At 40.2% G+C, this 144,179-nt stretch overlaps 1 protein-coding gene and 1 pseudogene across 2 annotated transcripts; both read right to left on the bottom strand.

The window, feature by feature from the left end:
• Window positions 1-6,081: 6,081 nt before the first annotated feature.
• Window positions 6,082-72,833, bottom strand: ACMSD (aminocarboxymuconate semialdehyde decarboxylase). Of its 2 annotated transcripts, XM_035006652.1 has the most exons (10): window positions 72,651-72,833; window positions 64,912-64,956; window positions 54,779-54,875; window positions 42,528-42,577; window positions 40,430-40,666; window positions 35,880-35,973; window positions 32,838-32,933; window positions 31,485-31,657; window positions 10,406-10,504; window positions 6,082-6,339 (listed from the first exon to the last, which is right to left on the bottom strand). In XM_035006652.1, exons 1-10 carry the CDS (start codon window positions 72,705-72,707, stop codon window positions 6,277-6,279), a joined length of 1,011 nt encoding a protein of 336 aa, XP_034862543.1. In that variant the 5' UTR covers window positions 72,708-72,833; the 3' UTR covers window positions 6,082-6,276. The 2 variants fall into 2 exon arrangements, with proteins under 2 accessions (XP_034862543.1, XP_034862544.1); XM_035006653.1 differs by lacking the exons at window positions 42,528-42,577; window positions 64,912-64,956; window positions 72,651-72,833 and having other exon boundaries at window positions 54,779-54,853.
• LOC118012610 lies at window positions 51,707-52,673 on the bottom strand (annotated as a pseudogene).
• Window positions 72,834-144,179: the final 71,346 nt, after the last annotated feature.

Genomic DNA, 144,179 nt, shown 5'->3' on the forward strand with positions numbered 1-144,179 from the left:
GGGGGGTGTTAAAGTCCCCTACTATTATTGTATTGTTGTCGATGTGTTTCTTTGCTTTTGTTATTAATTGGCTTATATAATTGGCTGCTCCCATGTTAGGGGCATAGATATTACAATTGTTAGATCTTCTTGTTGGATAGACCCTTTAAGTAGGATATAATGTCCGTCCTCATCTCTTATTACAGTCTTTGGTTTAAAATCTAATTAGTCTTATATAAGGATTGCCGCCCCAGCTTTCTTTTGATGGTCATTAGCATGGTAAATGGTTTTTGACCCCTCAGTTTCAATCTGGAGGTGTCTTTGGGTCTAAAATGAGTCTCTTGCACACAGCATATCAGTGGGTCTTGTTTTTTTTATCCAGTCTGATAGCCTGTGTCTTTTGATTGGGGCATGTAGCCCATTTATATTCAGGGTAACTATTGAAAGATAGGAATTTAGTGCCATTGTATTGCCTGTAAGGTGAATGTTACTGTATATTGCCTGTGTTCCTTTCTGGTCTATGATACTTTTAGGGTATCTCTTTGCTTAGAGGACCAGGACCTCTTTCAATATTTCTTGTAGGGCTGTTTGCAAATTCTCTTAGTTTTTGTTTGTCCTGGAAGCTTTTTATCTCTCCTTCAATTTTCAATGACAGCCTAGCTGGATATAGTATTCTTGGCTGCATATTTTTCTCATTTAGTGCTCTGAATATATCCTGCCAGTCCTTTCTGGCCTGCCAGGTCTCTGTGGGTAGGTCTGTTGCCATTCTAATGTTTCTACCATTGTAGGTTACAGACCTCTTGTCCCAAGCCGCTTTCAGAATTTTCTCTTTGTATATGAGACTTGTGAGTTTTACTATTAGATGTCGGGGTGTTGACCTATTTTTATCGATTTTGAGGGGGGTTCTCTGTGCCTCCTGGATTTTGATACCTGTTTTCTTCCCCAGATTAGGGAAGTTCTCTGCTATAATTTGCTCCAATATACCTTCTGCCCCTCTCTCTTTCTTCTTCTGGGATCCCAATTATTCTAATGTTGTTTTGCTTTATGGTATCACTTATCCTTTGAAAATTCTCCCCTCGTGATCCAGTAGTTCTTTTTTTTTTTTTTTAAAGATTTTATTTATTTATTTGACAGAGAGAGACACAGTGAGAGAGGGAACACGAGCAGGGGGAGTGGGAGAGGGAGAAGCAGGCTTCCTGCGGAGCAGGGAGCCCGATGCGGGGCTCGATCCCAGGACCCTGGGATCATGACCTGAGCCAAAGGCAGACGCTTAAGCGGCTGAGCCACCCAGGCGCCCCCAGTAGTTCTTTATCTCTCTTTTTCTCAGCTTCTTTATTCTCCATTATTTGGTCTTGTCTATCACTAATTCTCTCTTCTGCCTCATTTATCCTAGCAGTTAGAGCCTCCATTTTTGATTGCACCTCATTAATAGACTTTTTTATTTCGACTTGGTTAGATTTTAGTTCTATGCTTTTTTCAAGCCCAGCTAGTATCTTCATAATTGTCATTCTGAACTCTAGTTCTGACATCTTACTAATGTCTGTATGATTAGGTCCCTGGCAGTCAGTACTGCCTCTTCTTCTTCTTCTTTTTTTTTTTTTTTTTTGAGGTTTTTCCATCTTGTCACTTTGTCCAGAGGAGAATAGATGAATGAGAGAACAAAATGCTAAGAGGGTAAAAACGACTGCAGAAATATATACACTAAACCAATGAGAAGAGGGGTGCCTGGGTGGCTCAGTCGTTAAGTGTCTGCCTTCGGTTCAGGTCATGATCCCAGGGTCCTGGGATCGAGCCCCACATCGGGCTCCCTGCTCCGTGGGAAGCCTGCTTTTCCCTCTCCCGCTCCCCTTGCTTGTGTTCCCTCTCTCGCTGTGTCTCTCTCTGTCAAATAAATAAATAAAATCTTAAAAAAAAAAAAAACCAAAAGATAAAACAAATGAGAAGAGAGCTAAAACCAGGGTGAAAAGAAAGGGAAAAAAAAAAAAAGAATATGATCAGGCTGTTAATAGAATAGATAGAGCCACACACTAGATTTTGGGTGTATTTTGATCTGTTAGAAGAAATTGCCTCCCAAAATTTTAAAGAAAGAAAAACTTATATATATACAAAAATAAGGGTAAGTACGATGAAGGGATGGAATATGAATGTAAAGATGAAAATTATAAAAGATTTTAAAAAAGGAATTGTTACGATAAGAATTGGTTGAAAAAAGAATAAAAAAAAATTTAAAAAAAGAATGTGGTCAGGCGGGAGACTAGGACAACGTCATACACTAGATTTAGGGTATATTTTGGTCTCTTAGAAGAAACTGTATCCCAAAATCTTAAAGAAAGAAAAAAATATATATATATACAAAAAATAAGGTTAAATACAATGAAGGGATGGAATATGACTGTAAAAATGAAAATTAAGAAAGATCCTAAAAAAGGAATTGATAAGTTGGTTGAAAAAGGAAATAAGAAAAATTTAACTAAAAAAATAGAAAAAAAATAAAGAAAATTTAAAAAGTTAACTTTGAAAGACTAAAGAATCATGGTAAAAAAGCCATGAATTCTTTGTGCCGTATTCCCCTAGCACTGGAGTTCTGCCGTTCTCATTGATGGGTAAACTTGGTCTTGGCTGGCTGTTCTCGCTGATCTTCTGGGGGAGGGGCCTGTTGCCGTGGTTCCCAAATGTCTTTGCCGGAGGCAGAATTGCCCCACCCTTGCCGGGTCAGGGCTAAGTAATCTGCTCGGGTTTGCTCTCGGGAGCTTTTATTCCCTGCAAGCTTTCCATACAGCTTTGGAGAACGAGAGTGAAAATGGCGGCCTCCCAATCTCCGACCCGGAGGAGCCGAGAACTCAGGGCCCCGCTCCTCAGTGTGCCCCCAGAGAAAAGGAGTCAGTCCCGTCTCCCTGGTCTCCGGCCGCACTCCGTGCTCACCCGGCCTGCGATGGAGCATCTCTATCTCTGGCACCTGACCCCGTGTGTAGTCTCCAAACCCAGCAGATCCCTGCGGTGAGCTCCCTGCCGCTCCTCCCGGGGGAGGAAATGGAGTCTCCCTTGATCTGCCGCTTGTTGGGTTCCTGCTGGAGGAGCAGTGGCCTGATTGTGCGGCGGATCATGATTTATGGCAGCCCCGAGCTGAGAGCCTACTCCTTGGCTCTGTCTTTGCAGCCGGCTTCCCCACTCTGATACCTGGGAGCTCTGCTGCACTCAGGCATCCCCGGTCTTTCTGTGACCCCGAGGGTCCTGAGACCACACTGTCCCACGAGGGTTCCACCCCCCGCTTAGCCACGGGAGTGACTTACCTCAGCGGAGCAGACTTCTAAAAGTTCCAATTTTGTGCTCTGTTGCTCTGTCACTTGCTGGTAGTGGCTGACGGAGGCCCCCTCCCCCACTGTCTATCCTCCCGAATATCGCCTTGGATTCACTTCTCTGCACGTCCTACCTTCCAGAAAGTGGTCGCTTTTCTGTTCAGAGAGTTGCTGCTATTCTTTTCTTCGATCTCCTGTTGAGTTTGTAGGTGTTCTGAATGGTTTGATAACTATCTAGCTGAATTCCTGGGACCAGACAAAATTTAGGTCTCCTACTCCTCCTCCATCTTGCTCCTCCCCCTTGTAGGATTATTTGTAATGGCAAATATTGGAAATTATATATAATGTCCAAATATAGGAGATTGATGGAACAAAGTATGGTACACACACACACATATAGATACCTGAGAATCAACCTTGATTTCTTTCCTTCCCTTCTTCCCTCTTCCTCACATTTATCAAGTGCTGTTAGTTCTATCTACAACCACATCTCACCATCCCCATTCTGTTACTCTTGCCCAAGTCACCATTTCTTGCCTTGGCTGCCTACTACCCTTCTTTACCCCCTTAAATAATTGTCTACAGCTCCTAATGTTTTTTGTTTTTTTTTTTTTAACACATAAGTCAGAGCATATCACAGACCTATTTCAAAAACTCCAATGGCATCCTGTGAAACTTAATATAAAATCTAAATTCTTGCCTATGGCCTAGTTATCTGGCTATCTTTTCAGCTTCACCTCCTACCTCTCTCCTCCTTGCTCACAAACTGCCATAAGCTCTTTCCTGCCTCAAAGGTTTTTCACTTTGCCTGGAAGGCTCTTCTCCATGGCTATTGCATTCTACCATTTAAGTCTAGTTTAAAGTCCTCTCTAAAGAGGCTTTATCTGGCTCCACAATTTAATGTTTTATCCCCCCTGCTTCCTCTAGTCACTCTATACATTTCCCTGTTTTAATTTCTGTATAGTGTTTGTCGGTGTAAGAAAAAAATTTCCCTCCCTCCCTCCTTCCTTCTTCCTTCCCTCCCTGTCTCCATTTCTCCTTTTTATGTTCTCTCTCCTTTGTTTACTTGTGTTCTTATTCTCCAGATTGTAAGTGTAATCAGAAAAGGAATTTTGTGCTTCTTGTTTACTTTCGTATCCCCACTCCTACAGCCCTTGGATCACACAAACACTCTGTGAGTATGAATATCCTTGTCTCTATCTAATCTGTCTTTATCTGTCTATGATATTGAATAAGGTGCTTAGGTTACTGTTCATAATGAAACAGTGATTTAACACTACATTAAAAGTGTTCAAATATAGAATATATGAAAAATAACAGATGTTTTCCCCAAAGAATGGGGAAGGAAAAAGTAATAACATATGCTTCATGTTGCCATTTTGCTCAACTTTGTTTTTCTTTTTAGGCAGATTTGGTGGGTGGGTAAAGTCCTAGAAAGCAACAGGAGGAGCAGGAAAAAGAGGGAGTACTGAACTAAATAAAGTGAAGATAATGGAATAGGTATAGTTTAGCAAAAGTTAGATCACCTCACATTACATGCCAGTACTCAACTCTTGGTTTTCTGGACTAATAGGATGGAAAAGAACTATGAATGAATCCAAAGCAAGAGAGTCATTTTTTTTTTGTTTTTGGAGGTTTTATTTATTTATTTGACAGAGGGAGACACAGCGAGAGAGGGAACATAAGCAGGGGGAGTGGGAGAGGGAGAAGCAGGCTTCCCGCTGAGCAAGGAGCCCAATGCGGGGCTCGATTCCAGGACCCTGGGACCATGACCTGAGCCGAAGGCAGATGCTTAATGACTGAGCCATCCAGGCGCCCCAAGAGGGTCATTTTGAAAAATTGTATTTGGTTTTAGAATTCAGCCAGAGGTACATGAACCACAGATGTTCATCACCCCTCCCAGGACCAAGTTCATTTTCAGCAGCCCAGATGGGACAACCATAAATGAAGTAAGTAGAACAAAGCTACCCTGGTATTTCCTTGCTCAATCTCCATAACTAGCTTTACACATTTTGCTCAGTATTTTAAATTAAAAGAGCTTCTGGTAAAAGTAAATTATAGACTGGAGCTTTTCTTCAGAATAGGTAAGTTCTCATTCTGTCTGAAATTCCTGTTCTTGTAGATTTGCCTCTTTGTCTATTTCCCATCTTCCAACTAGGCTTGTCCATCCTTAGAGACTCAGCCCGAGTTCTGTGAAGATCTGCCCAAGTTTGAATCCAGATGAGTTTTTCTTTTTTTTTTTTTTTTAAAGATTTTTTATTTATTTATCTGAGAGAGAGAATGGGAGACAGCATGAGAGGGGGAGGATCAGAGGGAGAAGCAGACTCCCCGCTGAGCAGGGAGTCTGATGCAGGACTCGATCCTGGGACTCCAGGATCATGACCTGAGCCGAAGGCAGTTGCTTAACCAACTGAGCCACCCAGGCACCCCCCAGATGAGTTTTTCTTACTGAAACTTCTGTGCTTCCGATTGTATTGCTTAGTAATTATTCCATGAACATGTGTCTTGCCTCTTTAATTGGGCTATAAGCCCTCTAGAGATGATGCAATATATGTATCACTTATTTTTTTGGATTGTAAAGCATTCCCGGCCCAGTTGTGGACTAATGGAGGGTGTTAAAAGTGGATAAAAATGGGTTATTTGGGCCCTCTTCACATATACTTGCTCAAAGTGGAGAACCTACCTCAGCCCTCCAGGATGAGTCTGGTGGTTGGTCTTTCTACATATAAATCATTAATGACATTTTGCTTTTTATTTCTGACATTAATTTAAAAAGTGTTGGGAAAATCATTTTTGATTTGTGCATAAAATAATGTGCTGTTTTTCAGAATGAAAACATATTCTGTGAGTCATTTTTGTTATGAATAATTTAGAACATTTGTGGATATTCTATTTCTGGGTAAAATAGTTCCAAATAAGATTTTAGTAATGCATGTGTGATACATATTTAAAAACAAAAATAAAATAACTTCTTGAATGTTTGCCTTTTTAGGAAATCCAGTCATTCAAATTGTTTTCTTTCGAGACCCAAAAATGCTAGGGCATTGCCAGCTTTGAGTTTATCCTGCAAAAGAAAAGAAAGGTTCTATTTAAAGTATTATTTAATGGTTATTTCAAAATACTTTACTGAGTGTCTTTATCAGGTTTGTTTGGTTTTTTTAAAAGATTTTATTTGTTTGACAGAGAGAGACACAGCGAGAGAGGGAACACAAGCAGGGGGAGTAGGAGAGGGAGAACAGACTTCCCACTGAGCAGGGAGCCCGATGCAGGGCCCGATCCCAGGACCCTGGGATCATGACCTGAGCCGAAGACAGACACTTAGCGACTGAGCCACCCAGGCGCCCCTTTATCAGATTTTTAAAAGATGAATTTCCCAATGTGAGAGAAAAAGTTTAGCAGGTTAAACAATGAATCTCTTGACCCCTGTCTGCCCCACTATTTAAAATCTAAGTTTGAAAGTTGGTCATGGGAAGAAAGGAGAATTATAAGGGGGAAAGCCCTCTTAGGAAAAAATGCCTTATTTCGAAACCTATATAGGACCCTCTAATGGGTTTCAAGGACTATTTAGAGACAAATACAGTTGACCCTTGAACAACATGAGTTTGAACTGTGGAAGTCCACATACGTGAGGATTTTTTTCAATAAATATATTGGAAAATTCTTTGGAGATTTGTGACAATTTGAAAAAACTCACAAACTGTGTAGCCTAGAAGTAAAAAATTGTAAAAAGAGATATTGTAAGAATACAGTATATAATACAAGTAAGATACAAAATATGTGTTAATCAACTATGTTATCGGTAAGGCTTTTGGTCAACAGCAGGCTATTAGTAGTTAAGTTTTTGGGGAGCCAAAGGTTATATGTGGATTTTGATGTAGGGGTCAACGCCCCTAACTCTTGTGTTGTTCAAAGGTCAACTTCATAGAGAAAAGGTACAGGTTAGGTCTGTGGGACAGGTGAGCTGGAAATAGTGCCCAGAAGTCATCTAGACATCCTCCAGTTTTTAGACATATGTGTTGTCCCTTCACATGGCCATGAATAAAAGGTAAGCTCTTTTGGCACAAGAGAAGTGATAGATGAAGCACCTCAGAATATGGTACAAATATGTAAATTTATAGATTTCAGATGAAAAAAAGGACTGCCAAATTTTTCCTCACTTTCTTCCCAGTTATAGACTAGGTCAACCCCACAGCAAGAACTCCTGTGAGCTGGGGCGCCTGGGTGGCTCAGTTGGTTAAGCATGTGCCTTCAGCTCAGGTCATGATCCTGGAGCCCTGCATCAGGCTCCCTGCGCAGTGGGGAGTCTGCAGCTCCCTCTGCCCCTCCCCTGCTCATGTGTGCACGCTCCCTTCCTCCCTTTCTCTCTCTCTCTCTCAAATAAATGAATAAAATCTTTAAAAAAATCCTGTGAGTTAAGGGGGTAACTTACTTGATATATGTCCAGCTTGCAAAGGGCACCATGTAGCTGAGAGTAGAAGGAAACATGTATGGGGTTGTGTAACGTCTCTGGATATTAATGTGTCTCTATATATTTTGATCACTTCAGTGTTCTTACACAGCCTTGGACAGTGGGGGATTTGAGGCAGGGACTTCTTACTCAGGGTTCTTCCCTGATACACACTTGGGCCATCCCCATCTTAAAGGAGGATTTAGAAGTGACTATTGTTGCTCTGAGAAAACTGTTTGCTTTACTTTTAAAAATATGTTGGTACCAACTATCGTTTGAAGAAGATACATTTTGGCATGTCAGATTTGGGGTTGGGTCCATGTGCTATAATCTAACAGTTAATATTGCCTTTGGCAAATCACCCAGCACCCAAATCTTGTTTTCCTCCTCTGCATCTACATGGTGGAATGCATCCGCCTGTCTACCTCCCAGTGTTGTTGTGGTCATCAAATGGGTTTATTGTGTCTAAAAATTTTTTAGTGAAATTTACCTTTATGTGGCTCAAAATTCAAAGGGTAGAAAATGGATGCTTCCTTTCACTACTGCCACCCAACCAGTACTTTTTCTTTCCAGAGTTATCAGTTTCTTGTCTGTTTTCCCAGAATATTTTATGCATATATAAGCAAATACTTATATTTAGGTATATGGACATTTTTTACAAATGGATAGTGTATTATACACAAATGGAAGTACAATGTATGCGTTGTTTTGTACCTTGCTTTTTAAACTTAAGATACTTTGGAAATTGATTTTTAATTTTTTTATGGCTACATACATTCCATTGTATGGATATATTATTTATTTAACTATTTCTCTCTGAAAACTAGATTGTTTTCGATCTTTTATTATAAACAATTTTACAGTAACCTTGTACAGAATGTCATGAATTTGTGAGTATAACATTTTCATGTAAGATTTTTTTTAAAACTTTGACCTTAAAAGTTATAAGCAGATACAATAAATAACTAGAGGCAAAAATAATAATAGTAATTATTATTATTATTCTGTCAAAGGTTTAATCAGGATACTTAGGGTAATTTGGTTTAAGTTTAATTTTGGCTAAGGGAACTTGGATTCTAGTTTAGAAGAAAGCCAGGAATTATGCAAAAGATTATGAATGAGACTTTTTTTTTAAAGGTTATTTATTTGAGAGAGAGAATCAGAAAGCACGAGTGGGAGGAGGAGCAGAGGGAGAGGGAGAAGCAGACTCCCTGATGAATAGGGAGCCCGATGACGGGAGCTCAATCTCAGGACCCCTGGATCATAACCTGAGCAGAAGGCAGACGCTTAACTGGCTGAGCCACCCAGGCACCCCATGACTGAGAATTTGTAAGATTTGTTAAGAGTTTATATGTTCCTATGTCTTCATTTTTGGCCAAGCTTGACTCCGGTTATGATTGGCAATGAATCCCTTAGGAAGAACTTGTTTTGTTGTGGGGTAGGAGTGGGATGGGAGGGGGATGACAAAGGAGAGGGGATCTGAGGACAGATTCTCATTTTAAACTCATCTTGGTTCATAAGCCGAAGGGGCAGAATAGGCAGTGGCAACATTATAGTACATTTTAGTATCATTTATCCACCCTAAAAATCAAATGCCAAAAGAAAAAAATCCAGTTACTTGAGAGTTCTGGTTCTTTGAGTCCTTGTTAATCAAGACTTTAGTCTCAATATCCGAATAACCAGGATCATTATAATTTTTGAGATTGGTAGATTTGTTACAGAAATGTTAAAAGGAAAAACAGACATTTTTCTTGTTCATCGAACATACAAGCATAAATATATGATTATGATATGCTTCTTTATGGTTTTTGTTCTTGGCTTTATGAATTTAGTTGTACTAGGTTGACTTTCAGCTTTTTAAAAAAAAAAATTAAAAAATTTAATTCCAGCGTAGTTAACATAAAGTTAGTTTCAGGTGTACAATGTAGTGATTCACTAGTTCCACTGAGTGCTCTCAAGGTAAATGTACTATTAATCCCCATCACCTGTTTCACCCCTCCCCCCACCTACCTCCCTTCTGGGAACCATCTGTTTCTTCTCTATAGTTAAGAGTCTGTTTTGTGGTTTGTCTCCTTTTTTCCCTTTTTTTTTTTTTAAAGATTTATTTATTTATTTGAGAGAGCGAGAATGAGAGAGAGTACATGAGAGGGGGTAGGGTCAGAAGGAGAAGCAGGCTCCTCGCTGAGCAGGGAGCCCTATGCGGGACTCGATCCGGGGACTCCAAGATCATGACCTGAGCGGAAGGCAGTTGCTTAACCAACTGAGCCACCCAGGCGCCCCTTCCCTTTGTTTTGTTTCTTAAATTTCACATGGTGAAATGGTATTTGTCTTTCTCTGACCGACTTATTTCACTTAGCATTATACGCTCTAGCTCCAACTGCATCGTTGCAAATGGCAAGATTTCATTCTTTTTTATGGCTGAGTAATATTGCAATGTATATATGTACCACATCTTCCTTTGCCCTTTAGTAGTTCCTGCCGCGGGGAGGGTGGCGCGCCGTGATCGTATAGCGGTTAGTACTCTGCGTTGTGCCCTTTAGTAGTTCCACTATTTCTAGTAACAATTCTAGGAATATTAAGCATAATGTTTCCCTTGTTCTTTGTTGTCGCGTATCAAAGTTCTCTGAAACCAAAGAATTAGAGCGGGAAAACTCAGGAAGACCATGAAGTAAACAGCATATACCTTTGTTTCTGCATCAAATTCTTCTATGGACTCTATCAGTTTCCCAGGTTCCAGCTCCCCTAGTGGAAAGGGGTAATCAGTTCCCAAAATGACTTTATCCTGAAAAAAATTTTTTTAACTGTAACTTTACAGAGCATCAAAGAATCTTCTGTAAATGTAATTATATTTACTTATTACAAACACTCCTATGATAAAATAACAAATTCCTTCCAGTTAATAGAAACAAACTGATGTAAAATGTTTAATGGATTCAAAACAGATTCTGACATTTTCTCCAGCAGGTGTCGCTATTGGGTTTCTTAAAGTTTAAATCAACCCCGCCATCCTCCCTTTTTTGAATAACTGAAATATATATATATAAGAAGCAAGAATTTATTTAATAAAACATGTTGATATCTTCAGGTGAAATTAAGGATTCTATATTTCTTAGAATGACACATTGCAATTCATCCCATAATTTTATATTATTTTATTTATTTATTTGAAAGAGAAAGAGAGAGAGAGAGAGAATGAGCAGTGGGGAGGGGCAGAGAGAGAGGGAGAGGCAGACTCCCTGCTGAGCGGGGAGCCCAATGCAGGGCTTGTTCCCAGGACCTGGGGATCATGATCTGGGCCGAAGGCAGACACTTAACTGACTGAGCCACCTAGGTGCCCCTCCCATAATTTTTTTTTTAAAAGATTTTATTTTTAAGTAATCTCTACACTCAATGTAGGGCTCAAACTAATGAATGTGAGATCAAGAGTTGCACACTCCACGGACTGAGCCAGCCAGGCGCTCCTGATCCCATAATTTTTGAAAACACACTGGAGTTGAAAAGGAAAAAAATAACAAACAACTGGATGAAAAGTAAGGACAAACAAACTAAAACCAATCTCCAAAAAATTCTTATCTCTATAAACTGAATAGTTCTTTTTTTTTTTTTTGAATGATGTTGCTTCGAATCTCCATTTGACACTTTGTACAACAAAGCACACAGGCTTGTCCATCTACAAATATATAAAGCAGTATGTCAAGCAATGTGTTAGAATCTAGATTACCCTGGCCAACCAAACAGAAATGGGCCCTGTCCTCAGAGAACTTATAATCTAGTAAGAAAGAGAGACATTAAATCAATAATGGCAGTCTATCAAAATAAAATAAGAAAAACCACATTTTCAACCAGAAATTTTACTTCTAGAAATGCGTTCCACTAATACACATGTAATGGAAATATATACAAGGAAATTAATTGCAACATTATTTGTAGTGGCAAAAGACTAGCAAACTAAATTATAGCATATCTAAAAAATAGAGAGGATTGAGGAATACTTAACACATGTTGAAATGGAATAATCACTAAGTTATATTGTAGAGAGGAATGATGTTGAAGTTATATTGTAAGGAGAAAAAGTCTAGGACAAAGTATCTGCTATGCTCATATTTCTGTTTTTAATAAAGGACCTATAGACACACAAATATACATTTGTATGTATACACTCTATTTCAGGAATGGTACTCAAGAAACAAATAACATTAGTTGCCTCTGGAAAAGAAGATTAGGATTTGGGGATGGAGGAGATCCCTGCCTCCCTTTTTGAAATGTAATTCACAGGGGCACCTGGGTGGCTCTGTTGGTCGGGCATCTATCTGCCTTCGGCTCAGGTTGTGATTCCAGGGTCCTGGGATCAAGTACCCAATCAGGCTCCCTGCTCAGCGGATGGAGTCAGCTTCTCCCTCTCTCTCTCTCTGCCCCTCCCCCTGCTCATGCTCTATCTCTCTCTCTCAAATAAATAAATAAAATCTTAAAAAAAAGAAATGTAATTCACATAACTTAAAATTTAGCCTTTAGAAGTGTATAATTTAGTGAGTTTTAGTGTATTTATGAATTTGTGTAATCATTCCCACCATTTTATTCCGGAACATTTTTATCACTCCAAAGTTAATCCCATACCCATTAGCAGTCACTCTCCATTCCCTCCTTCCTCCCTTCCTAATGTAAACTAATTTATCCTGTCTATGGAATTGCCTATTCTGGACATTTCTTGTAAATGGAATTGTCATATGTCGTATCTTTTGTTTAGTGTACTGTTTTCAAGGTTCATCCATGTTGTAGTCTAAACCAGTACTTCTTTCCTTTTTAGGTGGGATAATATTCCATTGTATAGATGTACCACATTTTGTTTATCCGCTTATCACATGATGGGCACTTGGGTTGTTTCTACTCTTTGGCTATTATGATAATGTTACTCAGAACATTTTTTTAAATTAACATATAGTGTATTATTAGTTTCAGAGGTAGAGTTCAGTGATTTATCAGTTGTATATAACATCCAGTGCTCATTACATCACGTGCCCTCCTTAATGTCCACCATCCAGTTACCCCATCCCCCCACCCACATCCCCTCCAGCAACCCTCAGTTTGTTTTCTATAGTTAAGAGGCTCTTATGGTTTGTCTCCCTCTCTGATTTTGGCTTATTTTATTTTTCCCTCCCTTCCCCTATGATCCTCTGTTTTGTTTCTTAAATTCTGCATATGAGTGAAATCATGATAATTGTTTTTCTTTGGTTGACTTATTTCACTTAGCATAATACCCTCTAGTGGTCTGAACATTTTTGTATAAGTTTTTACCTGAGCATGTTTTCACTTCTCTTGGATATACACTTAAGAGTGGAATTGCTGGGTCATATGGTAAGTCCACGTTTAACATTTTGAGGTGCTAGTTTTCACAGTGGTTGCATCATTCCCACCAGAAATGCATGAGGGTTCCAATTTCTCCAAATCCTCATCAATACTTGTTATTGTCCATCTTTTTGATTAAAGCCATCATAGTAGGAATAAAGTAGTATCTCTCTGTGGTTTTGATTTGCACTTCTCTAATGACTAATTATGCTGAACGTCTTTTCATGTGTTCGTTGCCATTTTTATGTCTTTGTAGAAATATCTATTCTGATCCTTTGTGTCGATTCAAGCCCCTATATTTTCTTTTTATAGCTGAGTTGTAAGAATTTTTCAATATTTCTGAATATTAGAGATTTATCAGATATATATTTATAAATATTTTCTTCATTCTGTGGGTTGTCTTTTCATTTTACTAGACATATTTGAAGTACAAAAGTTTTTAATTTTGATGAAGTATAATTTATCTAATTTTTCCCTTTGGTTGCTTATAGTTTTGGTGTCACATTTAAGAAATTATTGCCTAGAGGCACCTGGGTGGCTCAGCTGGTTGAGCATCTGTCTGCCTTTGGCTCAGGTCATGATCCCAGGGAGCCTGCTTCTCCCTCTCCTCCCCACTCATGCTCTCTCTCGCTATCTGTCTCTCTGTCTCTCTCTCAAATGAATAAATAAAATCTTAAAAAAAAAGAAATTATTGCCTAGTCCAAAGTCACAAAGATTTACAACTATATTTTCTTATAAGGTTTGTAGTTTTAGCTTTTCCATTTAGGTATTTGATCTGTTGGAGTTTATTTTTATGTAGGGTGTAAGGTGTAAGTAAGGGGTACAACTTAATTTTTTTGCATGTGGATATCCAGTTGTTTCAGTGTTATATGTTCAAAAGACTATTCTTTCCTCATTTAATTGTATTGGCACCTCTGTTCAAAATGTCTCTCCTTATGCTAGTACTACACAGTTTTGACTACTGTAGCTGTGTAGAGTGTTTTGGAAATTGGATATTGGAAGTGTGAGCCCTCCAACTTTGTCCCTCTTTTTCACATTGTTTTGGTTATTCTGGATCCATTGCTTTTATATATGAATTTTAGGATTGGCTTGTCAATTCCTGCAAAAAAAAAAAAAGGCCCCTGGATTTTTGGTAGGGATTGCATTGAATCTGTAGGTCAATGTGGGGGCTATTGCCATTTAACATTATTGAGTTTTCCAATCAATGAACATGGGATGTCTTTTTTTTTTTTTAAGTTTTTATTTAAATTCCAGTTAGTTATCTTATAGTATAATATTAGTTTCAGGTGTACAGTATAGTGATTCAGCACTTCTATGCATCACCTGATGCTCATCACAAGTGCACTCCTTAATGAACATGGGATGTCTTTTCATTTATTTAGGTCTCCTTTAGTTTTCTTCAGCAATGTTTTATAGTTTAGTGCCCAAGTCTGGCACTTCTTCAGTTGGATTTATTCCTAAGTATTTCATTCTTTTTGATACTATTGTAAATGGAATTGTTTCCTTAATTTCATTTATGAATTATTCATTACTAGTGTATTGAAATACAGTTTTTTTAAACATTTATTTATTTGAGAGAAAGCGGGGGAGGGGCAGAGGTAAAGGGAGAGAGAAACTCAAGTAGACTCTGCTGAGTGCAGAGCCCAATGCAGGGCTTGATCCCACGACTCCGAGATCAGACCTGAGCCAAAACCAAGAGTTGGAAGCTTTAACTGTGCCACTCACACGCCCCTGAAATACAGTTAATTTTTATATATTTATCTGTTACCTACAACCTTGCTGAATCTGTTTAATTATTAGTTTATTTGTGGGTTCTTTGGGACTTTCTATATATAAGTTTGTGTCATCTGAAATAATTTTGCTTCTTCCTTTCCAATCTGGATGGCTTTTATTTTTCTTCCCTAATTGCCCTAGCTAGAATCTCCAGTGCAATATTGAATAGAAGTGGTGAGAGCAAAACCTTACAGTTCACCATTAAGTGTGTTAAGGTTAGTCACCCCAGAAAGTTCTCGCATGGCCCTTCATTTAAGATTGTTTCTGATTTTTGGCTATTTTGAATAAAGCTGCAATGAGCGTTCTTATAAAGTCTTTTTGTGGATATATGTGTTCATTTCTCTTGGATCAATACCTAGGAGTAAAAGATCATAGGAGTATGTAGGAGTGTGTTCTGTTAGCAATATACTGAAGTTTTGTTGTGTCGTATCTTTTGCCAGGCAGTTTTCAGTCTTTTTCTTTTTAGCACTCTAGTGATGTGTGGTAGTTTCTCATACTGCATTTCCCCGGTGAACTAATGATGTAGAGTGTCTTTATTTATTTACTTATTTTAACCATTTTGAAGAGCATATTTCCTTTTAGTTTGTTCTTTTCTTTCAAGTCTTACTGAGATCAATTAACATGAAACATTGTATTAGTTTAAGGTGTACAACATAATAATTTGACATATGTATGTATTGCAAAATGATTACCACTGTAAGTTTACTTAACGTATATCACCTCACATAGTTACAAATATTTTTTCCTATGATGAGAACTTCTAAGATCTACTCTCTTAGCAGCTTTCTTTCTTTTTTTTTTTTAATTTTATTTATTCATTTGACAGAGCGAGAGAGCACAAGCAAGGGGAGCAGCAGAAAGAGGGAGAGGGAGAAGCAGGCTTCCCACTGAGCAGGGAGCCCGACCCGGGGCTCGATCCCAGAACCCTGGGATCATGACCTGAGCCGAAGGCAGACAGTTAACCAACTGAGCCACCCAGGTGCCCCACTCTCTTAGCAGCTTTTTAAATACACAGTACAGTATTGTTAGCTATAGTTATCATGCTGTACATTACATCCCCAGAACTTATCTTACAACTGGATGTTTGGATCTTTTGACCACTTTCACCCGTTTCCCTTGGTATCTTTAAACATGTTTATTGGCTAGTTGTACATCTTTTGCAGAATGGCTATTGAAGTCTTTTGTCCATTTTAAATTGGATCATTTGTTTTTTTATTATTGAGTTGTAGTAGTTCTTTATTTTGGATGTAAGTCCATTGTCATACATATATTTTATGAATATTTCCACCATTCCGTGGCTTGCCTTTTCACTTAATTTTTCTTATGATGAGATAAAGTATTTAATTTGATGAAGTTTAACTTGTCTTTTTAAAAAATGTTTACTGTTTTCTATGTCCTGCCCAACAAATTTTTGTTGGCTACCATGTTAAAGAGATATTCTTCTACATTTTTTTCTCGGAGCCTTATAGTTTCAGCTTTATGCTTAGGTGTATGATCCTTCTCAAATTAAGTTTTGTTTATGGTGTGAGGTAAAGTCAAATTTCATTCCCCCCCCCATATGAATATCTACTCGTGCCAGTCCCATTTGTGAGATAGCTTTCCTTTCCCCATTTAGTTGTTTTTGTACATTTGTCAGAAATGAATTGATCATATAAAAGTGAGACTATTTCTGCACTCTTATAGTCTATTACATCAATCTATTTGCCTGACCTTATGTCAACACCACATTGTGTTGACTGCTATAGCTTTATAGTAGCTCTTAAGTCAGTTAGTGCAAGTCTCCAATTTTACTTTTCTTTTTCTAAATTATTTTGGCTTTCTGGTCCTTTGTATATCCCTATATATATTGGACCCAGCTTGGATTACATTGAATGTATAGATTAATTTTGAGAGAATTGGCATCTTAATATTGAGTTCTTGGATTCTTAAACACTGTATATCTTTCCATTTATTTAGGTTTTATTTATTTATTTATTTATTTATTTATTTATTTATTTATTTATTTATAAGATTTTGTTTATTTGAGAGAGAGAGAATGAGAGAGAGAGAGCACATGAGAGGGGGGAGGGTCAGAGGGAGAAGCAGACTCCCTGCTGAGCAGGGATCCCAATGCGGGACTCAATCCAGGACTCCAGGATCATGACCTGAGCCGAAGGCAGTCGCTTAACCAACTGAGCCACCCAGGCGCCCTATTTAGGTTTTAAAAAATTGCTCTCAGTCATATTTTATAGCATTCAATGTAAAGGTCTAGCATATCATTTGTTAAGTTTATTTCTGTAGATTTTGTGATTTTTAACACTATTGCAAATTGAATTGTTTTGAAGTTTTATTTTGCAGTTGTTTGCTTTTAGTATACAGAAAAACAATTGATTTTTTAAAAATTGCCCTAATGGGGGTACCTGTGTGGTTCAGTCGGTGAAGCATCCAACTCTTGATCTCAGTTCAGGTCTTGATCTCAGGGTTGTGAGTTCAAACCCCACATTGGGCTTCACACTGGGCATGGAGCCTACTTAAAAAAAAAAATTGCCCACACGTCCTCAATCTTGCTAAATTCACTTATTAGTTCTAGTAGTTACTTTGTAGGGTCTTTAAAAATTTCCACATAGACAATCATGTCATTTGCTAACAAAGACAATTTACTTCTTTCACCAGTCTGTATGCCTTTTATTTCTTTTTTCATCTTCTTGTACTGACTAGGATCTCTAGTACAATGTTGATTAGAAGGGGTGAGTGTGGACATCTTTTCCTCTTTCCCTATCTTAGGGAGAAAGTGTTTATTTTACCATTATGTATGGTGATAGTTCTAAGTTTTTTGATGATGCTCTTTATCAAATTGAGGACATTCGTTCCTATTCCTAATGTTGTGAGTTTTTTTTTTAAATCAAGAATGGGTAATTAATTTGTCATATTTTTTCTTCATCTATGAAATAATCATACTGTTTATTCCATGAATATGGTGAATTACATCGATTTTACATATTTTAGAGAGGGGGAAGGGTGGAGGAAGAGGGGGAGCGAGAATCTTAAGTAGGCTCTGTGCCCAGTGCGGAGCATGAGGCACGGGGCTTGATCACATGACCCTGAGATCACGAACTGAGCTGAAATCAAGAGTTGGACACTTAACCAACTGAGCCAGTCAGGCCCCCCTGATTTACTAATAATTGTTAAGGATTATGCATCTTATTATGGAGGGATAGTGATCTGTAATTTTATTTTCTTATGTAGTCTTTTTAGGTTTTGGTATTAGGGTCATTCTGGCCCTATAAAATGAGTTGGAAATTGTTTCCTTCTCTATTTTTCTGGAAGTGTTTGTATAGGATTGGTACTATTTCTTCCTTAAATGTTTGATAGAATTTACAAGGAAAACTAATTGGGCCTATAGTTTCCTTAGTAGAAAGGTTTTTGAAAACAAAATTCAGTTTCCTTTAATACATATTACAATTTTGGTAAATTATATATTTCAAAAAAATTTGTCCATTTAATTTGTAAAATTCAGTGGCCTAAGATTGTTCATAATATTCTTTTAATATCCTTTTAATGTCTGTATGATCTGTGGTTTTATCCCACTTTTAGTCCTGATGTTAGTAATTTGTGCTCTCTCTCTCTCTCTTTTTTTTTTTTTCTTGATCGGTCTTTATAGGAGTTTATTTTACTAATCTCTTAAGAAAAAACCCAATTTTGGGGGTGACTGGCTGGCTCAGTCTGTTAAGCATCTGCCTTCAGCTCACATCATGATCTCAGGGTCATGTTGGGCTCCCTGCTCAGTGGGGAATCTGCTTCTCACTCTCCCTCTGTTCCTCCCTTTGCTTGTGCTTTCTCTCTCTCTCTCTCTCAAATAAATAAATAAAATCTTAAAAAAAAAAAAAAAAACCCAAACAAACACAATTTTTTTTAAAAGTAAGCTCTACATCCAATGTGGGGCTGAACTTATGACCCCAAGATCAAGAGTTGCATGCTTTATCAACAGAACCAGCCAGGCACCACCAAACACCCAAACTTTGATTTATCAATTTTCTTTATTGTTTATGTTGGTTCTGTTCTTTGATTTTGGCTCTTTGTCATTTCTATCTGCTTTTTTTTTTTTTTTTTTAGAGATTTTATTTATTTATTTGAGAAAGAGAGACACAGTGAGAGAGGGAACATAAGCGCAGGGGTGGGAGAGTTCGGAGAAGCAGGCTTCCCACCGAGCAGGAAGCCCAATGCGGGACTCAATCCCAGGACCCTGAGATCATGACCTGAGCCAAAGTCAGACGCTCAATGACTGAGCCACCCAGGCGCCCTCTGCTTTTTTTTTTTTTTTTTTTAAGATTTTATTTTTATTTCTTTGACAGAGAGAGTGCAAAATGAATTTCCTCCTATTTTCTTGTATATACACTTGTCATTTGTCTGTTTTCCACTCGAAAATATGAAGTGTTCCCATATATCAGCCCCAGTCATGTTGTTAGAGCTTAAAAATATTTCATGAATGAGAGAATGACTTTTTTTTTTTTTTTTTTTTAGTTGTCAGGATTTTTTAAACTATTATATGGAGAATTCTTGGGGACTGGAGGACGGGGAGCAGCATCAGTGAAGGTTATATAAGAGAGATGGGACAGGGGCGAGGCGGAGGCCTATCAGATAAAGCTTCCCTCCCAGCCTCTACTGCCTAATTAGAACAACTCTGCTTTTCTCTATTTTACTTGTTTACACAAGACTTTGTTGACCATAGTTTCCATGGATTAAAAGCAAAGTTCCAAAACTAGAGTATTTCTAAGGTTCCTTGTGACCATAAATTATAAATTCATACTGATGCTATCCCAGTTTTTCCACGCTACTTGTATATTAATATCACCTGGGGAGCTTTAAAAAACTACCCCAGAATCTACCCCAAATCAATTAAATCATCATATCTGGGTGTGGGGCCTAAAAATACTAGTAACATTAGCATTTCTTTAAAGCTCCCCAGATGCTGGGATGCCTGGGTGGCTCAGTCACTTAAGCATCTGCCTTCAGCTCAGGTCATGATCCCCGGGTCCTGGGATCGAGTCCTGCATCGGGCTCCTTGCTCAGCAGGGAGCCTGCTTTTCCCTCTGCCGGCTCTGCCTGCCACTTCCCCCCCATTTGTGCTGTCTCTCTCTGACAGATAAATAAAATCTTTAAAAAAAAATATATAAAGCTCCCAGATGATTCTAATGCACAAGCAAGGTTGAGAACCACTGAACTAACTCATATTCTTGGCCTCAATTAACCTACATTGTATTCATCTGAGTTAATAAGTCATAGATATTGGGCCAACAGTGTGGGGACATTTAGAAAATACTTAAACTTGAGCAATTAATTAGATTTATACTGTAACCGAGTTCAGGATTTTTTTTTTAAGATTTATTTATTTATTTAATTGACAGGGAGAGAGAGAGAGAGACAGCGTGAGAGGGAACACAAGCAGAGGGGGAGTGGAAGAGGAAGAAGCAGGCTTCCGGCTGAGCAGAGAGCCCGATGCAGGGCTCGATCCCAGAACCCTGGGATCATGACCTGAGCTGAAGGCAGTCACTTAACCAACTGAGCCACCCAGGTGCCCCCCGAGTTTAGGATTTTAATGTGCCTTCCATAATAATGACTGTGTCCAGTTGAGGATGTTAAGTAACAACTCTGATAAGATTTGTATGACCTTTTTGCCACTGTTAACTGGGAATTGTATCTTGGGTATTAATTAGGTAATTTCACAAATTCTAATGACTCGTGCATGATTACTTAATAGAGCATGAACCCAAACCTGTTTTTCCTTTAGGTTGATGGCATTACTTTTCACCCAATTGCCGAAGCTGGAAACCTGGGAATCACGTTGGACTTCTTCTGCTCTGTCACCCCAGCATTTCATGGGTCACTGAGCTCTTTGGATTCTGTCTCTGTATCATTTCTTGCACCCATCACTTCCTCTCTACTTCCTCAGTTCTTCCCTCAACTTAGGCTCTTACCATCCCTTCACTCAGCCAAGTGCGACCTCTGTATCCCTAAAGCACCCTATAGATACTTTTATTCACAGCACTTCTTACATTGCTGTTAGATAACCCCTTATAATAATAATAATATCTAACATTTATTGATTACTTACCATGTGTGAGATGCTGTTATAAGCCATTTGCATTCATTAACTCATTCTCACAGCCTTTCTATGAGATGGGTCCTATCATTATCCCCATTCAACAGACAAGGAAGCAAAGATGATAACTCACTTGCTTAGAGTTGTACAGCTAGTATGTGGTGGAGCCAGACTTGTGTCTCCATTTCCTCAACTCAGCTAAGAAGTGGGACAAAAACTGTCTCTAGCACTAAGCAAACGCTTGGTACAGAGTGGATGTTTATTGAATTAAATTGGACCGCTACTATAGTTTTCTAACTGATTTCAGTCTCATCCATTTTAATCAATATCTAACACTGGAGAGAATGCTGTTTTAAATAAAAATCTGATCATGCCACATCCCTTCTTAAAATCCTTTAATAATTTCCTTTTGTCCAGAAGGTGAAACCCAAATTTCTTAGCATGGAATAAAATGCCTCCAGTAAATGTGAAAAAAAAAGTTGTCCTAAAGCTGAACTAGGGCAGAACTTTGTGGTCTAATATGACTATCTGCTCTTCCTGGGGAATAATGAGCATTCTTTTTCTTTTTAAAGTGCGGTATAATTGATATATAGCATTATGTTAGTTTCAGGTATACGACATAAGGGTTTGATACTTGCATATATTACAAAATGATCACCACAATAAATTTAGTTAACATTTGTCACCAAACATAGTTTAGCATTCTTGATAAAATATTTGGCTAATTTTTTGGATAGACTTATTGAGCAAAGAGTTTCTAAGGCACCCCTTTCATTGACTATTAGTCTTCAAACTAGTCTAAGACTTTTAACCAAGAATCCTTAACTGGATAGTTGTCTTCTTTTTTAAATCCAGTCAACAATAACTGTCTAACCAACTTTTTCCCTATAAAATATCTCTGCCAAGATAGATTCTTTGAGTCGGACTTTTCAGAAGGCCTCTTTTTTTAAAACAAGTTTGAAATAAAACTCTGACATATGCTTATAATCAATCTGAGAGTGGCTTTATATTTTGAAGGAATGAATACTTGAATATATGAAAGAGGGAAGTCGTCTGATTGTTACTAGCCCTGAAATATTAAAATATTTTATTTTATTTTTATTTTTTGGCACAAAATGGTGGTTTATTAAAGCACAGGGACAGGACCCATGGGCAGAAAGAGCTCCTGTCTAAATATATTTTAAATATGCTAAATTTGAGCTCCTGTAAGAATAAATGACACTTTGAATTTCTACCAGGAAAAAAAAAAGAATTTTCCTAGGTTTTATGAATACATTCACATGAAATGATATGAGAGAATGTATAATAAAGTTAGAGGAAGGCCATGATGGACTAACAACTCTATTTCTAGAATCTTATATTCATTACTGTAAAAAACCAAGCAAATACACCTGCTTATAGAAGCCCTAAAGGCCCAAACTTATATCTACTCACATCTGTGCCAACAGCTGATCTTGTTCTGAATGCCTGCTTTGTATTCACTGGAGCTTCATTTGTTCTTATTTCTGCTCCTCTTGCTAAAGCTGTTTACAGTTCCAAAACACAACATAATTTTAAAAAAGTCCCATGCTATATTACATTTGTTAACTACATTAACATGAAATTGAGATTTAGAAATTTATTTTGCTTTCTAGTCAGGAATTCTTCCATTCTCAGTATTATGGCCTTCTTGGATATAAATACATTTTAAGGGGGGAATGTGTCTGTTCCATTTTAATATGAAGAGAGCAAAGGATTTTAAAACAGAAGTGAAAACCACTCCTCTGCATTTTATCTTTCCTGGTTAAGATACTTCCTTGTTCTCCTTGCTAACTTGATTGTGGATGCCTTTTGCCAAACTCCAAACTCATGGTTTGGCAATATTCAATTATTATTTAGTAGCTATTGTTCACAGTTCCTCTCTACAGGAGGTTAATTATCTGCTTGTGATAATCTCTGGTTTGTTAATTTTTCATACCCTATATATATCTGTATATCTTTTATTGATACTTTCTGATAAGTTTCTGACCATTTCTAACTTGTTAGGAATTTCATAAGGGAGAATGAAGTAGGCATAAAAGAACTGGGAGTGAAGTTCTTGTTAATGAGATTTCTTGTTCGGTGGGAGAAGAGATAGTAGTAGAGAAGAGGTGGGGAGATGAGATTCCTTAAAGTATGGTCCTGTATGATGAAGGTTGCATTCTCCATTGCTTAATAACAGTCTCCACTTGATAGAAGCTTAATAAATATTTCTTGAGTTAAAAATACTTTTTGTATTGCTATTTTTACCACCTTTTGTCTCATAACTGCAAATTGATTGTATTTTAAAGGGATTACATAGAGAATCCTGGTTAAGGAGGCATAGGATATGGACGTGGATGATTGCTGCCCTATTTTGAAGCTCTCAGGGAAACCTAAGCTCTTGTGATATCTCAGGTTCCCAAATAGCATACCTGATTCTGGCCTTCCAAAAGCTAGAACTTTCTTCCGTCTTCTTGTCTGTGATGTAGGATTTTATTCCCTTAGGAGCCACCATAATCATGAACCAATTTTTAAGGATATCTGTGCTAATGTAACATTTGACAACATCTACATTTTACTAGGGCTTTTCTAAAGACTCTGTAAACCCAAAGGAATAATTCTAATGGTGGGCCTTTTAGTTACCATGGCTGCTTCTTCTGGGATCCTGAAGTTATACTGTCTACCCAGACACTGGCTTTCTTTGTTAGACAGTGGATAAGCCTGATTGATTTCTCATCATCAGCACTCTCCCCCAACATATGTTTCCCTCCCCAAAGCTGGCAAAACACATTCCCTATGAGGTCAAAGACTTACTGAGATGATAATAATAGTGATTAATATTCCTGCCAGGGAAAAGAAATAAACTGCTCACCTGCTGGGATGTATTAACTTTTTCACATTTTCAGGAAATGCTGTGAACACTGAAAGATGTGGTTTACTAAATAAATTCAAATAGTAGAAAAGAGTTCATTTGTCTTCTAGAAAAGGAACAATTAGCTGTCTTCTCATTAGCCAATTTCATTAGTAGCATATGCAGTAAATACAACATAACTCTATTATAATGTAGCTTACTACAAAAATTGTAATTTACCAAGAATTCAGTTTGTTCCCTGAGACATAATTTCCTAGAGAAGGAGCCTGGTTTAATTAAATCAATGCACAGTAAGATTAGCCTTATACTCACAAAACCATTATACAAACTCAGTTAAACAAACATTAACTCAATACCTACTATTTGTAAAGCACTAGAATAGGTGATATAAATTGCTGACATTTGTATAGTACTTTGACATAGTATTATCCCAATTCCTCACATCAATTCTGCATGGTTGTCATTTCCATTTTACAGTTGAGGAACCTGAGGGTGAGAGGGATAAGTGACTTAATAATAATCTCTAAGGAGATTAGAAACATCCTAGATGCAATGAACAGGGGGCTGGAAGAAGCAGAGGAACAAATTAATGACCTAGAAGACAAGGTAATGGAAAGCAGTGAAGCTGAACAAAAGAGAGAAGGAAGAACTATGCAAAATGAGAATAGACTTAGGGAACTCAGTAAGTCATTCAAATGTAGTAACATTTATCTTATAGGAGTCCCAGAAGAAGAAGAAGAGAGAAAATGGGGCAGAAAATTTATTTGAAGAAATAATAGCTGAAAACTTCTGGGGAAGGAAACACACATCCAGATCCAGGAAGTACAGAGAACTCCCATCAAAATCAACAAAAGCAGGCCAATACCAAGACATATTGTAATTAAATTTGCAAAATATAGTGATAAAGAAAAAAGATCTTAAAAGCAGTGAGACAAAAGAAGTCATTAACTTACAAGGGAAAACCCATAAGGCTAGCTGGATATTTTTCAAAAGAAACTTTGGAAGCCAGAAGGGAGTGGCATGATATATTCAAAGTGCTAAATGGGAAAAATTTGCAGCTAAGGGTACTGTATCTAGCAAGGCTATCATTCAGAATAGAAGGAGAGATAAAGAATTTCCCAGAAAAACAAAAACTAAAGGATTTCATGACCACAAACCAGCCCTGAAAGAAATATTAAAGGGGACTCTGAGTGGAAAGGAGAGATCAAAAGTAGCAGTATAAAGGCAGGAAACACAAAAGCAGTAAAAATGAATATTTATATAAAAATCAGTCAAGGAATTCACACACACAAAAAATTTATAAAATATAATAACAAGAAGAGAATGGGTTCAAACTTAAGCAACTATCAACTTAATATAGACTGCTATTTGCAGAAGAGGTTATATACACACTAATGGTAACCATATATTAAAACCACTAATAAACATGGAAAGAATAAACAGAAATAAATCCAAATACATCACTAAAGAAAATCAGCAAACCATGAAAGAGAGAAAGACAACAAAAGATCAGAGAAAATATTTAGCAACAACCACAAAACAAGTAATAAAATGGCAATAAATATATGTCTATAAATAATTACATTGAATGTAAAAGGACTAAATGCTCCAATCAATACACATAGGGTGTCAGAATGAATAAAGAAGCCAGACCGATCTATAAACTGACTATGAGACTCATTTTGATCCTTAAGACACCTGCAGATTGAAAGTGAGGGGATGGAGAAACATTTATCATGCAAATGGATGTCAAAAGAAAGCCAGAGTAGTAATACTTGTATCAGAGAAACTAGACTACAAAATAAAGACTGTAACAGGAGACAAAGAAGGGCACTATAAAATAATAAAGGGGACAATCCAACAAGAAGATATAACTTCTTGTTGGATTGTCCAACAAGAATATTTATGCACCCAACATGGGACCACCCAAGTTATAAAACAATTAATAAGAAACATAAAGGAACAAACTGATAATAACACAATAATAGTAGGGGATTTTAACACTCCACTTATATCAAAGAACAGATTATCTAAACAGAAAATCAACAAACAATGGCTTTGACTGACACACTGGATCAGATGAACTTAACATATATTCAGAATATTCCATCCTAAAACAGTGGAACACACATTATTTTCAAGTACACATGGAACATTCTCCAGAATAGATCACATAGTAGGTCACAAATCAGACCTCAACAAATACAAAAAGATTGAAGTCATACCATGCACCTTTTCTGACTATAATGCCGTGAAATGAGAGGTCAACCACAAGAAGAAATCTGGAAAGACCACAGATATATGGAGGTTAAATAACATGCTACTAAACAATTAATGGGCCAAACAGGAAATCAAAGAAGAAATTAAAAAATACATGGAAACAAATGAAAATGAAAACACAACAGTCCAAAACCTTTGGGATACAGCAAAAGCTGTCCTAAGAGGGAAGTTTACAGCAATACAGGCCTACCTCAAGAAGCAAGAAAAATCTCAAACTACTTAACCTTACACCTAGAGGGGCTAGAAAAAGAACAACAAATGAAGCCTAAAGCCAGTAGAAGGAAGGAAATAATAAAGATTAGAGCAGAAATAAATGAAATAGAAACCTAAAAAAAAAAAAAAAAAAGCAGGTCAGTGAAACCAGGAGCTGGTTCTTTGAAAAAAATCAGTAAAATTAATAAACCCCTAACCAGACTTATCAAAAAGAACAGAGAAAGGACCCAAATAAATAAAATCACAAATGAGAGGAGAAATAACAACCAATATCACAGAAATACAAATAATTATAAGAGAATTTTATGAAAAACTATTTGCCAACAAATTGGACAACCTAGAAGAAATGGATAAATTCCTAGAAACATAATACCTACCAAAGCTGAAACAGAAAGAAATAGAAAACTCAAAAAAAAAGAAAAGAAAAGAAAAGAAAAGAAATAGAAAACTCGAACAGACTGATAACCAGCAAAGAAATGGAATCAATAATCAAAAAATTCCCAAAAAACAAAAGTCCAGGGCCAGATAGCTTTACAGGTGAATTCCACCAAACATTTAAAGAAGAGTTAATACCTATTCTTCTCAAATGATTCCAAAAAATAGAAAAGGAAGGAAAACTTCCAAATTCATTTTATGAAGCCAGCATTATCCTGATACCAAAACCAGATAAAGACTCCACTAGAAGAGAACTACAAGCCTATATTCCTGATGAACATGGGTGCAAAAATTCTCAATAAAATACTAGCAAACTGAATCCAAAAATACATTAAAAAATCATTCACCATGATCAAGTGGGATTTATTCCTGGCATGCAAGTGTTCAATATTCACAAATCAATCAATGTGATACATCATATCAGTTAGAGGAAGGATAAGAACTGTATGATCATTTCAATAGATGTAGAAAAAACATTTGATAAAGTACAACATTCATTCATGATAAAAACCCTCACTCAACAAAGTAGGTTTAGAGGAAACTTATCTCAACATAATAAAGGCCATATATGAAAAACCCACAGGTAACATCATCCTCATTGGGGAAAAACTTAGAGCTTTTCCTCTATGGTTAGAAAGAAGACGGGGGTGTCTAATCTCAACAGTTATTTAACATAGTACTGGAAGTTCTAGTCACAGCAATCAGACAACACAAAGAAATAAAAGGCATCCAAATCATCAAGGGAGAAGTAAGACTTTCACTTTTTGCAGATGACATGATACTCTATATAGAGAACCTGAGAGACTCCACCGAACTGATACACAAATTCAGTAAAGTCACAGGATACAAAATCAGTGTATAGAAATCTATTGCATTTCTATGATATCGGCTGTAGCAACTTTTAAATTAAATTAAATTACACTAATAATGAAGCAGCAGAAAGAGAAATTAAGGAATCAATCTCCTTTACAATTGTACCAAAAACAATAAGATACCTAGGAATAAACCTAACCAAAAAGGTGAAAGACCTGTACTCTGAAAATTATAGAACAATGATCAAAGAAACTGAAGATGACACAACAGTGTCTTTCCATGTTCATGGATTGGAAGAATAAATATTGTTAAAATGTCTCTACTGCCCAAAGCAATCTACACATTTAATGCAATCCCTATCAGACTACCAATAGCATTTTTCACAGAACTAGAATAAACAATCTTAAAATTTGTATGGAACCACAAAAGATCCTGAATAGCCAAAGCAACCTTGAAAAAGAAAAGCAAAGCTGGAGGCATCACAATTTCTGGACTTCAAGGTACATTACAAAGCTGCAGTGATCAGAACAGTACAGTAGTGGCACAAAAGTAGACACAGAGATCAACAGAACAGAATAGAAAACCCAGAAATGAACTCACAACTATATGGTCAATTAAAAAGCAGGAAAGAATATCCAGTGGGGAAAAGACAGTCTTCAACAAATGGTGTTGGGAAAACTGACAGCAAGATGCAAAAGAATGAAACTAGACCACTTTCTTACACCATACACAAAAATGAACTCAAAATGGATTAAAGACCTAAATGTGAGACTGAAACCATAGAAATCTTAGAGGAGAGCATAGGCAGTAACTTCTTTGACATTGGCTGTAGCAACTTTTAAATTAAATTAAATTAATTTTTTAAAGTAGGTTCCATGCCCAATGTGGGGTTGAGCTCATGACCCTGAGATCAAGACTCACATGCTTTATCACCTGAGCCAGCCAGGTGCCCTCACCCTCTGTCTTTTTTTCTAGATATGTCTTTTTTCTAGATATGTCTTTCTTTTAGATATGTACCCTGAGGCAAGGGAAACGAAAGTAAAAATAAACTACTGGGACTATATCAGAATAAAAGCTTCTTCTGCACAGCGAAAGAAACAATCAACAAAACTAAAAGGGCTGGGAGAAGGTATTTGCAAATGACATATCTGATAAAGATTATCCAAAATATATAAAGAACTTATAAAACTCAACACCCCAAAAATGAATAATCCACTTAAAAAAATGGGCAGAAGACATGAATAGACATTTTTCCAAAGAAGATATCCAGATGGCCAACAGACACATGAAAAGATGCTCAATATCACTGATCATCAGGGAAATTCAAATCAAAATTACAATGAGATATCAACTCATACCTGTCAGAGATTATGTAATTTAAGTCCTTCATTTAGCACAGTGTTTTCAAAATAGTAGGGGCTCAATAAATAGTTTTGGTATATATACTTTCTTCTCTAAATGTTTATTATTCTATTTATTTTTCTCTGTAAATTCTTTCTATATATTCATTTATTCCTAGGGTATTATGTAAATTTTTATTTATCAAAGTAATGCCTATACATAGTTAAATAATCAAATATCACTAAAATATCTTTCCTAACTCTTATCTTTCGAGGAAGCCACTTTCACTATTTTAACTTGCATCTTCTGATAATTACCTTCATTGTTCTATATAATTACCTTTTTCTGTTCTTGATTTATTAGCTTTAGAGAGTATTTACTGACTTCTCATTATGATCCTTGAGAATTTCTTTGTTACCCCAACTTCTCTCCTCCATTTTCCCAATAGAATTAGAATTTTCACTTAAACTAGTACTTAGTATTTACACTATTACGACTATAAATATTGTTCACTGCTGAGTCAAGTAATGTACAATGATTATCTGTCCTCATATGGGTGTTTGTTTTCTTGGAGTTAATGATTTCCTTTTCTTTCATTTGCTTAATTTTCTATGTACATACTGCTTAATTGTTCCTAATACATCAACAGATCTGTTGAATGCCTGGTAATCAACATTTCAAACTCACAGACCTGTGAAATAATCCATCAGTTCCATTTTTTCTCTCCTGGAGACCTCCCTTTACAGTTCTAATGATTCTCTCTTGTCTGGCTGTCATGCTAGGACTTTCCTCAGCCATTTTAGTTTGGGGGTTGTTTTTGAGAGGATTTGTTAATGTGAATATAACCAGAATGAAGAAGCATTAATATTTTAGAGAGAATCCAAATTATTAATATATATTGCTTCTGTGTCCTGGATTCACCAGACAGTGAGGTCACATAAAATGAGGTTGCATTTGCTTTTGATGCCCAAATTATAGTGGCTCAAGCCTTCATAGTTTGAATGCAAATTCTGAGCACCACTAACTTTGCAAAGTGCCCTCTCAGTTTTTCTGGGGGTTACTAAAAGGGGTGCTCACATGTGCTCACTAACTAGTCTGTCTGCTAGTACCACAAGCCATTTACCATGTTCTTCCTCTTTTGCTCTGACCCCCTGGCAATACATATTGCCCTGAGTGTTGTCTGATGCTGATAGAATCCCTCACTGCTAATGGTAGGTATCCCTCATAAGAGGTGTGTTGTATTTGCCAGGGACATTTTCTCCTGATTTTACCATTTCTAAGAATACCAGGGGTACTAGGTTTGATGGGAGGTCATCAGGATGACTCTTTCCCCAATTCCACACCACTTCCCCACACCGCCTCCTCCATTACTCAAAGTCGCAGTCACCCACAGTCTTTTCCAGTTTCTCCTTTTTGTAATTTCTTCCCCATCACCCCTGTGTCCAAACCAATAATCATCAACATTCACAACCCACTGCTAATCACCCATTCTGGCAGGAACAACATAAAAGCTAGAAGGCCCAGAAGCACAGCTCAACTATATAATTTATTACCAAACCAGAATGTTTAACATTTATATTCTAGTGAGTTTCTTAAGCCAGAGAAACAGCTTTAAAGTAAGATGAAGTCTCCATTCTGGAGATGGAGAACTTGCAGCTTTGAAATGATGGACCTCTTTTTCTTCTGGACAAGATTTTAAATACCTTAGAGTCTACTCTCAATCCAAGTACCACATTGCAAATCTTTAAATATGTCCACATTTTTAAAGAAATCCTCAAGGTTTTTTTTTTTTCCTTTGAAAGTTTGGAAACCTTCTATAGATATTTGTAAATAATATGAGGGAATTGAAATAGTACATATTTCAGACTTTTCACTGATTTAGACTGGATTTTGCCCTAAAAATGGTGTAACTTGCAGAGTTAGCATTTTCAAAAAGGACTTAAAAGTAGAAATGCCACCAACGAGGAGATTTGCAAGCAGATGACAACAAAGGAAAGACTCTCTCTTGTGAAGTTTAAAGTAATACTATGTTGGTCTTTTTGGACTAAATGAGAGAATTGTTTTCAAAATGAAGGCCATACCGTATTATTCCAGAAAAAAATTTCAGGTGGTATACAGACCCTTCATCATCTTCCCCTGCCTCCCTGTCAAGTGTCATTTCCTCCTTTAATGTTCCAGTTTTCATTTAATGGATGAGGACAGTTGGGTTTATAATTTACCCAATTAGTAAGAGGTAGAGCCAAGATTTTAACACAGGTCAATTTGACTTCAAAATGGTATCTCTTTTCGTGCTTACCATATTGCAAAGTGTCATTTTGGGTGGCTACAGAAATGACCCTAAGGAACAGAGCTGACCTAAGGGAATTACCCAGCCGTGTGGGTTATCTGGGATTTCCCTGGTGTATATAATGGTTGCCTGACAGTATACACTGTGTTGAGGGAGGCTCTGGAGAGGATCTCCTGTGCAAGCAAATCTAATCCTAAATCTCACTGTCCCTCTCCTTTCTTCTAATGCCTTTTCTTCCATCTCCTTTTTGGAGAGAGGCCATGTAACTGGTTGCTGATCCTATACTTTGCTCCCCATAAGCCATCCACATGGCAGACCCAATTTACCTTTCCTATGACATCTGTTAACAGCTTGAGTGCCAGAGGATCATGAACCAAGGAGTCTGTGTAAAAGGAACCAAGGTATTTCTTTGGGTTGGTTGGATTGTCCTGGGCACACAGATCTGGGCGCATGTTGAATCCATGGGAGATTCTTCCGACTGTAAAAGGGAAGGCACCACCTGCAAGTAAAACCTGTTAGTGAGGGCTAGTGTCAATTGAAAAGGATATTTTTCAATCCTCATGTTGTATGCAAAGAGGAGTTACTATAGTCCAGTATTTACAAAGGATTTATTGTGTCCCAAATGCTGGGAGATGACTCAGAACAAGTGATATGAACTCATCTATAAATTCATGTTTGAGGAATTTATCCTAAAGAAAGAATACAAGTGTGTAAAGATATGTGGTCAAGGTTTTCAAATGTAGTGTGCTTATAATAGCAAAATACAGAGGCAGCCTATCAACTGGGAAATATCTACATAATGATATCCATGGCATATCCATAAAATGTGTTGCCATGCATGCAACCATCAAAAGTGGTGGTCCTGGTGGTATGTGTGTGTGCCCAAGAGTCAGAAACTCAATTACTTGCAGGGACCAAGCAGGAAATGTAAATGAATGAAATAGACCTATTTGTAAATAATAGAGAATGGTAGGGATTTTTGCAAATTGGAGAGCTTGTAGTCTGACTAGAGGAATTTAAACAAAAACAAAACAAAATTAAACAAAAACTACGCCAAGCAAACTAGCCTTGTCCACAAAAATGGAATTTGGTCCCCCACCATCATATACTTTATGACTAGAATGATGGCTGTAGGCATGTTATGGACTGAATTATGAGGTGCCTCCAAAATTCTTATGTTGAAGCCCTAATCCCCAATCTAACTGTATTTGGAGACAGGGTAATTAAGGAGGTAATTTAAGGTTGAATGAGGTTATAAGATGGGACTTTAATTTGATAGGAAAAAGGAGAGGGACAGTGAGATTTAGGATTAGATTTGTTTGCACAGGAGGTCCTCCCCAGAGCCTCCTTCAACACAGAGTGTGTATTGCCAGAGAACCATTATATACACCAGGGAAATCCCAGATAATCCACATGGCTGGCTAATTCCCTTAGATCAGCTCCTGTTCCTTCAGGTCATTTCTGTACCCATCCAAAAGGGCACATCACATGCATAGTGAGAAAGTGGCCTTCTACAATCCAGGAAGACTGGTCTCACCAGAAACCAACCCTGCAGGCACTTTGATCTTGTACTTCTAGCCTCCAGAACTGTGTAAAAATTAAGTTCTGTTGTTTAAGCCACTGAGTCTATGGTATTTTGTTATGGTAGACTGAGCTGAGTAAGGCAGATAGGGCCTTACCTCCATGTGCAAAACACACTTTCAGTTTGGGAAATTTCTCAAACACTCCTCCCATGATCATGGAGCAGATGGCGGTGGTGGTCTCTGCTGGCATTCCTAAAAGAGGAAACAGTCACAGGGTGCAGGGCTTGTTATCTCAAGCAGGAAGAAGCTCAGTGATACTAGTGGTTGGGGGAATGGCAGCTTGCTGAGAAATGTGAGGTCCCTCTGTCCCAGCATGGCTTGGTTGTCTACAAGCCATTACTTTGGCAAACAGACCATCAGAAACATCCTATTTGCCACTTGCAGGTGGAGTCATCTAGTGGACAACAGAATCAAGGAACCAGAGGATCTACCTTTTGTCCCAATTCCTCACTTCAGTTTGGATGTGGTGGGGCAAACAGAGTACAGTGAGTCTGGGTTGAACCCTAACTCTTCTAATTTTCGGCTTCCTGGCCTTCGACAAATTATTTAACGTCCCTGAGCCTGTGCTTCTTCACCTGTAAAATGGGGATTCTGTTGCCCATCTTGCAAGACTATTGTGGAGCCTTGAAAATGATGATGTTGGGAAAGGTCCTGGCCAGAACCTCACATTGGAGGTGCTCAACAAATATTAGTTGCTTCCCTGTGCCTCAGCTTCCTCATCTATAGGATGCGTTTGTTCTTGCCACTTGGTACTCAGTAAATATTAACAAAAATTATAATTCCTGGGGTACCCGGGTTGCTCAGTTGTTAAGCGTCTGCCTTTGGCTCAGGTCATGATCCCAGGGTCCTGGGATCGAGCCCTGCATCGGGCTCCCTGCTCGGCGGGAAGCCTGCTTCTCCCTCTCCCACTCCCCCTGCTTGTGTTCCCTCTCTCACTGTCTCTCTCTGTCAAATAAATAAATAAAAATCTTTAAAAAAAATAATGATTCCTGCCAAATCTTTGTGCTTCTTAGAGATGAGGTAAAAAATAACTGGATTAAGATGAGTTGTTTCAAGTGCTTTGTGCCCCTAGAAGAAGCGGCTGTTTCATGCCTGATGCCTTCACCCCCACGGAGTTAGTCTGGGTTACATTTCCAGGCAACTGCTTTTCAGACTGTGATCAAGAAATCTTTGGGGGCTCCACAGGTAAGCCTGTACCTTCAGGGGAAGACTTACTCTCTGGCTGCCAAATGGGGCTTTACCAGATGCTCATCCTGCCCCAAGCCTGTCATTGCTCTATGGACAGAGATGCCTCTGGCTCCCCGGCCTTTTGGGAATTCTGGAAGCACGATAGATTCCTACCTATCTGGGAGTGGTTTGTGGGCAGAGCTTCCTGAAGGCAGGGGGATGGACAGCCTCCCTTCCTTTTGGTCCTGTGATTCTGCTCTCCATTAGTTACTTGGACCATAGTTACATAATCCATTTTCCACACAGGAGCCAAAGTAGGATATTTACAGTGTCCGTTGTATCATGTCCTTCCCTTGCTGGGAATCCTCCAATCTGCTAATGACCACTTTTGTGTCCAGAATAGAATTCTGAAATTAGCCTGTTTGTTTGTTTATGATCTGTTTGTCATCTCTTTCTTCTAACCAGAACATTGGCTTCAGGAGGGCAGAGGTTTTGTCCATGTCAATATCCTCAGTGCCTGGTACAGGGCCTGGCATGCTGGAGAGGACCAATATATGTGTGTTGCATAAATGAATAATGAAATGGCTCTTTATGCACGTTTTCTTCTCTGTTTTTCATGTGGGAAATTATAAATCAGTTTGTGGGACTAATCAAAGTGTTGTCTGAATTAAGATGAGATTTTCTTTGGAGCTGGACAGCATCGGTGCCTCTTAGATTGTCTCTTCCTGCTAATTGTTGCTCAAAATTTGGTGGAGGATGGGTAGGAAGCTGCCTTACTAAATACGTTGGTCTCCCAAAGCAATCAGAGAGCCACAAAATGTCAGAGCAGAAAGATAAGGCAGGACCAGCTCTCCCATTTTACACATGAGAAATGGGCCTGAGAAGGTGAAGTGATTTGCCACAGGTTATACAGAGAACTAGAGACTAGCTGCAACTCAAATTCAGTTTTCTCACTTCCAATATACTGCTCCATTTAATTCTTCATGTTGGTTACTTTATCATTACTTGTACTAATTGGGCTGAGGAGAGAATGGATAATGGCCTCTCTAAAGAAAATCCAAGGCTGTTCATCTGGGAAACCCACTATTAGCTGCACTTTTTACTTGTGGCCACAGAATTGCCGCCTGTCTCCATTTCTCGTTATCAGGGATAATAAGGAAATTGGATAGGCCAAGCAGAGGTCTCCTCTTCCCTTCTCCCTTACTTTCATGTGGAACCATGAATGAATGGTTGCAGGAACAAAGAGCAGCAGAAAGGAGCAGATAAGAGGAAAATTGAAAGCCTGGGTCATCTGCAATCTAGGGTGGTGGAAGTTGACCTTCTACTTGTAACTCCAGCGTTCTCATTGTAAGAGCTGATACTCCTTTTTTTTTTTTTTTTTAACGATTTTATTTATTTATTTGACTGAGAGAGAGCACAAGCAAGGGGAGTGGCAGGCAGAAAGGGAGAAGCAGTCTCCTCCTTGCTGAGCAAAGAGCCTGATGTGGGGCTCGATCCCAGGACCCTGGGATCATGACCTGAGCTGAAGGCAGACGCTTAACTGACTGAGCCACCCAGGCCCCGAAGAGCTGATACTCTTGCTGGTTCTTTAAAAAAATCTATTAGGCAGGCATGATTACTTATTTTTGGAGCCTTTTTGGGAGTCTGTATAGTGAGGTAGCTTTGGAGTCAGTCAGATTTGTGTAAATTCCATTTTCACTTATTAATTGTGTGACTTGGACAGCTTATCTAACCACTCAGAGACTCAGTTTCTTCCCTATAAAATGGTTATTATAATGCCAACCTCATAGAGTTTTGTGTGGATATGATTAAAATTAAGGTAATATATATAGCATTTATCCAAGAGCTCAGTAACTCACAATCCTGTTAATTATTCCTACTTTCTCTTTTTGACATAGTAGCGTTCCAGAAATAATTGGGAAAAAAACCAAAGGCTTGATCCTCTTTTCCAGATGCCAAGCTGACACAAACCTACAAGCCAGGGGAGCCAGTATTTGGCCATCCGTCCATCCATCTGCATGTCCCAGGGGTGCACAAATAGGGAACAGTTCAGCTTTTCAGCCACCTTTAAAGAAGCAATGAGAAAGAGAGTGTGTGTTATTTGGATGAGCCAGCAAATACAGGGTACTATTTTAGGGAAACTTTTTCGCTGGGTCTATATTGATCTGAATAAAGAAGCTAAAATATTTTTGAAGTTGTTTCTTAATCTTTATAAAAGAGGCATTGAGAAATTCTGCTCCTGCTTAGAAAATAAGAAGGCCATTTAGAATTAACAAGGGGGTTGGTGGATTCACCATGGAGGTCGATGAATTTAATACAAGTCGCAGGAAACATCCATCATTCACATGTTTTAGCTGACAGCAAAATGCTCAAGGACTGATCCCATACCTCAAATGCAAGGGAAGTTTCCCCTGCTGGTTGCTACTTGATTCATTCTTTCAGGAAGATTGTTAGAGTCAGGGCTAGAGTGTTCCCCCTTGCTTCCCCCACTTGGAAACCTGAGGATGTGAAAGTGAACAAGTGATGGTTGGGGCCAGGGGCTCGTGACTGGAATGGAGCAGGCTGGCCTGACCCAAGCCATCGGCCACACAGAGCCCAACACCAACTAGGAATTTCTGGGGGTCTACAGGTACTCACAAAGCCTCAGGAGCCCATCTGAGTCCCTGGACAGTCTGTTGTGAATGAGATGACTTCAGAAAGTCAAGAGCTCTCAGTGCCTCAGCCAGGCAGGTACTGAGACGAATGTCATGGGCAAACCTATTCAGGGCCTTCTGGGAAATGGAAATCCTATCTGGATGGAATGACTTTTATTCAACAAAATGTTTAATTTAAAAAAGTTCCCTCAACGGGCATTGAGTATGAGTGCTTAACAAGGTTCAAAACAGATTTCCTTAGCTCATTTCTTTTCCAAATATATTGAGGGGCTGGAATGATTCATCCTACCTTTACATATAAATATGTGGGCTAAATAGGCTGGTGCAATGTGAGTTCTGGACATAAGCATTTTAATTTTTTTTTAATTAATTTTTTTAAGAAGAGAGAAAGCTTGCACTAGCGGGGGATGGGGAGGGTAGGGGGAGGGGTAGAAGGAGAGAGAGAATCCTAAGCAGGCTCCATGCCCAGCACTGAGCCCGATGCAGGATATGATCTCACGACCCTGAGATCATGACCTGAGTTGAAATCAAGACCCTGACACTTAACTGACTGAGGCACCGAGGCGCCCCTGGACGTAAGCATTTTTAAAATGGAGATGCAATTCTTGGACAACAAGGGTTCTGGAAGTGGCAGACAAAGGGTAGATTGAAGAATGGACTTCTAATTTCCTCAGGTTCTGGGGGCAGAAGGGAGAGGAGCTAATTAGTTTCTGATAATGGATGCAGGCTGGGTCAACTTCTTGGGATGGGCTGAGCTTGACAAAAGCCCAAAATCATGGTATCTCAGTGGGATTTGACTCCTTATTAGGATAAAACTTTATTCTCTGCACCTCTGATGGTGCAGAGATCCTTTCTGTATGTGAGGCATTGTAGAGAACACAAAAAGAAGTCACTTAAACTCTCAAAATCACGATAACTCACATTAACTGAGAACTTACCATATGCCAAAGCTGTTACAAGAATTTTACAACTGCTAACTAGTTTAATCCTTTATAAGATGAGCACTTTTTAAAATTGAAGTATAGTTGACACACAATATTACATTACTTTCAGGTGTACAACATGGTGATTTAACAGCTCTGTACCTTACACTGTGCTCACACAAGGGTAACTATCATCCGTCACCATACAACACGATTATAATACTCATTTTATTCCCTATGCCGGACCTTTCATCCTCGTGCCTTATGTATTCCATAACCGGAAGCCAAGTATCTCCCACTCCGCTTTACCCATTTTGCCCATCCCCCACCCCCTTCCTCCTGGCAGCCACTGGTTTGTTCTCTGTGTTTATTGGGTCTATTACTGTTTTTGTCTGTTTATTTTTCTTTTAGATTCCACATATAAGTGAAATCATGTGGTATTTATTTGTCTATCTCTGACTTATTTCACTTAGCGTAATACCTTCTGAGATGAGCATTTTTATTACCCTTATTTTACAGAGAAAGAAACTAAGGCAGAGGCTAGGTAACTTACTCCGGTCTTGTGGCTGATACATGGTAGAGGCAGGCTGTCTGCCTCATACTTGTAATGAGGTCATTTTCGTGCCTGAAAACTGACCTGAGCATGTAGGGTTGGGTTCACTCACTAACGAGGGAGGTCTAGGAGGTAAGGAGATGGCTAGACACTTTGGAACTCCAGACTCCCCTTGAAATGACAAAGCCAACTTGGTTCATGGCAACTCCTGTCGTTTGTTTTAGCCATGTTACTGATGCAAGATAGAGACTAGTGAGGCTTCCAAGTCTTGCTAACCAAACGAATGTGCCGCCAGCCCCTGGATATTACAAATCGGCTGGGGCCAGGATGCCCTCCTGAATTCCCTGAGAGACTGGTGCCCCCAAGCAGCCTATTTAGAGTGAGTGGTGGGTTGAGCTCGTCACACAAACGAAAATACCCATTTGGACCGCAACTGACTGCTCTTACTTTTTGAGCTCCTTAGTAATTCATAAACCCAATCCTGGCAAAGAGTAAAATGACCTGCTGCTGAAGACTTGCTCACACTGCGCTGAAACAACTTGGACGCACAAATAAATAAATCCTCTTTCAAAGCCCATTAAAGTTTCTAGAAAACATTCACTGCATCAGCTCAGCTTATTGCAGCCAATAAGCTTCAGGGAATTCAGTATTTAGAGGAACATTAAGTCTTTCAGGTTATTGGGAGGCAGTTTAACAGGTAGCTCCCCAATTGGTGGGCAGTGTCCATAGATACAAACATGGAAACATTTGTGCATGTAGGCAGAGCTCAATAAACATGAAAGGAATAAATGATCAGTGGTTTTAGTGCTGGGGAGCACACCAACATCTATTTTTTTTTATTATTTTTAAAGATTTTATTTAATTATTTGTCAGAGAGAGAGAGCACACGAAGGGAGAGAGGCAGGCAGAGGGAGAAGCAGTCTCCCCACTGAGCAGGGAGCCAGATGCTGGACTCGATCCCGGGATCATGACCTGAAGGCAGACGCTTAACTGACTGAGCTGCCCAGGCGTCCCCACCAACATCTATTTAATCCACTATTGAAGATTTTGCACTTACAATGAAAATAATAGAAAACAATACTGTTATAACTCTAGGAGGAAAGTAAGAAATAAACAAATGCAATTGAGTATAGAATATGCATCTTGATTCCTGATATGAAGAAAAGCAGGCTTAGTTGCAGAAAGAACAGAAGGGCAGAGGAAGTCCCATGGAGAGGACCATGGGACTGTGGACATTTCAGTTGGATTCTTGAGAGATGAAAATAGCACTGAATCCCTGAAAATATACTTTATAATGCAATATTTCAAATGTAGAAAGTTGTAAACAATAGTACCATGAACTTCCATATACTCACCAGCTAGTTTCATCAAATGTTAGCATTTTGATGGCACTGTTTTTTGTTATGTGTTTTAATCATACATTTTCAAAATATATGGGGAAAGAGTATATTAATTGAGGACTGGTTAAATGAATCAAAACATATCCATATATTAGGATATATGCATTTATTTAAAAATCATGCATTAAGAGAATTTTCATTTAGATTGGAAAGTCTTCATTAGGATATAAAATCACATGTATAATAGAATTCAGATTTCATTAAAATATAGATATATGCAGAAATATGCAAACAAAAAAATCAAACAAAATATATAGTAACAGTGATTATTTATCTTTGGGTAGTGGGATTATGAGTTATTTTTGTTTTCCTCTTTATGCTTTTCTGTGTTTTCCAGAATTTCTTCAAAATGACTTGATAATTTTTTTTAAAAGATTTCATTTGTTCATTTGAGAGAGAGAGAGTGAGAGAGAGGATGAGAATGAGAGAGAGGGGAGAAGCAAATGGAGAGGGAGAGGCAGACTCCCTGCTGAGCAGGCAGACTCCCTGCCCAAACCTGATGGGGGACTCCATCCCAGGATCCTGGGATCATGACCTGAGCTGAAGGCAGGCACTTAATGGATTGAGCCACTCAGGCATCTGGAAACAAATTTCATAATTTTAAAAGATAAGTATTTTTTTCTAAAGCAAAATAAATACTTTTTTTTTTTTTTTTGCATGTCACTAACATGGCCTTTTGTACCAGGGCTGTAATGAGGGTACTATTTCAGCTTCCAAATGAAACAGTAGAAAGAGAGCATGGGGGATGGAAGGTAAGAGAGATTTCCCTGAGCTTACTCGGGGCTGACTTGTGAAGCATTTCCACCTGTCCCTCTTCTAGTGGAATGGCCCTCTTGGAGAACTCTTTACATATTTCCTGCTATATGCAGCATGTCATCAGGCATCTTTCTTTCCCCCTGCCAGGGAGGTGGTGCATTCATGTTCTGCCCTCCTGCATCCAGCGCAGTGCCTGGCCCACCGCATGCTGGCTGAGGGATCGCTGCGTACTCACTGCGTAGACAGGGAAGAGTTCCGACGCATTCAGATCCCACTCATTGATGTGGGAGCCAATCTGGACCCCGGGAAAGCCCAGCTCCTTCACGCAGCGCTCCATCTCCTTCATGGCAAGCTCGGGGGCCTGCATGGGCAACGTCCCCAGACCCACAAACCTCCTGGGGTGGTTTGCAACAGTGGCAGCCAAGTCATTGTTTAAAAGCTGGCACAGGTCTAAAGTGTCCTGAGGTTTGGCCTGGTGGAGACAGGTAAGGGAAGATCATATCATTCACAACCTACTTCTTTACATATTTACTCTGAACAACACCTTTCCTGAGCTGAATCATTTGTCACTGTCCATGGCTTTTACTCTTCAGCCAGCTGGGGCACAGACTGAAATAGGCACTGGCTGCAGGAGACCCAAAGCCAATCACTGCAGAAGTAAAGGAAACTGCTAGGATATTGCCGATTAATTAGAAAAATGGAAGTTATAATCAGAAGGGATGGACACAATTACTGGGCCGGTCATCCTATAGAAGAGATGGAACGAGAATGGGCCATGCCCTCCCGCCCACCCCAGGGCACACAGCGGGCGACAAGGCACTCCCCCACGCTGGAGCTGGGCCTGATGAGTGTCCCACATCACCGGCCACACTCCTCCTTGTCATGCCTCCTCATGGGATGGCAGGCTGCTCACGGACCCCGCCTGTCCCTGTCTGTGTTCCTCCCTGTCCTTCCTGTTGGCAGTGACACTCAAGAGTTACCTGAGCAAAATGCTGATGTGATGGTTTGCTTTCTGTTCCTTAACTCTCCCTTCTTTACTGTTTTCTTTCCTTCTAACTTTACCCCACCCCACTGGCAGGCGTTTGGTATTCTCCTGAAATTCCAGTTGTTCAGTCAAAATAGTAGATACTCTGATAAATCTGTGCATACTGAAATCTTAGAGCATTTTTATTTATTTATTTATTTATTTATTTATTTTTATTTTTTTTAAAGATTTTATTTATTTATTTGAGAGAGACGAGAGAGAGAGCACATGAGAGGGGGGAGGGTCAGAGGGAGAAGCAGACTCCCTGCCAAGCAGGGAGCCGGATGCGGGACTCGATCCCGGGACTCCAGGATCATGACCTGAGCCGAAGGCAGTCGCTCAACCAACTGAGCCACCCAGGCACCCGATTAGAGCATTTTTATTTTTAAAAAATGAGTCTAGAGGTGCCTGGGTGGCTCAGTTGGTTAAGTGCCCAACTCTTGATTTCAGCTCAGGTCATGATCTCAGGGTCGTGAGTTGGAGCCCCTCGTTGGCCTCTGAGCTCAGTGGGGAGTCTGCTTGGGATTCGTTCTCCCTCTCCCCCTGCCCCCCCTTGCACTCTCTCTCTCAAAAATAAAAAATAAAACAAAATAAAAAATGAGTCTAATCCCAGGAACAGATAAAGACTGAAACACTAATACTGGAATATGAGCATGGGTGGGGAAAGTCTGTGTGAGCAGGTGATATTTCCATTGCTCTTTAAATCACAACACAAATGAATATTCACTTGGTTGAGTAGATACTTAGTGCATCCCTAGCTATGTACAAAAATGACCTCCCACAGGCTGTGATCATGCCTGAAACTCAGCCCTTGAGACTTAATTTCTCAGGGAGAGTCATCCTACTGCAGGAATCCCATTTTGAATTGTGTATTTCTCCTAGAGAGGCAACATATTAGGCCTTTATTATTGTTCTCATTCTCCAGTCATTATCATCTCAGAATAAACTTGTCAGTGGCTTGTCAATGACTGAGCAAGGCACTGCAGGAATGAGGCATGAGACAGGTAAATTCTGATGGAATTCAGGTTGAGTCTAGAACTGCCCTGTTCAATGGAAATGTAATGTGAGACACAGGTTACATGTGGCTCCTGGCTACCGTTCTGGACCATGTGGGTCTAGAGCAAGAACATGACTAGAAGGAAGGCCTGGAAGGGGACATTGCAGTATGAGAAGCTGGGGGTCCCTGGTGATCCCTAAAGGGGAGGAGAGTTGGGGGGCAGTGTCAAGACTTGAGGCATCTGTCTACTCACTACTGAGCTAGACGTGAGCCTTCGCTCACCAAGGAGACGGTTTGAATTTTCACACTCACCCAGTAACTAAACATGACAGGAACTGTGGAAAGGGCTTGCATGGTCACTCCTAGACACAGACACAAAGAGAGGCAAAGGTGATGAGAATAGTCCAGGCACTCCTCTTGCATTTCCCAGAGCCCAGCACATCTCCATCCCACTCTCCCCTCCCCTGCTGCTCCTCCCTATCCCCTTCTCTCAGGCTGTCTGTCCCAGGCCCCCCTTATCCCTCAGGCCCAGGTCTAGGGCGAGGGGTGAAAGCTGGACAAAAATGAGCTCATTCAAGAAAAACTAAGTGGCCCCATTTGTAAAGAGGTATTTCTACTCTCCTTCCCGCGAAGTTTTATTTAAGCAAGGCCTTTTTCCATCTTCTTTCAGAGCTCTTCATCTTAGGTCATGTGTGACAGAGAGTGTTTCTCAGCCACCTTCCCTTTTAATTCATCTCCTAAGTGAGCCTGGGTGGAGTCCCACTGTCTAGAAAGCACAGAATGAGTCTCTGGGGTAGGCCCTAGAATCCAGCAACCAGGATGCCTAAAATCTCTTGTCTTCAAGCTCCGGGAGCTGGGGTATCAGGAGAGATGCTGCCAGACTGAGCCGACTCCTCTTTCTCTTGTAGTCACATCCAACCCACCGGCAAGTCCTGTTAGCTCTACTCTGATTCCTTTCATTGCCATCTCTCCCACCTCCTGCTACTACCTGGTTCAAGCCACCAGCATACATGGACCACTGCAGAAGCCTCGGAACTGGTCTCCTACTATCATTCTTGTCCTCTTAGAGTTTGTTCTGTCCTTGGAAGTCAGAGTAAGGCTTAAAACTCAGATCAAGTCACTTCCTTGCTTCAAACTTCCAAGGACTTTTCACCACACTTGGAGTAAAATCTAGACTTGAACGTGATCTATAAGGCCCCAAGCAGTCTCTCTCAGGGCTCACCTTGTGCTTTGTTGGCCTTCTGCCTGTTCTTTGGAGTGCTTCCCTACCCCAGGACTTTGCACTGCTGTTCCACCTGCCTGGAATATTCTTTTGGCTCACCACAGGATGGACTCCTTTTCACCCTTAGGTTTGGTTGAGATGTCATCTCCTCAGGGAGGCCTTCCCTAGCTCCAGCCACTCACTCGCTGTCCCATTGTTCTGTTCCTTCCCTTTTCTATTCAGTCTGTCATTACTGTGTTCAGTGGTTTACTCTGTGGCTTCCCCTATGAAGGTAAACACTGCCTGAGCCTGACCATCCATGCCATATCTCTAGTGTCCAGAACTGTGCCTGGCATGTTGAACAGACCCAATAAATGAAAGAATAAATCATTATATAGTGAGGACTAGAGACTGCAGTGTTTGATTAGAAAGCTTTGTTAAAACACTGTCACGATAATCTTTATGTTCCTTGAGTAGCGTAAAACAGATGAGCTCCTTTCAATTGTAAAGTCTTTACATTTTACCTAAATACTTTTGCTTACGTTATTCTATTTTGTTTCTGCATTTTGTAGATTAGATGTAAGGTCACATGGCTTGAAAGTGGTGGGATGAGGCTCCTGTCCAGCCTTGCTCCTTCCCTGTACCCCCAGGGGTCATTGCACGTCACATAGTTCAGATTAAAATTGCACTATTTGTGCGTCATTTGGTTTGGATACATATTCTTTGGTCTCTGAGAACTGAAAGGGAAAAAACAAGCCTAATCCATTTGGAGCTTATGTTTTTTAAAACAGGGTTTTGACCCTATAGCATAGCACAACATTCCCCAGACTTACCTGTTGATTAAAATGGTGAGGGGGGTTGTTATAGAAACAAATGCCTAGGCCCTCCTTTGGACATTCTGATTCAGTGGAGGGGGCCCAAAAAAGAATTTTAGCATGCATCCCAGGCAATCCTTATGCTGAGAGAGGTTTGGGGAGAGCTTTTGTGGTAGAATGAGAGAAATAGCCCTAGGAACAATCCTAGCTCTGCCATTTACTAGCTGTGTGATCCTGAGCAAATCACTTAACCTCCTTGCCTCCCTTAGGTGGCAATAGGTACAACAATACCTGCCTTCTAGAGATGTTGAGAAAGGATGAGATATGAGCAGGTATGTGCTCACATTCCTCAGACTCCGCTGGGGCCTTTTAGCCTCCTCCTTGCAGAGAAGACTGAGCTCCCACTCCAGCCCTTATCAGGCCTGGATCCCTCACCAATTCTGACCTTCCTGGGTTGACCCCAGAACCAGCTTCAAGAGGAACTCAACCTAGTTGAGGACTTGGGAGACACAGATACATCATCTCGTTGTTATCTTACTACTTCGGTCTTTCTCAGCTCTGTGTTGGATTTTGTGGTGAAATGACCCAGGGTCTGCTGGTTACATTTTCCTCCCCATGAAGATGGCATGGATTGCTGGAATCTTCTGTGCTGGGCATTTCATCATTTTATTTTCTTACCTCCACAGAGGTGGTAGGATATAGTTAGTTGTTAAGCCCCTGGGGGGTCAGACTGCCTGGATTGGAATCCTGTTTCTGCCCTCTGTAAGCTGTGTGATCTTGGGCAAATTGCTTAACCTCTGTACCTCACTTTCTTCATCTATAAAAAGGGCATAATAATAGATACTATCTCCTAGGGTTGTTATGGGGATTAAGTAAGTGAATACATGGTAGGTGCTGAGAACAGTGCCTGGCACAAAGTAAGTGCTCAGCCAGGGTTAGTCATGACAGTTCTCTCAAGCATAGCTGTGGAATGAAACACAAAACAAAATCCAAAGGAGACAACACACTTCATCTAAACTGCAGGCATAAGCAATGGTTCTGACAGCAGCCCTCTGAGTCTCATTTCTACTAGTTTTCTCCTTGAAACAATGGTCTTTGCTTGAGCTTCACATTTCTTTCTTTCTTTTTTTTAAATTTTAATTTTATTTCATTTAAATTCAATTAATTAACATATAGTGTATTATTAGTTTCAGAGGTAGTTTAGTGATTCATCAGTTGCATATAACACCCAGTGCTCATTATATCAAGTGCCCTCCTTAATGCCCATCACCCAGTTACCCCATCCCCCACCCACCTCTCCTCTAGCAACCCTCAGTTTGTTTCCTATAGATAAGAGTCTCTTAAATTTGTCTCCCTCTCTGATTTCATCTTATTTAATTTTTCCCTCCCTTCCCTGATCCTCTGTTTTGTTACTTAAATTCCACATATGAGTGAGATCATATGATCATTGTTTTTCTCTGATTGACTTATTTCAGTTAACATAATAGCCTCTAGTTCCATCCATGTTGCTGCAAATGGTAAGATTTCAATTTTTTGATGGCTGAGTAATATTCCATTGTATATATACACCATATCTTCTTTTATCAATTCATCAGTGGATGGACAGGTGGATTCTTTCCATATTTTGGCTGTTGTGGACATTGCTGCTATAAACATTGGGGTGCAGGTGCCCCTTAAAATCATTATGTTTATATCCTTTGGATAAATAGGGCAGCTCTATTTTCAACTTTTTGAGGAACCTCCATACTGTTTTCCAGAGTGGCTGCACCAGCTTGCATTCCCACCAGCAGTGTAGGAGGTCCCCTTTCTCCAGATCCTCACCAACATCTGTCATTTCCTGATTTGTTAACTTTAGCCATTCTGACTGGTGTGGGGTGATATCTCATTGTGGTTTTGATTTGTATTTCCCTGATGCTGAGTGATGTTGAGCACTTTTTCATGTGTCTGTTGGCCATTTATATGTCTTCTTTGGAGAAATGTCTGTTCATGTCTTCTGCCCATTTCTTTTTTTAAAGATTTTATTTATCTGTTCGAGAGAGAGTGAGAGAGAGCATGAGTGGGGGGAGGGGCAGAGAGAGAGGGAGAAGCAGACTCCGCTGAGCAGGGAGCCTGATGCAGGGCTCAATCCCAGGACCCTGGTGATAATGACCTGACCTGAAGGCAGACACTTAACGGACTGAGCCACCCAGGCACCCTGACTTCTGCCCATCTCTTGACTGATTTTTTTGTTTTTTTGGGTGTTGAGTTTGATAAGTTATTTATAGATCTTGGATACTAGCCCTTTATCTGATATGTCATTTACAAATATCTTCTCCCATTCTGTCGATTGTCTTTTGGTTTTGTTGTCTGTTTCCTTTGCTGTGCAAAAGCTTTTTATCTTGATGAAATCCCAATAGTTCATTTTTGCTTTTGTTTCCCTTGCCTTTGAAGACCTGTCTAGCAAGAAGTTGGTGCAGCCAAGGTCACAGAGGTTGCTGCCCGTGTTCTCCTCTAGGATTTTGATGGATTCCTATTTCACATTTAGGTCTTTCATCCATTTTGAGTTTATTTTTGTGTATGGTGTAAAAAAATGGTCCAGTTCCATTCTTCTGCATGAGGCTGTCCAATTTTCCCCACACCGTTTGTTGAAGAGACTATCTTTTTTCCATTGGATATTCTTTCTTGCTTTGTTGAAGATTAGTTAACCATAGAGTTGAGGGGCCATTTCTGGGTTCTCTATTCTGTTCTCTATTACATTGATCTGTGTCTGTTTTTGTGCCAGTACCATACTGTCTTGATGATGACAGCTTTGTAATAGAGCTTGAAGTCTGGAATTGTTATGCCACCAGCTTTGCTTTTCTCTTTCAACATTCCTCTGGCTATTTGGGGTCTTTTCTGGTTCCTTACAAATTTTAGGATTATTTGTTCCAGCTCTGTGAAAAATGTTGATGGTATTTTGATAGGGATTGCATTGAATGTATAGATTGCTTTGGGTATCATGACATTTTAACAATATTTGTTCTTCCAATCCATGAGCATGGATTGTTTTTCTACTTCATTTCCTCTTCCTCAATTTCTTTCATAAGTGTTCTATAGTTTTCTGAGTACAGATCCTTTGCCTTTTTGGTTAGGTTTATTCCTAGGTATCTTATGGTTTTTGGTGCAATTGTAAATGGGATGGATTCCTTAATTTCTCTTTCTTCTGTCTCATTGTTAGTGTATAGAAATGTAGGTGACTTCTGTGCATTGATTTTATATCCTGCCACATTGCTGAATTCCTGTATGAGTACTAGCAATTTTTTGGTGGAGTCTTTTGGGTTTTCAACATAGAGTATCATGTCATCTGTGAAGAGTGAAAGCTTGACTTCTTCTTTGCCAGTTCGGGTGCACTTTATTTCTTTCTGTTGTCTGATTGCAGAGACTAGGACTTCTAGTACTATATTGAAACAGTGGTGAGAGTGGACATCCCTGTCATGTTCCTGACCTTAGGGCTCTCAATTTTTCCCCATTGAGATTGATATTCTCTGTGGGTTTTTTGTATACGGCTTTTATGATATTGAGGTATGTTTTCTCTATCCCTATACTGCAGGGAGTTTTTTTATCAAGAAAGGATGCTGTATTTTGTCAAATACTTTTTCTGCATCTTTGAGAGGATCATATGGTTCTTGTCCTTTCTTTTATTAATGTAGTGTATCATGTTGATTGATTTGTAGATGTTGAACCACCCTTGCAGCCCAAGAATAAGTCCCACATGGTCGTGGTGAATAATCCTTTAAAGTACTGTTGGATCCTATTAACTAGTATCTTGGTGAGAATTTTTGCATCCATGTTCATCAGGGATATTGGTCTGTGATTCTCCTTTTTGGCGGGATCTTTTTCTGGTTTGGGGATCAAGGTAATGCTGGCCTCAAAGAATGAATTTGGAAGTTTTTCTTCCATTTCCATTTTTTGAAACAGCTTCAGAAGAATAGGTATTAATTCTTTTTTAAATGTTTGGTAGAATTCCACTGGGAGGCCATCCAACCCTGGAGTATTGTTTGTTGGGAGATCTTTGATTACTGCTTCAATTTCTTTGCTAGTTATGGCTCTGTTCAGGTTTTCTGTTTCTTCCTGTTTTTGTTTTGATAGTTTATATGTTTCTAGGAATGCATCCATTTCTTCCAGATTGCCTAATTGGTTGGCATATAGTTGCTCATAATATGCTCTTATAATTGTATTTCTTCATTGTTGGTTGTGATCACCTCTTTCATTTGTGATTTTATTTATTTGGGTCCTTTCTCTTTTCTTTTTGATGAGTCTGGCTAGGGGTTTATTGATCTTGTTAATTCAAAGAACCAGCTCCTAGTTTCATTGATCTATTCTACTGTTCTTTTGATTTCTATTTCATTGATTTCTGCTCTAATCTTTATTATTTCTCTTCTCCTCCTGGGTTTAGGCTTTATTTGCTCTTCTTTCTCCAGCTCCTTTTGGTGTAAGGTTAGGTTGTGTATTTGAGAGCTTTCTTGTGTCTTGAGAAAGGCTTGTATTGTTATATACAGCCTTTGCTGCATCCCAAAGGCCCTGAACAATTGTGTTTTCATTTTCATTTGTTTCCATGAATTTTTAAAATTATTTTTTAATTTCCCAGTTGACCCATTCATTCTTTGGTAGGATGCTCTTTAACCTCCATGTATTTGTGTTCCTTCCAAATTTTCTCTTGATTGAAAGCATTGTGGTCTGATAATATGCAGGGAATAATCCCAATCTTTTGGTACTGGTTGAGACCTGATTAGTGACCCAGTATGTGATGTATTCTGGAGAATGTTCTGTGTGCACTCAAGAAGAATGTGTATTCTGCTGCTTTAGGATGAAATTCTCTGAATATATTTGTGAAGTCCATCTGGTCCAGTGTGTCATTCAAAGCCCTTGTTTACTTGTTGATATTCTGCATAGATGATCTGTCCATTGCTGTGAGAGGAGTGTTGCAGTCTCCTACTATTAATGTATTATTATCAATACGTTTCTTTATTTTGGTTATTAGTTGGTTTATATAATTGGCTGCTCCCAAGTTAGGGGAATAAGTACTTAAAATTGTTAGATCTTCTTGTTGGTTAGACCCTTTTATTCTGATATAGTGTCCTTCTCCATCTCTTATTACAGTCTTTGGTTTAAAATCTTGTTTGTCTAATGTAAGCTATCCCAGCTTTCTTTTGATGTCCATTAGCATGATAAATTGTTCTCCACCCCCTCACTTTCAATCTGGAGGTGTCTTTGGGTCTAAAATGAGTCTCTTGTAGACAACATATCAGTGGTTCTTGTTTTTTAATCCAATCTGATGCCCTGTGTCTTTTGATTGGAGCATTTAGTCCATTTACATTAAGAGTAATTATTGAAAGATATGAATTTAGTACCATTGTATTACTTGTAAAGTCCCTGTTTATATTGTCACTGTTCCTTTCTGGTCTTTGTTACTTTTGGGCTGTCTCTTCACTCAAAGGAGCCCCTTTAATATTTCTTGCAGTGCTGGTTTAGTGATCACAAATTCTTTTAGTTTCTGTTTGTTCAGGAAGCTCTTTATCTCTCCTTCTGTTCTGAATGAGAGCCTTGCTGGATAAAGTATTCTTGGCTGCATATTTTTTCATTTAGTACCTTGAATATATCATGCTAGTCCTTTCTGGCCTGCCAGGTCTCTGTGGACAGGTCTGCTTCCAACCATATGTTCCTACCCTTGTAGGTTAAGGACCTCTTGTCCCAAGCTACTTTCAGGATTTTTTCTTTATCTCTGAAATTTGCAGGCTTCACTATTATGTGTTGAGGTGTTGACCTATTTTTATTAATTTTGAGGAGGGTTCTCTGTGCCTCCTGGACTTGAGTGCCTGTTTCCTTCCCCAGATTAGGGAAGTTCTCAACTATAATTTGTTCAAATAAACCTTCTGACCCCTCTCTTTCCTCTTCCTCTGGGACCCTGATTATTCTTTTTTTTTTTTTTTTTTAAGATTTTATTTATTTGACAGAGAGAGATACAGTGAGAGAGGGAACACAAGCAGCGGGAGTGGGAGAGGGAGAAGCAGGCTTCCCGCAGAGCAGGGAGCCCGTTGTAGGGCTCGATCCCAGGACCCTGGGATCATGACCTGAGCTGAAGGCAGATGCTTAACGACTGAGCCACCCAGGTGCCCCTTTGGGACCCCGATTATTCTAATATTGTTTTGCTTTATGGTATCATTGATCTTTCATATCCTCCCTATGTGATCCAGTAATTGTTTCTTTCTCTTTTTCTCATTTTTTTTTATTCTCCATCATTTTGTGTTCTATATCACTGACTCTTCTGCCTCATTTATCCTAGCAGTTAGAGCCTCCATTTTTTATTGCATCTCAGCAATAGCCTTTTTGATTTCAGCCTGATTAGATTTTAGTTCTTTTATTTCTCCAGTAAGGGATTCTCTAGTGTCTTCTATGCTTTCTTCAAGCCCAGCTAGTGCCTTTGTAATTATTGTTTTGAATTATAGTTCTGACATCTTACTTATATCCATATTGATTAAATCCCTGGCAGTGAGTACTGCCTCCTGTTCTTTCTTTTGGGGTGAGTTTTTCCATCTCATCATTATGTCCAGAAAAGAATAGATGAAAGGGAGAGAAAATACAAAAATAGCAACAACAACACCAGAAAAATACACATTAAACAAATCAGAAGATATCAGAAAACAAACAAACAAACAAAAAAAGAGGGAGAGAGAGAGAGAAATCAAACAAAACGTAGAACAGAACACAATAAACTAGATCCTGAGTGTATTTTGGTCTGTTTTTCAGAAGAAACTAGGTCCCAAAATAGGAAAGAAAGAAAAACTTACATATATACAAAAATAAAATTGAATACAATAAAAGGAAACCAAAAATGAAATATATATAATGTAAATGTAAAAATAAAAATTAAAAAAGACTTAAAAAAAGAATTGATAAAATAAGAAACACGCTGAAAAGAAAAAAATATACAACTGAAAGACTAAAGAATAATAAGAAAAAAGCCACAAATGCTATATACTCTTTTCCCCAAGAGCTGAAGTTTTGCAGTTCTCTGTAATTGGTAAACTTGGTATTAGCTGGATGTTTGTTCTGGTCTTCTGGGGGAGGGGCCTGTTGTGCTGATTCTCAGGTGTCTTTGCCCGAGCAGAATACACCCCCCTTGCCAGGGGGCTGGGCTCAGTGTAAGCAGCCCCAGACTGCACTAGGTAGTGCTGTTTTGCTCCCTGAAGGCTTTCAGCACGATGGGGGGATGAAAATGGCAACACCCCGATCTCTAGTTCCAGAGCTGAAAGTTTGTGCCCCGCCCACTCTTCAGTGAGCCCTCACAGAAAAGCAGTCAATCACTCTTGTCTCCCTTGTTTGTTTGTTCCTTCCTTCCTTCTTTTCTTCCTTCCTTCCTTTCTTCCTTCCTTCGTTCATTCGTTCCTTCCTTCCTTCCTTTCTTTCTTTCTCCCTCCCTCTGAGATTTTATTAAGGAAAAGAAATCATGATTTTCTTTAGCTGAGTGGAAAAGACTGCTTCATAAGTTCATATGTTGTACAAGCCACTGCTTGAGAGGGAACACAGAGGATGTAATTAAGAGATAAACCACGCTATAATCCTCTTCGAATTCCATGGTGTCCATAGACGTACTTCATAGTCTCCCACATGGCAAGGCAGTTTTCAGATTCTGGAAGAACAGTTCCTAATTGCATTCACCGATGAGTTACATCAAATGGGTAGGATATTGTCTGTGCTATGGCTTTGGCAACACCCCCACAAAATAAGTTTATGTGGGTTTTCAAAACTAAGATGTTAGGATTGTCTGATGAAGGTCTGCCAAGAAGGGGGGGAGCATGGGAAAGCCCAATACCAATATTATTTTTACCAATAGTAAAAAATGAAACACCTGCTTATGGAGCCATTCCTAATATAGTGGGCATCAGGCCTCTGTAAAATCCAAGGAAACCCCTTCCTTTGCATAAATTGTCTTGAATGCATGAATAATTCCTGTCTAAGTGTGTTCCCCTTTCACCTGGAGTGCTAGGCGCACTCTCAGCATGTCAAGAGGGTAAGGACAGATAACTGCTGTCACAGCTGCCGCGGATCCAGCCATTAACCTGTGCACATGACTGGAAACCCCCAGCTTTGTAGTAGTTAACGTTTTATAATGCTCAAATGCCATAAACTGGATTGTACCTTAGGGAGAGATTCGGATCATCATTATATATACCTTTATATAATCCAAGGTATTCCTCCTTTTGGGGAACAGCACCAAATGCAGCAAATACTCCTCAATGTTTGTAATGGTGATTGTGAGCTTGTAATAAAACTTCTACTCGATCCAAAGGACCAACTGTTGTTTTGGCACACATTCCGGCCAGAAAGGAGTGCAGCCTGTAGAAGTCCCGACGGGCAGTGGGCCCTCCAGCTCCTGCCACCTGCGGGCATCGAGGGAGGGGGGTTGGCCGCTGCCACCGCCATCAGGACCAGGGCCCCCTCAGGAACTCTGGTGGCCAATTTACAGGCCGCGGGCTGGGGCCATGGTCACAGTGGGCGGTGACAGAGCACCAACCGCCGCGCGGGTGGGAGGGAATGTCTCCCTGGTTTCTACCTGCTCTCTGTGTTCACCCAGCCTGTGACTGAGCGTTTTTATCTCAGGCATGACCCTATTTTGAGTCGCCAGACTTTATGGCCTCCTAAGGCAGGGACCCATGCTATTTCTCTTGGGGGGAGTAACAGGGGTTTCGCTGGGGTTCTGCTGCTTGCTTGCTGGGTCACTGCTCAGAGAGCAGTTGTCTGACTGCTGGGGCTTGGGGTTTATGGCAACACCGAGCAGAAAGCCCACTCCTGAGCTCTCTGTTTGCAGCTGGTTTCCCTGCTCTGATGCTTGGGAACTCAGCTGCACTCAGGCATCCCTGTTCTTTTTGTGACCCCAGGAATCCTGAGACCATGCTGTCCCACCTAGGATTCTGCCCCAATTTGCCACCTGATCGCCTTTCAGGCAGACTTCTAAAAGTTCCAGTTTTGCATTCTGCTGATTATAACACCTCTGGTACCCAGCTTAAGGAGGCTCCTTCCCCCAAAGGTTTATCTTCCAATATATTGCCTCGGATTCACGTCTCTGCACCTCCTACCTTGCAAAAAGTGGTTGCTTTTCTATTTGTAGAATTGCAGCCATTCTTTTCTCAGATCTCTGGCTAATTTTGCAGGTGTTCAGAATGATTTGATAACTATCTAGCTGAATTCCGGGGACCAGACGAAATTAGGGTCCCCTATGCCTCCACCATCTTCACTCTAAACTTCACATTTAGATCAAAACCCTGCTCTTTGCTCTAGGCCTGGGATGCTTTTTCTCTCTCACTCCCCTCCCACTCCCATATACTTGTAGAACAGGGGCATATACTCTGTTCTGTGGAGTGGTCTACAGAGGTGCTTTAGAATTTCTGTAAAATTCAATTTGAATGCTATTTAAATATAATTGTAAAAAAAAAAAAACCCTATGAAGAAGTACCTGGCCAGAAGTATCCTAGACCAAGTTCTAACATGCCAGAGACTACCTCCTTATTTAGGGCTGGCAGGTTAACTCATTTTGTGCAGACTTTGGAATAAAACGGCTTCTGCTATCTCAGTATGTATTTGAAGTTCTTATACATTTGTCTTTGATTAAGAAGGTGATAATTCCAAGCTGCTCTTTCATTTGTGTATATGCATTGTTTGTTTTCTTGTTTGAATCTAGACAACCCATGTCAAAATTTAGGCCTGAGAATGTTGTAGTGGTGAGTTCCCCATCATGGCCCATGGTAATGGCTCACATGTGTCTAGAAGGCTCAGTGCATCTTCTTGGAGCATATACTCCTCAGGCTGCACAGTCAACCAGGTAGTAATAAGTGAAAGCACAACGTGGCCATCATACCTTATTTGAAATTCTTTTAAATTGGGGACAGTCTTTGAAATTCTTTTAAATTGGGGACAGTTGTTTGCTTTTTAGATATAAGATAAGGAAAATCAAGCAGTTTTTAGAAATTGTTAGTGATTCAGCTTTGAAACAAGAATTTCCCAATTTTTATTTTTCAAATTTCTGGTTAGTTTCATTGTAGAGTATTCTGAGATTATTATACGATTAACTTTCTTTTTAACTACTCCCATTTCCACTCCTTATATGTCAGTGGGGACATTCTGTGTACTGTGCATTGAGACAAACTATAGAAAGAATATGGATCCTGAATCTGATTAAGCAAGCAGTTGGCATCCTTAATTGTGAATTCTTGTTTTTACAGTTTTAGTTGACTTCACAGTAAGTACTCTACATTTGAACTTAAAAGTTTAAAATAATAAAATACTACTTTTATTTTTCTGATGATGTAGCATTCTACTTTAAAACAAGGTATACCTAATTTAAAAAAGTTTAAATCCATATTCTTAAAAGCATGGTAGTAGAAGCGAAGCTGGAATAGCCTGTCCTGTGGAGAAAAGACAATCAGAAGTTGCCATCACGTTTATCACATAAAGTGGTCTACAGACTTTTAGAGGCAGATGTTGCTTTTATATCAGATATAAACATTGGTAGCATTTCTCGTCCTAAGTACCTGTTTGGTCCATTTCTCTAATACGGACTTCTGGATCCCAGCAGTTCTCTTGGACCACTCTGAAGACCTTCCCATCTTTCAGCATCTTTGCTTCTCCCTAAGGCAGAAAACTCACATCAGCAAAAGGTGTGACCTAGGCTTACTTAGATTTATTCTTCCTTGTATGCTTTGGAACATGGTTCTTCCCTAACATTTTTAGGGGTTTTTACTTAATCCTCAGAGAAGTAGAAGTCTGTTCATTTAACGGGACTCAGCTTTTCATCCTCATGCCATAATGTTGGCCTGGAATCGAAGGGGTGTGCTCTGTGAGTGTCAGTGGCTGGACACAGAGAGAACAAGGTCATGGTCATGGCCTTTTGGGGCAGCATACTGAGGATGGCTGTTCATCTTGCTGATCTCAACTGCTGGCTACAGGATCCAAGAGGATGGCCCAGTGCCTGGAAAACTCCAGATCCATAACATTGTAGATTTGGAAAGGCCCTCTGAGATAGACCATCTAGTCCAACCCTCTTGTTTTATAGAAAAGAAACAGATGGGTAGTGACAGTAAATGATTTGTCTATCAGAGCAGGGCTCACTGATGTCAACACCTGCAGGAGGAGGCAGGCAATGAAGTAAATCAGTCTAGTAGCATATATGAAATTTGGTGCTAAGTTGTTAGCTTCCACCAGGCATCATGCCTGCCTGGGCACACTACATTTAATACTCAGTGCAAGGAGTCCTCTAAAGTGGACTTTCCATTTGTGATCCCTAAAGAAAAGGGAAAGGTCTGATCCAGGTCCCTGAAATCATAGTGATCAATGGGGATCAAATCCCCATTCTACCACTTACTGGGGTATAATAATAGTAATCCCTTACCTTAAAGGGATCTTGTAAGCATGAAATGGGATAATCCCTGTAATGCACTTAGTGGAGTTTCTGACACATAAGTGCTGGTTATTCTCAGTATTAGTTATTAATGATGTATAGCTAATTAGGGACGAGACTATTTCCTGATATTTCCCTGCTTTGAGGGCACATCACCTCTGGTGGTGCTTCAGGGCCTCAGGATCGCCCTTGGGCCCTATGTGATGGCTGAATGGGCATGTGGTGATCAAAGGCCTTGAGCTCTGCTTGGTGGAGTCCTTCACCTTCCTCCTCTTCCTCTTGGCTTGATTGTGAGTGGTACACAGGCCCTGCCACAGCTTTCTTCTCCATCCTTCTATTCCTTGGACAAGACCTTCTCTGTCTCATGCATGGAGAAAGTTGACCACTTTTCACCTTCAAGTGTGGCAGCCCATTCATATCTGGCATGCATACATAAGACCTCACATCTAAGTTTCCATTTCTCATGGCTGGGGAAAAGGTCAGTGAACAACTTGTACATCCTGAGACAGATGTCCATACCTAGGCATAGCTGAGTCTCTTGACATCAGGACATCAGGATTTATTTGCCTCAGTTCCCATCCTTTGTTGACCTTGGCAGCATCTGAACCTCCTTCCCAGCTTGGGGAATCTCCTACGAGGCAGGTCCCAGATACCCTCTCGTAAAGCCCCAAAGCCCCAATGCCTGCTCTCCTTGCCCCAAGCTTGACCAGCAGTGCTTGGTTTTTAATCAAGAGGAAGTGATGCTTAAAGACAGGATCGGTGAATTTATTCTGCCAGTGATTCCAGCAGTGGCCACGTGCTGGGTCCATTGGCAGTGGTGTTGGTGGCAGTGTCCAGTGTCCAGCTGGGAGGCAGCAGCTCCCTAGCCAGGCTAGTCCTGTGGTGTGGTCTTGGCTGTGGCTTCAGTCACCTGCACATCTTATGACCGGCTCCCTAGGCATTTGTACTTCTGGAGGGGCTTAAAACACTTGCAACCAATTCCTTTTCTGCTTAAACTGACCATTGTTGGTTTCCATTGTTTGCAACGAAGAGTCCAGAATGATACTGATTGCACAAATAGAATATAGGAACATATGTATTTCCATTTGGTGAAGAAGGGAGGGGAGAGGAATGATGGTAAAAGAAAAAGTGAAGAAATATACGTTTATTTGGCAAATTAGAGGCTTTATTTTTCTTTTGCTCCTAAATAGGAAAGCTTAAGCACCATAAAGCACCCAGGATAGCAGAGTGCTGAAAGGGCATGCATTCCAACAGACCTGGGTTTGAATCTCCTGAAGTTACTTACTACCAGTAGAAGAGGCTAAGTTAGGGGATTTCTGAGTTGAAGCCTCACTTTTTCTATCTGCAAAATGTGGACAATTATATTTGTCATGCTTGTGGCCACCCAGCATCTTTGGAACACTTTTGTGTGTGAAGAAATGTTATGAAGGAGAATCCAGACTTCATTTTCCCAGGCTCCCTTGTAGTGAGGGTACAAACATGCATGCAGAAGCTGCCTTCTGGTATGGGTGTTGTCTGAGGTGTCAGACGTGGCTGGAGCGGAAACGTCAGTACTCTAGTCTCCAGTCTCAGCAGCATCAGCATGAATATGAGCTTCCTGTCTGTGGCCAGAAGGGGCGGCACTTGCCTCTTTGCTGGAGCAGTCCGCCAGGTATGATTGGGCATTGTGCATGTTAGCACAGCCTCTGGTTTTGATCTGTTGTCTTCCCAGGAGGTTTGTGAGCTGCCTTTCTACTAAAGCAAGCTAGAGTGTGTTCTGTTATTTGCAACTAAGAACAGTGGGTAAAACAGAAGATTCAATAGAAATAGAATATTTGTAAAGAACCAGGTCAGAGAACATGCTCCATCATTTCAGGCCAGATTTTAGCATATATTATCAATGGCAATGGAGGAACTTGGGTTTCTCTGGGCGATGCATGAGTAAGTTTTGGTTTCAGATAAAGCAGGGCACATTAAAGCAGAAGTGGATCATTTAGTTCAACCCTTGCATTTAGCAGTAAGTCTATAAAATTCAGTGACTTGTCCAAGGTTATGGATCCATTTTCCATACCACCATGCTGATATTGGTAATTGGTGTCTATTTAGTAGGCAAAGGTTAATTACTATCATTTCCTACAGATTCTGATCTTTTGAGGGGATGGCCCTCATTACATGGCAGGAGAATTGGACTCACTAAACTTCTCTCTCCACATCCTTCATGCTGGATCCATGGTAAAGCTAATGAATGATAGCAACTCTTGGTTGAACTTTTTCTGAGTGAAAAGTACCACAGAGCAGCTGTGCCCTATAGCAGGCTCCCAATTTGCATTGTTTCTTAAGCCAGAATTTTGGGAGAATCAATTTCTGATACCTCTCACTTTACATTTGGGAACCCAGTATCCCTGCAGGGCTGTAAATGTGCCTCAGAAGGCAGCACTTGTTGCTGGGGGAGGGACAGAGGGTTTCTTAGGTTCTTAAGCTGACCTCAATATCAACCAAGATCTTAAACTAAACTAATAACCAAGTAATTGGAGTAAGCTGCTCCAATTTATTCAACCCACAAACAAATCCTGTTTTTTTAAACTCTCAAAAGAAAACCAAGTTGTTGTTGTTGTTGTTTTTTAAAGAGTTTCCCAACTGGGGTGCCTGGCTGGCTCAGTCAGAAGAGCATGTGACTCTTTTCTTTCTTTCTTTCTTTCTTTCTTTTTTTAAGATTTTATTTATTTATTTATTTATTTATTTATTTATTTATTTATTTTTTTAAGATTTTATTTATTTATTTGAGAGAGAGAATGAGAGAGAGCACACGAGAGGGGGGAGGGTCAGAGGGAGAAGCAGACTCCCTGCCGAGCAGGGAGCCCGATGCGGGACTCGATCCAGGGACTCCAGGATCATGACCTGAGCCGAAGGCAGTCGCTTAACCAACTGAGCCACCCAGGCGCCCCTAAGATTTTATTTATTTATTTGACAGAGAGAGTGTACAAGCAGGGGGAGCGGCAGGTAGAGGGAGAAGCAGGCTCCCCACTGAGTAGGGAGCCCGACACAGGGCTCCATCCCAGGACCCTGGGATCATGACCTGAGCTGAAGGCAGATGTTTAACCAGCTGAGTCACCCAGGCACCCCAAGAGCATGTGACTCTTGATCTTGGGGTCCTGAGTTCAAGCCCCATGTGGGGTGTAGAGATTACTTAAATAAATAAAACTTAAAAAAAAAAAAAAAAGTTCCCCAACCATCACCACCTGGGTAAACCATTTCAAATACACCTCTAATATTTTTAAAGCCAGAACACCATGACATAATAGAAATCATGATACCGCAGGAGCCAGGAGACCAGGACCCTGTGTGTAAACAACCTCCTAGAACCTTGGATTCTAACTATAAAATAAGGGCTCAGAGTAAGAGATGTCTAAATTCCCTTTCCAGGATGGTGTGATGTGCTGCTCAAATCCTCTTTCAGGAACAAAAGGCCTTTTTCTTCTAGCTTCTGGGGGTGTTGCCTACAGACGGCCCTGGACTATCAGCCCCTATGGGGAGATAGGAAGACTGCCTCAGCTGAAGAGCCACCTCCCTCCAGGTCCTGCTTCATTTCCAGGGCAGCCCACTTCCAATGACTGATTGACATGGAGGTATAAAGGCCCTCTTACCATGAATGCATTCTGCTATTCTCTTTTGTAATCTATTTTATTTTTTAAGCTGCTCTAACCCACTGCATTGATAAGACTCACTGTTGCATTGCAGCCCATATTTTCAAACACTGACTAGATAATCACTAGTTCTACAGTTCAGAGATTCTTTTATGAAAATTGCTCCCTGCCCCTCCACCTCTCCTAAAGTCCCTTACTATTTTTTGTCTCTTTTGCTCAGTTAGTACAAAATTATTGCTATCTGTGTGTTCTTTATCCATTTGGGTGTTTTCCTGGCTCCCCAGTGATGGAGTGTGAAATAAAAGAAAATATATATATTGGTCTCTGCCCCTGATTCCTGGCACACTGCTTCTAAAACCCTTGTAATTTCCTAAGTGATAAGAAAACTAGGGGAATCTCTCTTTTTTTCTTCCAAATTTTTATTTAAATTCTAGTTAGTTAACATAGAGTGTAATATTGGTTTTAGGAGTTGAATTTAGTGATTTATCACTTACATACAATACCAGTGCTCATCATAACAAGTGCCCTCCTTAATACCCATCACTCATTTAGTCCGTCCTCCACTCACCTCCCTCCATCAACCCTCAGTTTGTTTTCTGTTGTTGAGTCTCTTATGGTTTGCCTCCCCTCTCTTCTCTCTCTCTCTTTTTCCCTTCCCACATGTTCATCTGTTTTGTTTTCTAAATTCCACTATGAGTGAAACCATATAGTATTTGTCTTTCTCTGACTGACTTATTTTGCTTAGCATAATACAGTCTAGCTCCATCCATGTCATTGCAAATGGCAAGATTTCATTATTTTTGATGGCTGAGTCATAGTCCATTGTGTATATATACCACATCTTCTTTATCCATTCATCAATCAATGGACATTTGGGCTCTCTCCATAGTTTGGCTATTGTTGGTAATGCTGCTATAAGCATCGTGGTTCATGTACCCCTTCAAATCTGTATTTTTGTATCCTTTGGGTAGAGATCCAGTAGTGCAATTGCTGAATTGTAAGGTAGTTCTATTTTTAACTTTTTGAGGAACCTTCATACTGTCTTCCAGAGTGGCTGCACCAGTTTGCATTCCCACCAGCAGTGCAAGAGGGTTACCCTTTCTCTGCATCCTCTCCAACATCCGTTGTTTCCTGTGTTGTTAATTTTAGCCATTCTGACAGGTGTGAGATGATATCTCATTGTGGTTTTGATTTGCATTTCCCTGATGATGAGTGATGAGCATCTTTTCATGTGTCTATTAGTCATCTGGATGTCTTTGGAAAAATGTCTGTTCATGTCTTCTGCCCATTTCTTAACTGGATTATTTGTTTTTTGGGGTGTTGAGTTTGATAAGATATTTGTAGATTTTGGATACTAACCCTTTATCAGATATGTCATTTGCAAATATCTCCTAACATTCCATAGGCTGCCTTTTAGTTTTGTTGTTTGCTTCCTTCACTGTGCAAAAGTTTTTATCTTGATGAAGCCCCAATAGTTCATTTTTGCTTTTGTTTCCCTTGCCTCTGGTGATGTATCTAGGAATTTCTGTCTCACATTTAGGCCTTTCATCCATTTTGAATTTATTTTTGTGTATGGTGTGAAAAAGTGGTCCCGTTTCATTCTTCTGCATGTGGCTGCATGTGGTTTTCCAACACCATTTGTTGAAGAGACTGTCTTTTTTTCCATTGGATATTCTTTCCTGCTTTGTTGAAGATTAGTTGACCATATAGTTATGGGTTCATTTCTGGGTTTTCTGTTCTGTTCCATTGATCTCTGTGTCTGTTTTTGTGCCAGTGCCATACTGTCTTGATTATTACAGCTTTGTAATATAGCTTGAAGTCTGGATTTGTGATGCCTCCTGCTTTGCTTTTCCTTTTCAGGATTGCTTTGACTATTTGGGGTCTTTTGTGGTTCCATACAAATTTGAGGATTGTTTGGTCTAGCTCTGTGAAAAATGCTGGTGGTATTTTGATAGGGATTGCATTAAATGTGTAGATTGCTTTGGATAGTATAGATATTTTAACAGTGTTTGTTATTCCAATCCATGAGTATGGAGTTTTTTCCCATTTCTTTGTGTTCTCTTCAATTCCTTTCATAGGTATTCTGTAGTTTTCAGCATACATATCTTTTACCTCTTTGTTTAGGTTTATTCCTAGGTATCTTATTGTTATTGGTGCAATTGTAAATGGGATCGATTCCTTGATTTCTTTTTCTGGTGCTTCATTATTGGTGTATAGAAATGCAACAGATTTCTGCAAATGGATTTTATATCCTGGGACTTTGCTGAATTCATGTATTCTAGCAAATTTTTGGTGGAGTTTTTTGGATTTTCTACATGGAGTATCTTGTTGTCTGCAGATAGTGAAGTTTTGACTTCTTCCTTGCCTATTTAGAAGCCTTTTATTTCTTTTTGCTGTCTGATTGCTGTGGCTAAGACTTCTAGTGCTATGTTAAATAGTAATGGTGAGAGTGGACATCCCTATCTTGTTCCTGACAATAGAGGAAAAGCTCTCAGTTTTTCCCCATTGAGGATGATATTAGCTGTGGGTCTTTCGTATATGGCTTTTATGATGTTGAAGTATGTTCCATGTTTACCTACTTTGTTGAGGGTTACTGGGAGCACCTCTTATTTTAACATTTGGTCTTTAATCCTCTGACACAGGACTGCTAAAACTCTTGTAAATTCCTAAGTGGGTAAGAGACTAGGAGCATCTTTTGTTCTATTGACATGACTCCGAATAGACCCCTGGATGGTTCCTGGATGGGGGCTGGTCATCAGAAAGACCATGCCATGATTAGAAGCTTGGAATTTTCAGTCCCCCCACCACTTCTCCAGGGAGTAGAGGAGGGCTAGAAATGGAGTTAATAATTGAACATGGCTACATGATAAATCCTCCATAAAAATCCCAATAGCATGGGGTTCTGGGAGCTTCCAGGATGGAGAACACATCCACACTGGGAGGATGATGCACCCCAACTCCATGGGGATGGAAGGTCCTGTGCTTGGGACACAGGTGAAAAACTGAGTAGGTTTTTCTTTATGGGGGAAATCATTTTGAGAACAGCAACCTGATGAGATCACACAGAACAGTGTGTGCAAAATGCTAATCAGATAGAAATGATGTGTATGTGTGTATGCATACGTGTTTATGTGCATGTGTGTGCGTGTCTGTATTTGTATTCTCAAGGGCCTGAAAAACACTCAGTGGATGTTTCTAGATGCTTCTGACCCATGGATTTGAAAAGGACCCTATGTCTACCCTCTGAAATGCTCCTAGGTATTTTTTCCCCACCCCAAACAGCTCCTGAAAGGAAGTTATACAAACTGGCTTACTACTTATACTTTTATCAATACTCAACCAAGGACAAATGGTGTTTCTTTTTTTTTAGTTCTGAACAAAGCTTTCCTGTGGCAAACAAATACCCCTCAATTCATTCCAAGAGCATTGAAAAACCAAAGTTAAAAAGAGAAACAAATGGGCAGACCAGAGAAATGTTTTAGAAAGATTTTTCAGAGGACAGGAATCTCCAAGGTATAGCAGTCTTGGGAGCCACAAAATATTTGTTCAAAGGAATGTAGGAGAACAAAAAAGAAATTTCAGCCCCCAAATACTGGATTTTCTCATTGCTTAGTCTAATTTCCCTATTTATATATATTTGCATGTTGTTTTTCCTGACTGTAATCCCTGACCCCTATAATTATGAAAAATACAGATCTGGTTCTCTTGTATTTTCATTTGTTTTGTTTTTGAGAGAGAGGGAAGGAGAGTGTCACTGTTTTGTTCTATTAAATTCTGTCCAATTTTGCTGGAAATATGTAGGTAGCCGATATGAAATATTTTCATTCCTGTTTTCTTTTGGAGATTTACTCTATGCAATTTTTTGACATGAAAACAAAATGAAACGAAAGGCATTCAAATCCAGTATCGAGGTTACAAATGAGATCTAAAAACCAATCACAGGCTGCCCACTCCTGTGGACTTCCTGATAGCGTTGTAATCAGCTCCACTCAGAATGTTCTCTACCTTGGGGAGATTTAAGGCCAACTGATATCACCAACTCCTAGGCTTGGAATTAGCACTTTTAATGGGGAGAGTGCAGGACAGTGTCTAAACCAGCACTTAGTAGGCACTCTTTAATGAAGGTGAGAGTAAGCTGCCCCAGGGATTCTGATTTCCAAAACTATTTATTCTCCATTGCCTTTAGGATCAAGTACAAAGGCCTAAATCTATCCTCTATGGCCCTGTCTAATGAGGCTTCTGCCCATCTCTCCAGCTCTTATCTTGGCTCCCTAAACTCTACCTGTTTCTGTTCATATTCCACAGAGCATTCAAGGTGGTCTTTTTAAGCCATTAAGACCCTCCAGAGAATTTATGTTGCGCTGAGAATAAAATCCAGACTCCACAGCTGGGGACACTCTAAGTGTCCCCAGAGTCCCTCCATGATCTGGCCCCTGCGTACCTCCCCAGCCTTATTTCCTACCATATCCCCCTTTCACTACATCTCAGCCATATTCTCTTCCTTTCTGTTCCTCAAACACAGTTCTTTTTCACTTGGTGGGCTTTGCAACTGCTGTTCCTCATCCAGGGACACTTGTCCAGGTTTTTCCTTCCCATCCTCTGAGTTTTAGCTGGCTCCCTGAGCAGCCAGCCCAGTGAATCTTCCCCAGTCACTCGCTACCACAGCACTGTTTTTCATTCCATTCTCTGTTGTGATCATGTTTGTTTGTCTCTCCCTGGAATTTGAGCACCATGAGGGCAGCAAAAATCTCTGTCTGGTTCACCAGCCTATTCCTGGTGTTGAGACTGGTGGGCCTGACACAAAATAGGTGTCAATATAAATCAGTGAGTGAGTGGATGAATGTATGAGCCAGTGGTTCTTAGACTTGAGTGAGTGTCAGAATCACCAGAGGCTTGTCAAAACAGATTGCTGGCCTGACCCTCCAAATTCCTGAGTTGGTAGGTCTGGGGTGAGACCTCCAAGTTTGCATTTCTCCCAAGTTACCCCTGCACATGGTAACTCTGCCTTCCCAGACCCTGAGTTCTCCAGGGTCCGTCTGCATTTAGCTGGAAGCTCAGGAATGTGATCTGAACTCCAGGAGAGCATGAGATGCCTCTGCAAGTGAAGTCAGATCTGATGGCTGCGTAGCACTAGACATCAGCTCACTCTCAGGCCTTGTTACTTGCAGAATGCATTGCCCCAGGCCTTTCTCCTCTTGCTTTTCCTCTTACCAGACTCAACCTTTAATAAAAATGGCTTTTTCTCCTCTTTGTCTCCAATGTTTATTTTCTCCAACTTATGCGCAAACCTAAACTGTGTCATTTATTTGGTTGGCATTAATATACTGTAATAACCTGTGGAAAGAGCCCAGGTTGCTTTCTTGAGGCAGAGCAATAAATGCTAAAATTGATTCTAGGGTGGAAAAAAAAATAGACAAAAAAGATTTCTTAATGACTTCTCAAATTTTAATTTTATCTTCTTAAATACTGCTCTTTGAAGTCACCCTCATTTTTCTGGTAATTTTGAGAAACTCAGTGCTGCTCCCTTGCCTACTATAAAGTCAATAAGAGGACATGAGTTGAGCCTGGAGGCCCACCTGCAAGAACATCTCAGGCTCAGGATGTCCTTGGTCTAAGGCACATTCACCCTTTGTGAGAAGCTCACCTTAGTGTGGTGTTGGAGCTGCACCCAGCCTCCATAGCCGAATCTCTGTGGGGGAGAAGCGCAGTTAGACTGGAGGAACAAAACGGGGAGGACTGCAATAAAGAGGCATCCCTGGGGCAAAGGATCCTGAGCTCCATCCTACCAGGCACCACCTTCCCATTTTCTCCCCCCCACACCCATGTATCATATACTCAATATTGATATTTAAATCAATTTACTTTTTTTTCCCTTAAGTATATTTATTTGAAATATAAAGAGGAAAATTCTATATCATAGAAGTGCTCATTTTACCTAGGTTACAATTTTCTTTTTAAGATTCTATTTTATTTATTTGACAGAGAGAGAGGGAGAGGAAGAGAGCGAGCACGCATAAGCAGGGGGAGCAGCAGAGGAAGAGAGAGAAGCGGACTCTGCTGAGCAGGGAGCCCAATGTGGGGCTCGAACCCAGGACCCTGGGATCATGACCTGAGCCAAAGGCAGTTGCTCAACTGACTGAGCCACCCAGGTGCCCCGGTTACAATTTTTTTTAAGTTTGGTTTATTGAGGTATAATTTACATACAGTAACATTAGATACTTGTAAGTGTATATTCTATGCAATCCCACGTTGCAATCAAAATAGAAATAGAGTCTTTCGTCACCCTGAAATATAATCTCATGCTCCTTTACAGTCAACACTTGACTCACCCTTGTCCTCAGCCCCTTACAGCCACTGGTCTGATTTCTCTGTTTATAAGTTTGACTTTTCCAGAATGTTGTTTAAGTTAAATCATACATTATGCATCCTTTGTGAGTGGATTTGTTTTCATTTAGTAATGCGTTTGAGATCCATCCATGTTGTTGCATGTGTTAGTAGTTCACTCCTTTTTTACTGATGAGTAGTATTCCATTCTAGGGATATACCACAATTTATTTATTCATTCATCACTTGGTGGACATTTTGTTTTTCTACTTATCTGCTATTATGAATAAAGTTGCTATAAACATTTGAAGACAGTTCTTTGTGTAGAAATATGTTTTATTTTTTCTTAGGTAAATATCCAGGAGCAGAATTGCCTAATGAGAAACTGCCACTTAGAAACTGTGGCTAAAGTGGCTGTAGCAGTCTGCATGCCCAGCAACAAAGTATGAGAATTCCAGTTGCTCCATACCCTCACCTGCATGTAGTATTGTCAGTTTTCTTAATGTAGCCATTTCAGTAGGTGTGTAGTGGTATACCATTGTGGCCTTGATTTGTATTTCTCTAACAACTAGAACAGCTTTTCAAGTACTTATTTGCCATATTTTCTTTAGTGAAGTATCTGTGAACATTTTTTGCCTAGTTTTTTAAAAATCGGGTTATTTGTCTTCTTATGACTGAGTTTCGAGAGTTGTTTATGTGTTCCGGATCAGATATCAGACACTAGGTTGCAATTTTTAAATGAAGATTAACATTAAAAAATACTTGTTCGTGTACCACCTAAAATCATTTCATGGACCACCAGGAGTACGGACTGTAAGGACTACTCTTTAGGAAATACCATCTTAGAATGCTAGCACTGCTCTTCAAACCATGGGTTGCACTCCATTAGTAGATCATGAAATCAGTTTAGTGGATAGTGACCCAGACATTCTAAAAACCAAAATAGTTTGTGTAATGGATGCTGCCAGCGTCCCACCCAACTTCCCTCCCCTTAACACTCCTGTGCACACCAGCCCTCCTTCACCTGCCAGCCCCTGCATTTCTTTGACAAGGGCTTCCCTGTTGCTACTGAAGCCAGCTTTGATCCGGTCCTTCTAGAGGGTCAGAAGTCTCAGGAAATTAGTGTCCCCACTCCTGGCTCCCTGCCTCCAAAGCCCTCAATCAGTGACTGAGGGTGTCTGTATATAAGTACACTGAATACACTGGTTTCCCCACCACTTGGGCATCGTGAGTCTGAGTTAGGCACACATTCTACACTTTCATTGGCTGCCTTGCTTTCCCGGTCTCATTTCTCCTCTTTCCTGGTGTTTCCAGGGTCACCTCCAAAGTAAACTACTTGCATTTGAATCTTTGTTTCAGGGTCTGCTTCTTGGAAAACCCAAGCTAAAATAGGAATGGAATGGAATGGAGTAGAATAGAACAGAATAGAATAGAATAATATATTAGAATGTTTCCCATGTGGTATTAGTTTATTAGACTTTTCCGTTATATATATGAATGTACTGAGTCACAGTATAAAATATATTTCTTCCTGAGGTCATGAATAAAAAATTTTCAAAGGCTGCCTAAGAACATAGGTATATATAACTCATGTAACCATAGGTTTTAAAATCTCATTTTGTTCATTCGTTCTCCAAACCATCAGGGAATCCCACCCCTGACCAGCCTTACTAGGGCAGAGAAAATAAAAGTGAAGGACATTTCCAGCCTGTGTGGAGCACAGTCTTGAACGTGTGGGGCTGGGATGGCAAGTACTGAAGGGTAATGGTGTGTGAGACGTGCTGTGGTAGAGTAACACAAGCTCTCTGGGAGCCTAGAGGAGGGTACTGGCCGCCAACTTGAATCAGGTGGTATCCAGGGAGGGAGGTTGAAATGATAGTCTGGGATCAGATTGGAGAGAAACTTCCAATGTTCACCATTTCCAGGCTTCAGAACAGTGATTCTCACAGTGTGATGAAGAAGGGAAGGTGTTGGGGGCTGGAAACAGATGTGAAGAGCTCATCAACAGCTCTTTTCAGTAGTGATGAGTAGGGAAGCTGACCATCAGCTCAACTTCTTGCTTGTTGTAGTTATATGAAACCAGCTAACAGTGGTTGGTTTTCATGTCATGTTACAAGGAAGTTGTCTTGAGGGAGTCAGGTGATGGAAGGTTCCTCTTCCTAGCTACCCTCTCACCTCCAGACTGAGAGGAGGTCTGGGCCTACAGCATAGAGGTGTTTGTTATGTCTCTGTGTCTGTGAGTGGGGCCTGCCCCAAGAGATTTAGGATTTGGTAAATTCTGTATCAGCCTTATTCTACCTTGGCATAAGGTCTGTTCTTGAGTTCTACCTCCAAATAATCATATTAGCTCTGGAAATCTACTGGCCCCCTTCCTAAGTGACATCACAGGACCTGAAGTAGTAGGCTGGGCATGCAAAGGAAACTGTCCACCAGGGGGCCTAGCTTCTTTTCTTTGCACCGAGTCTCTCCTTTGCACCCCTCTATCCCACTCTGTTCCTTTCATGCATTTAATACCCTTGTGCTACCCCCCTCCACCTTCTCCTGGATAAAGCTGCTGAGAGATCTATATTGGTGCAGGAGGTGGCATATGGCCTCAACCAGTTACATTTTAGAGTAAATAAACTTTCTCTTGAATCGGAAAATTGCCATTGAAACTTTACTGTAGAAGAAAATGTTTTGTTTCCTTCTTTTCTTCTTTTTTTCTTTATTCCCTCTTTCCTCTCTGTCTTTCTTACTTTTTCTTAATTTGCTAAGGAACCTTAAGCCCGTAAGTTAGCAGGTTAAAGATGTGTTCCACTGGAGGAAGGGCAGAGAGGCAGAGAGAGGCAGAACAAAGGGATCCTGTCACACATGACAAGCCACTTACAAGATCCTTGACTTTGTTGGAGTAACTTAGTATCTCAAAGTCACGGTTTCCTTATGTGTAAAATGAGGCTACATTTTGTGCTTCATATATAGCTGTGGCATAGGGTTTTACAGGAATTAATTGAGATAAAATTCATAGAAAGCCATTGATACCAGACCTGGCTTACAGAAAGAACCTCATCAGTGCTCACAATGGTTATGATGATGGTGACAGTGGCCTTGGTGGTGGGGGAGGCGGCAGAGGTGGTGACAAAGGTGGTGAGAGTGATGGTTGTGGTGTTTGTAGGGTTGGCAGTGGTGTTGGCAATGGTAGAGGTTGTGAGGTGGTAGCCTAGGTGATGGTTGTGTTAGTGAGCTTCCTGGCGGTGGTGGTGGCAGACAGGGATGGCATCTGACGTAGCATAGAGGTGGCAGCCTGTTTTATCCTCAGGTGGTGGAAGAAGGCATCCCCTAGTACCAGACATTGAAGAGTGCTCTGAAAGAAGGCACTCTTGTCACCCTTTTTTCCTCCTTCCTCTTTCTTGGAAAGCGTAAAATTTGACCACTTTGTCTTTCTTCTAAGCCCCCTGCAAAGGCCTAACCTATTTAGGGCAACCACTGCAAGTCTGGGCTCTACATAGTTCTGCAGCTGTCATCCTAGGTTGAACCAAGCCTGGGGTCTGAAATTTATGACCTGGAAAGTAGTTTTGGTGAGAGTATATGCCTAGAGGCATTTACAGTCTGAAAATGTTTGACTAGCAATGACCAGGGTCCCATAGGCATTTAAGGGCATGACAATAAAAAACAAACTAAAAAATCCAAGGGAATTCAGTTTTATATACAAGAGATACGTTTCTGAGATGGATTTATATGAATCAGAGGTAGATGAACTGAATGGCATTTTTAGTGTCTTGGGGACCTCACACTTCATGAGGTGAATAAGGAACTTCCTGCGTGATGAAACCAGATATCTATTTCCTCCGAGGGGTTGCTTAAAAGTCAGGTTATGTCTGGGATTTGGTCTCCTAAAACCTGACAGTGATCAAGTGCAATTAAATCATGCTAACGAAAAAAGATGTAAATATATATTTATTAAAGGCCAGAATTTTTTGACCCCATTTAAAACTAGAAGAATCTTTGCAAATCTTACTATTGGGGACAGAGTAGGTGATCCATAAATTCTTACTGAAGGAAAGAGCCAAGACCTTATTATCATCATAGTTGTTATGAACAATCTCATCGTGGATCAGTCTGAAACATTGTTCACCGTGGTTCCTTGGGCCACCATCCTCCTCTTTCTGATAGCGGAGAGTGGGGGTCCTAATGCATCAGAAACACAATTTAATCAAGTGCCCCCTGCAACTGCTCTCTTTCCACATGAGATAGATTTTTTTCCCCCTGAGGATTTTAACTGTAAGTCTGAGTAAAATCATTATTAGCAAGTGAAAATGAAAAGATTTCTCAAATCCCAGTCCTTTGTAATCACTAGTTAATTATCAGCCCAGGCATGTTGATTCTGCTTGTTTGTTTCCTCACTGCATTAGGAGGTCAAGGTTATCGAGGTGTGTCCATTAATGTTTAATAGGGAAAGGCAGGTTGGAAAACAGGTATTAGCTCTTCAAACAAAACTAGTACTGGCTTCTCCTTTTCATTCTTTTATTGGAAAGTTTGAAAAAAATGGTTAGAAAAGATCAGAGATTGATGTTTTGAAATAATATTTTACCCCTCAGGAAACAATTTGAAGATAAAGGAAAATCTGCTGTAATTACTGAACTATATGAACGCCAAGGATTCATGTCATTTTAATGCTCACTTTACTCTGACTCTATGGACTGGAAATGGGGAGAGAGGAAGAAGAATCCCAGCACTATTTAAATGTATGTTTATTTATCTCACTCCCAGTTTGAAGACACACAACTGTTTTTCAGCTGGTTTTTTCATCACTGGCTTGCCTGCAATCAAATGAACTTTACCATATAACAGATCCACTTGCTTGACCTGTGGGTTGAAGTCAGGTTCCAGTGACTCTGGGATGAGGCCCTCAGTGGGTTTGCATGAGTGTGGGGGATTGGGGAACAGGCTGGTGTCGAGGGAGGCACTGGGGGACAGAGGGAAGCAGGGACATCCCTCCTAGCAGTGATATTCTCCTGAGCCAGCTCTATCAAGGTGGTTGCGGTGGTAATGCTGTAGAGGGGCCACCACGATCCCACATAGCTCCGGGATTAAAGGCTCATTTCTGAGTCTTAGGCACTCATTGGTCCAGCAAGGTTAATAATATAAATCCTATCTGCAACGTACACAATTTTTATGTGAATCAAACATATATATATTGCTCCCTGGAAGTCTAAGAGTATAATGGTTATTATTATTATCATCATATCATCAACATAATTAAGTGTATCAGTTATCTGTTTGCAGCACATGAGACTACTAGATAGAACCCTGGTTTATTGGGACAAAATGCCCCTCCCCTCTTGTGAGGCAGCAGCTAGAAATTAAGAAGGAGAAGGGAGGGAGATGTCTGGAGCGGGGTGGCTCATTCAGTTAGGTGTCTGACTCTTGGTTTCAGCTCAGGTTGTGATCTTAGGGTTGTGAGATCGAGCCCCTTGTCAGGCTCCATGCTCAGTGTGGAGTCTGCTTGAGGCTCTCTCTCCCTCTCCCGCTGCCCCTCCCCAGCCTCAAATAAATAAATAAATCTTAAAATAATTAAGAAGGAGAAGGGGGAATAAAGAGCCAGCAGCGCATGTGCTTGGGAAGTCTCCAGGGCACACATTTATGGTTATAGCCTCCCTAAGCTCTGCATCTTTCAGCGTCTTAAGCAGTTTTAACAATGCCTTTAGGACCCTGCACTGGGTCGGGGCACCTAGAAATTGTCAGCTCTTGGTGACAACTTCTCTGCTCAAACTGGAGGCAGGCTTCCACGTGGGAGGCAGATAATAGGAGGTGGAGTTGTGGCACAGGATACTAGGTAGAAAGTTTTCTCCCTTTAGCAAAGAGGAGGCACCTTTTTAGGCTGCCCTGGGTCTTCATCACTAACCTTGTGAAGTGGTGTTTACACTTTAATAAAACACGATGAGGACAATAGCATTCAGAACAGCAAGTTCCTATGTAGGCAGTTAGATTCCTGGAGGGGTCAGTTGGTGCAGTTAGTTTTTAGCACCTGCTCTAACAGGAAAGCCTTTTCCTGTTAGAGCAGGTACTAAAGATGGTTCAGCATCATATGTATTTTTCAGTCTACAATGTCTACTATCCACCTTACCCGAAGTACCAATAGACAAAGAAACAAGATTAACATTCTTCCAGGAGACAATTATGAGAAGAAAATAGTTTCACTTACTTGCACAATAAACTATATTTTAATTAGAGTTTGTGTTAATTCATTTTTCCTCACTTGGGATAAAAAAGATGAAACATTATTAGTGGCATGAAAATACCAGAGAAGGCTGAAGATTGGATAAAACCTGATACTTAGCCTGAATAAAGCTCAAACCAATTATAGATTTCTTCATGTTCCCCACCTCCTTCTTTTAGTATTCATTCAAAAGTTCTTAATGACAAAAGGAAATTTCCCTCTTTTGAGAAACACAGAGAAAGAGACACTCATTGTACAAAGGCTTCATGTCATTTTCTCTAGGGTTTTTTTGATGTTCCTACTCTCTAGTTCATAACAAGAATTTACAGCTTAAAGAACATCAAAAGGAAAGGTTTCAGACAGTGTCCTAAAATAGACTTAAAAAAAAACCCCACAAAGCTATCTCTTGGTGCTTCTAAAACTTATTTTAAACATTTTGGAAAGGAGATGTGTTTTAGAAGTCCTGGAAGCCTATCACATTCCATTTTTTTAATAGTCTTTTACTTGAAACTGTAACTTTAAATTCTGTAGTTGGCACGTATCTTCCCAGCAGCTGAGTATGTGATTTAAATGGAAGTAAAACTGCCTGACTTAAATTGTCCAGAAATTTTAGAGAATGCTTCATTTGAGGGGAAAAGGGGATTTTGAGAAGGCACTTACTTCTTTGATCAATGTTCTTTCAAAATAAATATAAAAGTAATTTTAAAAAACTGGAAAATCAGAGCTACCAAATAATTTTAAATCACCCCTAGAGCAGAGAAACTTAACATCTAATTCCCCAAAGAAGAGATAGATCTGTAATAGAGGCAGTGAGAAACCCTGGAGAAGGTCCAGAAATAATTCAGCAGATTAATCACCATTACCTTTTTTAGATCTGGCCATTCTTTTGGTAGAATATGACTATGGATGTCAATTTTCATCTCCACAGGATCAGAGAAGCATGAAAAGAAAGAAGATTTGGTATCAAGAGATCTCCATAAAAACCATGGAGTTAATTGATTTACATAGTTCCTTTACAGCTATTTTCTGGCACCAGTCAGTAGGCTTACTCAGCTCTGTCTAGGTCCACTGGAATTGCCTTATTAAAGTTCAGAATTCTGTTTATTTGTCAACTTGGCTTTGGGTCAGCCACTCTTTGGTAATTGGGACTTTGGGCACTAAATTAAAAAATTAAATTAAATTAAAAAAAAAAAAGACTGTACTAAACCTCAGGAAGTCAGATGTACTACTGGGTGCTTTTGAATTACAGCAGGTCCAAAATTGGCTAATCTTTGTTTTTAAATATTTCTTTTTTTTTTCAAGATATACATAAAAAAATCTGGGGCACCTGGGTGGCACAGTTGGTTGAGTGTCCAACTCTTGGATTCGGCTCAGGTAGTGATCTCATGGTCGTGGGATCGAGCCCCACGTGGGGCTCTGAGCTCAGCATGGGGTCTGCTTGAGATTCTCTCTCCCCTTTCCCCTGCCCCTCCTGCTCATGCTCTCTCACTCTCTAAAATAAATAAATAAATAAATAAATATTTAAGAAAAGATATACATAGTAAAAAATCGAATAGTACAGAGGGTTTTTAAAGAACAGTAGATCACTGATTCACCTTATCATTGGTTTCATTCCCCAGAAGCAACCAATTTTAATGCTTTTGCTTTTTGTTCAGTTATTTACCTTGATGTCTTTAAACAGTATTGATCAATGGCTTGTTCCTGAAAATTTAGCATGTTGAAAAGTTGTGGGGGAAGTTTCACCTTTACTTTTGAATCAGAGAAAGAGCCCATTCTTCATACATGTTATTTTTTCCGTTGCCTTTTTCTTTCACTTGTTCATTCATGCATTTAGTATTTATTGAGGTTGAATGAGGTAAAATAATGCATATGTTGTAATAATAATTGTACACAGCTTAAGTGCAGGGGAAAAAAGAAAGTAACCATTCCACTGAGAGTGGTCAGAGCACTTTGGGGAGGTCTTCCACTGGAGCATAAAGTGGGGCTATTGGTCATGCCTCTAAAGAGAGTCTAGAACAAAGCAGCCCTTTGTTATTCTATGTTAACCCTTTCCTATTCCTGGAAAGCTTAAAATGTTCAAGGACCTGAGGTCCCTGGCACAGCCTTGAAACTGCTTTGGGATGATCCCTTCATCTCAGTCTCCACAGCACAGGGACTAAGTCATCAAAAAAGCCTTCCTACTAGGCTATTCAACTAGATTCTGGAAAAACTGTAACCAACATTCTTTTCAACTAGATTCTGGGTAAATTATAATAAGTTAAACTAGATTCTGAGTAAATTATAACAAACATTCTTTTAAATGCTGCTCAGCTTGAAAGAAAATAAATCAAATCCTCAAGATCATTTTTAAAAAAGTTCAGTGAGCTAAAACTGAATAAGTGAGCCTTAAATCAACATGGGGGCACATGCCAATACCCAAAGTAAGTGTAAGCACTTTTGGATCACTTTCTGTGGCTCAGGCACTGTTCCAAGCATTTTACTCATATCAGTTCATTTATTCCTTATAACAATCCTATGAGAGAGGAATTATCACTAATACCCATTTTATAGAAGAGGAAACTGAAGCACAGGGAAGTTAGGTAACTTGTCCATGGTCACAGAAAAAGTGATTGGGGCAGACTTTGAACGCAGGCAGTGTAGACTCAGAATTCTAGAGCTTTAAGGATTTATATCTCACAGAGGAGTAGGAAATCATACCATGGGTTTGTATAAAACGGAGACCCGTTCATTTAACTAGAATTTTTGAAGGGGCTGGAACTAGCAAATAAGTAAACTAGAAGAAAAAAATCCACTGGTCAACAAAGGGAATCTATAAGGACAGAAGTATTTTTTTTTAAAGATTTTTTATTTTATTTATTTGACAGAGAAAGACACAGCGAGAGAGGGAACACAAGCAGGGGGAGTGGGAGAGGGAGAAGCAGGCTCCCCGCAGAGCAGGGAGCCCCATGCAGAACTCGATCCCAGGACCCCGGGATCATGATCTGAGCCGAAGGCAGTCGCTTAACCAACTGAGCCACCCAGGTGCCCGAGAATTCTTTGAGAAGTATTATCCAAAGACAGTTACAGGTTTTAATTAAAGTGGTACCAGGTTAGTAATCCTTGACTACTCCATTTCCACCCATGCCCAGAAAGAGAAAATAGAAATCTTTCCTGGAGAAGAGCATCCCAACTTTAGTCCTCTCAATATTGCCACAGATTAAGGTCAAGAAAATATGGGCTCATAATAAAAAATTCTACACACATGAGGAAAAAAACCACCATGAGGGACTGCCTATAGAAATAATAAATAATAGATTTAAACCTCCAAGAACATAAATATTGGAATTATTAAGCATAGAATATAAATTTATTTTACACAGAACGTTTAAAGAAATAAAAATTTGAAAATTAATGGACTATCAAATGATTGACCAAGTTTGAAAAGGGACAAAACTTTTATAAATGAAAACATAATAATTTAAATAAAAAATGCAGTCGGTGGATTAAACAGCAGAATAAACATAGTTGAGTGGAGAATTAATGAACTGGAAGAGAGACTTACTTGCACAGAAAGATGAGGGGATTGAGCATATTTAAGAGTGTCACAGAGTACAAAGGATAAAATAAGAAAGTCTAAAAGGAGTCTAACAGAAGTGCTAAAAGAGAGGAGAGAGAAGTTAGAGGAGTGATATCCCAAGAGATAATAGGTGAGAATTTTTTAGACCTGATGAGCCAACATATCTAAGAATCAAAAACTATATCAAGAAAGATTAACAAAGGGCGCCTGGGTGGCTCAGTCGTTAAGCGTCTGCCTTCGGCTCAGGTCATGATCCCAGGGTCCTGGGATCGAGTCCCACATCGGGCTCCCTGCTCGGCGGGAAGCCTGCTTCTCCCTCTCCCACTCCCCCTGCTTGTGTTCCTGCTCTCGCTATCTCTCTCTCTGTCGAATAAATAAATAAAATCTTTAAAAAAAAAAAAAAAGAAAGATTAACAAAAAGAACTTCATTTCTAGAAACCTTGTAGTGAAACTACAGAACACCAGTAATAAAGATCAGATCCTATGAACTGCTAGAGAGAGAAAGAATGCCTTCAAAAATCAGCAATTAGACTGACAGCCAACTTCTCACAGCAATGAAGGGAGACATAGGACAAAAGAAAATATGCTCAAAGGGATGATACACATGAACTGTCAACCTGGAGTAATATACTTTGTAAAACTTAATTTTAACGATGAGGGAGAAGTAAAGATATCTTCAGATGAAAACTGAGTTTGCTACCAAAAAACCTTCACTTAAGGAATTCCTAATGATGTACTCCAGAAAGGAGGAAGAAGACTCCAGAAAGAAGGTCTGAAATATAAGAATGCATGGGAAGGAAAGAAACTGGTAATCATATAAGTAATTCTAAATCATATTAAGTATTTAAAATAATACCAGTAATAACAATGATAATGCCTTCATTAAGGAGATAAATTACTTGCAAAAAGTTGTCCAACCATACTTTTGGCTTTCTCTCCAAGATATGCTCTCCTGACAGCAACTCTCCTAATTTTGATATCTTTTGCCATCTGGATAAGCTGAGATTTCCCTAAATCACCAAGTCCTGATTCCTTTTTTCTTACTACTTTTTCAATCTGTCTTTTTCTTCTTGCATTTTACTATAATCACCAAGAAGGGACGAGGATGAACCTTTAACACTTTTCTTGGAAATCTCCTCAGCCAAATATCCAGTTTCATCACTTATAAATTCTTATTTCTACACAACTGTAGGACACACAATTGAATTAAGTTTTCTGCCACTATATAACAAGGACCCCCCTTCCTCTACTTTCTGTCATGTTCCTCATTTCCTTCTGAGCCCTCACTGGCAGAATCATTTGCATCCATATGTCTATTAACAGTCTGTTCAAGGGAATCTAGGATTTTTTTTATCATACACCTCAAAGTTCTTCCATCCTCTACCTATTACTCAATTCCAAAGCCACTTTCACATTTTTTTTGTATTTGTTACAGCAGCACCCCACTTCTGGGTACCAAAATCTCTATTTGTTTTCAATTGCTGCTATAACAAAGACTACATCCTTTGTGGTTTAAGCCAATACAAGTTTATTATCTTACTATTTGGGAAGCCAGAAGTCTAAAATGGGTCAACAGATCTGTGTTCCTGATTAAGATTCTAGAAAAGAATCTGTTTCCTTACTTTTTCTGCCTTCTAGAGACTGTCTGCATCCTTGGCTTGGACTCCATCCTCCATCCCCAAAGCCAGCAGTGTGGTATCTTTCAGTATTTCTCTCCGTTCTGTCATCACACCACCTTTTTTTTTTTTTTTTTTGACTCTAACCCTTCCATCTCCCTCTTGTAAAGATTCATGTTATTACATTGGACCCACGCAGATAACCCGAGATAATTTTCCCATCTCAATATCCTTAACATCATCACATTTTCAAAGTCTTTGAACCATGTGAAGTAACATTTTCACAGGTTCTGGGAATAGGACATGGAAATCCTTGAGTGGGGAGCATTATGCAACCTACCACAATTGGGCATGGTAGAATGTTCAGAGTAACTACTAAAAGAATACACACAGAGTATATAACTTTCAATCCTGTTAAGTGGAAACTGGAATAAGAAAAAAAAATCAATCTAAAAGAAGGCAATAGAGAGGAAAAAGGAAACATGGAAAAAGTAGGCAAATAGAAAGCACACAGTAAAATGACAGAAATAACTACACCAGCTAAATGTTGTTTATAAACATATTTAAACTCTAAGGATAGAGACAGTTTGAAAGTAAAAAGGAAAGAGAAAATAGAAGAAGCAAATTCTAACCAAAAGAAAGCCATGATAGCCACATCTGTCGTAAACACTTCACATTAGTCCAAATAAAAGAGACTACAATACAAAAAACATTGTTAAGGCAAAGGAGGATCACTATAATAATAAAATGGTTCAGCTAAGTACAAAGCCACAATAATTCTAAATTTGGTATACCAGATTGCCTCAAAATGTGTAATGCACACAACACATATTCCAAATATATATATATGTATATATGTGTATATATCTCTGAAAATTTGAAAAATTTTCCAACATATGTCTCTCAATTATTGATAAGTCAGATAAAAATTATCTACAGGGAACTGCAGAGGAAGGCCCCAATGCTGGGGAGCCACTAAAGAACCTCAAAAGCATTTCACAAGAGAAAGAGAAAAAGCATTTTAAGCTCCAGCCTGCCCCCACAGAGCTCTAAGCCATTTTACCACAGGGTCATTTAATTGACAGTTGTCCTAAAGCCCTAACATTTCTTCTCTCTCCCTGCTTTGGCCCTCCCAGGGAAGGAGATCAAGCTCAGGGAGGAGGAGAATTGCCAGTGGGGAAAGAAGAAGAAAGAATCTGTGTGCCCACCTTCAGGGGGAGAAGCCTCACCTTTCAATGAGGATTGAACAGATTATTAGTATATGTCAATGGGTATTTTTTAGTTTTTCAATTGAGACTGGCTTTGTAATTTAAAATGAGCTTAGGAATTTTTATTATGTATAAGTGAGTAGAAATGTCATGGAGGCTGCACAGGTTTTCATCCAGAGGGAGGAGGAGGACCACCTTCACCAAGCAGTATTAAAGGGAAAGTGGGAGATTTAAAATGATGCATATGTAACGACATCTGATGAGTTCTGTGTATTCAGTGTACCTATAACAGAAGAAGAGAGCAATGCTTTTATTTTTGCTTATAAAAACAAGCAAACTTTTTGGCTAAAGGGGCAGGAGGTTATACGGTCCTTGACCCTTTCATTTCCCACTACAGGAATGAGGGAAGTGACAACAAAAAAGGAAAATTATATAAGATCTCATCTCCACATTTAAGAAAATGAATTATAAATCAGATGAGCTTTATTCTCATTTATACTGGCATTCCTTTGTGGAAAAAGGCAAGAGATCCTTAAATTATTCAGTATTGGACTGTATAAAAATAAAAAAATGGTTTGGACTAAGTCTGAGTAGCTCCTTTCTCCTGGCCCTCATCTGATGGCTATGAGTCAGCTTAAATACCAGGCTTTGACTCCTGACTACTGCTTATTAGTTGGATGGTCTTGAGAAAGTTACATGGTCTCTGTCAAATAGGGATGATAATAGAATTGATCTCATAGAGAGTTACTGTAAGTATTAACTTGAGTAATATAAAACTATCAGCTATGAATTATACCATGACAGCTAACCCAATTACTTCTTAGTCTGCCATATGCAAAGACTGGTAGGAAGTCTGATATTAGTCAGTTTGAGGGAACTTGCTCCCCCTTTCTTAGATTATATAAGAACCCTGGGCTTTTGTGATCCAGGACTATGGGGTAAGGGTGTGCCCTCAGTTGAAGTGACCACAATTGTGTTTCTCCTTGGCCAGGCCTGTGTGTTCCTCTTGAAGGTGGGCAGCTCCACTGGTTGAAAGGACCAGTTCTCTTCCCCAATTTCCCCCCACCCGCATAATCAATAAATTGCCAAATTCTTTTTTTTTTTTTTTAAGATTTATCCATTTATTTGAGAGAGAGAGAGAGAGCACGAGTGGGAGGAGCAGAGGGAGGGGGAGAATCTCAAGCAGACTCTGCACTGAGCACAGAGCCTGATGCAGCGCTTGATCCCAGTACCCTGAGATCAAGATCATGACCTGAGCCAAAACCAAGAGTCGGCCGCTTAATCAACGGCACCACCCAGGCACCCCTCGCCAAATCTTTTTATTCTAAGCCCATTGCATCTTCCAACCTTGTTCTCTTCTCTCCAGTCTTTCTTTGAGGCCCTTACCATCTTTCTCCAGGATTGTTTAATTGCCCACTAGTGGCATCTTGGCCCACTGTAATCCATCCCCAGGACTCTTCATCAGCATGATCTTTCTAAAACACAAGACAATCACATCTTCAATGTAACACTTTTTATGGTTTCTCACTGCTAAGTCCAAACATGCATGGGAAACAAGGCCCCATGGGTATTTCTCCACCTCTTTTGTCTCTGTGCTTTGCTACCGTGCCCTGTGCCCTAGTCACAGGGAATATTTGTGCCTCCCCAAATATGATATATTTCCCTTTTAGGCTTTATATATGGCTTCTTTGACCTCTAATGCTTGGAATAATTTTTCCCTGTCCTTTCTGCCAAGTGTACATCTCTATCCATCACTGAACATTTAGCTTAAACATCACCTCCTCTATGAAGCCTCTTCTGCCAATACCCATCTCCAAATGGCAAAAGGGGACTACCTCCTCCTGCAAGAGTTAGCTGGGGAAATGAGTAGGAATGGTCCCGACAAAGCTGTGAATGATTTCAAGTTCATCTTCAAAGATACCAGAATCCCTTTCTACTACCTTTTCCCAGGCTTCTAGCTTTTGGCACCCAGAGACCTCTTTATCTCTTTCTCTTCCTTATCAATTCTTGCTACTTGGAAAAGAGCTAATTTCAATCTTTTGCACTTGAATTTGTTTACATCCAGGCACTGTTGAATTAGTGAATTTTTGAGTAAACACCATGGGGCCAGGCACTATGTTTGTTTTGTTGTCTGTTACATCCCTAGTGAAAAACAACTGAGTAGGTGCTTGTGCTGGTTAATTTTATCTGTGGACTTGGCTAGGCCACAGTATCCAGATATTTGGTTAAATGCTATTCTAGATGTTTCTGTGAAGGTTCTTCAGGAAGAAGGGATTAAGATTTGAATGAATGGACTTTGAGAAAAGCAGATTATCCTCCATAACATGGGTGGGGCGCCTTTACTCATTTGAAGGCCTTAATATAAAAAGGCTGACCTCTGCACATGAAGAGGGAATTCAGCCAGCCTTCAGATTCTGATTGCAGCGTCAACTCTACTCTGGGTCTCCAACCTCTCAGCCTATCTTGAAGATTTTGGGCTTGTCATCCTTTACAATTGCATGAACTAATTCCTTAAAATAAATCTCTCTCTATATATACATCGTATTGGTTCTATTTGTCTGGAAACTTTGACTAATACAGTGCTTTATAAGTGTTTCGTAAATACTCAACAAACTAATAAATATGTAAATAAACATGAATAAGTGGATAAAATGTCTTTTTCAGGAACATTTCTTTTTTTTTTTTTTTAAAGATTTTATTTATTTATTCATGAGAGACAGAGAGAGAGAGGCAGAGGGAGAAGCAGGCTCCCAAGGAGCAGGGAGCCCGATGTGGGACTCGATCCCAGGACCCCGGGATCATGACCTGAGCCGAAGGCAGACGCTTAACCATCTGAGCCACCCAGGTGCCCTTTCAGGAACATTTCTATCTAAGCCTCATGTGAAACTGTTATATGAAAGATTTAGCCTTTACTCAATATCATACAGCAACAGGTGCCATTCTTAGTATTTCTGTGAACCTTGTAGCCCTTTTTGTATTTGGAAGATTAGGTGTTCAAGAGTAAAAACAGAAGCCAGCTGTTGAGGGGCGCCTGGGTGGCTCAGTTGGTTAAGCGACTGCCTTTGGCTCAGGTCATGATCCTGGAGTCCCTGGATCGAGTCCCGCATAGGGCTCCCTGCTCAGCAAGGAACCTGCTTCTCCCTCTGACCCTCCCCCCTCTCATGTGCTCTCTCTCGTTCTCTCTGTCTCAAATAAATAAAAAAAAGAAAACAGAAGCCAGCTGTTGGGTTTTCAGGGTTTTTTTTTTTTTAAGGTTTATTTATTTATTAGAGAGAGAGAGAGTGGGGGGCAGGGGCAGAGAGAGAGGAAGAGAGAGAAAGAGAAGCAGACTCCTTATGAGTGTGGAGCCAGATGGACAAGGGGCTTGATCCCACAACCCTGAAATCATGACCTGAGCTGAAATCAAGAGTTGGATGCTCAATCAACTGAGCCACCCAGGCACCCTGGATTTTGAGTTTTAAAAACCTTAGCCTGAGTGACTGATGGAAAGACTGAGCCATAAATTTTGTAGGATACAGGGGTGAGATCAAATTTGCACTCACCCTAACTAAATAAAGACCTCCCAGACCAGGCAGAGGAGAGTCAAAGAAGGAGAGGTGAGTGTGTTAGATACTCTCGGTCCCTGAGGAGGACATCCTTATGGCCAATCCTGGGGGTTGAATGGGAGAAGAAACTCTAGATGGGTCATGAAATCTTGATCTGGTAGTAGAAGGGACTGTGTCTTCATTCCCAAACAGTGCCTGGGAAGGTGGCAAGGAAACGTGGTTGAATGTTATACCCAGACAGAGAAGGCTTCAGGTAGGTAAGCAGAGTGCCTGAAGCTCAGTAAGGCAAGAGAGATACAGAATGATCCCAAAGGGAAAATAGAAGTAGCTGAAAGTCAGTCAGTCGTGAAGGAGCCTTGGAATGAGGGATGAGGATGAATCAGCAGGCACCTGCATGAGTTTGTGCTGGAAAGAAGATGTTTCAGCGGATGCCAGCATAGACAACGGTCCAAGTCACATACTACCTATGCCTGCTAATGCCTTGGGCTACAAAAGAAACTAAGGGGGTCTGGGGTAATGGTTTAGAGCACGGACTATAGCATGACTTATAAAACTTTGTTTCCTTGAGCCAATAACTAATTTTCTATATACTCATCTCCCTATATGTAAAATGAGAGAATAATAGATTCTACCTTGGGCCGTTGTAAGAATCAAATGAGTTAATTTCTTTGCTGGTTATGGGTCTGTTCAAGTTTTCTATTTCTTCCTGTTTCAGTTTTGGTAGTTTATATGTTTCTAGGAATGCATCCATTTCTTCCAGATTGCCTAATTTGTTGGCATATAATTGCTCATAATATTCTCTTATAATTGTATTTCTTCAGTGTTAGTTGTGATCTCTCCTCTTTCATTCATGATTTTACTTATTTTGGTCCTTTCTCTTCTCTTTTTGATAAGTCTGGCTAGGGGTTATTGATATTATTAATTCTTTTTTTTTTTTTTAAGATTTTATTTATTTGCGAGAGAGAGAATGAGAGACAGAGAGCATGAGAGGGAGGAGGGTCAGAGGGAGAAGCAGACTCCCTGCCAAGCAGGGAGCCTGATGTGGGACTCGATCCTGGGACTCCAGGATCATGACCTGAGCCAAAGGCAGTCGCTTAACCCAACTGAGCCACCCAGGCGCCCCTGATATTATTAATTCTATCAAAGCAATTGCACTACTAGGTATTTATCCAAAGGATACAAACATAGTGATTCAGAGGGGCACATGCACCCCAATGTTTATAGCAGCAATGTCCACAATAACCAAACTATGGAAAGAGCCCAGATGTTCATCGACAGATGAGTGGATAAAGAAGATGTGATATGTATACACAATGGAATATTACTCAGCCATCAAAAAGAATGAAATCTTGCCATTTGCAACAATGTGGATGGAACTAGAGGGTATTATGCTAAGTGAAATAAGCCAGTCAGAGAAAGACAATAATCATATGATTTCACTCATATGTGGAATTTAAGAAACAAAATAGGTGAATATAGGGGAAAGGAAGGAAAAATAAAATAAGATGAAAATAGAGAGGCAAACCATAAGAGACACTGAACTCTAGGAAACAAACTGAGGGTTGCTGGAGGGGAGGTGCGTGAGAAGAAGGCGTAATTGGGTGATGGACATTAAGGAGGACACTTGGAGTAATGAGCACAGGACGTTCTACATAACTGATGAATCACTAAATTCTGCCTCTGAAACTAATAATGCAGTATATGTTAATAAAATTGAATTTAAATAAAATTTTTAAAAAGAATCAAATGAGTTAAGACATGGAAGGCATGTAAAACAATGTCTAGCATAGAGTAAGTGGCATGTAAGGGTTAGTCATTGTTTTTCATGTTATTGTTGTCATACAGGCCTGCCAGAATTTAGACAAAACCTCAAAGAAAGTGTGTAAGAGAAATCCTGATGTAACTGAGATTATTTCTGCCATCTGATGGCATAAGGGCTTGTATTATTAACATTTGAAAGGTATTACAGAAAAGTGGGGACAATTACATTTTGTAATTTTTACATTTGTACAGTGACACACCTGAAATTTTTGCAAGCTCAACTAGGAATTCCAGGTATTATTAATGGTGGGGAGGTGAGATTGATAATCCTACCGTGTATAAGCCATATTATCAATAGATGTGAGCCACTTGAGGAAACATGCAGCGATGGAGACCAGAGTATAGGTGGAGGGTTAGCTTACCGGGGGGAAGAGAGCATGGAGTGTTGGGGGCTGGGGAACAGGTGGAGGGTTAACTCAGGGGGATAGGAAGTGATGGGGGCCAGGTAGAATGTTAGCTTAGGAGAGGAGGGATTGTCTCTCTTTTGAGGGTGAAGGGAAAGATGTGAGGGGACCATGATGTGTTGAACCAAGGGTAATCAGCCCTCAAGAGTTGTTAGTGTCTATGATCTTTTTGAGGTAGGAAGTAAGGTCATCCACCAAGATAGGGTTAGAGACTTAAAAAGAAAGGAAATAAAGGAATAGTTATAAAATGGCATTTGAGTTGCTTGCTAGATGATTAAGAGCAGCATTGGATCTGCAGTGTAGTTGGACTTTAAGAATGTTTGATGGACAACCACTTAAAAACACACAAAGGAATTTCTAGACTAGAAGAAAATGCATCCCAATGCAAATAATGGTTCAATTAGAATAGTGATATTGATATTCTGAATGACTTATCTTTATATTTTCAAATATTTTGTAGTGAAGTTATAATATTCTGATCATTGGAAATGTATATAAAAATATACTTAAAAAAGAATGTATGATGTGTCACATTGTTAGTTCTCAAAAGTCACTATGACTAATGTCATCTTTGGCCATGAATCATAATGGTTTGCCTTCTCTAAGCAATTTTCTTTTCTAATGAAATATGGTTGACATACAATGTTAAATTATTTTCAGGCATACAACATAGTGATTTGGCAATTCTATACATTACACAATGCTCACCACAATAAATGTAATTACCATTGGTCACCAAACCAAGTTATTACAATGCTATTGACTATATTCAGTAATAATCAATATATATAATATACAAGTCAGTATACAATATTATTGACTATGCTGTGCTTTTCATCCCTGTGACTTATTTCTAACTGGAAGTTTGTATCTCTTAATCCCCTTTTTCTACTTTATTATAGGTTAATCCAATATTCTTGTTTCACTATAATAACCTAGATATGATATGGCCTACCTGTTTGCTTCAGTGATTGAGTCAATAACCCCACAGCAATATATATTCTACTCCAGTTTCCCCATGAAATATTTTTAAAATCAACTGCAGGAACCATGAATTATAGTTCAATCCAGGATCTCCTCTGATTATATTAGCTTTCACCAGATCAGAATAACCTAATAAAATTCTATACTCATAGAAAGAACTATGGCTACTGGAACTCAGGAAAAATGATTGGCTCACTCTAAATGAGATTTATGAGCATCAACCTAAAAGCTATTGGTACATTTAAATTTTATTCATCTTCTTTTCCCCTGAAACTGAGTCAGAGATCAGCTCTACTCTCTGACTAAGCCTCTTCACTTGCTGTTGCCATAATTGATGCCTAATTCAGAAATGAGGTGGTAGGCATTTACATAATGGGGGATTATGTGCTGTTCACTCATAATAGCAATGATAGTGTTGTCAATCATTGTATACTTTTACAGTGCCATGGAGGGGAGAAGCAGAAATAAATGAATGTGAAATCCATCACCTGAAGTGTGTTTAGAAAAGAATGAATTCCACTCTAGACTTACTCAAAGCTCTGATGATAGGAAATAATAATAACTTTTATCCTATGGGGTTAAGGATGGGTTGAGCAAAACCAGAGATTCTCAATCTTAAACCTCAAACGGTAATCACTTGAGGAGCTTTAAAAAGACTGATCCACTTGCCCCCTCCTCCTGCCGTTGCCCCTGCTCCCCCTGTCTGGGGAGGCCTGATTAAATTTAAACTCATAAGCAATGAATAATATTTTTAGTATATCTGAACTATTGCATGGGACACCTTTATACTAAAAAAAAATTATTATTTATCTAAAATTCAAATTCAACCATATGTCCTATATTTTTATTTTATTATTTTTTTTAAGATTATTTATTTACTTGACAGAGAGAGAGAGAGAGAGACAGCGAGAGAGGGAACATAAGCAGGGGGAGTGGAAGAGGGAGAAGCGGGCTTCCCGCTGAGCAGGGAGCCTGACATGGGGCTCGATCCCAGGACCCCGGGATCATAACCCGAGCGGAAGACAGACGCTTAATGACTGAGCCACGCGGGCACCTCATTCGTGTGTCCTATATTTTTAGTTGCTAAATCTGACAGCTCCCTAGCACTGCATCCCATCCAGATTCAGAATTAACAGTTCTGGTATTTTTAAATGTTCCTCAGGTGATTCTAACATGCATCAAGATTCAGAAACACTGGCTAAAGCTTCAAAGGCCCCCCTCTGTAGACTAATGTTGGCAGAAACAGAAAGTAAAGAAGGATGGAAATGATTTTTTTTTTTAAAGATTTTATTTATTTATTTCACAGAGAGAGACACAGCGGGAGAGGGAACACAAGCAGGGGGAGTGGGAGAGGGAGAAGCAGGTTTCCCGCTGAGCAGGGAGCCTGATGCGGGGCTCGATCCCAGGACCCTGGGATCATGACCTGAGCCAAAGGCAGATGCTTAACGACTGAGCCACCCAGGTGCCCCGAGAAGGATGGAAATGATTCTTAAAAGATCAGTAGAATCTATTGCAACTCCTTTAGAGTGTTCTATTTTGTCATCCTATATTCTGTGTATTATTCTGTATTTGTTATAACTTATTGAGGAAAACAGTCATGGTGCCTATTGCATCCACAGCCCCTTCTGAACTACTATACACTTTGCTGCTGCTGAGTGGGTATCTAGGTAGTTATGCAGGCTTGTGTAGCCATGCTCTGTATCAGTGACCCTTCCCGCCCCCTTCTAAACTGGCTACTGGGGCCAGGGTTGACTGAACTTGAGGAAGGCACATGGCCTGAGATTGCTAGTTTATAGTCTGGACAACGGCCTATGAGGTGGCATGATACAAGAGTTCTGTCCAATGAGTTGATGATTAAATTAGACCAGATTCTTTCTTTGGGCATTTTATTTTTTGGGTACAGAGTGTCAGTTGATTGGTAATGGAAGTAGAATCATTCAGGATAGCTTAGGTCAGTGGCTTTCAAACTTCAATGAGCAATAGAATAATCTGCAAGGCTTATTAAAAAACAGAATTCTGGGCCCCACTCCCAGTGTTTCTGATTGAATAGGTCTGGGCTGCAGCCCCCAAATATGCATTTCTAATGAATTTCCAGGTGATACTGCTGCTTTAGATTCAGGGACCACATTTTGAGAATTAGTGGGTTAGCTTGTGTGGTAGCAACAAACAAGTTCCAAATCTCAGTGGATGAAGGAAACAAAGGTTTATTTCTTGTTTGGGCCACATGTTTGTCATGAGTTTGCTGGGTGCTCTGCTCTGCAATGTCAGCTTCCTCATCAAAGACCCAGACTGATGGAGCAGCCACTGCCTGGACCATTCTGGCCATAGTGAAACATGCCCTGGCTCTTAAAGTTTCCTCCTGAAAGTGACATATGTCACTTCTACTTAGTTTCACTGGCTAAAGACAGTTGAATAGCCACACATAACTTCTAGTAGAACAGGTAAATACAATCTGAGCATTTGCTTAGGAGGAGAGAGAGCCAAAAGATTTGCAGACTGCTTTCTAATGACCACATAGAAGCTGCAACTAAAAAGGACACACAGAAAGAGAACAGCATGCACAGGGCATGAGACCATCACAGCCATGAACTGAGGAAAACCCTGGCTGGTTCTTTGGTAGTGGCAGGAGTAATTAGAGATAGAAGCAAAGATGAACAGAGTGATGTAATGGCTGACAGTGGCCAAAGCTGCTTTTGGTCCTGACCCGCATTTAAGGTTGTTGCATTATGTTCTGGTCACCATGAAATGTGTTAATATGGTTGCTCCCACATCCCGATGAGATTCCCAAGATCCTTATTCCCAAATCCACCTGTAAGCTCCTAAAGCATTCACCTATGGGATCTCATAACATTACCAAGTCACCACCAACATAATGTATCCCAGAAATTAAATGTAATTGCAAAGTAACTCAAGTTTCCAGTTTGTGTTTCTCAAATATTATGAAGGGGATACATAGACCAAAATAAAACATCTAAAATTTCTTTAGATTTGTTATTTTCCAGAGAAAGCTTCATGCTCCCAATTCTTCTCTAGCCCGGGCCTATGAATTTCTAGTTTTTTTTTTTCTTTTTATTTATTATTTTTATTTATTTATTTATTTAAAAGATTTTATTTATTTATTTGAGAGAGAGAGAATGAGAGACAGAGAGCATGAGAGGGAGGAGGATCAGAGGGAGAAGCAGACTCCCTGCTGAGCAGGGAGCCCGATGCGGGACTCGATCCAGGGACTCCAGGATCATGACCTGAGCCGAAGGCAGTCGCTTAACCAACTGAGCCACCCAGGTGCCCTGAATTTCTAGTTTTTATCCTTTCCCTTTACTACCAGTTGTGCATCACAAAATCCCAAAGGTCTGATTTAGCAAAACAGGAGTAGGACCAACCTGAGCAACTCCAGCAGACTCCTTTATGAGGGTGGGATGAGGAAAGTCTAAAGATATGTGTAGGTTACTAGAAATCATTCACTCCTGGTATGAAAGTCTATGTCCAAGTTTGGACTCTGTTGATTATGAAGAACTGAATGTCCCTCAGGTATGTTAAGTAATGGGGATTTGTTATTAGCTGATGGTGGGTAGGTAGTCAATTTCAAATGTAGAGTTTAGTAATTCATCAGTTGCATATAATACCCAGTGCTCATATTTTAACAATATAGATTCTTCCAGTTCATCAGCATGGAATATCTTTCCATTTTTTTGGTGTCATCTTTAATTTATTTATCAGTATTTTATAGTTTTTAGAGTACAGGTCTTTCACCTCCTTGGTTAAGTTTAATCTTGGTATTTTATTATTTTTGGTGTAATTGTAAATGGAGTTGTTTTCTTAATTTCTCTTTCGGCTGCTTTGTTACTAGTAAATGAACCACAACTGATTTCTGTGTACTAACTTTGTATTTTGCAACTTTGTTGAATTCATTACTTCTAAGAGTTTTTTGGTGGAGTCTTAAGGGTTTTCTATGTATGGTATCATGTCATCTACAAATAGTGACAGTTAATTTCTTTCTTACCAATTTGGGTGCCTTTTATTTATTTTTCTTGTCTGATTGCTGTGGCTAGGACTTCCAGCACTATCTTGCATAAAAGTGGATATTCTTTTTTTTTTTTTAAAGATTTTATTTATTTATTTTGACAGAGAGAGTGAGAGAGAGAGACAGTGAGAGAGGGAACACAAGCAGGGGGAGTGGGAGAGGGAGAAGCAGGCTTCTGGTGGAGCAGGGAGCCTGACACGGGGCTTGATCCCAGAACCCTGGGTCATGACCCGAGCCGAAGACAGACACTTAATGACTGAGCCACCCAGGTGCCCGAGAGTGGACATTCTTGTCTTGTTCCTGATCTTAGAGAAAATGCTTTCAGTTTTTCAAATTGAGTATGATGTTAGCTGTGGATTTTTCATATATGGTCTTTATTTTGTTGAGATATGTTTCCTCTACACACACTTTGTTGAAAGTTTTTAAGATGAATAGGTGTTGAATTTTGTCAAATGCCTTTTTCTGCATCTATTCAGATGACCATATGATTTTTATTCTTTGTTTTGTTAGTGTGGTTTATCATATGATTGATTTGCAAATATTGAACTATCTGTACATCCCTGGAATAAATCCTACTTGATTGTGGTGAATGATCCTTTTGGTGTATTTTTGAGTGTGATTTGCTAATATTTTGTGGGGGATTTTTGTATGTATGTTTATCAAGGAAATTGGCCTGTAGTTTTCTTTTTTCGTAGTGTCTTTGTCTGTTTTTGGTATCTGGGTATTCTGGCTTCATAGAATGTATTTGGAAGCTTTCCTCTCCTTTCTGTTTTTTTTTTTTTAATTTCATTTTATTATGTTATGTTAATCACCATACATTACATCATTAGTTTTTGATGTAGTGTTCCATGATTCATTGTTTGCATATAACACCCAGTGCTCCATTCAATACATGCCCTCTTTAATACCCATCACCAGGCTAACCCATTCCTCCACCCCCCTCTCCTCTAGAACCCTCAGTTTGTTTCTCAGAGTCCGTAGTCTCTCATGGTTCGTCTCCCCCTCTGATTTCCCCCCTTTCATTTTTCCCTTCCTACTTTTTTTTTTTTTTTTTACCTTTTAATGTATTATTTGTTTCAGAGGTACAGGTCTGTGATTCATCAGTCTTCCACGATTCACAGCAGTCATCATAGTACATACCCTCCCCAATGTCTATCACCCAGCCACCCCATCCCTCCCACCCCCCATCACTCCAGCAACCCTCAGTTTGTTCCTGGGATTAAGAATTCCTCATATTGGGCACCTGGGTGGCTTAGTCGTTGAGCGTTTGCCTTCAGCTCAGGTCGTGATCTCAGGGTCCTGGGATTGAGCCCCACATCGGGCTCCCTGCTTGGTGGGGAGCCTGCTTCTCCCTCTCCCTCTACTGTTACCCCTGCTTGTGCTCTCTCGCTCTCTCTGTCAAATAAATAAATAAAATATTTAAAGAAAAAAAAAAGAATTCCTCATATCAGTGAGATCATATGATACATGTCTTTCTCTGATTGACTTATTTCACTTAGCATACCCTCTAGTTACATCCACGTTGTTGCAAATGGCAAGATCTCATTCCTTTTGATGGCTGCATAATATTCCATTGTATATATACCACATCTTCTTTATCCATTCATCTGTCAGTGGACATCTTGGCTCTTTCCACAGTTTGGCTATTGTGGACATTGCTGCTATAAACATTGGGGTGCACATACCCCTTTGGATCCCTACATTTGTATCTTTGGGGTAAATACCCAGTAGTGCAATTGCTGGGTCATAGGGTAGCTCTAATTTCAACTTTTTGAGGAACCTCCATACTGTTTTCCAGAGTGGCTGCACCGGCTTGCATTCCCACCAACAGTGTAGGAGGGTTCCCCTTTCTCCGCATCCCCGCCAACATCTGTCCTTTCCTGACTTGTTCATTTTAGCCATTCTGACTGGGGTGAGGTGGTATCTCATTGAGGTTTTGATTTGGATTTCCCTGATGCCGAGCGATATTGAGCATTTTTTCATGTATCTGTTGGCCATTTGGATGTCTTCTTTGCAGAAATGTCTGTTCATGTCTTCTGCCCATTTCTTGATTGGATTCTTTGTTCTTTGGGTGTTCAGTTTGGTAAGTTCTTTATAGATTTTGGATACTAGCCCTTTATCTGATATGTCATTTGCAAATATCTTCTCCCATTCTGTCAGTTGTCTTTTGGTTTTGTTGACTGTTTCTTTTGCTGTGCAAAAGCTTTTTATCCTGATGAAGTCCCAATAGTTCATTTTGCCCTTGCTTCCCTTGCCTTTGGCAATGTTTCTAGGAAGAAGTTGCTGCAGCTGAGGTTGAAGAGGTCACTGCCTGTGTTCTCCTGTAGGATTTATTTATTATTAATTCTTTCAAAGAACCAGGTCCTAGTTTTGTTGATCTGTTCTACTGTTCTTTTGGTTTCTATTTCATTGATTTCTGTTCTGATCTTTACTATTTCTCTTCTATTGCTGGGTTTAGGTTTTATTTGCTGTTCTTTCTCCAGCTCCTTTAGGTGTAGTGTTAGGTTGCATATTTGAGACCTTTCTTGTTTCTTGAGAAAGGCTTGTATTGCTATATACTTTCCTCTTAGGACTGCCTTTGCTGCATCCCAAAGATTTTGAACAGTTGTGGCTTCATTTTCATTTATTTCCATGAATTTTTAAAAATTCTTCTTTAATTTCCTGGTTGACCCATTCATTCTTTAGTAGGATGCACTTTAGCCTCCATGTATTTCAGTTCTTTCCAACTTTCCTCATGATCGAGTTCTAGTTTCAAAGCATTGTGGTCTGAAAATATGCAGGGAATGATCCCAATCTTTTGGTACCGGTTGAGACCTGATTGTGACCTAGGATGTGATCTATTCTGGAGAATGTTCCATGGGCACTAGAGAAGAATGTGTATTCTGTTGCTTTGGGATGGAATGTTCTGAATATATTTGTGAAGTCCATTTGGTCCAGTGTGTCATTTAAAGCCTTTATTTCCTTGTTGATCTTTTGCTTAGATGATCTGTCCATTTCAGCGAGGGGGGTGTTAAAGTCCCCTACTATTATTATATTGTTGTCAATGTGTTTGCTTTTGTTATTAATTGGCTTATATAATTGGCTGCTCCCATGTTAGGGGCATAGATATTTACAGTTGTTAGATCTTCTTGTTGGATAGACTCTTTAACTATGATATAGTGCCTTTCCTCATCTCTTATTACAGTCTTTGGTTTAAAATCTAATTTGTCTGCTATAAGGATTGCCACCCCAGCTTTCTTTTGATGGCCATTAGCATGGTAAATGGTTTTCCACCCCCTCACTTTCAATCTGGAGGTGTCTTTGCACCTAAAATGAGTCTCTTATAGACAGCATATTGATAGGTCTTGTTTTTTTATCCAATCTGATACCCTGTGTGTTTTGACTGGGGCATTTAGCCCATTTACATTCAGGGTAACTATTTTTTTTTTTAAGATTTTATTTATTTATTTGAGACAGAGAGAATGGGAGAGAGAGCACATGAGAGGGGGGAGGGTCAGAGGGAGAAGCAGGCTCCCTGCTGAGCAAGAAGCCTGATGCGGGACTCGATCCAGGGACTCCAGGATCATGACTTGAGCTGAAGGCAGTCGCTTAACCAACTGAGCCACCCAGGTGCCCCACATTCAGGGTAACTATTGAAAGATATGAATTTAGTGCCATTGTATTGCCTGTAAGGTGACTGTTACTGTATATTGTTTCTGTTCCTTTCTGATCTATGTTACTTTTAGGCTCTCTCTTTGCTTAGAGGACCCCTTTCAATATTTCTTTTAGGGCTCTTTCATGTTCGCAAATTCTTTTAGTTTTTGTTTGTCCTGGAAGCTTTTTATCTCTCTTCTATTTTCAATGACAGCCTAGCTGGATATAGTATTCTTGGCAGCATATTCTTTTCATTTAGTGCTCTGAATATATCATGCCTGTCCTTTCTGGCCTGCCAGGTCTCTGTGGATAGGTCTGTTGCCAATCTAATGTTTCTACCATTGTAGGTTACAGATCTCTTCTCCCAAGCTGCTTTCAGGATTTTCTCTTTGTCTCTGAGACTCGTAAGTTTTAGTATTAGATGTCGGGGGCGCCTGAGTGGCTCAGTCGTTAAGCGTTTGCCTTCGGCTCGGGTCATGATCCCAGGGTCCTGGGATCGAGTCCCACGTCGGGCTCCCTGCTCAGCGGGAAGCCTGCTTCTCGCTCTCCCACTCCCCCTGCTTGTGTTCCTGCTCTCGCTGTCTCTCTCTCTGTCAAATAAATAAATAAAATCTTAAAAAAAAAAAAAAAAGATGTCGGGGTGTTTACCTATTTTTATTGATTTTGAGGGGGGGTTCTCTGTGCCTTCTGGATTTTGATGCCTGTTTCCTTCCCCAAATTAGGGAAGTTCTCTGCCAATATACCTTCTGCCCGTCTCTCTCTTTCTTCTTCTTCTGGGATCCCAATTATTCTAATATTGTTTCGTCTTATGGTCTCACTTATCTCTCAAATTCTGCCCTGGTGATCCAGTGGTTGTTTATCTCTCTTTTTCTCAGCTTCTTTATTTTCCATCATTTGGTCTTCTCTATCACTAATTCTCTTTTCTGCCTCATTTATCTTAGCAGTTAGAGCCTCTATTTTTGATTGCACCTCATTAATAGCCTTTTTGATTTTGACTTGGTTAGATTTTAGTTCTTTTATTTCTCCAGAAAGGGTTTCTCTAATATCTTCCATGCTTTTTTAAAGCCCAGCTAGTATCTTTAAAATCATCATTCTGAACTCTAGTTCTGACATCTTACTAATGTCAGTATTGATTAGGTCCCTGGCTGTTGGTACTGCCTCTTCTTCTTTTTTTTGAGGTGAGTTTTTCCGTCTTGTCATTTTGTCCAGAGGAGAATAGATGAATGAAGAACAAAATGCTAACAGGGTAACAATGATCCAAGAAAATATTTTTCTTTTTAGTGTATATACACTAAAGAAATCAGAAGAGACCTGAAACTGGGGGAAAAGAAAGGGAAAGAAAGAAAAAAAAAAAGAATATGATCAAATATGGTCAGGCTGGTGAATAGATCAGTGTCACACCCTAGATTTTGGATGTATTTTGGTCTGTTGGAAGAAATTGCCTCCCAAAATTTTAAAGAAAGAAAAACTTATATATGTACAAAAATAAGGGTAAATACAATGAAGGGATGGAATATGACTGTAAAGATGAAAATTATAAAAGATTTTATAAAAGGAATTGACAAGATAAGAAGTTGGTTGAAAAAAGAAAGAAGAGAAATTTAAAAAAAAAAAGAAAAAACAGGAGAGAATGTGATCAGGCAGGAGACTAGAACAAAGCCATACACTAGAGATTTGGCATATATTTTGGTCTGTTAGAAGAAACTGTATCCCAAATTTTTAAAGAGAGAACAACTTACATATATACCAAAAATAAGGTTAACTACAATGAAGGGATAGAATATGACTCTAAAAATGAAAAATAAAAAAAAGTTTTTAAAAAGGGGATTGATAAGATGTTGTTTGAAAAGGGGAAAAAGAAAAATTTAAAAAAATAGAAAAAGAAAATTAAAAAAATTAACTTTGAAAGACTAAAGAATCAGGGGGGAAAAAGCCATGAAATCTATGTGCTGTAGTCCCCTAGCGCTGGAGTTCTGCCGTTCTCATTGATCGTTAAACTTGGTCTTGGCTGGCTATTCTCGCTGATCTTCTGGGGAGGGGCCTGTTGCCGTGGTTTTCAAATGTCTCTGCCGGAGGCGGAATTGCCCCGCCCTTGCCCCCTCCCGGCTGAGTAATCTGCTCGGGTTTGCTCTCCGGGGCTTTTGTTCCCTGCGAGCTTTCTGTACAGCTTTGGAGGCAGAGAGTGAAAATGGCGGCCTCCCAATCTCCGCCTCGGAGGAGCTGAGAACTCGGGGCCCCGCTCCTCAGGTAGCCCCCAGAGAAAAGCCGTCAGTCACTCCTGTCTCCCCGGTCTCCGGCCGCACTCCGTGCTCACCCGGCCTGTGACCGCGCGCTTCTATCTCTGGCACCCGACCCCGGGTGGAGTCTCCAAACCCAGCAGATCCCTGCGGTGCACTCCTGTGCGGCTCCTCCCGGGGGAGGAAGGTGAGTCTCCCCGGATCTGCCGCTTGTTGGGTCCCTGCTGGAGGAGCAGGGGCCCGACTGTGCCGCGGATCACGGTTTGTGTCAACCCCGAGCTGAGAGCCCGCGCCTGGGCTCCGCCTCTGCAGCCGGCTTCCCTGCTCCGTTACCTGGGAGCTCTGCCACACTCAGGCACCCCCGGTCTTTCTGTGACCCCGAGGGTCCTGAGACCACACTGTCCCACGAGGGTTCCACCCCCCACTTAGCCACCAGAGTGACGTCCCTCAGCGGAGCAGACTTTTAAAAGTTCCGACTTTGTGCTCCGCAGCTCTATCACTTGCCAGAAGCGGCCGACGGAGGCCCCTCCCCCGCCGTCTATCCTCCCGAATATCACCTCGGATTCACTTCTCCGCACGTCCTACCTTCCAGAAAGTGGTTGCTTTTCTGTTCAGAGAGTTGTTGCTATTCTTTTCTTCCATCTCCTGTTGAGTTCATAGGTGTTCAGAATGGTTTGATCCCTATCTAGCTGAATTCCTGGGACCAGACGAAATTTAGGTCTCTTACTCCTCCACCATCTTCCTACCCCCCTTTCTGTTTTTTGGAATAGTTTGAGAATAGGTACTAATTCTTTTAAATGCTTGGTACAATTCATCTGTGAATCCATCTGGTCCTGGACTTTTGTTTGTTGGAGGTTTTTTATTACCAATTTGATTTCATTACTAGTATTTGGACTGTTCAGATTTTCTATTTCTTCCTGATTCAGTTTTGGAAGGTTCCATCCATTTCTCCTAGGTTGTCCAGTTTGTTGGCATATAATTTTTCATAGTACTCCCTTATAACCCTATGTGTTTCTGTGGTGTTGGTTATTACTTCTCCTCTTTTATTTCTGATTTTATTTATTTGAGCCCTATTTCTTTTTTTTCTTGATGACTTTGGCTAAAGGTTTATCAATTTTGTTTATCTCTTCAAAAACCAAGTCTTGTTTTCATTGGTCTTTCCTTTCCTTTCCTTTTCTTTCTTTCTTTCTTTATTTTTTTTAGAAACTGCTTCTCTTTTATTTTTTAAATTTAATTTAATTTTATTATGTTAGTCACCATACAGTACATCATTATTTTTTGGTGTAGTGTTCCATGATTCATTATTTTCATATAACACCCAGTGCGGGGGAGATGAACCATAAGAGATGATGGACTCTGAGAAACAAAGTGAGGGTTTTAGAGGGAAGGGGGGTGGGGGGATGGGTTAGCCCAGTGATGGGTATTAAGGAGGGAAACTGCTCCTCTTTTTTTTTTTTAAGATTTTATTTATTAGATAGATAGAGAGAGAGAAAGCACAAGCAGGGGGAGTGGCAGGCAGAGAGAGAAACAGGCTCCCAGCTGAGCAAGGAGCCTGATGCGGGACTTGATTCCAGGACTCTGGGATCATGACCTGAGCTGAAGGCAGATGCTTAACCAACTGAGCCACCCAGGTGTCCTGAAACTGCTCCTCTTTTAAAATCGAACTTAGACATGTCCAAAACATCATCACTGCACCAGAATTTTGGGTCTACTCTAGTTGCCTTTCCCCTGCTATTTGCCTGTATAACACATGAATTTACCATGAACCATGTGATTTTTTTCTTGTCACTATTTTCTCCTGTTCACTAAGTGATTGAGCTTGAGCCCTGAATTTTGTCCATCTCATAGATTCACTTTTATGAACACTTCTAGGGGCAGGCAGTATTTCTTTTGGACTTGAGAAAAATGGCTGCCCTCTCTGAGCCCCATGATCTGGTGGACTTTGGCTGTCTTTCCTCTGGCCTCAGTCTCCCCATAGGGTGAGCAGTCCCAGGGGCCAAGAACCCATGCCCACATATAGCCCTCCTTCTAACCATATAGACCAGGGTCCTGGAATTGGAATTCCCCGTGGCCCTGAGCCTATTTCTAGAGTCTGTGTGGGCTTTGTCTCTGGGTCCATTTTCCTAAAGACAGAATGTACCACTGAATACATACCTCTAGGCCCAAAGGATGGCCAAAGGGTGGCTATTTGTGGGTGTATAAATGGAGTTTGGACATGTAGGCTGGGATATTGAGGCTGATTGTAGCATGGAGGGGTATCTAGGAGTGGGAAGAGAGGGGTCATAGTTCATGGGCCAGGGACTGGAGCTCTGTGCAATAGCATTGGGCACAGAATTTTTAGGAGCCCAATAATTTTAACTTCAAACATGGCCGTTCACATGGTTCTGCAAGTGTGTTTGTTAAGGTGGGTGGATAGAATATATTCTATTTGGCCATTTCCTAGCTTGGCTTATAATAGTCATAAATATGGCACACAGATTTCCATTTATGTCCTTGCCCCAGACCCTATAAATGTTAGAGTCTGGCCTGGGGTGGGGGTGGGGGGCAGGTGGAGAACACGAAAGGCTGGTACCAAGATATTGGCCTGGAAGAATAAGGAAGAACCTGTCAATTTAATTTCATGTAGTAACCACTAATGATACCACTTTGACTATCTAATTTTATGGATTTACAATGGATTGTTCCCAAATCAAGCTCTCCAAAGCCTCACGGGAGAGCCTGGCCAACCCTCCCCCTCCCCCCCAAAACCCTCATGCTTCACTTAGCCGACTTGGTTCTCACTTTAGCCTGCCAAAAACTTATATGTGAGAAGCTCAGTTGTGATACTGAAATCACTAACACTCAAAGTCAGAGATGTGGTTTCTAGGCACTATAACTTGGTGGCCAGGAGCACAAGCTTTGCAATCAGAGAGACCTAAGGTAGGAGGTCAGCTCCTCTGGTCATAAGCTGGGTGACCTCAGGCAAGTCTCACCTTCTCTGAGCATCAGTTTCTCCATTTGTAGTAAATAGGATAATGATCTCTGCCTTACTGAGGTATTATAAGGATTTAATGAGAAAGACATGAAAGAACCTGGCACACAACATGCAATAAGGGGTAGCTGCTGCCATTACTGCTCTTTTTACTTTTATTGCTGCTGTTACAATTGATTGTGCAACCTAAGATCAGTAAGTTGCTTAAACTCATTTTAAGAATAGTGTAGTACATTCACATAGTTTAAAAAAAAATCAGACATGGAGGGGACACCTGGGTGGCTCAGTCAGTTAAGCATCTGCCTTCAGCGCAGGTCATGATCCCAGGGTCCTGGGATTGAGCCCCGCATTGGGCTCCTTACTCCTTGGGGAGGCTGTTTCTCCTGATCCCTCTGCCTCTCCTCCCTGCTTATGTGTGCACGTGTGCTCTCTCTCTCTTTCTCAAATAAATAAATAAAATCTTCTTAAAAAATGAGACATGAGAAGATGTACATTGAAAAATCTTTTTCCCACCCCTATTTCCATCCATCTCATCCCACACAGTTCTGTCTTCTATAGGTAACCACTTTTGTTAGCTTTTGGTGCAGCCTTCCAATACTTCTTTATTCAAATGTAAGTAGGTATGGGTATATATTCTATTTTCTCCCTTTTCTTACACAAAAGGTAGCATACTATATGCTTTTTTCACTCAACAATAAATCTTGGAGATCTTTCCATATCAGTATATAGAGAGCTTCCTCATTCTTTTTCACAGTTGCATAGTATCCCAGTGTGAATTTTATTTCATTACTTACCTGAAGATAAACAATCAGATTGTTTACAGTATTTTGTTGTAATGAACAATGCTGCCGTGAATGAAGTTGAACATGTGCCATTTCATGCAAGCAGGTATACCTGTAGCATTGGGATAAGTGGAGTAAATACCCTGGTAATTTTGATACATAATGTCAAAGCGTCGTCCATGGATGTTATACCATTTTGCATGCCCTCCAAAGTGTATGAGTTTTAAGTCATGTGAACTTTTCATTCATTTGTTCATTTTAAATAGGACCAATAATGATACCAGCTGTAGTTTCCTGTTGCTGGTGTAATAAATTATCACAAGCTTACTTTTTTTTTCAAATTGAAGTATTGTTGACACACAGTGTTACACATCAGTTTCATTTGTACAACATAGTGGTTTGACAAGTCTGTGCATTTTGCTATGCTCACAAGTGTAGCTACCATCTGTCACCACCCAGTGCTATTACAATACCATTGACTGTATTCCCCATGCTGTACCTTTCATCCCTGTGACTTACCCATTCCATACCTGGAAGCCTATACCTCCTATTCCCCTTTACCCATTTTGCCCTACCCCACTACCCCCTTCCCTCTGGCAACTGTAAACAACACAAATTTATTATCCAGAGGTCAGAAGTCCAAGACGGGTCTCAGTGGGCTAAAATGGAGGTATTATGAGCATTCTTTCTGGAAGTATGGGAGATAGTTTGCTCTCCTGCCTTTTTCAGCATCTTGAGGTTCCCAAATTTCTTGGTCTGTGGCCCTGCATTACTCCAGCCTCTGCTTCCATGATCACATCTCCTCCTTCTGACTCTCCTGTCTCCCTCTTAAGTGGACCTTTGTGGTTACTTTGGGTTCATCCATGTAATCCAGGGTGGTTTCCCCATTTGCGGATCACTAACTTAATCACATCTGTAAAATTGCCTTTGCCATGTAAAGTAACATATTCACAGGTTATGGGGATGAGGATGTGGACTTCTGCGGAGAGCCATTATTCTGCCTATCACAACTACCCCCTGCGCAGGATGTTGGGAGAGTTAAGATAGAGAAATTACCTATGGAAAGTTATATAGTTTGCTGTTTCCTTGACCATCTCCCCAACTAGACTATAAGAATAGAGGTGCGTGTTCGGTTCAGCTCTTAGTTTCTGTTTAAGCCTGATATCATTTGGTCACAGTGTAGACTTCTATATAATTATTTTATATTTTATATATTTTATATTTAAGTTTTAACATATGAAAGAATGAAGAATTTTTTAGAAAAAATATAAAGCATTATGCAAAAAAGCCATTATTATTATTATTATTAAAGGGGATCTGTATCCCATTTGGAAAGAAAGCTTGTCTCATTAGATAGAGAATTGTGGTAAAGACAACTGTGAACTCTTGAGCCATTATTTTGTCAACTTTTGCAAATCAGTAATACAATCTGTTCTTATTCAAAACATATGTTGTATATCTCAATGAAAGAAAATGCATCTGCCCATATATAAAAAAAGATTTTCAATTTCAAATTAACATGCAAATAGTCTGTCCCACTTTTTCTAGACTCATGTTCTGAGTCACATGCCCATGGACTAAGGAACAGACTATCATAAAGGTTAGAATATACAAGCAGGGAAGAATTCAGTTTCTGTGCATTGAATGGAAGTAACTATTGCAGAAGAAATTGGAGGTGATGTCACCTCCAGGAAACATACCGTGTGTGCCCACTTCTTCTTTGTGGCAGAAGAAGAAGAAGAGGTCTTCACCATGGTGTTTTCTTCTCATCACCTCACAAATACAAACATTTTTTCATTATAAAGGAAGAAGCTGACTAAGCCTGACTTCCAAATGCCTGAATTTTTTGGGGAATTGGAAATTATTGCATACTGATGAAAAAGATGGGCTCTGGGGTCAGCAGACCTGGGTTTGAAACCCAATTCCAATACAAAATGATTTTGAGTAGAGAATTTAACCTCCCTAATCCCACCATTTCTCTGTCCAGCAAAATGTGGATCATGATAGTACCTCTCTTATGGAACTGACATAAAGATTAAATGATATAACATTTATTAAGTACTTTGCATAGTACCTCCATAAGTGCCTCCATAAGCCACTGTTCTTATTTTTTTTTATTTTTTATTTTTTATTTTTTTAAAGATTTTATTTATTTATTTGACAGAGAGAGAGAGATCACAAGTAGGCAGACAGGCAGGCAGAGGGAGAGGGAGACGCAGGCTCCCTGCTGAGCACAGAGCCCGATGTGGGGCTCGATTCCAGGACCCTGGGATCATGACCTGAGCCAAAGGCAGATGCTTAACCATCTGAGCCACCCAGGCATCCCAGCTACTGTTCTTATTATCAGTCATTCTTATTTTCTGTCATAGGGTCAAAACCGAGGCTTGAAATCATCAGTAACTAAAGTACCTGAGGCATCTCGATGGAAACCATCCCACCTGGGCCATAACCTCCATCCTTCCATTGACCATACCACTTTCTTACTTTCCATCACCTTCTTGGTTCTCAGCTACTTTTTCCTCAAATAAGATTCCAAATACATACTACATATCTTTCCTTTAAAACATCCTTAACTTATTTGGTCCTCTCTGTCTCTCTTGTTCTTGCCTGGCAGAACCCTAGCCTTGCATATACCCAACTCCTTGTCTGCCCGGCAGCTGACAAAAAACAGAAATATCACACAGCAGTGCACATCAAAGCTATTTAAATAATCATACCAAAATGTTATTTGCTTTATTCACTGTGTTGACATTTTCATTGATATTGCCAAAGTAATGATGGATAAGACTGCAGATGCCTTTGCAGGAATCAAGGCAACAGCATGGAACTGCACTAGACTGTATTTTCACCACCACACACTAGCAGTTTAAAGAAAAAGCCAGTTTAACTTAAGAATGTCCTTGATGAGGCAGCAGAAATTATTGATTTCATTAAATCTCAAGTCTTAATTACATGTCTTTTTATACCCTGTGTGGTAAAATAGGATGTTTGCATAAAGAACTTTTACTGCATACTGAAGAATTCATATCTCAAGGAAAGTACTTGAGTGATTGAGTTATGAGCTGAGTTAGCCACGTTTTTCATGAATTACCATTTTTACTTAAAAGAATGAGTGGCAGATAAACTGTAGCTATTAAGACTTGGATAGCCGACATTTTCTTGAAAATTAACAAAATGAATCTGTTGTTTTAAAGAAAACAGCCAGTAATGTTTCTTACCAATTCTAATAAGCTTTCCAAAATTAGAATTTTGGAAAATTTGCATCCACATCCTTGAATTTAATAGCTTCCTGATACTTAAAGACTTTTCTGATGATATTGGTAGTGATATAAATGAATGTGACTTTTAAAATGCTATATAATGAAATAGGCAGCATTTGGGAGATCTGCATAATTCAGAGAAACAGTATTTTCCAGGTGTTGGAATACATACATTATAAAATCATTCTGAATACAAGATAGACCAGTGAATTTTAATGTAACCATACAAAAAATTCATTGACATGGTTTCAGATTCCATGTTGCCACTAACTTTTAAGAAACTACCATATGTCAAGTTTCAGTGTACTATCAAAGAATATCTAAAATTTTCTGAAAAGACTATTGTAATAGTCTTCTCTTTTCCCACTATATGAGCCCTGATAATCTTCATATCCTCTAACCAAAACTACACATCACAACAAATTGAGTGTACAAACAGATGTAAGAATCCAGTAGTGTTTTACTCTGCCACGTATTAAAGAGATTTGAAAAATTAAAGACACTGCCACACTTCTTTCCCCACCCCCCTTTTTTTTTAAAAAGATTTTATTTATTTATTTGTCAGAGAGAGAGCACAAGCAGGGGGAGTGGCAGGCAGAGGGAGAAGCAGGCTCTTACTGAGCAAGGAGTCTGATGTGGGACTTGATCCCAGGGCCCTGGGATCATGACCTGGGCCAAAGGCAGACATTTAACTGACTGAGCCACCCAGGCGTCCCTCCCCACCCCTTTTTAATGGTTATTTTTCATAAAATGTTATGTTAACATGAAATGGAATTTTAAAAATGTGAGTTAAATATTTAAATCAATAATATATTAATAATATATATCATATAATAATAGACTATATAATAAGATATATAAAATAAGAGTTAAAGTAGGGGCACCTGGATGGCTCATTCGATCATTCGATTAAGCATCCAACTCTTGATTTTGGCTCAGGTCATGGTCTCAGGGTCCTGAGATTGAGCCCTGCATCAGGCTCCACAATGGGTGTGGATCCTACTTAAGATTCTCTCTCTCCCCCTCTGCCTCTGCCCGCTGCTTGAGTGTGCACACGCTCTCTCTCTCTCTCAAAAAAAGTTAAAATAATAAAATATTAAATATTTTTATAACATCTTAGTTTCTACACCTGAAACTAATATAGCACTGTATGTTATTTATACTGTAATTAAAATTTAAAAATCTTAGTTTCAATTTCTAACATAGTGAATATTCATAGATATAATGCACATAAACGAAAGCTCTTTGGGGGCCCTTAGCAATTTTTAAGTATGAAAAGAGGTGCTGAGACCAAAAAGTTTGAGAACCACTAATATAATGTAAGACAGATAGTATAACCCTTATCCAGAAAGTCAGAGCAGAGTTAAGCAATGAAGATCGGTTGTAATAAAGGTAATTTTCCTTACTGGTGGGCAGCATTTCGGAGATAAATATATTTAAATAACATGTAGTTAACTGCATTGGTAATTAAACAGATAATCAATTTAACCAGAAGCCAGCAGGCAAGTAATTGCCTAAATATTCTTGTTCTGATCATGCCTTGATTATATTACCCTCTTGGGAAAAACCAAAATGGAAATATAATAAGGCCAAATCTTCTGCTGTCCATGCCTAGGCTCCAACTCCAGATCATCCAGCAAGACCTCAGGGTCTCACTGGGGTCTTCCAATTAAAGGACAGTGTTGACTTCTATAGGAAAGGAAGCAGTGAAACTGATAGGTATTTAGCTTCAGTAGCAAATGGAATTCAGTTGGTGCCTGAAGAGTTCAACGGGGTATCAAGGTCTTTACATACTCTTGACAGACTGAAACTCCAAATTCTGCCCATCACTGATATTGCTGTGCAGCTTCCCACCATAAACTTGATTTGGCACTGTCAGTGGTAATCTGGCCCTCAAAACCAAAGGCAGTGATCCAAGGATGGCAGGCCCAGCAAAATTGAAGTCAACATCATGTCGAGATTTATACACTACTGTTTGCAAGTAGTCTTCATTTGGTCACTTTTCTTTCCCACGTTTTTTGGTAGTTAATATCAAATATGGGTTTCAAACTATGGAAAATCTGGTCTGTAATTTATATTACCAAAATGTAATAAAAAAGTCAGACTATACCACCCTATTTATAGTCTACAAAGTCTCCTTCATTTTCCTGCATGAGTTTGTTTTTGCGTCCAGTTTTGCCAACCCCAAATCAGATCCTTCATTGAAAATGTCTCTGGTTGGGGCGCCTGGGTGGCTCAGTCGTTAAGTGTCTGCCTTCGGCTCAGGTCGTGATCCCAGGGTCCTGGGATCGAGCCCCGCATCGGGCTTCCTGCTTGTGGGAAGCCTGCTTCTCCCTCTCCCACTCCCCCTGCTTGTGTTCCTGGTCTCGCTCTCTCTCTCTCTCTCTGTCAAATAAATAAATAAAATCTTTAAAAAAAAAAAAAAGACCATGGAGCCTGAAGTATAGTATTTAAACTTGGTTCCACCATTAACTAACTGTGACCTTGGGTAAGTTGTTTCTAACTCAGTGCTCAGTTTCTTCATCAGTAAAATGGAAATCATAATCCTACTCGCCTCATAGGCTTGTCATGAATACTGAGTTCATATCTGGAAAGCACTTGAAATAGCTCCTGGCATACAAGTGGTGCCATGTAAATGTTTAACAAACCAACTTTGGTCTCAGAAACCCCAGTGCTTGAGGGACTTGTGACTGAAGGCAGGGTCATGTATAAGATGGTGATTTAGATGAAGAACTATAAGCTTTTTGTCCAGATTTCTTGTGAAACTGGGCAGTTTCTGTGACCATAGCCCTTCTTTTCCCATAAGTCTCTCTGTCTATACAGTGAGTAGAAGACTATTTTGTCTGTTTCAGACACTGAAGTACTGTAAAAATTAATGAGGAAGATGTCTGCAAAGTGCTTTGGATTCCTTAAAGGAAAAGTGAATCATACAGAGAAGGTAATAAGGGAAGGTGGCAGTGGAATAGGAGGAACCTAGGCTTGCCTCATCCTATGAATGCAAATATAACTATCAAATCATCCTAAATGCCCCAGAAATCAATCTAAAGACTGGCAGAACAAACTCCACAACTAAAGGTAGAGAAGAGGCCACATTGAAGAAAGTAGGAAGTGTGGACACACAGTTTGGAGAGAAATCGATCGTAGCTGGTGTGGTCGGAAGGGAGCTTTGGTCTCAGAGAAGGGCAAGAGACAGACTAGCACACAGGGGAGCACACAGGGAAAAGGAATTCCCGTAGCAAACTGGCTTGGAAAGTGAGAGGGCCCAAATTTCATGAGTTCTTGCAACCAGTGGGGCTTAAAGCCTGGAGTTTTAAAAGTCAGCAGGCTTGGCTCTGGGAGAGCTCAGAGCAGTTGGGGCTGTTCCTGGAGAAAAGGCAGGACAAATAGCCTGTGGACATACAGTATGGAAACAGGATCTGAAGAGCACGTGGGACACACAGTGGGGAGGTTAGTTGCTCATCTGGGAGCATGTCCCAGAGAGGCAGCATTCATGGAGAGACCCCTCTGGGAACAAAGGAACTAGCAGGTGCCATTTCCATCCCCCACCCCTCAGCATAAGCACAGAGCCACCTGCGGGAACCAGCACAGTGCCCACACTTGCTACCTAACTTTCTTACACCAAGCTCCGCGCCCCCCCCCCCCTCCAGGGGAACAGCCCCTCCCAGTTACACTTGCCTCAGTGCCAGCATGGTGGGCACTCCTCCCCCAGAAGACCCAGCCCAAACCACTGCTCACATGCATCTACCAATGGTGGAATTTTGCAAGGTCTCAGTTCCAGTGGTGGCAGCAACATGTCTCATTTCACAAGGAGAGCAGAGCTTACCTATTTAAAATGTGCCACATTCAGGCCAGGGACCAAACACTATCCACGATAGGCAAAGAGAGCCTCTGCAGGGCGCCTGGGTGGCTCAGTTGGTTAAACGACTGCCTTCAGCTCAGGTCATGATCCTGGAGTCCCGGGATCGAGTCCCGCATCGGGCTCCCTGCTCAGCAGGGAGTCTGCTTCTCCCTCTCCCACTCCCGCTGCTTGTGTTCCTGCTCTCGCTATCTCTCTCTCTGTCAAATAAATAAATAAAATCTTTAAAAAAAAAAAAAAGAAAGAAAGAAAGTGTCTCTGGTTGCACTGCTAAGGTAGCATGTGACAAAAACCTAGGTGTTGGTCTCACTAATGCCGGCCCAGAAGCTGCCTTGATGAGACCTCAGGAGAATGGATTTGGTGGTTGCCTGAGGATGCTTATTTGCTACTGCAGCTACAGAACGAAGTGAAAAAGAATTTATATTTCTGACTTACACTGTTGGATTTTGCTTTATTCTCCTCTGAGATCTGGGGATTTTTAAATATCTGTTCAATATAAACAGGCATCATTTTTTTTAGATCCAGGAGGACTCTCAGAGATTCCACACCATCACTTGCTGCTGAGAACATTGAAGCCAAAGAAGGAAAGTGAATTGAGAGCCTGGGGTCAGACAGTGTTCCAGCTGGGATGCTCAGTTTCTTTTCTTTCTACTGCCTTACAACTGCAGGAGCCTCAAAGACCTAGATCCAGTAACTGTCTTTAGCTCCTAGATTTGGGTCATTTGGCTGCAGGCTGGTGCCACTGCAGCCATGGTGTGATGGACATTTGTGGTATTTTCCTCCTTAGGATTTTTGCCTCTACCTAATAGCACCTACTCCTCTTTCCCCACTCTGTTCATCTGGTTTCAGTGGGACTAACCACACCCCTTGGTTCCAGCCTGGACAGTAGTGGTCAAGATGATTGGTAGAGCTATGAACATGTGACCCAAATCTGGCCAGTCAGATTCAGTCTCTGGTCTTTGTTGCTATGGAGAAGGATGGTGATTATTCGGTAGGATGTAAAATTGGAAGAATTTATGTTCATTTTGCCACCACTTGGGAAAAGCCTGACTAAGAAGCAAACCAACTCTGAGGAAAGCAGAGCTGAGGAAGAGAGTGAGAGGAAAACTGAGAGAGAGAAGGAGACAGGGAGAGGAGAGGGAGAGAGGGAGAGGAAAAGAGGGAGAGATTGAGATTTCTGGTGACACCCTTTGAGCACCTGAATCCCACTGCATTTGAAGCAAGATCCATCCCTGGATTTTTTATGTAATATGAGATGATACATTGCTTTTTGTCTTAAGGCACTTTAAGTTGATACGTATCACTTGCCATTGAAACTTGGTTTCCTTGGTATGCTAAAATCCTGCTTACTGGCTAAAGTTGGGAGCTCCAGGATGACTCTCCTATTCATTCCATTTGCTACCTCTTTTGGCATATTTAAAATGTGCTAGTTGGCTGGGGGTGATTTAGTCTGTAGGGCATCCAGCTGGAAACTGTTGATGAATTATGTCTGCTTAAAGCAAAGATCTCACTCTTTTGCCCACTGAGCAGCCTAAGCCCCTGAACTATGGGTGATGTCGATTGCCATTGAGTCCCTATTTGACTTTGGGGCTCACCTCTAGGGACTGAAAAGGGATGGCTCCCTCCTCATGGCAAATAGATTTGCTTCCTTGAGAAGGCCTGACTTGCTTCTTTTCTGGTTTAGGTTTCTGGTCTCTATTGTTACTAGCATCCCTGTCAGTGGAGGAATAGAAATGATGAACTGTCATGCTATTGAATTAGAAGGATCTAGGAATGGTGTATATACTCATAATAATGACAATCGTGTAGAATATGGGGTGTAGGATACATAATATGTGGTGCACATAATGTAATAATACTTAGAGAGCTTTTACCCATGGGCCATGAACATGAACCATATTTTATCTTCTGTATCAATCAAGGGTCCTGGCAGAAATGGATGGCACATTCAAATTAGAAAATTTGAGAGTCTTTAATTAAGGGACTGTTTACAAAGTAGTGAGCAGAGAGTAGGGAAGCTACTGGGATAGTGCAATACTCCAAGGCTGGAGACAGTGGGGTGTAGCTACTTTTCTTAGGCCTGAAGAGATAGGGGAGGGAGTAGTTCCCAGAACCCAAAGGCAGAGGGAGCGGTGTGGAGCTGTGACCTTCAGTGGACGGAGCAGGGGAAGAAATGTTCCATTGAAAATGGATTTTTTCGGGGCATCTGGGTGGTTCAGTCGATTGGTTAATCATCTGCCTTCGGCTCAGGTCATGATCCCAGGATCAAGTCCCGCATTGGGCTCCCTGCTCAGCGGGGAGTCTGCTTCTCCCTCTCCCTCTGTCCCTCACCCTGGCTTGTGCTCTCTCTCTCTCTCTCAAACAAACAAACAAACAAATAAATAAATAAGAAAATGGATTTATCCTGAAGCTCTTGAAATCAAAGCCTGAAGGCCCCTCATTCACAAAGGCCCCAGGGTGCTGACTACTGCTGGGAGTCCTAAATTATGCAGTGTAGGGAAGCAGAACCAGCTAGCAAATGGAAGTATTTCTCTATAAGCATTTTTGATAAATTGTGTAAAGAGACCTCATATTAAAGGGAAAGTAGTTTGTTCTCATTTCTTTTCTCATTCTAAATACATATTCATCCTTATATCTAATTATGCATTTGTAATTCTGTATTTTCTTAAAGAGAGCCTCCAAATGATATAAGCTTTAGGCTCCACTAAACCTGGATTTGCTTCAGTGTTACTCTCTCTGCATCCTCCCTTGGACCTGAGGAAATTGAAGATGAAAATACACAATCCCTGCCCTCAAGGGACTTACAGTCTAGTGGGGAGATACAGACAGGTAAATACTGGCAGCCTCCCACAGCCCCCACACAACGCTCTGCTGTGTCCCATATCAACCCATGCAAGAATTATGTATTATAGCCCTTATTGTATTGTTTTGTCAATGTCTGGGCTCTTTTTTGTCTCTCTCCAGTAATCTAGGAACTTCTTGGGGGCAGGAAGTGGTGTCTTTGATCACTGTACCCATCACACCAAGCAGAGAGTAAGAGAGGAATAAATGAATGCATGCATGTACTTGGAGCCAGTGCTGATGAGGGAACAGAAGGCAAGCTGAGGGCAAAGCACAAGTTGACACCCTGGGTGGGATCTGTGAGACATTCCACAGGCACTCCTGGCTGCCCTGGAACAAAGGGAAAGGAAAAACAAATGGTTAACTGATACAGATCACAGTCATACAGGACCTAAGTCTCCATCAGTTTGCAACTGTCTTTATGACTTACAAGAAAAAAGCAATCTCCAGAAACCTATAGACTCCATTTCCTGGAGCCCTAACAGCACCCTCTCCTCCATCGGATAGAAAATCTTATGTAATTAGTCACTCCTCACAACCCCAGTGGAGCTCTTTCTGCAATGGGTCCTGTCCCTGTGCTTTAATAAAACCACCTCTTCACTGTCAGCCCCAAACCCCACCACTTTAAACCACAATAGTATGATGCCTTTTTTACATAGGCTAACTTGAGTAATCACTTACAAACAAAACAGTCCTGACTAACAACTGACATTTAGTTCTTTTATCTATATATTTGGTTAAAGATCCCTGTAAAAACAGAGGGGAACAAATCTTACAATGATATAATAGCTAACGTTTATTGAGCATTTACTGTGTGCCAGGCACTGTTCTAAGAGCTTTACATACACTCACTTGTTTCATCCTCACAGTAACCTGTAAGGGAATATATCCCTATTTTTTTTTTAATTATTTATTTATTTATTTGACAGAGAAAGACACAGCGAGAGAGGGAACACAAGCAGGGGGAGTGGGAGAGGGAGAAGCAGACTCCCTGCCGAGCAGGGAGCCCGATGCGGGACTCGATCCCGGGACTCCAGGATCATGACCTGAGCCGAAGGCAGTCGCTTAACCAACTGTGCCACCCAGGCGCCCCAATATATCCTTATTTTACAGATGGGTAAACTGAGGCACTTAATGAGCCTCATTTCCATCACCTTTGTGTTCAACACACTTTCTGCTCTTAAGAAATTACGAACACCTTGCCTCTTATTTGTGAAGTCATCATTTAAGTGAACTATTGTATTTTTAAGGGCTCAAAGTGTATTTCTGCTTCCAGAAGTGTCTCATTGAGGCCTTGAGAGAATAAGAAAGACTGAAGGAAACTACAGCACACGATCACAAAGGAAAAGTCAGCAGTAGGCTGCTACCACATGAGGAGGTCTCTGCCGAAGGAAGGTTAGAAGGGCTGGTTTCCGTCTGTAGGATTAACTCAATCATCAAGGGTAGCATACTGCTCTCAGAAATCTAGACTCCCGCAGAAAGAAGCTAGATTAGGGAATAAGGGTGCGTTGCCATGGCAGAGGAGGTGGGGAGTTGGCTCCTATGCTATCTCCTGGCAACCATTCGACAAGGAGCTACACTTGACTTTGAATAACAGGCGAAGGAGCTACCACTCTGGGACCATTTGAAAGGAAATTTTTTTTTTTTAAAGATTTAATTTATTTATTAGAGAGAGAGAGAGCACAAGCAGGGGAAGCAGCAGGCAGACGGAGAAGCAGGCTCCCCTCCGAGCAGGGAGCTCGATGCAGGACTCAATCCCAGAACCCTGGGATCATGACCTGAGCTGAAGGCAGATGCTTAACGACTGAGCCATCCAGGTGCCCCTTGAAAGGGAACTTTAGGGACGCCTGGGTGGCTCAGTCGGCTAAGCACTTCTGCCTTCAGCTCAGGTCATAATCCCAGGGTCTCGAGATCAAGTCCCGCATTGGGCTCCCCGCTCAGCGGGAAGCCTGCTTCTCCCTCTGCCTCTGTCACTCTCCCTGCTTGTGCTCTCTGTCTCTTTCTCTCTGACAAATAAATAAAATCTTTAAAAAAAAAAAAAAAGAAAGGGAACTTTAATCAAGCTTACATTGGTGCCCTGAGAGAAGCCCAGATTTATTAATAGAAAATAAATATAATGTCAGGCGCCCCTAACATATACCTCAGTAGACCATTTCCTCAGACTAGTCCTGAAAGTGATGGAGGTTTTATTCATGTCCCATGTCAAAGGAGGATTCATTTTTGTGTGCAGATTCCTCCACCCAGGGGCCAAAAAAATGGGGGTGATGGAATCTGGGATCCCTTCTGGAGCAGAGTTGCCAACAATTCTTCCCTTGTCCCATAAAGGGAGAAAAGCTTCATTTGGAAAGAGGAGTGTCGGATGTGGTGACTGAAGTGACCAACTTGTCCTGGCTTACTTGGACTTTTCTGGTGTTGGGCACTGAAAGTGCAAGTCCCAGGAAACCTCTCAGTCCCAAGCAATCTGCCCTTGTTTTATTTTTTAAAAAGATTTTATTTATTTATTTGAGAGAGAGAGACAGAGAGCATGAGAGAGAGCACAAGCAGGGTAGAGGGTCAGAGGGAGAGGGAGAAGCAGACTCCCTGCTGAGTAGGAAGCCCCGTGCAGGACTCGATCCTAGAACCCTGGGATCACGACCTGAGCTGAAGGCAGATGCTTAACTGACTGAGCCACCGAGGTGCCCCAAGACTGTCCTTGTTTTAAAAGTGAAAGTCCTGCATCCTGGGTGCCTGTCTTAAGCAGCTCAGGCTGCTGTAGCAAAATGCCATAGACTGAGTGGCTTAAACCATAGACATTTATTTCTCACAGTTCTGGAGGCTGAGGAGTCAAAGATCAAATTGCCAGCAGGGTTGGGTTACAGTGAGCACCCTCTTCCTGGATTATTAGACAGCTACCTTCTTGCTGAGTCCTCACTGGGCAGAGAGAGAGAGCACACATGCATGAAAGAGCAAAGATTTCTATTTCTCATAATGACACTAGTCCCTTCACAACGACCACACCGTCATGACCTCTTCTAAACCTAATTACCTCTCACAGGTTAGGGCTTCAACATATGCATTTCAGTGGTACACAAACATTCAATCCATAACACCAGGCAAAGAGGGACAGTTGGTCACCCATGGGTGACCCACCTTCCCCATCTCCAGATTTCTTAGAATAGAGAGCATACAGATGTTAATTTCTCTTTTGAATTTCCCACAGACTCTGCCCACTTTGAATAAACCTCAAAAGGACAGTTAACTGCTTGCATATAAAATAAAAATCACTGGAGCTAAAGACCTTAAGTTCATGTTTGATGGAATTATCCTATGCAAGCTTATCTTTTCCAGGGTGAAACTGATAGATACTAGCAGTGCTTGAGTTAAAAAAAAAACAACTCCTTTTCTCTTTTTTTGACATATACTAATTTAATATATACTTATTTTAATTATATACAGATTGTCTTTATAAAGTTTCAAATGACTGAGAAGTTGATAGGTAGATAAAAAAAAAAAGAGGGTCATCTGGGTGGCGCAGTCAGTTAAGCATCTGATTCTTGGTTTCGGCTCAGGTGTGACCTCAGGGTCATGAGATCCAGCCCCATATCAGGCTTTGCACCCAGTGAGGAGTCAGCTTGAGATTCTCTCCCTCTCCCTCTGTTCCTCCCCCTGCTTGCTCTCTCTCTCAAATAAATAAATAAAATCTTAAAAAAAAAAAAGAAAAAAATGTTCTTTCTTGCCCCCACTCCAGAGATAATCCCCTTGTTGGTATGGGGTGTATCCATTCAGACTTTCTCAATGCTATTATATTTGCTATTATATTTGCATACGTATTATATAGATTTTTTACATGAATGTAATCATGCTATTTATACCATTTTCAAATTCTCTTTTTTTTCTTAACGATTAAGTCTTCTTGATATTTCCAAACTACTTTTTAATTGCTGTCTGGTGTTTCATAAGATGGATGTTCTATAGTTTATTTCACCATTCCCTTGTTCATGGGCACTTAGGCTATTTCCAGAGTTTGGTTATAATAAACACTGTTGTCCTCAATATCAGGTTAAATGCTATTCTGTGCCTATATGCAAGTAGTTCTATGATAGAAACCTAAACAAGATTTGTGGGTTGAAGAGTATGCACATTAAAAAATTTATAGCAACTGCCAAATTACCTCTCAGAATTCTATTGATTTTACATCTTACCAACAGCCCTGTGAGCACTCTGCTCCCTGCCTTCTAGCGGCCTTTGCACAACTATTGCCTCTAACTAGGGTGCTTGTCCCTTATTCATCTTTCAGATCTCAGCTCAAACTGCACTTAAGCTTTATTTTGGGGAGTATCCCCTCACTTCCTGTCTGGGTCATGCTCCTGTGTTCTAAGTTGTCAAAACACCAAGTTCTTTTTGTTCAGAGCATTTAATGTGTATCTGTACATTAATTATAGGATTGCCTGATTAATATCTGGCTCCCCATGCTGGTTTAATTCTCCACTTACCCCTCCCCCAGACCCATTCTTTGTCCTTCTCTTTGCTTTAGAAATTTCCAGTTGTGTTTGGTCAATGGGAAGCACTGGCAGGAGATCTGAAAGCTGTCTCCACAGTTTTTTTTTAGAGGGTGGGGGATGCGGCTGGTACATCTTCTCATTCTGGAAAGCATTCCAGAATGTAAGTGATATTATTATAGAGATAACCTCAAATTTTGCTTAATAATTCAAAAATCATACACAAACTCTAGTACTTTATTATGAGTCCCAGGTGACAACCCACCATACCCTAAAAGTCCCATGACTGAGAAATCTGAGAACTTTGAGAATTAGGATAAGGTCATTGAATAGGAGGTCCCAAACTGACAGCAGAATGTAGGGCTCTCAGATACAGATGATACTTATTATTAGTAGTAGCTCCATTCTATAAAGTTGCATCAGAAACTGAACCATTGCTCCCAAGGGAAATACAGGTTTAGATTTCTGTGAGCCTCTGGTAACACCATTTTTGTCAACCAGTCAATACATAACCTTGTTTAACGAGTGTTTCTGTTTAAAGAACCCTTATTTGGGGCACCTGCATGGCTCAGTTGGTTAAGGGTCCGCCTTTGGTTCAGGTCATGATCCCAGGGTCCTGGATTGAACCCCGCGTAGGGCTCCCTGCTCAGTAGAGAGTCTGCTTCTTTCTCTGCCCCACCCCCTGCTCATGCTCTCTCTTCTCTCTCTCTCTCAAATAAAAGATAAAATCTTTAAAGACCCCTTATTTAATATATATATTGATTCATTAGCACTGAACTCATGGCCAATAGCACTCCAGCTTATGCCTGAACGAAGCTTATCTAACACATGTGTTTTCTCCATAACACACATCACAGCCTTCTTACACTTAGGAACAGTAGACAGCTTTTCAACACTGCACTTGGGGGCCATTTTAAACAGCAAAACACCAGCAAAAAAAAAGCACAAAAATGAGAAAAACGTGGCACTAAATAGACCAGGGAGATGAACACTTCGTAACGGTGTGAGAGCTGAGACAAGAAGGCGCAGAGTGTTGGCTTGCTCAGTGTCAGCTGGGAACATGTGTGCCAGGAGACTCCGATTTCTCACTGCTCTGTGCGTGTCTGCAAATGACTACAGACGTTGCTGTAAGTCTTGATTTTAGGGTTATAAATATATTTCAGTGAGTAGGCAAATTTGTAGATTCAGAATCCCCAAATAATGAGGCTTGACTCTGTTTTGTTTGACCAGCATGGTGGTTCAAAGAAAAAAAGAAATCAAACCGGAACGATTAGGCTTGCAGAAATGCATTCTTGAGCTGGCCACGTTTTCCACCACTTCCAGTTTATAGCTGACTGCTTCACACATTTCCCTTACGTACCTGGCCAGAGGCATGGGAGTCTGGAACTTTCGACTGTGGCTTGCCAAAGGTAATGTGCATCTTCTGTCAAGAGCAGGTCTGAGAAACCATCGACTGGGTTCTGTTTATCCAGGTGAAATGGATTAAATGAGACTTGGGCTCAGGTCATGATCCCAGGGTCCTGGGATTGAGTCCGGCATCAGGCTCCTTGCTCAGCGGGGAGCATACTTCTCCCTCTCCCTCTGCCTGCAGCTCCCCCTGCTTGTGCTCTCTCTCTCTCTGTCAAATACATAAATGAAATCTTTAAAAATATATATTCAAGGGATGATAAAATAGTCTGGTAGAGGTCACACAGTATGGTGGTTATGAGCACAGACTCTGGAGCCAGAGTGCCTGGTTTAAATCCAGCTTACCCACTTATTTGCTGGGTGACTAGGAGAACTGTACCCACTCTACTGTAAAATAAGGGTAGCCGCAGTATTGACCTTACAGGGTTGTGGTAATGATCCAAGGAGGAACTCATGTGAAGTATTTGGAATAGTGCCGGCACATCAAAAGAGCTCCATGGGAGTTGGCTGGTATAGTAATGGATGGTGCAATGCGTATCACGAATCACCCGTGTCTGGTTTCCTCTGCCCTCCTCACATACGTCGCAGGCTTGCGGTAAGGATTACATGAGGTGATATACGAATGGTACCTGGTCCGTGTTGAGCACCTAGTGCCTGCCGAATAAATGCGAATTCCCTTCCCTTCTGCTTTCCTTGCCTTTCAAGCCTCAGTTCGAGGGCTTCTCCTTTGGAAGGGCTTTCCTGACTTCTAGGCTGTCTGGGCCACCCCCAGCATTTTGCTATATTAGGATGCTTTTCACACTGTAGTGTCATTCTCTGTTCTGACCAAACCCTAAGAGCGTTACAGGTCAGGATTATCTTAGTTTATCCTTACATTTCTAGCACTTGGCATAGTGCCTGGCAAAGAGTAGGACCTCTATCTATGGTCGCTGTGAATAGTTAGCGTGAATAAATTCGATCTCCACCTTCAAACAGCTCATAATGGGTCTAGGGTGAAAAGATGCAAATATTTGAAAGTTTAATCCCGTGATCAAATGTAAAGACCTGTTTTTTGTCAAAACAGTGGGCCCAAGAGGTGGCATGGGGCAGTGACTCAAGCCCTGGGGAAGAGGGTCAGGAGCCCTGACTGCAGTGCCCACTCTGCCCCTGAGTGTCCGTTGAGACTCTGGGGCAGCCGCCTGACCTCTCCTGAGGTGAGGTCCCCTTCGCTGTAAAAGGTGAGGAGACGAATGTCAGGTTACATGAAAATGCGTGGTAAACACAGGAGTGATTGTCAGACGCAGGGTAGCATGTCGGTTCTAGAAAACTCGGAGAGGGGAGACATCAGTGTTGGCCCCCGCGTTCTCTCAGGCTCCATGAAAGAGGTGGTGTTTGAGCTGAGCTTTGAGAGGGTGGGCAGAAATTAGGCAAGTGGGGAGGAAGCTGGAATTTTTGAGGCAGGATAATATCTTGAGAAGAAAAAGCTTAAAGGAAATGAAGGGACAGACAGGAAAGAATCAAATTTCTTTACTTTGTTGTCCACAATGAGGAATTAAAGGAAAGTCTCATTGGCTTATGAATGCTGGCATTTTATTTCATTTATCAGCTTTGAAGAAAAGGGAAAAACACAAACTGGGATCTACAAAAAAAAGCTGTAGGACAGAAGGGTCTGCTCAAACCTGGAGAATACCATGATTCTAAATTAATTTCAGTGAAGTTAATTTTTAAAAAATAGCATGCTATTGAGTTTAAGACAAACCAAAAACAGTAGGTGTGAAGATAGTTAAGCTAATAACCAACTGTTCTTATGGCTTTGAAGTTTAATTTAGTTGCTTAAATGAATTTTAATTTTCTAAATCTACAACTCAGCAAAAGGGTCTTTAAAAATTAAAATGCCGACACTTAGTTGTTTTGTATTCGGCTTTGAAGAGCCAAAAGTGACATAAAAACAATATTTTTATTATTGCTTAACTGTATTTTCCAACTTTTTTTTACAATGTGGTATTACTTAAGAAACTGAAAAAGTTCTAAAATAAGAACAAAAGCAAGTTAGAATAACCTCTAAAGTTTTTGAGCCCTCAATCTCCCTCCTCTGGCTCATTTGCCTTCTACACAGCTGTAGCCTACAAGGTAACCATAGGAAGGGATTATGATTGCAACTGCAAATCCTCCAGCATCTATTTATGCATGCTGGTGCACCTTGACTACATTTTTGTGATGCTGTAGACTTGGATCCTAACAGGAAAGCTTGAAACCATCTCTTAGGTTAACCTTTGGCGGGTGCCAATGACTGAGTGAAGATCCTGTTCCTACTGGATATTGCCCCCTAGTGGAAAATCACGGGGCCGTGCACATTTGGGACCCCTAACTGGGCACAGTGCAATTTTCAGACCACTCTGTCTGTAATGCAGGAGAAATGAATTCCCAGTTTCAAGCTGCTCTATCAAGCCTGGTTGTGGTAGACAGGATAATGGTCCCCCTAAAGATGACCATGTCCTAATCCCCAGAGCCTGTGAATATGTGACTTACAATGCAAAGGGGACTTTGCTGATGTCTTAATTATTTTAAGGATATTGAAATGGGGAGTTAGCCTGGATAATCCAGGTGGACTCATTGTATCTGAAGGGTCCTTATTAAGAGGGAAGCAAGAGTGTCAGAGTCAGAGAAGGCGATGTGGAAATGGAAGCAGAGAGAGAGTTCAAGATGCTAAGCTGCTGGCTTTGAAGATGGAGGAAGGGCCATGGGTGCAAGTGGTTTCTAGAGGCTGGAAAATGCAAAGAAACCGATTCTCCCCTAGAATCTTCAGAAGGACCCGAGGCCTGGTGATACCTTAATTTTAGCCCAGTGAGAACTGTCTTGGATTTCTGTCCTCAAGAACTGTAAGATAAGTTTGTCTTGTTTTATGCCGCTGGGTTAGTGGTGGTTTGTTACAGTAGCGGTAAGAAACTAACACACTGGGCACCTGGGTGGCTCAGTCGTTAAGCGTCTGCCTTTGGCTCAGGTCATGATCCCAGGGTCCTGGGATCGAGCCCCGCATCGGGCTCCCTGCTCAGCGGGAAGCCTGCTCCTCCCTCTCCCACTCCCCCTGCTTGTGTTCCTGCTCTCGCTATCTCTCTCTCTGTCAAATAAATAAATAAAATCTTTAAAAAAAAAAAAAAGAAAGAAACTAACACACTGGTCTTGAGGAAGGGAAAAGAGCACCTATGGGACACTCTGCTTGGGAGGCCTGAAACCCTGACCCTGGTGCTATTGCTTTGGTGTTAATCACTCAGGAAGAATGTGAAACAGATCCTTGAAAATCATCACATTATGAAAATGTATTTAGAAGAAGGGAAATCTTACTCTCCCTGGCCCAACAGGGGGAGTCAACCAAGGTGGCACCTTTGCAAAAGCAAACAATGATGAAACCACATTATTACTTGGCTATCCTGGTGAGGGCCTTGGTGGGGGGGGTGTCTTTTCTTTTTTTTTTTTTAAGAAACACTCTTTACCCTAGACAATAGATATGTCATATGTGCACTGTAAAAAAACTTGAAAAATATAGAAAAACAGAATGAAAATCATGATCACTCAGAACACCACTACTTTAGCATTTTTCTTCTAACAAGTTTTTGTAATTGTTAAGGTTATAGAGTATAAGCAATTTTGAATCCTTTCTAGTTAATATTATGTCATAAGCATTTCCCACATCATTATAAATCCTCTTAAAATAGTGCTTTTAATGGTGATGCAATGCTTGATTAGTTTCATGTTCTAAAACGAACTTAATGTTGCTATGTTATTGAGCATTTCAACTATTTGGAGTTTCTAGTACAATGAATAACAGTGTGGTGAATATTCTTATGTAAAAATCTTTGTCTGAAATTTGGATTATTTCCTTAAGATGGCTAGCCAAAAGTGGAATAACTGGTTTAGAGGTTGTAGATAATTTCAAGGTCTATGAGACTTTCTGAAATATTATTTTCCATTAGGTTTGTACTAATTTCCTCTTATCTGTAGTTTATATTGGCTGGGAAATACGCATTAGTAATATTATATCAGTGGCTTTCAAATATATTTTGTTGACTCGCCCCCAGAAATACATTTTGTATCATAACCCAACACAAACACACACACACACACACAGAGAAACAAAGCTTCCTCTTTCAACATATAATACATGACCATGATATTATGTTTTTCTATTCTACTTTTTAAAATGGTGACTTTGATTCATCAGGTGATTTCCATGACCCAGTTTGAAAAGCACTGCTTTAGATCATGGGACTGTAATTTATATGTGCATCTAGGAGGATCATAGGAACTACTTCTTCTAAAAATGTCTCAAGCCCCAAGTTTCTTGCCACTTCAAGAAACCTGCTTATATGATGAAATGATCATAACACTAGATAAAAACAACATCTGCACAGAGCAGCTGACCAAACTTTTAGAAACCTGAATTTAGCTCTGCCTCAAAGCCTAAATGTCATTCCCATTAGTACTACATTTTGGATGCTTGCTAATTTATGAAATTCTCACAGGTACACACCTTGTGATTTCTATGCATTTAATAATGGAAGATGAAGTGGCAACAATAGATACCTTAATTCTTTAATTCCATGAGATTTTGATGTTATTTGCACCTTTGGTGTTATCAACACTTTTGGGTATCTATGAGTTCTTCCAGCAAGGCTGCAAAAAAAAAAAGAAGAAAAAAAAAAAGAGTCAGATTTCCTAGCCAACATCTGGGAAAGGTGAATAAATAAGTAGTGGACTTTTAAAAGTAGAGAAAAGGCATAGAAGAAATACCATCTCTATTTTTAGATAGACAATTTTCTGGATTCAGGTCTAAGAGAAATTCCTTCTCATGTGTTAAATGCCACCATTGTGATAAAATATATATTTAAAAAATCTACTAGCGCATGTATCAAAAGCATACTATAGGCCATTCAGTTCTAAATTTTATAAGAGATTTAAATGCCAGACATTTCATGAAACATACTGTATTTCTGATTGCTATTCCCTCTCATTTTTTCAGCTGGGAAATAAATAGAGAGTGGTAGAAGAAAGACAACAATGATGAAACAGTTGAATGTTAAAGATTGTGAAAAAGTGCCTCAAAAATTATATTGCTTTTTCTTTATTTTTTGAGATAATATACCATATATATATATTTTAAGTTTTTATTTTAATTACCCAATGCTCATCACAAGTACACTCCTTAATCCCCATCATTCATTTCACCCATCCCCTCACTCCCTCCCCTCTAGTAACCATCAGTTTGTTTTCTATAGTTAAGAGTCTGTTTCTTGGTTTGTCTCTCTTTTTTCCCTTTTGCTCATTTGTTTTGTTTCTTAAATTCCACGTATGTGTGAAATCATATGGTATTTGTCTTTCTCTTACTGACGTATTTTACTTAGCATTATGCTCTCTAGCTCCATCCATGTTGTTGTAAATGGCAAGATTTCATTCTTTTTGATGGTTGAATAGTATTACATTGTATGTATATACCACTTCTTCTTTATCTATCCATCAATTGATGGACGCTTGGGCTGCTTCCATATATTGACTATTGTAAATAATACTGCTATAAACATAGGGGTGCATGTATCACCTTGAATTAGTGTTTTTGTATTCTTTGGGTAAAAATCCAGTTAGTGTCATTGCTGGATCATAAGGTAATTCTATTTTTAACTTTTTGAGGAAACTCCATACTGTTTTCCACAGTAGCTACACCAGTTTGCATTCCCCACAACAGTGCAAGAGGGTTCTCCTTTCTCCAGATCCTTGCCAACACCTGTTGTTTCTTGTGTTGTTGATTTTAGGCATTCTGACAGGTGTGAGGTGTTAGCTCATTGTAGTTTTGATTTGCATTTCCCTGATGATAAGTTATGATGAGCTTTTCATGGGTCTGTTGGCCATCTGGATGTCCTCGTTGGAGAAATGTCTGTTCATATGTTCTGCCCATTTTTTAATTGGATTATTTGTTTTTTGGGTGTTGAGTTTTATAAGTTCTTTACATATTTTGGATACTAGCCCTTTATTGGATATGTCATTTGCAGATATCTTCTTCCATTCCGTAGGTTGCCTTTTAGTTTTGTTGATTGTTTTCTTCATTGTGCAGAAACTTTTTATTCTGATGTAGTCCTAATAGTTTATTTTAGATTTTGTTTCTCTTGTCTCAGGGGACCTATGTAGAAAAAGTTGTTACAGCCAATGTCAGAGAAATTACTTCTTGTGCTCTTACCGAATTTTTATGGCTTTAAGTCTCACATTTAGGTCTTTAATACATTTTGAGTTTATTTTTGTGTATGATGTAAGAAAGTGGTCTAGGGGTGCCTGGGTGGCTCAGTCAGTTAAACATGACTCTGGATTTTGGCTCAGGTCATGATCTCAAGGTGGTGAGATCGAGCCCCGCATTGGGCTCTGCACTGGGTGCGGAGCCACCTTAAGATTCTCTCTCTCCTCCCCCCACCTCAAAAGAAAGAAAGGAAGGAAGGAAGGAAGAAAGGGAGGGAGGGAGGGAAGGAAGGAAAGGAAGGAAGGAAGAAAGTGTGGTCCAGTTTCATTCTTTTGCATGTTGCTGTCCCGTTTTCCCAACACCATTTGTTGAAGACACTGTGTTTTTCCCACTGGATATTCTTTCCTGCTTTGTTGAAGATTAATTGACCATTTAATTGTGGGTTCATTTCTGGGTTTTCTGTTCTGTACCATTGATCTATGTGTCTTTTTTTGTGCCAGTATCATACTGTTTTGATAACTATAGGTTTGAAATATAACTTGAAGTCCAGAATTGTGATGCCTCCAACTTTGCTGTTCTTCAATGTTGCCTTTGCTATTCGGGTCTTTTGTGGTTCCATACAAATTTTAGGATTGTTTGTTCTAGTTCTGTGAAAAATGCTATTAATATTTTGATAGGGATTGCATTAAGTGCATGGATTGTTTTGGGTAGTATAGACATTTTAACAATATTTGTTCTTCCAATCCATGAACATGGAATGTCTTTCCATTTCTTTCTGTCAGCTTCAAGTTTTTTCATCACTGTTTTATAGTTTTCAGAGTACAAGTGTTTTACCTCTTTGGTTCGTTTTATTCCTAGGTATCTTATGGTTTTTGGTGCAATTGTAAATGGGGTTGATTTCTTAATTTCTCTTTCTGCTGCTTTATTATTGGTGTATCGAAATGCAACAGATTTCTGTACATTGATTTTGTATCCTGCAACTTGACTGAATTCATTTGTCAGTTCTAGCAACTGAAGTCTTAGTGGAGTCTTTTGGTTTTCTCTATATAGTATCATGTCATCTGCAAATAGTGAAAGTTTTACTTGTTCCTTACCAATTTGGATGCCTTTGATTTCTTTTTGTTGTCTGATTGCTGTGGCTAGGACTTCCAGTACTATGTTGAATAAATGGTGAGAGTGGGCTTCGTTGTCTTCTTCCTGACCTTGGGGGAAAGGCTCTCAGTTTCTCTCCATTAAGGATGATGTTAGCTGTGGGTTTTTCATATAAGGCCTTTATTATGATGAGGTATATTCCTTCTAAACATAACTTTGTTGAGGGTTTTTGTCATAAATGGATGTTCTACTTTGTCAAATGCTTTTTCTGCAGCTATTGAAATGATCATGTGGTTCTTATACTTCCTCTTACTGATGTGATGTATCATGTTGATTGATTTGCAAATATGTGAACCATACTTGCAACCCAGGAATAAATCCCATGTGAATGGGATGAATAATTTTTTCAATGTATTGTTGGATTCAGTTTCTAGTATTTTGTTGTGGATTTTACATCTATGTTCATCAGAGATATTTGCCTATAGTTCTCTGTTTTAGTGGTGTCTTTGTCTTTGGTATTAGGGTAATGCTGGCCTCAGAGAATGAATTTGGACATTTTCCTGCCTTTTCTATATTTTGGAATAGTTTGAGAAGAATACATATTAACTCTAAATGTTTGGTAGAACTTGCCTGTGAAGCCATCTGGTCCTGGACTTTTGTTTTTTGGGAGTTTTTTGATTACTGATTCAGTTTCCTTGCTGGTTTTCAGTCTGTTCAAATTTTTTATTTCTTCCCATTTTAGTTTTGGTAGTTTATATGTTTCTAGGAATTTATCCACTTCTAGGTTGTTTAATTTGTTGGCCTATAGTTTTTCATAAAATTCACTTATAATTGTATTTCTTGGTGTTTGTTGTTATTTCTCCTCTCAAATTTGTGATTTTATTTATTTGGGTCCTTTCTCTTTTTTTCTTGATAAATCTGGCTAGAGATTTATCAATTTTATTGATTTTTCAAAGAACCAGCTCCTGGTTTCATTGATGCGTTGTTTTTTCTTAGGTTTCTATTTCATTTATTTTCTCTCTAGTCTTTATTATTTCCTTCCTTTTGCTGTTTTTAGGTTTTGTTTGTTGTTTGTTGTCTAGCTCCTTTAGGTGTAAGTTTAGGTTGTTTATTTGAGATTTTTCTTCTCAAGGTAGGCCTGTTACTATAAATGTCCCTCTTAGAACAGCTTTTGCTGTGTCTCAACAGTTTTGAACCATTTTGCTTTCATTTTCATTTGTTTCCATATACTTTTTTATTTCTTCTTGGTTTTTCTGGTGTCATGACCCATTCATTGTTTAGTAGCATGTTATTAAACTTCCATGTATTCGTGGCCTTTTCAGATTTTTTTCTTGTGGTTGACTTCTAGTTGCATAGCATTGTGGTTAGAAAAGATGCATGGCATGACTTTGGTCTTTTTGAATTTATTGAGGCTTGTTTTATAGCCTAGTGTGTGATCTATTCTGGAGAATATTCCATGTGCACTTGAAAAGAATGTGTATTTTGCTGTTTTAGATTGGAATGTTCTGAATATATCTGTTGAGTCCATCTGGTTCAGTGTGTCATTCAAAGCCATTGTTTCCTTCTTGATGTTCTGTTTAGGTGATCTGTCCATTGGTGTGAGTGGGGTGTTAAAATCCCCTACTATTATTATATTATTATCAATTAGTTCCTTTATGTTTGTTATTAACTGTTTTATATATTTGGGTGCTTCCAGGTTAGATGCATAAATATTAAAATTGTTATATCTTCTTGTTGACTGGTCCCCTTTATTATTATATAGTGTCCTTCTTTGTCTCTTGTTACAGTCTTTGTTTTATTTTATTTTTAATTTTTTTTTTTGAGAGGTTGGGGAGGGGCAGAGGGAGAGGGAGAGAGAGAGAATCCTAAGCAGGCTCTATGCTCAGTACAGAGCCCAACACAGGGCTTGATCCCACGACCCTGAGCCAAAATCAAGAGTAGGATGCTTAACCAACTGAGCTACCAAGGCACCCCTACAATCTTTGTTTTAAATTTTGTCTGATATAAGTATTACTACTCCAGCTTTCTTTTGACATCTATTTGCATGATAAATGTTTCTCCATCCCCTCACTTTCAATCTGCAGGTGTCTTTAGGTCTAAAATGAGTCTCTTGTAGGCAGCATATTGGTTCTTATTTTTTTTAATCCATTCAGTTAGCCTATGTCTTTTGATTGGGGGCATTTAGTCCATTTAGATTCAAAGTAATTATTGATAGATATGTATTTATTGCCATTTTATTACTTGTTTTGTGGTTGTTTCTGGAGATTTTCTCTGATCCTTTCTTATCTTTCTCTTTCATGGTCTGCTGGTGTTCTTTAGTGATATATTTAGATTTCTTCTTCTTTATTCTTTGCATATTTATTAGTGGTTTTTGATTTGTGGTTACCATTAGGCTTGTATATAACATCTCCTGCATATAGCAGTCTATATTAAGTTGAGGGTCATTTAAGTTTGAACCCATTGTTTACTCCTCTCCTCCTCACATTTTAGGTATATGGTGTCATATTTTATATCCTTTATTTTGTGAGTTCCTTGACCTGATTTTTTAATAGAAGTATTCATTTTTACTGCTTTTGTGTTTTCTACCTTCATACTGTCATTTTTGGTCTTTCTTTTCCCCTCAAAGAGTCTCCTTTAATATTTCTTGCAGGACCGGTTTAGTGGTTATGAGCTCCTTCAGTTTTTGTTTGTCTGGGAAACTCTTTATCTCTCCTTCTATTCTGAATGACAGGCTTATTGGCTAGAGTATTCTTGGCTGCAGGTTTTTCCCATTCAGCACTTTGTATATATCATGCAACTCCTTTCTGGCTTAGAAAGTTTCTGCTGAAAAATCTGCTGATAGCTATATGGTGTTTTCTTTGTATGTAACTGTCTTCTTTTGTTGCTTTTAATATTTTTCTTTATCACTATATTTTGCCATTTTAATTAAGTTATGTCTTGTTGTGGATTTGCTTTTGTTGATTTTGTTGGGGAGTTCTCTGCGCCTCTTGGATCTGGATATGTTTCCTTCCCCAGATTTGGGAAGTTTTCAGCTATTATTTCTTCAAATAAATTATCTGCCCCCTTTTCTCTCTCTTCTTCTGGGACTCCTATAATACAAATGCTGTTACCACTGGACTCCCTTTGTCAATTCTTGTTTTGCATAATTCTTTTTATTCTCTTTTGTTCAGCTTGGTTATTTTCCATTATTCTGTCCTCTAGGTCATTAAATCATTCATCTGCTTCTTCCAGCCTGCTGTTCATTCCATCAAGCATGTTTCTCATTTCATTCATTAAGTCCTTTATCTCAGCTCTGTTATTTCTTATCTCTGTGTTAATGATCTCATTGCTGTCCTCTACTCTTTTTGCAAGTCCAGTGAATATCCTTATGATCATTGCTTTAATTCTTCATCAGGCATGTTACTTATATCTGTTTTGCTTGGATCTCCAGCTGTTGCCTTGTTCTGTTCTTTCATTTGGGACAAATTTCTCTATCTCCTCATTTTGTCTAAGTCTCTATGCCTGTTTTGGTGTGTTAGGAATGTCAACTATGTCTCTTGTTCTTGAGGGTAATGGCCTTATTAAGAAGAGGTCCTATAGTGCTCTGCCATGGGGTGTCCTCTGTTCCCCAGGGTCTGCAGCTTCTGGGAGTATCCCCAGTGTGTACTGTGTGCACTCTGCTGTTTTGTCCTGGCCACTTTATCCTTTAGGCCAGTCATCTGCAGAGGCTCTCTTTTTTTTTTTTTTTTAAAGATTTTATTTATTTATTTGAGAGAGTGAGAGAGAGAAAGAGCACAAGAGGGGGGAGCGGGAGAGGGAGAAGCAGACTCCCTGCCGAGCAGGGAGCCTGATGCGGGACTCGATCCCGGGACTCCAGGATCATGACCTGAGCCGAAGGCAGTCGCTTAACCAACTGAGCCACCCAGGCGCCCTGCAGAGGCTCTCTTTGCCTATTGTGGACAGTGTTTGGTCCCTGGCCTGAATGTGGCACATATTAAATAGGTAAGCTCTGCTCTCCTTGTGAAATGAGACTTGTTGCTGCCACCACTGGAACTGAGACCTTGCAAAATTCCACCATTGGTAGATGCATGTGAGCAGTGGTTTGGGCTGGGTCTTCTGGGGGAGGAATGCCCACCATGCTGGCACTGAGGCAAGTGTAACTGGGAGGGGCTGTTCCCCTGGAGTGTGGGGGGGGGCGGAGCTTGGTGTAAGAAAGTTAGGTAGCAAGTGTGGGCACTGTGCTGGTTCCCGCAGGTGGCTCTGTGCTTATGCTGAGGGGTGGGGGATGGAAATGGCACCTGCTAGTTCCTTTGTTCCCAGAGGGGTCTCTCCATGAATGCTGCCTCTCTGGGACATGCTCCCAGATGAGCAACTAACCTCCCCACTGTGTGTCCCACATGCTCTTCAGATCCTGTTTCCATACTGTATGTCCACAGGCTATTTGTCCTGCCTTTTCTCCAGGAACAGCCCCAACTGCTCTGAGCTCTCCCAGAGCCAAGCCTGCTGACTTTTAAAACTCCAGGCTTTAAGCCCCACTGGTTGCAAGAACTCATGAAATTTGGGCCCTCTCACTTTCCAAGCCAGTTTGCTACGGGAATTCCTTTTCCCTGTGTGCTCCCCTGTGTGCTAGTCTGTCTCTTGCCCTTCTCTGAGACCAAAGCTCCCTTCCGACCACACCAGCTACGATCGATTTCTCTCCAAACTGTGTGTCCACACTTCCTACTTTCTTCAATGTGGCCTCTTCTCTACCTTTAGTTGTGGAGTTTGTTCTGCCAGTCTTTAGATTGATTTCTGGGGCATTTAGGATGATTTGATAGTTATATTTGCATTCATAGGATGAGGCAAGCCTAGGTTCCTCCTATTCCACTGCCACCTTCCCTTATTACCTTCTCTGTATGATTCACTTTTCCTTTAAGGAATCCAAAGCACTTTGCAGACATCTTCCTCATTAATTTTTACAGTACTTCAGTGTCTGAAACAGACAAAATAGTCTTCTACTCACTGTATAGACAGAGAGACTTATGGGAAAAGAAGGGCTATGGTCACAGAAACTGCCCAGTTTCACAAGAAATCTGGACAAAAAGCTTATAGTTCTTCATCTAAATCACCATCTTATACATGACCCTGCCTTCAGTCACAAGTCCCTCAAGCACTGGGGTTTCTGAGACCAAAGTTGGTTTGTTAAACATTTACATGGCACCACTTGTATGCCAGGAGCTATTTCAAGTGCTTTCCAGATATGAACTCAGTATTCATGACAAGCCTATGAGGCGAGTAGGATTATGATTTCCATTTTATTGATGAAGAAACTGAGCACTGAGTTAGAAACAACTTACCCAAGGTCACAGTTAGTTAATGGTGGAACCAAGTTTAAATACTATACTTCAGGCTCCATGGTCTTAACCAATACACTCTGTTGCCTTCTGATGCTGTGAGTAGTGACTCCTCAGCCTTTTCACTTGAAAGCCAGCCTTCCCTAGGATCTTTTGTTGTCTGATAATTTAGAGCATATTTTTGGACATGGTAATTTTTGTTGGAGAAGAATTGAAAAGCCTGTGTCTGTGTGTATTCTGTGTGTGTGTGTGTGTGTGTTACATGAATGAAGCAGGGTAGAAGTTTGCCCAACACAACTCAGATTTTTTTAAAAAGTAACTTTATGGGGCACCTGGGTGGCTCAGTTGGTTAAGCCCCCAAAATCAAGAGTCTTGATTTTGGCTCAGGTCATGATCTCAGGGGTATGAGATTGAGCCCCGCATTGGGCTCCATGCTAGTGGGGAGTCTGCTTGAGATTCTCTCTCTCCCTCTCCCTTTACCCCTCCCCCAATCTCTGTCTCTCTTACTCTCAAATAAATAAATCTTTAAAAATAAAGTAAATTTAAGGGTGGGGGATGGAGTAACCAGGTGATGGGTATTAAGGAGGGCACGTATTGTGATGAGCACTGGGTGTTATACACAACTAAGGAATCATTGAACACTACATCAAAAATTAATGATGTACTATATATTGGCTAATTGAACATAATAAAAAATTTTTTTAAAAACCCAAAAAACAGTAACTTTATATTCAGGAACTGAGCCCATTGTCCTAGAGACTATCCCCCTTCTTACCTATGCTAACAAAGACACTTAAAATTGTTTATTAAATTTAACTCTGTGTATTCACGTTTAAAATTGTCAATTCAGAGTAACTAGTGGATCCTAATTCACATTCTGCCTCAGGGTTGTATCTCCCCTCTCCTTGGGTACCTGGGAGCAAAGGGGGATACTCTGGGATTCCCCTGTCTTTCATGAGTTGGCCCTCATCCTGCAGGGTCTCTAGCCCATCTCTATCCATGATTCTGAGGATTATTGGGTCTTGGCTGGAATTTTGATGTCACTGCTGAAGTTGAGAGTCTCTGCTACCACCTTTAGGCAAAAGGCTCTGTGCTTGGAGTCTCCTCTTCTCAATGCCCGGGTCTACCTTTTGTCTACCAGTTCTCTTCACATTCCCACATCCACCACTGGTACTTGTGGGTCCTCCTGGAGCCCTACATATGGCATGTAGACTATGGTCCACTGGGACCACTATCTCTACTTGAATGAAGCTGCTCCATCACTCCTTTTGAGGCATCAGATGCAGGGCCATTGTCCAGTTTGGGACTTCTTTGAATGTCCTGCAGTCTCCTCTGGCATAGAACTCTTGTGTTCTCAGGTTTCTCAAAACATCACACTGGGCTCCTTATGCTGCTTTTGGAAGTTTCCACCTCACAAGACAAGCCAGGACATTAGCATCTGACCTTTTGCTCTCTCTTCCTTTTCCCTTTCTAATGTTTTGCTTATCCAAGTTCTTCCCTTTATGATCCAAGCTTTGTTTCTTGTTACTTAAAGGGAAAGTTTCAGAATTTGGAAAAAAACTTTTGTCACTCTGCAAAACCCAGCTTTCAAGATTATTATTTTCACCATGGACTTCAAATCAATTTGAAACTTAAAGGTGAGCTGTGATTTCTTTAGTTCTCTCTAAAGCATAGAACCATTGAAGAACAGTTGAAGCAACAGGTGGGGATTCATTCAGCAACATGATTTATCAGAAATGACAAATGTTATTCTTTGTTTCAGACACCAATATAAGAGAGTAATGAGACTTCAACTTAGAAGTCTTAATTATAGACTACTTATAGGGACGCCTGGGTGGCTCAGTTAGTTGGGCTGCTGACTTGGCCGACTCTAGGTTTTGGCTCAGGTATTGGTCTCTGGGTCCTGGGATTGAGCCCCACTTTGGGCTCCATGCTCAGCAGGGAGTCTGCTTGAGATTTCTCGCTCTTTTTCACTTTCCCCACTTGCGCATGCGTGCACACTCTCTCTCTCTCCCTCTCAAATAAATAAATAAATAGACCTTTAAAAAAAATTATAGACTGGGACGCCTGGGTGGCTCAGTCGTTAAGCATCTGCCTTCGGCCCAGGTCATGATCCTGGAGTCCCTGGATTGAGCCCCGCATCAGGCTCCCTGCTCGGCGGGAAGCCTGCTTCTCCCTCTCCTACTCCCCCTGCTTGTGTTCCCTCTCTCTCTGTCAAATAAATAAATAAAATCTTTTGAAAAAAAATTATAGACTACCTACAGGAGTAGACTGATATGGGTAAATACACCTGAATGGGCTGTTTAAAAAATTACAACACAAACCCCTGCCATGGCGCTGTTTCTATCTTTCTTCTCTACTGCAGTCTTCTTCCTCCTCCAACAAAAAATTTTTTGTTCCTTCTCTATTTTAAATCCTTAGACTTTTTACCACCTTCAGGGTTAAGTTGAATTTCCTCTCTGATCTGGGCTTGGCCTAAAGCTTTGGCTTTCTCTGATGCCACCCCCCCCACCCCTGCATTCCCCTTTCCCAGTGCGTCCTGTACCCCAGCTGTGCCCCACCCCCAGCCTCCCACGGTAATAATGACAGATCTTGCACATGCTGCCAAACTAGTCAACTGTCTTTCATCCTGGTCCTTTGCCCTGGCCACTTGCCTTGTACTTCAAGATTGTCCTTATAGCCTTATCATATTTTCTGAGTTTGATGCATCTCCTCTGAGTTTCCTGTGGCCTGTGTTTTTATCGTTTTATCAAGCTAATTGGTTGTGTGGTTTAGTGGTTCTTGTTTTTTTTTACTGCAGTCTTCCCATAGCCACACACAAGATTATGAATTCTGAAGGGCCGTAACTTGTGTTTTCATCTCTGTATCACCAGAGCCTGGCACAAGTATTGAGGACACATCAGATGCTCAAAAATCTTCCATTACTGGAAGAAAGGATGGGAGGAGATGGGCATCTAGAGTACTGTATGTCAAGGCTCAGGAGTTTTAGCCCTAAAGATATTCTACTTATTGGTTCTAACAAATTGGCTAGAATGACAAACACTAATTCCTTAAGGCATAGGCTTTGTTCCTTACTTGATTTGCACCCACTAACATGTTTTATTTTGTCTTTGCTATTAACAAGACTATTCATAGGAGGACTGGGTCACAGTGCCCAGCATAGTGCTTAGCACTTAAGAAGAGTGCAATACCTATTTGTTGATTGACTAGTCCAACTTTCCATTTTGTTTTCTAGGACACAGTCAACTAAGGTCAGCTAAGTCCTGTTAACCTGTGGTAGTGAGGTGCCCATCTTAAAACCCCATCTAAATTTTCTCTCTCTGCAGTGTGCCCATGTTCCTGAACAGTCACCCCATCAAAGGGGCCTCTCGCAGTAAAATGAAAATCTAAGACACCCCAAATCTCCCATCTTCTCAGTAATTGTTATTTGATACTATCAACCAGAAGATTCCCATGACAAGCCTTTGGGACAATGTCTACCACCCATTCCACTCCTCAACTCTGCCCAGGAATGTAGCAACATATATAGGAATATAAAATTACTGGAAGTAGTAGATAAAAATTCCTTACAAGTTTAGTAGAGGAAAAGGGACTATGTCCCCATTAAACCTTATAGAAGCCATAGCTTGGATCAAAACCTCTACTCTTGGATTGCCTCAACTGTTTTTTTTCCAGAATAGCTTATAACCAAAACCACTGTACATTTATTCATTTTATTTATTTATTTTTTTTTACCACTGTACATTTAAAATGATTTACTATATATAACAATGCTTAATCAATGTATGTAACTAATATTTCAGGCTTTTCAAATCTGTAGGTAGGTACATTTGAAGTTATATTTGCTTTATACCCAAACTAAAATGGTTCAAGTCTCAATCAGCTGTACTCTGAAATCTCAGCAGCTCCTTACCAAGAACCCTCTATTTTTGTTCTGCGAGTCTCTAAAGGGGTGCCTCAACAAGTGCTTACAAACCTGTTTGTCCACTAGTTACCATGCAGCACCCCCATGTTCTTTCTCTTTTATCTGCCACATTCTGTCATGTTCTGGCTAATATCCATTGATCTAGAAACCTAAAGTAACCTCACTGCATTGAAGATGGTACCTTATTGCAAACTAACCTCAGGGATGGTTATGGGAGAGTTCAGTGGGCCCCCACAATATTGTTATAATGAAAACAAGTCTCAGACCAGACTCTGCCACCCCTGGAGACATTTATTACACAAACTTTCTTTCTTTTTTTTTTTTTTTTTTTAAAGATTTTATTTATTTATTTGACAGAGAGAGATAGCGAGAACAGGAACACAAGCAGGGGAGTGGGAGAGAGAGAAGCAGGCTTCCCGCTGAGCAGGGAGCCCGATATGGGGCTCGATCCCAGGACCCTGGGATCATGACCTGAGCTGAAGGCAGACGCTTAACGACTGAGCCACCCAGGCGCCCCTATTACACAAACTTTCATTAGCAAGCAGCAGGGGCCAAAAAGGTCCCTAAAACCTCCTGTGTAATTTCAGTGAAGTTCTAGCTCTCTGCCATGTAAGTTACTCTAACACATCCTCACTGGAGAGTTCAATTGAGGGTCACTCCAGTATTCCAGAGGCTACATTTAGCTAGGGTTAGAGTTGGCTTTGGCAACCAGAAACTCTCTGAAACAATGGCTGAATATGAGATCATTTCTTCAGGGTGCAGGATTCTTCTTATAGAAGATAGGAAATGTCACTGAAATATTTTATCCAGCATGCATATCTTAAATACCAGTATTTTCACTAATGAGAATGCATTTCTAACTATGAGTCATGTTAATTAACAAATCACTAGTATCCTCATTGAAAAGCAATTTCCTTTTTTAAAAAAGATTTTATTTATTTATTTATTTATTTGAGAGAGCGACCGAGAGAGAGAGAGAGAGAGAGAGAGAGAGAGAGGGAGCTTGTGAGCAGGGGGAGGGGCAGAGGGAGAGGAAATCTCAACCAGACTCCACGCTGAGCGTGGAGCCTGGCACCGGGCTCAATCCCATACCCCGAGATCATGACCTGATCCAAAATCAAGAGTAGGATGCTTAACTAACTGGGCCACCCAGGTGCCCCTTGTTGCTAGTTTTTTGATTACTGATTCAATTCACTTCTAGTAGTTGGTCTATTCAGATTTTCTATTTCTTCAAGATTCATTCTTGGAAGATCAGGTTTCTAGGAATTTACTTATTTCCTGTTGGCATAGTATTGTTTGCAGTAAATTCTTAAGATCCTTCGTATTTCTGCAGTGTCTGTTATAACTTCTTTCTTTCATTTCTGATTTTATGTATGTATTTACTTACTTTCTGGATGAGTCTAGCCAGAGGTTTATTGATTTTGTTTATCTTTTCAAAGAATCATTTTTTAGTTTCATTGATCTTTTCTATTTTTTAAAGTTTCCATTTAGTATATTTCTGGTCCAATTTTTATTATTTTCTTCCTTCTACTAGCTTTAGACTGTTTTTTCTTCTTTTTCTCAATTTTTAGATGTAAAGTTTGATTATTTGGGATTTTTTCTTGCTTGTTGAGATAGGCCTGTATCACTATGAACTTTCCTCTTAGAATTACTTTTGCTGCATTCCACAGATTTTGGAACATTGTGTTTCTAGTTTCATTTGTCTCGAGGTATTTTTTAATTTCCTCTGTGATTTCTTTGTTGAGCTATTGATTGTTTAGTTACATGGTATTTAGTCTCCACGTGTTTGTGTTTTTCCAGTTTTCTTCTTTTAACTGATTTGTAGTTTCATACTCTTGTGGTTGGAAAAGATGCTTGATACAATTTCAATCTTCTGAATTTATTGAGATTGATTTTGTGCCCTAACATGTGATCTGTCCTGGGGAGTGTTCCATGTGCACTTGGTAAGAATGTGTATTCTGCAATTTTTGAATGAAATGTTCTGTATATATCTATTAAATACATCTGCTCTAATGTGTCATTTAAGATCAATATTTCCTTATTGATTTTCTCTCTGGATGATCTGTCCATTGATGTAAGTGGGGCATTAAGGTCCCCTACTATTATTGAATTGCTGTCAGTTTCTCCCTTTATGTCTGTTAATATTTGCTTTCTTTATTTAGATGCTCCTGTGTTGGGGTATAAATATTTATGAATGTTATATCCTCTTCTTGAATTGGCCCCAATGTTATTACATAATACTCCTTGTCTTCTGTTAATGTCTTTGTTTTAAAGTCTATTTTGTCTGATATGAGTATTGCTACTCCAGGTTTCTTTTCATTTCCATTGAATATCTTTTTCTATCTCTTTACTTTCAGTCTGTGTGTGTTTTTAGATCTGAAGTGAATCTCTTCTAGATAGAACATAGATGGGTCTTGTGTTTTTTTTTTTTTAATCCATTCAGCCACCCTATGTCTTTAATTGGAGTATTTAGTCCATTTACATTTAATGTAATTATTGATAGGTATATACTTATTGTCATTTTGTTAATTGTTTTCTGCTTGTTTTTATAGTTCTTCTCTGTTCCTTTCTTCTTCTCTTAGTCTCTTCCCTTGTGGTTTGATGGCTTTCTTTGGTTATATGTTTGGGTTCCTTTCTCTTTATTTTCTGAGTGTCTATTGTAGGGTTTTGGTTTGTGGTTACCATGAGGTTCATATATATTGATCTATATATGTAGCAGTCTGTTTTAAGCTGATAGTTGTATAAGTTCAAATGCATTCAAAAAGTGCTACATTACCCGCCCCCCACCTTTTATGTTTTTGACATCATATTTTACATCTTTTTATTTTGTATATCCCTTAACTACTTATTATAGTTGTAATTGATATTACGATTTTGTCTTTGCACCTTCATATTAGCTTTTTAAGGGACTGATTCACTGCCTTTATTATATATTTGCCTTTGCCAATGAGATTTGTTTTCTTTCATTTATTTATTTTTTTTATTTCTAGTTATGGTCTTTTCCTTTCTGCTTAAGAAGATACTTTAACATTTCTTGTAAGGCTAGTTTAGTGGTGATGAGCCCCTTTAGTTTTTGCTTGTCTGAGAAACTCTTACCTCTCTTTCATTTCTGAATGATAACCTGGCAGAGTAGAGTATTTTTGGTTCTATGTTTTTCCCATTCAGTATTTTACATATATTCTGCTGCTCCCTTCTGGCCTGTAGTTTCTGCTGAAAAATCAGCTGACAGTTTGATGAAGGTACTCTTTTATGTAAATATTTGTTTTTCTCTTGCTGCCTTTAAGATTCTCTCTTTGTCTTTAACTTTTGCCATTTTAATTATAGTATGTCTTGGTTTGGATCTCTTTGGGTCATCTTGTTTATGACTCTGTGCTTTCTGGACTTAGATGCCTGTTCCCTTTCCCAAATTAAGGAATTTTTCAGCCATTTATTTCTTCAAGTAAGTTTTTTTGCCACTTTTTCTTTCTTCTCCTTCTGGAACCCCTATAATGTGAATAGTATTATGCTTTATGTTGTCCCAGAGGTCCCTTAAACTACCCTCATTTTTTAAAATTCTTTTTTTTTTTCCCTTTGCTATTCTGATTGGGTAATTGGGCGATTTCCACTATTCTGTCTTCCAGATCACTGATCCATTCTTCTGTATCATCTAATCTGCTGTTGATTCCCTCTAATGTATTTTTTTTATTTCAATTATTGTATTCTTCAGCTCTGATTGGTTCTTTCTTATATTTTCCAACTCTTTGTTGATGTCCTCACTGTATTCCTCCATTCTCCCAAGTCTGTTGATCATCTTTATGACCATTGCTTTGAACTCTTTACAGGTAAATTATATATCTTTGTTTCATTAGTTTTTTTTCCTGGTGTTTTATTTTGTTCTTTCATCTTTGAAAGATATTCCTTTGTTTCCTTATTTTGTTTGACTTTCTGTGTTTGTTTCTATGAATTAAGTGGAACAGTTACTTCTCTTGGTTTTGAAGGAGTGGCAGTGTGTAGGAGCATCCCCTGTGTAGATTGTGTGAACCTGAAAGCTTTAGCTGGCTGGCTGGAGCTGGATTAGGTGCAGGCCAGTGGAGTTTCAGCACATACAGTGTTAGGACCACCTTTGCAGGATGGATAGAGCTAGAGCGGGCTTAGGCTAGGGTCTCTGGGTACACTATGCGAGGGTTGCCTTGGCAGAATGGTTGGAGCTGAAGCAGGTGCAGGACAGGGTGTCCCAGGGTACACTTTGCCAGGTGGCTGCCAGGGCCACCATGGCAGATCAGCTGGAGCTGGGGTACATGTGGTCCAGGGGGTCCTGGAGTTCTTCACACCATGGTCACCCTGGTGGGATGAGTTAGTGTGGGCATGTGATGGAAGAGCTGTCCCAGAGCTTGCCACACTTGTCAAGGGGTTACCTTGATAGGGTTGCTGGAGCTGAAGTGGGCATGGGCTGGGGTGGGAGGTTCTGGAGTATGCCATGCCTGGGTCACCTTGGTTGGATGGCTGGGTTGGGCAAGGCCAGGAGGGTCCTGGAACATGCTGCATTGCATCTGCCTTGGCAGGGTGGTTGGAGTTGGGGCAGGTGCAGGCAGTGGGCTCAGGGTATGCCGTGCCAGATCTACCTTGGGGGACTGGTTGATATGGGTTAGGGGCTTGAAGCTCACTGGTGTGGCCTTAGCAGGCCAGCTAGCATGCCTGGAGCCTGGTCTTGTCCACACTATCAACGTGGAGGGGGAATGTAAAAAATGGTGAGTGCTGGCGCTTCTGACCCTGAGAGAATTGCAGCATTTTTCTGTCCATTTGGTGATGCTCGAGGGTTAGTAAATGGATTTCTTTCACTTATAGTCTAGTTATCTTTTAAACCATTATTCTTTCACTGTGCCCCAGGGTGAATGAATCTACACAGAGGCCCCTCAGTGATATCCCTTCCTACTGCAGGTTGTCATCTCATGGGTGGGATTCTCGTTACTGTGTCTCTGTCTCTCCTACCTTTCTCTGTGTGGTCCCTCTCCTATTTGTTGTGCAGAAGCTGTTCATTCAGCCCTCAGATCCTCTTCAGGAGGAATTGTTCTATACAAAGTTATGGATTTGGTGTGTCCATAGGAGGTGAATTCAAGGTTTTTCTATGCTGCCAACTTTGACTCCATGAGCTCTGGAGGCAGTTGTCAGAAGAGCTAACTTTCAGGCACATGTTTCCTTCTTTTTCTGAAAAGCAATTTCTGGCATTCACTATTCTAATTATTGAAGCATTGATGGAAATACTGATCTCAGCACTTGTTGTGGTCCTTCTGATCTAGAGCCAACTGATCATCCATAGAACACATATTCTTGATTTGGACAGCTGATAGATTTAGAGATGATGTTTGAGCTAACTAGCACACATGTAATCACACCTGGTATATGATGAAATATTTAAGGCAAGTTATAGATACAGTAGCATGTTCCTGGAGTTTATCAAGAATATCTCTCATCTTATTTTAGTTTTCCTTCCCTTCCCCTATGTTCATCTGTTTAGTTTCTTAAATTCCACATATGAGTGAAATCGTATATTTATCTTTCTCTGACTTACTTCACTTAGCATAATACACTCTAGTTTCATCCACATTGTTGCAAATGGCAAGATTTCATTCTTTTTAATGACCAAGTAATATTCTATTGTATACATATACCACATCTTCTTTATCCATTCATCAGTTGATGGACATTTGGGCTCATTCCATAATTTGGCTATTGTTGATAGTGCTGCTATAAGGAATATCTCTTTCAAGGAACTCTCTCCTGCTATTGCCAAAGTCCCTAGTTCCTAGACTTCCAGAACAATCTTGGGCAAAATATGAACATAAGTCTTCTATGACCTCTGTGCCACACTTAGTTACTGGCCTTGAGGCAATATTGCCCATCAGGCTACCACTAGCCCTTACGGTACTTTTGTGCAGATTAGGAAAATGTACCCCTCCCTCCAAGTGGATGTAGTCTGTGCCAGGGTACTTGTTTCAATGAGCAGAGTGGGCTAGATTTTTGTACCCACTCACCCCTTTGGCCAGGTGTCCTTGTGCTACGTGGGGGCGGGGCCTTGACTATTCAAGTGGAGACTCCCATAAAACCTGTCACAAAGAAAAGTCCATTTTCCCTTTTCCCTCAGCCCCTCATCTTTTATAAACAATTGTCCATCTTTAAAGCACATACATATACACACCCTAATAAAATGTAGAAAAATAACTGTTTATCTCCTCAGGAATAAACATTCAGGCAAGTACTAGCATTAGTTTATAGACAGACAAGAAAAATTGTGCTTTCCCTCCCTCACTATGCCCTCAATTTCCCCCATCCCCTCAAAAAACAAACTAGAAAATTCAGAGAGAGACAATTTAGCCTTGCAACTATTTATATGATTAAAATTTATGTGATTAAAAATTGACTTCAAGTAGTGTATCAGTTAGGATTCTTCCAGTAGCAATGAATAGAAAATCCAAAATGGCTACAACTGTAAGGAAAATGTATTGTCTTACTTAGCAAGAAATCCTGAGATATGGCAGCTGGGCTAATTAGTCCAGTGACTCAAACAATGTCAAAATCCCAGATTCTATCTTCCCACTTTGCAGTCCTCATCATATCTGCTTACCACCCTCGCTGTCACAAAATGACTGCCATGGTTCTAGGCTTCACACACAGACATGGCAATGTCTGGCAGAATAAGAGCAACTTTTTGTTCAATGTGCTTTTTTTGTTTAATCAGTGAAGAAATCTCTTTCCTGAATCCTCTCTCCCCCCACCGCAGCACATTTCCCTTCCATCTCTTTGCCACAACTGTATTTCAAGGCCACATCCAACCCAATGACTTGTGTGAGAAATGGATCCACCAAGACTGGCCTTGGACACAGCTGCTATTCGCCCCTGGAACTGAGATAGAAAGAATGAAGGGTTTTTGTGCAGGTGCACAGAGTGTGAGACACATGTGTTCAAGGAGGTGAATAAAGTTCAGGACAGCTGGTGGGGAACATTTAAAGGAAAGATGCAGGGGCATAGCATGACATGTGGAGGACTTGGCCTTTATCTTACTTATCACACCCTATGTATTTAATGCTCATTTGTAGGAATTACCTTGAAACTACATCTCTACTTTAAATTGAAATTGTTTTTTATTCACCACTGCTGTGTGTCTTTAAGGATGTCTAAGTAGCAAAGGATGAGTTTGCTTATCTCATGCTTTCCCATTTCCTCTGGGGAGGACTCTCTCAGCAAGATTATCTGAGGAAACCATTCATAATAGCAGGGCTCAGATGTTTCTCCCAGGACCCACATGCACAATTCTTCTGAAGGCCTCACCTGGACCAGAGCAGCAGTTCTAATCCTAGGACACCCCTCAGATCACGGGACAGGAACTTCTTTTCTATACGTAGGCCACCCATACACCTCCCTCCTACTAACTTTAGCTGTTGAGGCAACTTTGGAGAGCATCTATATATTCCCCCAAAGAGAGATACTCACATTCTCCCAAATTAAATGTCTCCCCCCAGGTCATTTTTATTTTGAACCCTTTTTAGGCCCTGAACTGTGACTTTGAGTCTTTGTACTTCCTATCACATCTATTTTAGTATCGACTGCAAATGTCAAGATAATGATGTGTGATTCCTTTTCTGGAGTGCCACTGAAGATACTAAAGGAGAAGTGTGTCACCAGATGACCTTCTGGGGTCGCCAAGAGGAACCTACAGAGGGGGAGTCCGTATCTACAAGGCTGGCCTCGGTGAAAGGGAAGGAAGGAATGTTTGCTGTGACCCTCTATGAACCAGGGGCTTTGCAGACCTTCCGTTTAGTCTTGGCCCCCTGACCTAACAGGTGGGTATTATCATCTCCATTTTGCAGGTGTGGAAACTGAGTCTGGGAGAGACGAAGTAACTTGTTCCAGGTGGGGTTTGAGCTCAGGTGCGCTGCCTCCGCCATTTGTGCTTTTACCAGTGCATTATGCCGGGTTCTTGGCAGGGCTGAGTGCTGCTTAATGGCCTAAAGACATGGTGATAAGAGATGAAAAGCCTGGCTCTGGGGCCCCAGTGGTTGTGCCACAGTTTCACCTTGTCCTGGGGGGAGCAGCTGGGGGAATGGGGCGGGGAGTGGGGAAGGTGTGTTGGGGGGCAGGAGGCAGGGCCAGCAGATTTTGCCCCACACCCTCTGTTCCTTTTGCCATTCAGTATTTGGAGCGGATGCTCCCTGGGGACTTTCTCTTTGGACCTCACATTTTCAAAGAAATTCAGGCGAAAGGCAGGCAGGCCATTAGTTCTGAGCCTCACACTAGGTCTGAAATAGAAAGGTGACAGTTCCCCTCTGAATAAGATGTTCTGGGAGCTGAAAAGACAAAATGAATTCCTAGGGCTAACCCCCCACCTCCCACCCCCACCCCCCGCCTTTTGTCTGAGACAATTTTCTCTTTCCACTGTAGAACCGCTGCTCAATAGCCTTTCCTGAATCTCACAGTTTAGGTAAAGAAATAAATTTCCTGCTGCCACAGAAACAGCCTCTGACTTAGCCAGCTACGGTGTAGGGTAGAAGGTCCGTGGCATGACAGTCATGCCAACCGAGTGCCCATTTATATATTTACTCACCAGGTGCCAGAGGTGCACGCGAGAAAACCAGGCTCCCTTGTCTGCTCGACAGATGGCAGGCCTAGTGGCCACACAGCCCACTGTGGATGGCACTGGCCATCCTTCTGCAAAATGCAGCATCCCTGGGCAAAAAACCTGCATTTGCGATGGTGAGGATAATTTCATGGATGGATATTCACCAGGAGAGCTTCCTCAGGGACGCTTCATTTTTTTTCTCATATTTCTTTACAAAGTAAAAAAAAAAAAAAGCAAAATCCAATGAATACTTTTTGGGCATTTTGTGACATGCAAAATGTATGCTTTACATCAGCAAGAACCTGAAAGGGAAATACGTCAAATGGCTGAGAGTGATTATTTACAGTTAATGAGCTTACAGGTCTTTTGTTTTTTTATGTCAATTACCTGGTTTTCTATAAACTGAACATAGAATACTTTCCGATTAAAAATAGAAATTAATTCTTTTATAAATGAAAGAAAGAATAAGGAATATAGTCAGTCTCCACTTCAAGTCACCAACATAGAAGGGCGGAACGAGGGGATCAGGGTTCAAGTTTTGGCTTTGCCAACAGGTGGCCCAATGTTCGATCTCACGTCTTTAAATGCCATTTTCTCTGATCCCCAATTTTATCTGTGATTGGCTCTCTTTCCTGAATTCGGGAGATGTGGATTTACAGCTGCCCATTCAGCAGCTCCCCTTGAATGTCTGATAGAATCTCTGAATTCACATTTCCAGAACTGAACTCATTATCCCCCGCAAGTCCACTACTCTTCAAAACCTGATTCTCTAATAATGGCAGTTCCATCTTTCCAACTGCTCAGGCCAAAATCCTTAGAATCATTCTTGACTTATCAGTTTCTCTCACATCCTACAAACAATCTGTCTCTAAATCTGGCTTAGCATATATGTCACATCCTGTCATATCATAAAAGCAAATTGCTTCTCTTCACCTCCACTGGTAGTGCCATGAACAAGCTACCAACTGTCTGATGCCCAGATTCCCGCCGTAGCCTCCTGGCTTCTCCCTTGCACTGGAGCAGAATTTTGGTAAGATGGATCTTGTTACTGTCTCTGCACAAATTCCTCTAGAAGCTCCATCTCACTCCAGGGAAAAGGCAGCCCTTACAATAGGCTGGAAGACCCTACACGATGTTTCCCTCCTGACTCTCCCTTACCTTCTCCAGCCACACGTGTTGCCTTCTGCTCCATGAATGTGGCAGAGCACGCTAGCCGCAGGGTCTTTGCATCTGCTGTCCCTCCTACCTGGAGCACTTGTTCTCACAGATGTCAGCACAGCCTCTCCCTCGCTGCCTCCAAATTCTTCACACCCTTTCCCAGTGTCCCTTTCCCAGGGAGGGCTTCCTGGTTTTAAAGCCCTCCACCCCAGTCCCAACTCCCCTTTACCAACTTTCCTGCTATGCACTTGCTCTCTATAGCACTAGTCATCATCTAACGTTATTTATTTCACTTACGGATGTTGTTTATTGTCTCCCCTGACCCAACTGGAATGCGAACTCCCTGAGGCAGGAATTGTATGTCTGTTTTCAACGCTGTATCCTCAGGGCTTGGGGCAGAGTAGGCAGCAGCTGACGGAAGGCACTTCTGGTAACCAGAACAACGGCCCCCAAAGATGTCCAAGTGCTAATCTCCGAAACCTGTGACTGTGCTACCTTACCTGGGCTTTTGACTTTTGGACTTTGTTAATGTGATTAAATTAAGGGTTTTGAGTTGGGGAAATCGGACTGGATTATCTGGACTACCATAATCATGAGGGACCAGGAGGGCAGAGGCAGAGAAGAAGATGCAATGACGGAAGCAGAGGTGGGAATGATGCAATTGCTGGAAGGGTCCATGAACCAAGGAATGTGGGCAGCCTCTCCAAGCTGAGAAAGGCAAGGAAATGGGTTCTCCTCTAGAGGCTCCAGAAGGAGTACAGACCTAGCACCCTATTTGAGACTTCTGACATCCGGAACTATAAGAAAATAAATTTGTGTTGTTTTAAACCACGGAGTTTGTGGTAATTTGCTATGGCAGTGATAGGAAACTAACACAGCACTCAAAAACATCTGTTGAAGAAATGCACAAATGGGCAGGGCTTCCATTTCTTTGTGAAATGGGAGGCTTGGGCTTAGTCAATGACCTCTAATGCTGTATTTTAAACCATATTCTGTTTGGTTAACTGAAAAATGAATGTATGAACTTGGTAAACAATTTAAATAAGTCTGAATAAAGTGTAATGACAGTAAGTTTGTCTTCTACCCCAAACATGTAGTCCTTGGTCTCTCTCCCCAGATGCAAACACTGTACCACTTTGTTGTGGGTGCTTCCGGAGATTCCATGAACACAGATATCATTTCCCCCTTTGTCCACAAATTGCAGTATACTACACACACTGCTTTGCTCATGGCTTTTTCACTAAAAAATACCAGCATGAAGATTGTTCCAGATCTGCCCTAAAATGCCCTCCTTCTTTTCCAGAGCTGCATCATGTTTCATTCCCTGACATCTATAGACTGCAGTCTATTTCACCAGTTCCCTAGTGACAGTATGTTTGTTGCATCTAGTCTTTGCTTCTATACTCTTTGAATATACATCTTTGCACACATGCATATCTGAAGGGTGAACTTTTAGAAGTGGAATGCAGTGTCGAGGGATGGGTACCCAGTTTATTCTGATACTGCCCAGTGCTCTTCCAAAGAGGATGCGCCTCCTATCACTGACACTGTTTACTCATGGTCTTACTAAAACTTTATTACTAAACTTATTATTAAACTTTATCAAGCTAATAGATGAGAGATGATACTGTGCTGTTTCATGTGAGGTTAGACCATCTTTTATGTGGCCATGAGCCCTTTGTATTTATATTTATGTGAATTTCCTATTCATGCTTCCTCTCATTTTTCTATGGGCTCATTGACTTTTTTTTTTTTTTTAAAGATTTTATTTATTTATTTGAGACAGAGAGAATGAGATACAGAAAGCATGAGAGTGAGGAGGGTCAGAGGGAGAAGCAGACTCCCTGCCGAGTAGGGAGCCCGATGCGGGACTCGATCCTGGGATTCCAGGATCATGACCTGAACTGAAGACAGTCGCTTAACCAACTGAGCCACCCAGGCGCCCTGGGCTCATTGACCTTTTAAGAATTTTATTTAGGGCGCCTGGGTGGCTCAGTTGGTTAAGTGACTGCCTTCGGCTCAGGTCATGATCCTGGAATCCCAGGATCGAGTCCCGCATCGGGCTCCCTGCTTGGCAGGGAGTCTGCTTCTCCCTCTGACCCTCCTCCCTCTCATGCTTTCTGTATCTCATTCTCTCTGTCTCAAATAAATAAATAAAATCTTTAAAAAAAAAAATTTTATTTAGAAGCAATATATAGATAGATAGAGAGAGAGAGTTAGGCTCCTGACATTTATTATGCAGTTATTTGTCCAGTCTGTAGTTTATCTGTTTTATTTTGCTCATGATATTTGTTGCCATGTAAAAAATATTTAATTTTATCAAGTCAAATACATCAGTGATTTCTTCTATGGCTTCTGGGCTTTGCATATTGCTTAGAAATGCACTCTCCATTCCTATAGTGTAAAATATTCTCATAGCCTCTCAAGCTTTATTCTAATACTTTTATGGGTTTTATCTTTATATCTAGATTTACCTAGAACTTAATAGGTGTAGGGATCAAATGATGGATTCAGTTCCTCTTTCCCCCCAAGCTGGCAACTTAATTGTCCCGATACCATTTAATGAAGGATTTGTTGCCCCCCCTGGTTTGAAGTGCCATCTTTATCCAATAACAAATTTTCATAAACATTTGTGTCTCTTTCTGGGCTCTTTTCTATTCAGTTGTTCTGCCTGTCTAATCACAGGTCACTACCCAGGTAATTCTATTAATTATTGTGGCCTTGATAGTGCATTTTAATACCTAGGATTTGTCTCCTCTTATTTCTCTTCTTTTTCAGAAAATTTTTGGTGATTCCAGTATATTCATTTTTCCATACGAACTTTAGAATCAGCTTGTTATATTCCAAAAAAAGCCCTTGTGGTATTTTCATTGGGAAAGCATTCCATTTATAGATTAATTTATGGTGCACTGGCATATTTACAATGCCTAATACTCTTCAAAAATTAGTTCAAATGCTATTTTTATCATAGGAATAATACAGGTTCATTGTAAAAAAGTTCTGGCAATTCTGTAATGTATGAAGTAGAGTATGAAAGTTCCATTTCTCTGCCACCCCCCACTTCAATCCTTCCCCTAGAGGTAACCACTGTTAATAATTCGGCATTCATCCTAGAAGGTGTTTTTAATAAGTACATTTGTAATCATGCCTATCTATCTATCTATCATCTATCTATCTATCCATGTTAACATGTGTATATTTTGTTATAAAGCTCTATCTAACTTCATATCACACATACTGTTTTTAATCCACTTTTATTTTTTTTTTATCTTTTTATTTTGTTCAGTTAGGCACTTTTAAAAATCAATTATACATCATGAATATATCAGTCACATACATGTTGCTACTTGTAGATCTACCATAACCTTTTAGAGGTCACATGGTGGCCCACTGTATGGTAGTACAAGGATACCCCAATTAATTTACCCATTCTCTCCCGGATGAATGTTTGCATTGTTTCCAACTTTTTAAAATTACAAACAATGCTTCAGGG

Source organism: Mirounga leonina, unplaced genomic scaffold (genome assembly GCF_011800145.1).
Source record: "Mirounga leonina isolate KUSES-001 unplaced genomic scaffold, KU_Mleo_1.0 Mir_151, whole genome shotgun sequence".
NCBI lineage: Eukaryota > Metazoa > Chordata > Mammalia > Carnivora > Phocidae > Mirounga > Mirounga leonina.

Coding starts and splice junctions, on each gene's coding strand:
- ACMSD (XM_035006652.1), bottom strand. CDS start 72,707: ATGAAAATTGACATCCATAGTCATATTCTACCAAAAGAATGGCCAGAT. Junction 40,667..42,527: donor CTGTCATGTTTAGTTACTGG/GTGAGTGTGAAA, acceptor TGTCTCCACCAG/GCCAAACCTCAGGACACTTT. Junction 32,934..35,879: donor CTGGCTCCCCTGGCTTGTAG/GTTTGTGTCAGC, acceptor TTCCTCTTTTAG/GAATGCCAGCAGAGACCACC.